The sequence below is a fragment of the Cibotium barometz genome, chromosome 41 (genome assembly GCF_041138505.1).
Source record: "Cibotium barometz isolate CiBa-2024 chromosome 41, ASM4113850v1, whole genome shotgun sequence".
NCBI classification, from domain to species: Eukaryota; Viridiplantae; Streptophyta; class Polypodiopsida; order Cyatheales; family Cibotiaceae; genus Cibotium; species Cibotium barometz.
The window spans coordinates 49,200,158-49,344,336 of record NC_141086.1 but is presented as its reverse complement, the minus strand read 5'-3'; the positions used below and the strand labels follow the sequence as shown (position 1 = coordinate 49,344,336).

The 144,179-nt window shown below is 41.1% G+C and overlaps 3 protein-coding genes, 2 long non-coding RNA genes and 2 pseudogenes across 7 annotated transcripts; 3 read left to right on the top strand and 4 right to left on the bottom strand.

Annotated features, from left to right (window-relative positions):
• The first annotated feature begins 43,154 nt into the window (after nucleotides 1-43,154).
• Nucleotides 43,155-107,946, top strand: LOC147615055 (uncharacterized). Of its 2 annotated transcripts, none has more exons than XR_015263007.1 (3): nucleotides 43,155-46,108; nucleotides 46,630-47,145; nucleotides 53,595-53,678. It is a non-coding gene; the product is annotated as an uncharacterized LOC147615055 (long non-coding RNA). The 2 variants fall into 2 exon arrangements; XR_015263006.1 differs by lacking the exons at nucleotides 43,155-46,108; nucleotides 46,630-47,145; nucleotides 53,595-53,678 and adding exons at nucleotides 53,992-54,120; nucleotides 54,296-54,377; nucleotides 107,665-107,946.
• LOC147615056 (uncharacterized) lies at nucleotides 73,317-74,999 on the top strand. Its single transcript, XM_086780331.1, has one exon. The coding sequence runs from the start codon at nucleotides 74,321-74,323 to the stop codon at nucleotides 74,657-74,659; it is 339 nt and encodes a 112-aa protein (XP_086636457.1). The 5' UTR covers nucleotides 73,317-74,320; the 3' UTR covers nucleotides 74,660-74,999.
• Nucleotides 107,947-111,891: 3,945 nt separating the features above from the next.
• On the bottom strand, nucleotides 111,892-113,029 carry LOC147615054 (uncharacterized). The gene is made up of 2 exons (XM_086780034.1): nucleotides 112,597-113,029; nucleotides 111,892-112,489 (listed from the first exon to the last, which is right to left on the bottom strand). The coding sequence occupies exons 1-2, from the start codon at nucleotides 113,001-113,003 to the stop codon at nucleotides 111,892-111,894; spliced, it is 1,005 nt and encodes a 334-aa protein (XP_086636160.1). The 5' UTR covers nucleotides 113,004-113,029.
• A 99-nt stretch (nucleotides 113,030-113,128) lies between these two features.
• Nucleotides 113,129-116,503, bottom strand: LOC147615053 (uncharacterized; annotated as a pseudogene).
• Nucleotides 116,504-123,482: 6,979 nt separating this feature from the next.
• On the bottom strand, nucleotides 123,483-126,292 carry LOC147615052 (uncharacterized). The gene is made up of 2 exons (XR_015263008.1): nucleotides 125,996-126,292; nucleotides 123,483-124,745 (listed from the first exon to the last, which is right to left on the bottom strand). It is a non-coding gene; the product is annotated as an uncharacterized LOC147615052 (long non-coding RNA).
• Nucleotides 126,293-135,503: 9,211 nt separating this feature from the next.
• Nucleotides 135,504-136,854, top strand: LOC147615051 (uncharacterized). Of its 2 annotated transcripts, none has more exons than XM_086780311.1 (2): nucleotides 135,504-136,423; nucleotides 136,528-136,854. In XM_086780311.1, the coding sequence occupies exons 1-2, from the start codon at nucleotides 135,932-135,934 to the stop codon at nucleotides 136,540-136,542; spliced, it is 507 nt and encodes a 168-aa protein (XP_086636437.1). In that variant the 5' UTR covers nucleotides 135,504-135,931; the 3' UTR covers nucleotides 136,543-136,854. The 2 variants fall into 2 exon arrangements, with proteins under 2 accessions (XP_086636437.1, XP_086636438.1); XM_086780312.1 differs by having other exon boundaries at nucleotides 136,540-136,840.
• Nucleotides 136,855-137,518: 664 nt separating this feature from the next.
• Nucleotides 137,519-140,054, bottom strand: LOC147615050 (uncharacterized; annotated as a pseudogene).
• Nucleotides 140,055-144,179: the final 4,125 nt, after the last annotated feature.

Genomic DNA, 144,179 nt, shown 5'->3' with positions numbered 1-144,179 from the left:
TTGTCAGATTTTGGAAAGAGATGGCATCTTCTCAAGATACTCTATATAACATAAAGAAGCTAGATGGCACAAACTTCCCATTCTGGAAGAAGCAGATATGGCAAGTGTTGGTGCAGAAGAAGCAGATCAAGCCTATTAAGCTCAAAGGAGAAAGAGCAGAAAACATTCCGCAGGAAGAATGGAATGATCTGGATGAGCTAGCATGCTCTACAATCATTCTAACATTGGCGGAAAATGTCTACTTCAACGTAGCAGAGGAGACAAAGGCATATAAAGTTTGGCAGAAGTTGTGTGATCTATACGAGAAGCAAAGTGCTGCCTCTCAGATTTACTGGCTTAAAAAGCTTGTGGATTTGAAGATGAAAGAGGGGACTCCGATGTCCAATCATCTCAATGAGTTCCACACAATCTTTAGTCAGTTGACAGCGCATAACATACAGTTTGATGACTCGGTCAAAGCTATGTTTCTGTTGATCACCTTGCCTGAAAGTTGGGATACATTCAGGATAGCTTTGAGCAACTCTGTGTCTACAGCAGAAGGTCTAAAGAGTGCTAATGTTGAAGGGAGTTTGTTGACAGAAGAAGTCAATAGAAAGTACACTGTTAAAGGGAAGAATGAAGCTTTGATTGTTCGTGGGAGAAAGAGTTCTCGTGGAAGAAAGAAGAATACTCAAGGTCGAAGCAAATCTCGAGAGCACAGTGACAAGAAGTCTTTGGAAGACGTTGAGTGCTACCACTGCGGTAAGACAGGTCACTTGAAGCGAGATTGCCCAGCATTGAAAAAGGAAAAAGGAAAGGCAAAAGTTTCAGAACCAGAGGACAACAAGAAAGGTGTGAAGATACAAGAGGTCAATGTCACAGAAGACACTAGTGATCTCAGTGATTCGGAAAAGATGCGTGACATCTTCTTCACAAGCTTTGATTCTGCATTTCTAACTGCTGAAGACGGGTATGCCATGAGCGATTGGATACTGGATTCAGGGGCAAGTCTTCATGTTTCGCCACACAAGGAATGGTTCACCTCGTATGTTACTACGAAGGATTATGTCAGACTTGGTAATGGTCAAGTATGCGACATTCTTGGAGTGGGAGATGTGCAGTTGAAGTTTCAGAATGGTGCTTCTATTGTTCTCAAAGGTGTTCGACATGTGCCAACCACATAAAGAAGAGCTTGATCAGTACAGGGAAACTTGATGATGCAGGCTATGTTACAGTGTTTGGAAGCGGCTCTTGGAAGATATCTAAGGGAGCTCTGACGGTAACATAGGGAGTAAAATCAGGAAATCTGTACACTTTACATGTTTCTGGAGTGAAACACAATGTAATTAATGTGGTTGAGCAGCCAAGTGTGGCACTGTGGCACAAAAGGCTCGGACATATGTCCAAGACAGGAATGGAAATTTTGTCTCATTCTGGTTACTTGCCTGGTTTTTCTTTTTCAGATCTTGAATTTTGTGATCACTGTATATATGGTAAACAGACACAGACACCGCACAAGTCAAAGGGAAATCGTCGTACAGAACGGTTAGAGCTTGTGCATAGTGACTTATGTGGTCCAATGCCAACTTTGTCACTAGGAGGAGCATTGTACTTTTGTACATTTATTGACGACTACTCACGTAAAGTATGGGTCTATTTTCTGAAGCATAAGGATGATGTCCTAGATGTCTTCAAGAAATTCGTGCAGTTTGTGGAGAACCAGAGCGGTCAGAAGCTCAAGTGCTTGAGGACTGACAATGGCGGCGAGTATGTTTCTAAAGCTTTTCAAGATTTTTGTGATGCAAAAGGGATAAAGCGAGAACTCACTGCACCATATAATCCTCCACAAAATGGGGTTGCCGAAAGGATGAATAGAACTATACAAGAGAAAGTGAGGAGTATGTTGTCAAATGCTGACTTGCCACAAACATTTTGGGCAGAAGCAGTTGCTACGGCAGTTCACCTCATCAATAGATCTCCGAGTAAGGTTTTAAAGAAGGAACAAGTGGCCGAGATGGTATGGTCTGGCAAAGCACCTTCATACAAGCATCTCAAGGTCTTTGGTTGTGAAGCATACAATCATATTCCTAAAGAGTTGAGGAATAAGCTTGAACCAAAGAGTAGAAAGTGCATTTTCCTTGGTTATGGAGAATCAGGCGAGATGGGTTACCGGCTATGGGATCTTGAGTCTAGGAAGGTTCTTCGTAGCAATGATGTGTACTTTAATGAAGCCAAGTTTCATGCTAAACCTGAAAAGGTTGAGGAGATTAGAAGAGTTGTCTTCAGAGAGGATGGACCGAGTCCTAGTGTTAGCACTTCACGTCAGCAAGTCAATGCTCCAGAAACAGTTGAGAATAGAGAGGCAGATTTAGCTATGGTTAGACGATCTGAGCGTGTCTCTAGACCACCTGATAGATACATGCCGTCTCTAGATTATGTCATGCTCACTGATTGCGGAGAACCATCGTGTTATCAGGAAGCTATACAGATGGCTGATTCAGCTAAATGGCAATTAGCTATGCAATCGGAGATGACGGCTCTGCATAAGAATCAAACATGGGATTTGGTTCAATTGCCTAAGGATAAGCAGGCTTTACCTTGTAAATGGGTCTACAGGTATAAGCTAACTCCTCATGATGGTCAAACCAAATATAAGGCTAGGCTAGTGGCTAAAGGTTTTAAGCAAGAACAAGGAATTGACTTTGATGAAGTCTTCTCGCCAGTTGTCAAGATGACTACACTGCAGAGTGTACTTGCTTTAGTTGCAGTTGAAGATATGCACTTGCGTCAGATGGATGTGAAGACGGCATTTCTTCATGGAGATTTGCATGAGGAGGTGTATATGCAGCAGCCAGAGGGATTCGTTGAGAAAGGCAAGGCAGAATTGGTGTGTCATTTGAGAAAAGCTCTCTATGGCTTAAAACGGGCGCCAAGGGAATGGTACCACAAGTTTCACCAATTTATGCTTTCTGAAGCTTACAAGCGTAGTGAAACAGATCACTGCTTATATACTCGACAAGCTAAAGATGGTAGCTTGATCATCCTAGTCTTGTATGTGGATGATATGTTGATTGCTAGTAGACACATTGCAGAAATTTCAGTTCTTAAGTCAAAGATGGCCAGTATTTTTGACATGAAAGACATGGGTGAAGCCAGTCATATACTGGGTATTCGTATCCAACGAGATAGGTCCAAGAAGAGGTTATACTTATCTCAAGAAGAGTATATTGACAAAGTGTTGCAACGTTTCAATATGGACAGGGGAAAGGCATTGATGACACCATTGCCGTCATATGTGAAACTAAGCAAACTTGATTGCCCACAGTCTGATGAGCAGAAGGCTGAAATGGATAAGCTGCCGTATGCGTCTGCATGTGGGAGTTTGATGTATGCGATGATTGCTACACGTCCAGACATTGCATTTGCAGTGGGAGTGGTTAGCAGAGATACATGTCAAATCCGAGCAAGAAACATTGGGAGGCAGTGAAAGGTATTATGAGATATCTGAGGCATACTAAGAATATGCGCATATGCTATGGAGGTCAGGATCTGAGTGTCAGAGGGTACACGGATTCAGATTATGCAAGAGACTTGGATAAGAGAAGGTCCACGTCAGGTTACGTCTTTACATTAGCTGGAGGTGCCGTATCATGGCGATCTCGTTTGCAGAGTTGCATTACACAATCCACTACAGAAGTCGAGTATGTTGCAGCAAACAGAGGCATGCAAAGAGGCTATTTGGCTTGGTAGACTGGTAGTAGACTTGGGGATTAAGTCCGAAATGCCAAAGTTGCATTGTGATAGTCAGAGTGCTATACAATTGGCAAGGAGTGTTTCATGCGAAGACAAAACACATTGATGTGAAGTATCATTTCATTCGTGAAATGATTGAGGACAAGCATATACAGCTCGTCAAAGTTCACACAAAAGAGAATCCTGCAGATCTACTCACTAAAGGACTTCCAGGGGAGAGCTTTGTGCATTGTCGCGAGTTGATGGGTATTGGATAAGATGACAGCCACATGAATCTGTGTACAGTGTATAGTCATAGATTTACAGAAACTTAAAGTGCCACATTGGACTTTAAGTGGGAGGTTGTTAGAGTTAATAAAGCCCAAAGTGCCCATATGGCCGGCCGGACATAGTGTGTATAGCCTCAAAGAGATAAAAAAGAGAAAAATAGCGTGGAAAATCAAACGCTTGTAGATAAGCGATTGAGAAATCGATTCAACGCTTCAACGTTTTGCCTGAAAAACTCTGCGTAAGAATTCCTCCTCTCTCTCTCTACTCAGCGCTTGATCATAGAGTGTGTGTGTGTGTGTGTGTGTGTTTTGTGTGTGCCAAAGAGTGTAGCTACGCTCCCCCTCTCCCACAACTAGGAGCCCTTATTAGGTTGAGAAGCTAATGTTAAGGTTATGATATTATTAAGGATTATGTAAGGTTGATATGCAAGTGTAAGGTCCAAAATTTTTAAAGGTTAGTACTAATACAACGAATCACATAAGGAGGAGGATACCCTTAAATAGATACCCTTATAAACTATGATAATTATAGATGTTTTACTGCAAGGTTATTTTTTAATCTATATGAGGTTATAGATGGTAGTGTAAGGGTGATTTGAGACCCTTACATACCCTTTACAAGTTAAAGATTTACAACATTATAACTTACAACTTACACTGTGCCTTATTAGGCCTCTCATGAGAGTAGGAGCCCTTATTAGGTTTGAGAAGCTAGTGTAAAGGTTAAGGTATTATTAAGGATTATGTAAGGTTGATGTAGCTCTTGTTTTGGTCCTTCAAGTACAAAGAGGCTCACATTGTCTTTAAATGTCTAGCTTGCTACAATGTAAGGTGTAGTAGCTCCTAGTTTAACAACTCAAATACAAATAAACTTGCATTCCGTTCACCACCATGAAGTAATAAACCTTACATTCATGTACCTTTAACAATGATGGGGCAACTAACCTAATGATGCTACCCTTACACACTATGCAAAATTATACAAAGTTTACAATACAAGTGTGGGTAGTTTTGCCAAGGTTATTGCAATAAAACCCTTACAATGTATATGTGGGGGTTTTTTCCAGGGTATAAATCCCTTATAATAACTATGTAACCCTTGCAATATGTCATGCCACTGTTACAATAACTATGTAATCCTTGCAATGTGTCGTGCCACTGTTACAATACTATGTAATCCTTGCAATGTGCCATTCTCTAAAACAAGCAAATATAACCAATAGAGTATCCTGACTAAGGGCAGTTAGGCGACTTGCAACCAGCACCCTCACATCCTTTCTTCTTTGTGGCTTCATCTTTAAGTAGTTTCTGTAAGTGATAGTGTGTGTGAAAGCTTGTGTAAAGATACATTCATGTAAGGGTTGAAACTTCATAATGATTGGAATGCAAGTTTGTTTGTATTTGAGTTGTTATACTAAAAGCTACCACACCTTAAATTGCACCAAACTAGACATTTAAAGAGCATGTGAGCCTCTTTGTACTTGAAGGACAAAACAAGAGCTATATGAGCCTTGCATAATCCTTAACAATATCATAACCTTTACACTAGCTTCTCAACCTAATAAGGGCTTTTACTTTCCCGAGAGGCCTAATTAGGTGCATTGTAAGTTGTATTGTTGTAAAGCTTTAACTTGTAAAGGGTGCATATGAGTCTCAAAGCATATTTCCCGAGAGGCCTAATTAGGCGCATTGTAAATTGTATTGTTGTAAAGCTTTAACTTGTAAAGGGTGCATATGAGTCTCAAAGCATATTTCCTAATTCATAAATTATAGTTAGCCTCAATTTGCAAGGTAATACCTAGCCTCATATTTCCCGAGAGGCCTAATTAGGCGCATTGTAAGTTGTATTGTTGTAAAGCTTTAACTTGTAAAGGGTGCATATGAGTCTCAAAGCATATTTCCTAATTCATAAATTATAGTTAGCCTCAATTTGCAAGGTAATACCTAGCCTCTGTGCACTATACACTATGAAGTATCAAGCATACTTTTTATAATTGATAGCTTATAGATCATATCCTATAGCTCATAATTCTATGAGCTTAGAAAACTATCACTATAGTTTCTAGTTAGCTATCATAATGGTATCCCTAAACTAACAATATAATCCATAACTCATAGCTAGCTCTCATTGTTCATAGTTTATAGTGCATAGCTCTTATAGTTTACAGTCTATAGTATATAGTTCATAGTTTATAGTGCATAGGTCAAAGGGCATAGTTTTTTAATATTTCTTCATCCACTATGAACTATAAAGTATGAACTATGCAAGAACAATGCACTATGGAGTATGAACCGTGAACCTTTTGGGATTAGCATAGTGGATGCATTGCGAGTGGTTGAGCCTTAGTGTGTCAAGAGTTACATCATGATTGAAGTACTTTCCACCAATCAAGTGATGGTAATAGAGATTAAAAAAAAAATTATGACCAAAAAAACCTATCTCTACACCACAAGGCATGCACAAAAGTAGGCCTTGAAATGCCAGTGGTTAAGCCTTAGTGTGTCAAGAGTTACATCATGATTGAAGTACTTTCCAATCAAATGATGGTAATAGAGATAAAATATCTTTTTATGACCAAAAAAACCTATCTCTACACCACAAGCCATGCACAAAAATAGGCCTTGAAATGCCAAAACCTAACTCATTTCTAGCTGGTGATATGGAACAAGCTATACAATTTAGATGATGATGATGTTATATATACTTCTCAATAGTAATATTGGGAAAGGTGGACCATTAGATAGTTTATATGATATGTACAACTCCCTTATGCTTCAATAATGTTGAATTCACTCCCAACACACCACTACTATACCAAGGTCATACATAGCCTCTATGCACTGTGCACTATGCAAGATGAAGTATCAAGAATATTTTTCATAATTGATGGATTATAGATCATGTAGTATATTTCCAAATTTTGAAAGCTTAGAAAACTATCATTATACTTAAATCATATCTAGCTATGATGTTTGTATCCCCAAACCTTCCATGGTGCATTGACAAAAAATTTTGGAAAGTCCATGGCATTTCTATGCTTAGTGTTTTTTCGTGATTATGCGCATTGCATTTTCTAAAGATTGATGGATTTTCTCACTTGATCGAAATGTACTTTAATCATGTTGAAGTCACACTGGCCCTTGCACTAGCCCATGCTGACCTCTCCCATTTGAAAGACCTTTTTGTTAGTTCATAGCTCATAGTTTATTGTGCATAGTGCATAGTACACAATTAATGCAGAGGATATTTCATTAAAGTTATGCTTATGATTGATGATAGTTTTTAAGGTTCAAAGAAACAACATGCAAAAGCTTTTGAGGAGCTTTTCTTGAAGGTGTCACGATGATCTGTTTAGGTGATTCTATAGAACCTCCATTTTACACTAGCTAGTTTATTAATTGGAAGAGACAGTTTAAATTGATTACCTATTTTGCAATAAAGCAATAACTAGCTGAAAAAATCAAGAGAAAATTTAATAATGCAGATGGACATACATCCACAGTCTTGTACACAAATGTGTACATGAACATATATACCTAAATACAATCAATTGTTACTTATTTAGTGTTATTCAAGAACAAACATACCACATACAAAAGACACAATCATAGATGAGGGTACATAAACATACAAGAAAACCTATGTGTACACCACAAGACATACACTAATAGGCCTTCAAATGCCAAAACCTACATCAAGAGCATAAAATCCACACATATGCATACTATATTATGACACCAAAATGCATGTACCTTTGATTCAAATGTCTCTGGCCACTCATGGTTCACATAAGTTCTACCATTTTGACATGTCATGTAGAAAAAACCACTCTAATCAAACATCTTATAAAAGATTTTCCACTAAAATGATGAACAATATTGCAGGCATTAAATGTTCATACAGATTGCAAGTTTTTTCCAATGGAGACTCAGACATCCTTTTCTTGCTTCCCATATGCAACCTACAATTTTCTTGCAGGCTCCTACAAAGGGTTTTTGAGGAGGATAGGTTTTGCTTCAAAATTCTCTCTAACCGGCGCTTCGCAGGGGTTGGAGGTTTCCTCTCCATAGCACATAGAGAGGTTTCCTATAGCCCTGAGGCCCCTCCATCAAAGGCTCGTTCCTGTGAATAGATAGAGTAGGCTGAATAGGAAGAGTAGGCTGAATACACGGAGTGAGGCTCGTTCGTGTGAATAGACAGAGTAGGCTGAATAAAAAGAGTGGGTTGATTTATGAGTGTGAATAGACAGAAGGTTGATTTATGAGTGAATACACAGAGAATTTTGATTTATGAGTGAGTGGGTTTTGACTGCATTGAAGGTGAAAAAAGACATGAGTTTGATGCTACAGCCCTCCTATTCTTCTATGATGAATGTCTTGGCATGCTACACAAGTCCTCTGCTACCTAAGATGCATTATTTGCACCCTCTTGGTGTAGCCTAGCTAGAGAGCTTGAGGAACTATGCAATGAGGATCTCGAAACAACCCAACTTGGAATGCCCATATCGGTTCACTTGTCTCGATGAGTATGTTAGACGAAGAATGTTGTCAGTTTTGATGAACTTGGTCACGATGATTGATGGTTAGGGCACTTTACATATGAAGAACCCTTGATTTAGGATATGGGCACCCTTGATTTTTTTTTCAATCATAACACAGACATATCACGAAGAGACCTCATACGAAGAGACTCTTTACGCACATTACAAAGAGCCCCTCCTTAACTCTCCTGACAGGCATGCACATTACAAAGAGCCCCTCCTTAACTCTCCTGATAGGCACGCACATTACGAAGAGCCCCTTAGGCGGGTCTATTGACTTTGAAAATGGACGTTAAAAACACCCAAAGAGGCAGGCACGCGACGAACACGGCGAATGCAGAGATGCCTGAAACTAGGAGATCGTCCAAATGCCCAAGGCAATCTTCTTCTCAAGATTATGGAGGTAATGTATCCACTTGCTCATGAACCTGTTTGTGGATGTGTTTTGGTGCCTCTGAAAATCACTATTGTGTTTTGGGGGCCAAGTCTTGGTTTTTTTGGCTTTGTTTGTGCAGCGGACCACAATTGTCTCTCAGGAAGCACTGGATCAAGCTGTTGAGAAAGCTTCTGCTAAAGCTACTGCTAGTGCATTGGCATTATGTGCCAGCGTAGAAGCACAGGTAAAAGCTGCCCAAGCAGAGGCATCAGCTGCCCGTGCAGAGGTAGAAGCAAAGGTAGAAGCTGCCATCGCAAATGAGTTGCTACTGAAGTTGCAAAGCAGATTGGAAGGGAAAGCTACATCAGTCAAACACCTATTGAGCTTGGAGGTGATGTCAAGGAGGAGGCAGCTCTACAGATGACTATGTCTGTGTCCCCCAACCTGTAGATGAGGAGATTCACTACTACAACAAAAACGTAGGATATCGGCGTTTTTTTTACGACATTTTGGCAAAATGCCGCTCATCACACGCGGGACTTGAAAAAATTTCAAAAAAAAAGCACGACGCCGGTAGTACCGGCCCTTCTTTCATTGACGCCGGTAACACCAGCGCTTTTTTTAAACGCCGGTAATACCAGCGTAATAATACCGGTATTACCGACGTTTAAAAATGCTGATTTTAACGGCGTTGTAACGCCGGTACTTTCGGCGTCATATAATTTTTTTTTTAAATTATTATTTTTGTCACGACGACACGACGATTGAAATATGCGATGACGCGACGGGCAGACCAGGGCAGATCTGCTAAGTGAATATAAATACCTAGTTCTACATGAAAAAATCTAAACCACTGAAACACCAACGTCTACATAGAGATGGAGGAGGATCCGAACGACATTGTCTTGTGTGGGTGTGTTCGTTGTTGTAAGTTCCAAACACGTCGACGACGTCGAATTGCAGAGGATCATATTCGTGAGAAAGTATGGGACTGAAGATATCGGCCAATATGCAGCATGGTTTGAGTCACAGGTAGTACAAGGAATAAGTACAGGTCAACCACGTTTGGATATGACACCAGATCCACGTGCTGCATCAGTGCACCATAGGGATGCTAGATGACAAGCTATGGCAAGTGTTGCGAGTACATCTGCTGATCCCTTGACTGAAGCAAATATTGGAATAGAGGATATTGAACCAGATCTAGGATTTGAGACAGGAATACAAGATATGCTCAACGATTTTTTTAGTGATATTTTACCCCAAGAGGAAGTGGGAGTGAATGAGGAAGCAAAGAAAAGACAAGAACGTGAGACCGAAATCAAAGATCAATGCAACAAACTTCTGTATGAAGGGGCCAAAGTATCAAAATTACGAGTGTTGCTCGGTCTTCTCAATCTTCAAACTATATATGGTTGGTCCGATGTAAGTGTATAACAGCCTTGTTTCAACTATTGCGAAAAATTCTCCCCGAAGGGAATTGTATGCCAGAGTCACGCAATGAAGCAAAGAAGACATTAGCCACTCTTGGTCTTGACTATGAAGGTATACATGCTTGCCCCAATGATCATGTATTGTTTAGGAAAGATCTTGCAAATGAAGTGCAATGTCCTCGGTGTGGTGCATCACGTTATCGAGAAGATGTTCAAGGAAACAAGGTGCCAAGTAAGGTTCTGAGACATTTTCCACTCATTCCACGTATTAAGCACATGTTCAGGTGCAAGCAAATTGCAAGTCTTATGTCATGGCATGCAGAAAACAGATCTACAGATGGTATTATGCGAACACCATCAGACAGTCCTGCATGGAAACATATAGAGACAAAATGGCCTGTGTTTGAAAGAGAACCACGCCATTTGAGATTAGGACTTGGAACTGATGGTGTGAATCACCTAATTTGACCGTATTCTTATCCCATACCAAGAATATGGGCAAATGTTAAGCGGATTATTTTCCCCCTCTTTAAAATATGATTACCACACAATATGCAAGCCAACCCCATGTATTATCTCAAATACCATGGTGGCAATGTGTATAAATTAACCATGCACACAAAACAATAGTGCAAAAACAATTAGAGTTTCGTGTTTCCAACGGATATCGTAAACTATTTACGATCCAATTGGAGTTACTCGTACGTCAAATAGTTGAATTCAACGCTTGAATTCTATCCTTATGTCTCATACGATATAAGCTATCTTAATGTTTATAAAACATTATCTAATCAAACCTTTCACTAATTTACATAAGCGAAATTTCTATCTTCCCTTATAAAAACATAAAAGCATAGAAAAAGATAGGGCACCAAACACAATACGCTCTTGCCCTTGCTCGTTCATTTGCGTAGACGCCATCGGTGCATTCGTTTGATGAGTATCCGCAATGGAATTGCGACGCGTACGCTTAGGCGCCATCTTCGAATTTTCGTAAAAATAACAAAAAAACAAGGTATTCTAAGCATAATTTAGACCTCCTAGTACCTCGATTTAAATTCTGAAAATTTTTTCTAATTTCTGAATTTTCTGGTTTTTCCCTATTTTTTTTGCTGTTTTTTAATTAAAAAATGCAGAAAATAGCATTTTTAGGCCTAAAAATGCCTAACAAATGCTAAAATTCAGTTTTTAGATGCTAAAAATTCATGAAAAATCAGAAAAACCATTATTTCAACAACGAGATAATTTTCCTAATTTCCCTTTCATAAAAAAATTAATTTCCTTCATAAAAATAGGCAAAAATAGCCAAAAATGCCCCTAATTTGGCCCTCATTCATCACTAAAAATTTTCCTATAAAATTTTAAGTGATAATAATGTTATTCAAGGTATTACTAATGCTCCATAATTATCTAAGAGAAATGCATCATAATTAGCTATTTTTCCTTTAAGAAAATCATTTAAATAATCATTTTAAATACATTTTCTAGTCCTAAATGAGTTCAATTTTCGATATAAAAATTACTATGTGTTAATTACACTTAAATGCATCCTCTTTTAATCATAAAATAATTATATGATTTACTTACATAAATATGGCTTATTGTTGAGAAAATTTTGCCATTATTTTGTTACTATTTCTTATAATATAAAAATGTTTAATTAAATTTGACATTATTTTGTTATAATGTAACATCAAGCACTAATTATCATGATATTACTTAAATGTAATGCATTCACATCACAAATTCCCATGCATAATAAGAATTTCTTATCTTATTTATATGATAATTAAATAATTATGCATAATTAGGAAATTATGCATATGTGAGAGTACTCTCTCATAAGAGAAGTATATAATAAGAACATAACATCATGATGTGAAAATAATAAATTATAAGCTCAAAGTTTACCTCCACTTCGTAATTCGTGTGTATGGAAAATAACTTCTTTATTTTCCTGCGTTAGGAGATGGCCTTCCTTCAAGCTTGAGGTTGGGTTCAAGCTATGAAGAAAAATATGTGAGGGGGGGGCGGCTATTTATAGGAAAATTTGGGCCTCGTGTGACTGGACCGCCAAAACTAGGATTTGATATTAGGCAAGTTGGGTACACTTGGTAGAGTGACTGAGCTAATTAGCACATGTGGCAGGCCAACAGGGCAAGAAAAAAGTCTATAATTAGCAACAAAACTCGAATTTGATAATCCCCTAATTATCTTTAATTAAGTTTGCTAATTATCCTCATTATCCACCTTCTAAAATGGCCAATGTCAGGCTACCTAATGACCTTTCCTTTTTTGCTAATTAACTTCCCCTTCCTAGCACACACTAGCCACTTTTCTGGCCAATCAGCTTCAGGATAAGGGAGACTTTCCCTCACTTGCCCACTTGCATCCCTAACCTCCCTTATTCATCCTTATCCTTCCACAAAAATCATTCATCCTTATCCTTCCACACAATAATTATTTTAGAATTTTACAGGGTTAATTATATTGTCCAACCTTACCTTTAATAACTAATTATATTGTCCAACCTTACCTTTAACTAATTAAACAATTAAATATCCCACATGTGCATAGAATTGCACATGGGTGCACTTTAACAGAATACTTCTACAAAGTGATATCTTTATTCATAAGTGAATATCTATATGACAAAACGCTAGGATGTACATGGCTTAAGATGGGGACATTACATTCACCCCTACTAAAAAATCTCAAGATGTCCTCATCTTGAAAACAGGTAAGGATGAAGTTGTTGAAGCTTCACTACTTCCTCTCAGGTAGCATCCTCTTCTGGATAGTCCTCCCACTAGAAAAGATGTTCTCTGATCACCTTGCTCCTTAAACTCCTCTCCTGTGTATCCAGAATTCTATCCACTTGGGACTCCAGAATTTCCTACTTCATCTTCTTTAATCTTGCCTTTTCAAACCGTAAGAGTACCCAATCACCACGTGAAAATAACAATTCACAACGGTGACGATCAACAGTTCTTTTCATTGCACATGACGCTTACTCGACTGTACTGTGAGTACACAAGAATGAATGTCTAATGCGTTTTAGAGCTCTAGCCAACCCCATTTGTGACTCGGCAGCGCAGACTGTCACACGATGACTCCAGATCACTCATGCAAGAGATCTAGTGGCCGGTACATGTGGCCGGTACATCGCAATAACATCCCCTCCTATCACCAGGCAATTCAAGCCTCGAAACCCTAAAAACGCAGTAGAAATTCAGCCATGAATAACTTACAATCCAGGAGGGCAAACGCGAAGCAAGTTAAATAGGCACCTAATTATAGGTGGGGATAAGATCTATAGCATGATCTTCAGGCCTCTCAGGGGGTAACTCTTCTTTAAGATTTACATTAAGGACATGAGTCTTTCCCCTATGTTCCAAGGTAACTGTCTTGTTAAAAGTATCTAGCACACCATGTACCTTGTACATCCACGGCATACCTAACAAGACATTACATCCTTCAAGTGGCATGATATAAAATTCTTGTGCATCCACATAGGTCTGTATATGTAGACGCAGCTTTCCAAGAATGGGCGTCATAGATTCTGAGTGGCCAAGACATGCCAACCCTGCCTCTACTGTGTATCCCATCTCATCAACTCTAATGCCCAAAGTAGAAGCCAACTCTAGGGAGATAAAGTTTGCCTTGGCTCCAGATCAAAGAAAATTAGCACATGTTGACCCCGTACTTTACCCCAAGCTCTACAAAGCTCACTAGCATCGAAGTGTGGCTTGTCTCCCAGCATAATTGACATCAAGGTTTACTTGAGTCGTGGGATTTGCTTCTTGATAATTATTCTAAGTTTTAATTATTCTTTTGAGACAAGTGTTTACTTTTCCAAAAAAAAAAAAACTCAGTTTCAGATGAGATGTGGACCAAAAAAAAACCATCTTTATTTATGTATATCCAATATATCATATTCCTTTACAAGAAATACTTGTCCAGAGCCTCTCTGTCCAAGACTTTCCGAGACTTCAAGTCTTTAAAACAAGGAGCTCCTTCCATGTTCTCAAGTAGCCAGAACACTTTCGGAGGAGGGGGTAAACCAGGAATAAAGTCTTCCCAGTAACATATTTGTTTCGGTGGTAGGAACTCTAGTAGGTGGTCATAGACCCACCGATTTTGGGAAATCGGTGTGCCATTGACAATAACTCTAGCTTCAGGATCTTTAGTCTTCTCGAAGATGATAAGTCGGACCATCTTCAACTTCTCTGCAATCTTTACCCTCTTTAAATCTAGTTTGAAGTTGGCCAACTGGTCGACTTTGACATAAAAGTAATCCCCTCTATGCCAACACTCTTGCTCTGCGCGTCCGTTTGGAGTATGGTAAAATGGATGAATCAGCTTATCAACAATCCCCATCATGCGTTGGAGAAACTGGAAGTCTGGGGATATGCAAGCGGTAGAGAACATTATCCCAAACAGACTAAACATCATATATGGACTGAACTCTCCGTCCTACATTAACCCATTTACCACAGTCAGTCTGGAAAATAAGTAGACTCCTTTTAAACAAAACAATAGAAAATCAGAACTCCTGGCTCTGATACCACGTTGTAACGTACCCAAGTCGCTAAAGACTCGGACACGCACGATAGACAACGAAGGCTCGACTTGATCTCATGTAAATACTCACCAGACCCCTGTTGGATGCTGGAAAGTGAGTACATGAGAGAACCTTGGTCCTATCTCGCAGGGGGAAGCATAGAAACCTGACAGCCTTATGGTCAGCGAATAGTTGTTTATTCCGTCTGCATGACCCTTGGTTCATGGAACTCACACCTTTTTCCCCACGTTTAAGAGGCACGGCTGTGAATTCTTTCCCCTAAGATCCACCCTTGGTTCATAGAACTCATCGCCTTTTTCCCCACGTTTAAGAGGCACGGCCGAGAGTTCCTTCCCCTAAGGTGAGGTACTTTCTAACTAATAGAAAATTATAGAGGAAAGTTACCCGACTGATCGGGTCCACCCTGCCATAGAACAGCGGCCGTCGACCGTTCTCCCACTTTCCTTAGAACCATTTATCTTAACTAATTACTACCACACTGTTTACATGTAAAAGCAAGTTCCTTTATTAACCCTTAGAACATTGTTCGTTAAGCCACTTCCTTAATGTCAAACAATTAAAAAATATGTACATCTCTGACTGCAAGCTCTAGATGAAATAAGCCTTGCATTATGTACATTGTTCCATTACCAGGCTCTAGAATCCCGGTCTTCCGCCTCTTGCGGGAACCCATGGGCACCCATCCCTTCCAATCCTAGGCGGACAGGATCTTCATACTCCGGACCCCTACCAGAGCGCCCTTCCCCTATGAATAGTTCGTAACCTCATGGTCGGCATACTCGCTTCCACATCCCTTGCCAAGCGGATTGGACAGCTCATCCACCAAGGCGTCCAGATCAACCTTGTGGGTAACCTCAGGAAGCTTGGGGGAAAGCCTTTCCCGAGCCCATTTCAAGTATTGGGCTTTTTTCCACACGGCATCCGGTTGTAAAAGCCCGCAAGACCCGTGTTGAAATCTAAAAACAAGTCCAATTTCGGCCGTTAGGCCAAGACAGTTTCGGGGACCAGGGAATCACCTAATTTGACCGTATTCTTGTCCCATACCAAGAATATGGGCAAATGTTAAGCGGATTATTTTTCCCCCCTTTAAAATATGATTACCACACAATATGCAAGCCAACCCCATGTATTATCTCAAATACCATGGTGGCAATGTGTATAAATTAACCATGCACACAAAATAATAGTGCAAAAACAATTAGAGTTTCGTGTTTCCAACGGATATCGTAAACTATTTACGATCCAATTGGAGTTACTCGTACGTCAAATAGTTGAATTCAACGCTTGAATTCTATCCTTATGTCTCATACGATATAAGCTATCTTAATGTTTATAAAACATTATCTAATCAAACCTTTCACTAATTTACATAAGCGAAATTTCTATCTTCCCTTATAAAAACATAAAAGCATAGAAAAAGATAGGGCACCAACCACAATACGCTCTTGCCCTTGCTCGTTCATTTGTGTAGACGCCATCGGTGCATTCGTTTGATGAGTATCCGCAATGGAATTGCGACGCGTACGCTTAGGCGCCATCTTCGAATTTTCGTAAAAATAACGAAAAAACAAGGTATTCTAAGCATAATATAGACCTCCTAGTACCTCAATTTGAATTCTGAAATTTTTTTCTAATTTCTGAATTTTCTGGTTTTTCCCTATTTTTTGCTGTTTATTAATTAAAAAATGCAGAAAATAGCATTTTTAGGCCTAAAAATGCCTAACAAATGCTAAAATTCAGTTTTTAGATGCTAAAAATTCATGAAAAATCAGAAAAACCATTATTTCAACAACGAGATAATTTTCCTAATTTCCCTTTCATAAAAAAATTAATTTCCTTCATAAAAATAGGCAAAAATAGCCAAAAATGCCCCTAATTTGGCCCTCATTCATCACTAAAAATTTTCCTATAAAATTTTAAGTGATAATAATGTTATTCAAGGTATTACTAATGCTCCATAATTATCTAAGAGAAATGCATCATAATTAGCTATTTTTCCTTTAAGAAAATCATTTAAATAATCATTTTAAATACATTTTCTAGTCCTAAATGAGTTCAATTTTCGATATAAAAATTACTATGTGTTAATTACACTTAAATGCATCCTCTTTTAATCATAAAATCATTATATGATTTACTTACATAAATATAGCTAATTTGTGAGGAAATTTTACCATTATTTTGTTACTATTTCTTATAATATAAAAATGTTTAATTAAATTTGACATTATTTTGTTATAATGTAACATCAAGCACTAATTATCATGATATTACTTAAATGTAATGCATTCACATCACAAATTCCCATGCATAATAAGAATTTCTTATCTTATTTATATGATAATTAAATAATTATGCATAATTAGGAAATTATGCATATGTGAGAGTACTCTCTCATAAGAGAAGTATATAATAAGAACATAACATCATGATGTGAAAATAATAAATTATAAGCTCAAAGTTTACCTCCACTTCGTAATTCGTGTGTATGGAAAATAACTTCTTTATTTTCCTGCGTTAGGAGATGGCCTTCCTTCAAGCTTGAGGTTGGGTTCAAGCTATGAAGAAAAATATGTGAGGGGGGGGCGGCTATTTATAGGAAAATTTGGGCCTGGTGATGACTGGACCGCCAACTAGGATTTGATATTAGGCAAGTTGGGTACACTTGGCAGAGTGACTGAGCTAATTAGCACATGTGGCAGGCCAACAGGGCAAGAAAAAAGTCTATAATTAGCAACAAAACTCGAATTTGATAATCCCCTAATTATCCTTAATTAAGTTTGCTAATTACCCTCATTATCCACCTTCTAAAATGGCCAATGTCAGGCTACCTAATGACCTTTCCTTTTTTGCTAATTAACTTCCCCTTCCTAACACACTAAAATCATCCAAAAAAGCTTTCATGAAGTTTAGTCCAAACATCATAACTATGGCTACTAACACCCCCGTTCTATTACGAAGGCTATTTCATCTTGATCTTTTGGTGCCATGTTTATTCTAGGAATGTATACATCTCTTTCCCAACCACTTCATCTAATAATGAATTTGTAAATGGTAAGGGAAAAGGGTCTAATATTATGGCTATGTCAAGATCGCACATACCATGATTTTCATGTTCTTCTTTGGTAGCACGATCACAATGGGTGATATTTAGGATGCTTTTTCCACTAGGTAGATGAATCCTACTCTGAGAAGTCTATCAATTTCTTCCTTTACTTGTTTTGTGTAGTTGGGATTCATCCAATATCTTTGTTGTCTAATCAACATAGCTCCTTCCTTCAGACTTTTGTTGGTAGAACTTGGGGTCTATGCCTTCCATATCCTCATAAGACCATGCAAAGACATCCCAGTACTCTTTCAATAGCTATTCCAAGTGCTCCCTAAATTCTTCTTCCAACTCTGTGCTTATTTTTATCATCTTTTCTTTCCCTTTATCACCTAGATTTATTTGCACTAGTAGCTGATCTTCCTTCACACTAGAAGAGCTATTCACATACTCTTTTCTTCCTGTTCTTTAAGCCATGCCTCCACCACTTGGTACTCTTGAGTTCCCTATTCTTCCTCCATGTTTCTCATTGAATTTTGCCTACGTTCTTTATTATTGCCTTTATTCAATGGCTTCTCCCTTTTGCATTTCTTGGTTGACTCTTCTCCTTCATCTTGTGGTGGTCCCTTGTCATGTTTGATTTCCATTTTCTTCTCGTATGTTTTCATAATTTCATTTATGTGGATCAAAAAAAGTGGAACAAGATTTGGATTTTCTCTTTACAGTGCTTCTTCTTTTTTGTCCTCTAGTCCATCTACCATGTTGAATGTTTTTACAGCCTTTGGCAATAATTGTGTGGGATTTCTACTTTCCTTGTTGTTGCTGCGAAAGTAAACATATGCTTTCTTCTTACCTCTCTAGAGAGATATTCTATCCCTATCCTAATCATGTTTAACTTTGGCTTCCCTAAGCCATGGTCTTCCCAAAAGAATTTTGGTAGGCCCCCTTTGCAATCTTCATGGTCAAGACCACTGGGAAGATGGGGAACTCCATTCCTGTGACCGAGATTTTGACACTTTTAATTATCCCTTTGGATATTGCCATGGTGTTGTTAGCCATTTGTACATCAAAGATGGTAGGTTCCCATGTGATTCCAAGTCCCATGGTGTTGTCATCCAATTCATAGATTAAAGGTGGTAGGTTCCCATGTGAGTAAGTGCTATTTCTTCCATTATAATATTGACTCTTGAACCTCCATCCAACATTCCTAATTTCACTTTCATGTCCAAAAACATTCTTGCAATCTGTGCATCATTGTATGGTGGCTGCACACGTGCTCCATACTCACCTTCTCATGTCTTTTTGATGACAATTCATTTTTTCTTTCCCTAGATTTTTCCATTGCTCTAGTTCTTCCATTTTTGGTGGACCTTTAGAAGCACACTTCCGGGGTCTTTTTAGCTTTTCCTAGAGATTTTCCTAGGACACATTCTTTTTGTAGGTATTTTTTAGCATTTCTCAAATATTTTCCTTAGGTATTTTCTTGGTATTTTCTGGCCCATTTTCTTTATTCTTTTTCTCAAGCCTATTGCACTTGGTGTTCCCAATGCACATGCCTTGCTTAAGCTTTTCTATGTTCAATTCTCTAGGCATCTAGGGCCTTGCATCATTTTGCTCAAGCCTCTTTGGACTTGACTCTCATCTCTAGCCCTGTATGACTTTGCTCAAGCCTCTTTGGACTTGGCTCTCATCTCTGGCCCTATATGATTTTGCTCAAGCCTCTTTGGACTTGGCTCTCCGAGCATCTCTCGCCTTGTATGATTTTCTTCAAGCCTCTTTGGACTTGGCTCTCTGGGAATCTTTGGCCCTATATAATTTTTCTCAAGCCTCTTTGGATTTGGCTCTCCAAGCATCTCTACCCCTATATGATTTTTCTCAAGCATCTTTGGACTTGGCTCTTTGGGCATTTCTGGCCCTGTTTGATTTTGCTCGATTTTGCTTGAGCATCTTTGGAGATTCAAGCATCTCTAACCATGTATGATTTTGCTCAAGCCTCTTGGGCTTGGCTCTCTGAGGCCCTATATAATTTCACTCAAGCCTCTTTGGGCTTGGCTCTCTAGGCATCTTTATCCCTATAAGTATGATTTCTTCATTCTTCATTGGCTTGCATTTTTCCCCCCAATCTTCTTGCCAACCTCCTGTTTAGCTTGCTCTTCCCATGTTATTGTGTTTCCTTGTTCCTCATCTTTTGAAGAGCTTCCTTGGACCATTTAAGCATTTTGGGCCCTTGTGAGCACCAAATAGCCCTACTTCATTTTAGTCCTTTATTTCATGGATTTCTACCATTTAGCATCTTGTGTAATTCTACCTGCCTTTTTGCTTCATGTCTAATTCTTAACGGGCATCCTTGGCTTATGTGTTTGGGTACATGGCAATAGTAGCAAGCCCATTCATTGGTTCTTTCAACATTTGTTTTCCCCTTACCTCTATACCTTCCCCATCCTCAGCCTTTGTAACTTTGTGTCATTGCTTAGGCCTCTTAGTAACTTTGTGTCATTGCTTAGGCCTCAATTTGTTGTATTCCAGCCACTCCATTTCTCATGTTGTACCAGCAATTGGTTGGGGAGTGATCACACATTAAGAAGATAGCACATGTAGGTAGGGTTGTGTGCTCTTTTATATGTCCTTCTATTTTGCATTGATTCCAAAATGTTCCTTTCTAGCAACTTGCTTGCCCCCTTGCCTCCTGTCCTTTATATTCTACCATTACTACTCGCACGTCTTCCACAATATTCTTTATATTCTGCCACTAATGCTCGCATTTCTTCCACAATATTCTTTTCCACTTTCTCCTTTTTTTACTACAGCATGCCCACAAGGTTCATCCTTACAATGCACTGATCTACAAGCTACTAAAAAGAGGGTCGCAAGGGTTCTTCCACCCTTTATCCCATACTCAATAGCTTGGGTGCATAAGCTTCTACATTCATGTCTCCTTTCATTCTTTCACATAACTCTGAGCTTGATTTCTCCTCCCAGCATCTTTTTAGGAAAGCTGATGCCACTCCCTTAAAGAGAATGGGATTCTATGGGAATACCATTCAATTGCTCTTCTCTTGAAAGTATTAACAAAGGCATCTCTTTTAAGTTGTGTCATTACATCCAGGTATAGCTAGCAGATCCCATTGTTTTGCTACCCTCTAGTATAGTCAAATTGTTGCACATGTAGATCAAGACATTTTAAGTCCTTCCCTAAAAATAATGGAAAGTTAGTGGTGCTATTGTTCTTGATGGTGGATACCCCTTATAGGACTTCCACCTACCAACCCCCACTCTTGGAGCTATAGTCTTTGGACTCAAGTGTGACTACTTCAATTGTGATATCAATGTAGAACTAGCTGATGCACTATAGATTAAGTGCAGTAGAATGCAATGTAGTTTGCAATATCATGTTGTTCTTATTTATTAAAGGACTCTTCAGATGATTTTACTATCACGGCAATAATGAAGATTGATGAGGATGAATGTTGATGATGATATGTATCTAAAATGGATAATGATGAAGGCTACTACAGCTAAAGATCATGTGGATGAAGATGAAGAGTGTCATGAACAAAAAAATGGATGCCATTGACAGCTTCTATAGAGGTACAAGTGAATGTTGATGATGATGACATCTCTTCTATAGATGAACATAGTTGTCTCACAATGATAACTTTTGCAACAAGTACAAGTGAATTTTGATAACGATCATTGCAGTTGAGGATAAATGTCAATGGCAATCTCTATAATTAAAGATGAATGTTTGACTGTGTTTCTTGAAGGTGGCAATGGAGTAGCGATTGAATCTAATGGAGAGAGTTTCTCTAGCAAGTCCCAAGCAGAATTTCCAAAGTGCTTGCTTTGAAAGAAGCACTTTTGGGATAAGCAATGCACAAGTTGAGGCCTATAGGCAGCTCAGCAATGTGTGAATCCCTATGTTTACACTTCCTCTCTCTCTCTACTCACTCACTCTTCATCACACAATGACCAGTTAATATGAGCATCTCCAAGAGTGAGATTCATGTTTAGTTTGTGTTAAGTATACACAAACACAAGATACACAAGTATTCAAGGAAGCTCACTTCTCAATACAAAAACTTCTCTGAGCATTATTGCATCTCTCCTACCTTCCACGATGATGGTGATATGTAAATTCACCTTATCTTCCTTTTGTAGTGTTATTCATGAGTGGTGCCTCTGGGGTCTACTGGTCACACAATTCCCATGTCAACATTAGACTTCTACAAATTTGATCTTCCAATCATTTTGCAATATAGATGATAGCCCATCATTTAAATTTCTAAATTTTTGGGCACTTCCACATTGATTTCTTCTTTTCCTAAATCTCTTGGTGGGAAATGCTTCTTTGAGGGTTTCATAGCCATTGAAGAAGATCCAAGCCATATTGTGTAACCCATCCCATAGCCTTGGGCCTTCCAAATTTGGAGCAAAATTCTCCTCTTCTTAACATCATCTATTTGCAGAGCCATTTGCTTGCCATTTGCTCTCAAATTGTCCAATATAGCTATTAGCACTTTCTTTTTTCTTATCACTTAATTTGCAACATTGACTTTTGGGGTTCCATGGTGGAGAATTCCCCTACATATTTGGGGGGAGGTCTTGGCTTAGTGGTAATGTGTTAAAATTTAGACTTCTTAATAGACCAATGTTAGAATCCTCGCTTCAATAAGAGATGTAAGTACTCCATTCTTGATTTCAATTTGGTTAGCATCATGTGGAGGTTCTTCCTGAATTCTTGAGGTCTCTCCTACTATATCTATCACTACTACAAAGTCTTTCTTTTTGCCTAGTTTTAGACCATGTACAATAGTTATGACACATGAGGAATTACATAATAGGAATCACTCAGACACTTCTTATTTAATCAAAGAAATTAATGATTTCTTGAATGACAATGATTGGAGTTATGAAACATGAGGAATCATAGAAACCACATAGGTGTTGGGTATAAAGCCCAATGTGGCCGCCCGTTAGTTGGCCGCCCAGTGTGTACAGATTCATTATCTACAAAACCTAATAAAGAACTCACATAGCTCAGTAGCGATACTGAGTGAGTTCACCACATCTGTGTGTCATCTTCACGCTCACGCATGCACATTGCACTCCCGCGCACACCCGATCTCCTTCAATTGGTATCAGAGCTAGGTTGCGGAGTGTGTGCGTACCCGAGTGCGAGAGGAGCTTCGGTTCGGGAGAAGCTTGTGTGCAGAGTAGATCGATTTTCTTCTTCTTGTTGTTGTTGTTCTGTGTGCGGTACAGAGCTTGTGAGAAGAAAAGAAAGGTTTTCGATTCTTGGTTTTTTCTGCACTGTGTGTGTGTGTTGCTGCACACAGTGTGTGTGTGTGAGAGCTAGCTCGTTTGCTGAGCTTTGGAGAGAGAGGGGTGCTCGACCCTCTCTCCTCTCGCCTCCAGCCAACACCTCGACGCCCCCTCGCCTCCAGCCAACAGCGGCGCCACTGCTGTGCGCGAGGACGTGCGCAACTCCTCGCGCATAGCAGGCAGGAGAAAGATGCGCACAACAGCACCTGCGCAGCCGTCGCACCTCGACACGCTCTCCACTCTCTCTCTCTCTCTCTCTCTCTCACCTGCGGCGGCGGGTCGCTCCCTCTCACCTGTGCGTCTGTGCGTTCTCTCTCTCACTGCACGCTGTCTCGCCCCTGCTACTCGCCCCCCTTTTTTCTTTTTCCTTTTCTTTTTCTTTTTCTTTTCCTTTCACTCTCGCTGCTCACCTTTCCCGTCACCCACCTGCACAGCTTAGTTCTAGGGTAGGGTTTTAACCCACCCCCAAGCAAGTAAGGGCTTGCACCTCATGGGGGTGGGGTTCGTGAAGAGCAACCTCTCAAACAGTCTAGCAGTTTGACATGGCCAGCAAGAAAACCTTCTCCGAAACTCTTATCTCCCCTCCCACCAAACCTAATGAAAAACCATCACCACGGGAGAGATACCTCCTGGGCATGATTCAACATCTTCAGCAAACAAATTCAGCCTTGCAAAATGAACTACATCAGACGAAACAACATCTTTCAACCTTGGAGAAACAGATTAAGGAACAACAACACGAAAAAGAAAACAGGGAGGAAATCACACAGGTAAATTTACTTGATCCACAGCCTAAAGAAATTCTCATTAAAGAAGTAATATCACAGATTAATGAAGAGAACGAGCAGCAATGGGTTGCAAAAGAAATTAGGGTGGGTGGTTTGTCAGAGGGTTGGGAATAGGTGGAGGTATTAGAGGAAGATTGCGAATGATATTTATGTGCCGGAAAGCGAGTTCTACAAAGAAAGCTGTGCAGAGCTATCCCTTTCATCGACATTGGAGATCCCTCAAAGGAAAACATGTGGTTTTGAGATACACAGATATGAAAGACAAAATTAAAGTCATGAAGCAAACAAGGTCACTTAAGGGTACGAAGGTGTGGATGGCGGATGAACTCACGGCCACACAACTAAAAAACAGGAAACAAGAACTCAATAAAGTATACGAAGCAAGGAAACAAGGAAAATGGACAGTCTACCGTAGAGGTAGAGCTGTTATTGCAGATTTTCGAACAACCAAACATGGTAGTAATGAACAGTAGCTGCTATAGAAATCTTTCATGCCATCTAAGATTCTCCTACGGTCATGTAGGGAATTTGAACTACTTTTAATTTTATCTTTATTTTCATTTTGTTGTCCCCGAAGTGGAATGTAATGACATGGATGTATCTGATTAGTCCTATAGGTCAGATGTGGCCTCTGAAGGACGTTAATATAGTTTTCTTTTTCTTTTTCTTTTTCTTTTCTCTCTCTCTCTCTCTCTCTCTCTCTAAGATGGAGAAGGAGATAGAAGCATTGCACAAAGAAAAGGAAGAATGGGCAAAAGAGAAAAGCAATTGGGAAGCGGAGAGGAAGAGAATGCGGGGGGAATTGGACCTTCTCAAAGGGGAGATAGCCTCTCTTCGAGACCGAGCACCAGAAGAAGGGGAGATTACCATAGAAGCCAAGGAAGCCATTAAGGAGGAGCTCACTAAAGCACTCACCGAGAGCATTGAAGGAAAACTTGAAGCTACAAGATAAGGATGGGTGAGGTAGTGAAGAAAAACCTCAAGAAGGAAGTACAAGAAGATTCAAATATGGTCCAATCCACACTCAATGAGGAGAAGATGCAGAGAGCTTGCCGACTCAACATTCGAGTGACAGGAATACCCGAGAGCGCCAACTCTACACCGGGGAGATGGATGATAAGGCTTTATGTACCAAATTGGGCTATAACAACGAAGTACTTCCCTTTGCTAGATCATGGAGGACAATACCCAAAGACTCCACCACCAAAGGGAAAGCTTTAGTGCTCAGTTTCCAGATGAGGTGAGTAGAATGACTTTCATGAGAAAACGCACTATTTTGAGAAGCTTGCCAGGGGACCCAATCTATTTTGATGATGACCTTACAATAATGCAATTGGAACACAGACACACAAAACGCAGCCGTTGTACCGCTGGAATGAGCCACGAGATGGGGCTAGAACAGGCAGAGATGGGGCTGAGAATGGACAGCAGAAAAAGGCTTTGATGGAGAGCAAAGAATGGCTAGCTTGGGCCAAGGAGATGAGGCACGAGAGAGAGAGAGAGAGAGAGAGAGAGAGAGAGAGAGAGAGAGAGAGAGAGAGAGAGAGAGAGAGAGAGAGAGAGAGAGAGAGAGAGATGAGCTAGGGTATGGCTGCGCAGGGAATGGGCAGCAGAGAGAAAATGCCAGAAAGAGAGAGGGAGAGATGGGCGGGTATATTGTGCAAGGAATGGGCAGCAGAGAGAAAACGCCAGCAAGAGAGAGGGGGAGATGGGCTGCAAAAAACGCCTGGTATAAGGGTGGTGAGGATGGGCGCCAACTGCTACTGTTGCTGCTGGAGAGGATGGGTGCCAAAAATCTGCTGCTCTCCTTCTTCTGACGTGCTAGAAATGAGCCCAAGGCTCTCCTCATATATGATCTCAAAGTAAGCTGCCCAATTCTAGAATTTTGCCGACTTTGACAACCATTTCAATTTTATTAATTATTTGCTTTATTATGTGCACATGATTTGTCTGCTCTGATATACCCTCCTCGGTTACCTGATTGACGCGAGATCTGAAACATGACTTTGCAGAATCTGAGCGTTTGCTGCCTCTTTGGTTGTTGATGTCTTGGAATTTGCTGCATAAACGAAAGAGTTTTTTTGAGTGTTGTAAAAAAACAAGTGGGCACATGATGATATACACACATGGTCTGTACTAATGCTAGTAGAGCAATTGTATAAAATGGAAAAGCCCATACAAATGTAGAAGATGGAATGCATGGGAATATTATGGGTAGAGAGTGAGAAACCCACCAACATGAAGGGCTGGCATAGGTGATGGCCCTCCATTCGGATTTAGAATGTTGTGAAGTACTGCTTCTCTAGTGGCATGATGATCAACTGCCCCGCACATTTTTCTATTTCAAAATTTGCCTCCATTTTAGCTGGAGAGCGCGTACTCCTTACCAGGGGGCATTGAACACCCAATATTGCTTTCAGGAGATTTAGCACTATGGGGAGGAGGAGTTGTGCTATTGCCGATGACTTCAACTCTGAGCTGTAGTGGATTGTTGTTGTTGTTGGGTGATGCACTATTCAAAGCATTGGCGTGGTACATCGCGGTAAAACAAAGTGTGTTGCCACACACTATGTTATTATCCTTGATGAACCGCTTCCACCCCACCTTTATGTGCCATCTGACGCTTGGTTTCTCACTTACACATCTCAAAGTCATAGGCCATTCTACCTTATCTCTGCCTCCCCACGCTCGAATCAGCCCATGTAATGGCCCCTTTTGCAACCCCAACTCGCTCAATCCCCTGCTTGGTTTAGATCCAATGTCCTACACAATGTTATTACAACAAGTAATTTTAGAAAATCAGGTACCATAACTTTCATGTAACCATTCATAGTAGCAACATTATGAGCTTCTTGCCGCAAGGGAGGCCCTATAGTATACCTAGCTAGGTGCAGGTGGAGGCAAAGATTGCACGTTGCAATCAGGTGTTGCAATCAGGTGAGGGGCCGACGACACTAGGACCAACCCCCACACCGATTACTACAATGTCTCTCCACCCCACAAGAAGCTCATGATGTTGAATACTATCTGGCTCAAAAAGCAAAGGAAAGACAAAGGACAGGGAATGAGGAGAGAATAAAAAGTAAACACATGGCATCACAAGTACCAAAAAATCCATGTGGCTCAATTTCTTTGTGAATTTGAAGGGTGTGAGTGGTGCAGAGGGTGCCATATCTGTGGGCGTACCTTTCTTCTCCTAATGCACTTACAGCTCTCACCAAGCCTCAACACATCTACAAGTTTCAATGTACGAGTTTCTTCAATGTTTCCTTAGCTTTGTCCCACAAATCCATACACACCATATGCATATTTATATATGTATAGTTGAGTTAGTGCATATTTATATAATAAGCATAGTTTCTTCAATGTTTCCTTAGCTTTCACTGGAACATTACATATATAAATATGTACTATGCTCCTCTTAATGCAAATAAGAGGAACCTATTAGCAAACTCCTTATCGGCTTAGTCGAAAAGAAGTCATACAGGTGGAAAGGCAATTATTGAAGTTGTGGATTTATTAAACCCAGTTCTTTGCCATGGGCATCACCAATTCTATTGCTGAGAAAGAAGGATGGTTCCATGCTCATGTGCATATTGAGCTCTTAATTTAGTGACAATAAATAAGAAAAAGTATCCTTTACCAAGGGTCTCCTCTTAATGCAAATAAGAGGAACCTATTAGCAAACCTCCTTATCGGCTTAGTCAAAAAGAAGTCATAGAGGTGGAAAGGCAATTAGCTGACTATTTAAGTTGTGGATTTATTAAACCCAATTCTTTGCCATGGGCATCACCAATTCTATTGGTGAGAAAGAAGGATGGTTCCATGCTCATGTGCATATTGAGCTCTTAATTTAGTGACAATAAATAAGAAAAAGTATCCTTTACCAAGGGTAGATGAAATATATACAATGATACATTACATATATAAATATGCAAATAAGTGCATTGATTCAAGTATGTATATTACATATAAAAATATGCAGTTAATATATATAGATTGTATAAATATACAACATGACTCAAATATACATGACATAGATAAATATGCATTTAAATATACATATGCAATAACACGGCATATAAAATATATAATTCAAATATGCCAGATCTACTACTTCATATCAACATTCTTGCATATTGTAGAGTTCTTTGTGGTGGTGCAAATTTTGACATTCAGGTGTGTTTGCAAGTTGTGGATGAAGGTATCGGTTATTGTGAGCTTCTCAGGGCTCAATCATAGGTGTTTCTTGTATTGAAGACATTTTCTACTAGAGATAGGCTTTTGGTGTGCAGGCACTGTTATCTTGTGCATATTCAAAGTGTATGTATAAGATAGTGTGGGTCCGCTTAGTTCAAACAAATTGCAAAAGCAATTTTGACACAGAGACTTTTATTGTGGATGTATATTGAATGTGGTGGATGTATTGGTAGTTGCATAGCCTTTTGTGAGGGTCGTTATTGTGAGGTTAAGTTTGAGCCTCTTATAGCACCAGAAGCTCAAACTTAAGTTTGAGCCTCTGACTCTCTCTCTCTCTCTCTCTCTCGCTCTCGCTCTGCTCTCTCTCTCTCCCCCTCTGCGCTCTCTCTCTCTCTCGTATTTGGGCTATATGGCTGCTATTAAGGTCTACCACTTTGGACTTGCCTCTATGTGTAGCAAATATTACCTTGAGATTTGTAGGGTTGAGAGGTGGTGCTGCCATGGTTGCTACTAGGAACACTTCTCATGTTACCTTCTTAGGTTTAGCTTTCAATGGTAAAGGATGAAATTGTTGAAATTGTATGCTTCTTTTTGCATTTTTTGATGACCATTAGAAAACATTTGGACCCAAGGCCCTCTGGCCAATAGGATGCTTAGGATACCAGATTCATGTAACATGAATCTTTTGTACACTTTCTCTCTCTAGATCTGACAAGATCTTAACAAAATAAGCCTTAAGGATATTTTATTGTGGGAAAAGGGAGAGGGTGAGTTGATGCACCAACAAGTGCCCAATCTACTTACAAATATTTTCTCTCTCAATGTTCCCCATCTCCCTTATCTCTATTAATCCCAAAGACTCTCACCCTTCCTTTTTGCTACTTTTTTTCTGAGTTGGATTAAATTCCACCATATCTCTCTGTTATGTTATTTTTTTTAGATGAAATTTGATATCCCCAATCCTCTCCTCTAGATATTTATCCTACTAAATTCTTAGCCTCAATGGACTTTGCATTGCAAAGATACACCCAAAACATTCTCTATTTTCCTTTAGGCTTTAGGGTTGGATATTTTTGGGAAAGTTCTATACATACACTGCTTAGTATAGAGGTCTTGTAAATGTAAGCATTAAATTTCTTGCTTCATATGGTGCTCTAAGTGTACAAATTCTTTTTCTCTACTTTGTTAAATTTGTTCACCCTGAAGTTAAAGTTTCAAAATGGCTTCACCCTCCTGAAGAATGTGAGACATGTTCCCAAGCTCACCAAGAGCTTGATTAGCACTGGTCAATTGGACGATGTAGGGTATCACTGCATTTTGGTGATAATTCTTTTGGAAGATCACCAAAGGTCCTTTAGTTGTTGCACGTGGTGCAAAGTTAGGAACTTTGTACATGTTGCATGTATCCAGCGTTAAAAACCATGTAATTTGTGTAACCAAGTAGCCAAGTGCTTCATTGTGGCATCGCCGATTAGCTCACATGTCTCAGAAGGGAATGAAAATTCTATCTCATTTTGGTTATGTGCTTGGCTTTGATTTTTCTCAGATTTTTCTATTTGTGAGCATTGTCTGTATGGTAAGCAATCATAGTCTCACCACACAAGCATGGAACCACTCGTAAAAGTGAGTCGTTAGAGTTAGTGATAGTGATGTGTGTGGACCTATGCCTGACGTGTCTATGGGAGGTGCTAAGTACTTTGTTACTTTTATAGATGACTACTCAACAAAAGTATGGGTATATTCTCTCAAGAAGAAAGATGAAGTTCTTTTGAAATTTCAAATTTTTGTGTCATTAGTGGAGAATCAATCTGGCAAGACAAGCAAAAGCTTGAGGTTAGATAATGGTGGAGAGTATGTTAGCAAAGCTTTTCAGCACTTTTGTGAGTCAAAAGGCATCGAGAGGGAGTTGACTACTCTGTATAACCCTCCACAGAATGGTGTGGCTGAGAGAATGTTTGATACTTGGGTCATATTATCTCTAAAGATGGTATCCGTATGGATCCAAAAAAGTTAAAGATAATTGAGGAATGGATCCAACCAAGGAATCTACATGAAGTAAGAAGTTTCATTGGAATGTGCTTCTACTATAGAAGATTTTTTGAGAAATTTTCTATTATAGCAGGACCACTACATGATTTGACTAAAAAGAAAGTCAAATTCCAATGGACATCTAAAGAAAACAAGGCTTTTATGAAGCTTAAAGAGAAGCTAATGTCATCTCCAATGCTAGTGCTTCTAGATCTCACTAAACCTTTTGAGGTCCATTATGATGCATGTGGTGATTGCTTGGGTGCCGTGCTTTTGCAAGAAGGGCATGCCATAGCATATGAAAGTCGCCGCCTACAACCACAAGAGCGGGTGCTAGGAATCTATGAGAAAGAGTTACGTGCGGTAATGCATGCTCTAGATTCATGGAAGCACTATTTACTCGGCAATCCCTTCATCATTTGAATGGATCATCAAAGCCTCAAGAACTTCATGACGCAAACAAAGTTCTCTAACAAGCAAATGAGGTGGGCAAATTTCTTTTCACAATTTCATTAATTGTACCATACAAGAGAAGTTGTGTAGCATGTTGTCTAGGTTTGCCTAATGGGTTTTGGGTAGAAGCTTTTGCCAACAATTGAAATTCATCTTATCAATAGGTCTCCAAACAACGCTTTGGATGAGAAGGTAGTAGAAGATCTATGGTCAGGGAAACTGCCTTAGACAAGTTGTCTCCTAAGTCAAAGAAATGCATATTTCTTGGCTATGGTAGTTCTAGTGAGATGGGATATCGGTTATGGGATCCAAAATCCAGGAAGATTGTTCACAGTGCGATGATGTTTACTTCAATGAAGAGAAGATGCATTAAAATCCTATACCTATAGTGGAGATGCGAAGAGTTATCTTTCTTGAAGATGGACATGTGTATGATAGGGCTCAAGCACCTATTGTTGACCAACCTGGATAGGAACCTCCTATGCCACAAGATTGTTCCTTCATTGGATTATGTCATGTTGACAGATTGCGGAGAGCCCTCCTACAATAAAGAGGCTATGTTGACAAATTGCGGAGAGCCCTCCTACTATAAAGAGGCTATGTTGCAAGATGACAAAGTCAAGTGGGAGAAAGGTATGTTGCAAGATGACAAAGTCAAGTGGGAGAAAGGTATGCAATTGTAGATGGACTCACTACATAAAAATCTTATGTGGGATTTGGTGCGCCTTTACCAAGTGGGAAGAAGCGTTTGCCATGTAAGTGGGTCTATAAGTTGAAGATTACTCCAAATGACCAAAGTACAAGGTAGGATTGGTTGTGCTAAAGGGTTTAAGCAATAGCAAGGTGTGGATTTTGATGAGTTTACATATAGAGATCTTTGTAATGATTCTATATGACTGTCGGATTCTCTCTTTAAATTTTGTCGGTTGTTTCTGCCACGTCACCTGATTATTGTGTTTCAGGGCCTCAAATCTTGCCACCTGGGTTGCGTCCCTCAATTGCTTGGCCCTCTGCTTGGTGAGCACCGTCTTTGGACTCCCTGGCTCTGCCAGTGGCACTTTTTCTTTTTCCCGTTTAGAAGCCTTAGCTGACATTTTCTGAAGATCTTTCTGTGCCTCTTTTTCGCCGGCCTGCTGACTTGAGTCTTCTGACTTGAGTCTTCCTGAGCTGGTTGGGCTTGTTCTGATTCTCCCAGAGTGTTATTGGCCTGCTTTGAGCTTTCCTGGATTGTATCTTGGTGTACGTTTTTGGCCCGATCTGAACTTATTTGAGCTGAGATTCTGGGATAGTATCTTCTTAGCTTACCCCTATTCACTCTTTCAGGAAAGACTAGATCTTTTAAGTCCTTCAGTTGGACCGAACCATCTCATACATTCTGTTAATTTCATAAGGGCCAGTCCATCCTGAAGTCAGATTCTTTCTTTTTCCTTCCATTTTCCCTGGGTACCAAAGCACTAATTCACCCTCTTTAAGTTCTTTTTTCTTAATTGATCGATCATGATATGCCTTCATGCATAACTGTGCTACCTCTTGCTCCCACAGGGCCCTCTGCCTTTGCTCATCCAACTTTTTGAGCTCTAGTAATCTGTCCTGTAAGTTGATTCTGGGGGTGAACTCAGAGTCTCAGGGCTGGGAGCTTGAATTCGAATGGTACAACTACTTCCTAGCCAAATGCTAATTCGAATGGCGTTTGCTTCGTGGAAACCTTGAATGCAGTTCTGTAAGCCCATAAGGCCGATTGTAATTGCATGCCCCAAGCTCCTTTCTGAGTTTCTACCATTTTAGTCAAGATTCGTTTCAATGTTTTGTTTGTACTCTCAGCCTGACCATTACACCGTGGGTAATATGTGGCTGCCTTTCTATGCTTGATCATGAATGTTGTGGTCAGGGCCTCCACTATCTCATTCAGAAAATGAGTTCCTTGATCAATTACTAGCTCTAAAGGGCAGCCAAACCTGGTTATAATGTGCTCGTATAAGAACTTGGCTATTTTCTTGGCTGTGTTATCTGATAGCACTTTAGCTTCTATCCACTTGGTCACATAATCTGTTGTAGCTACTATGTATTTGTGCTTCCCAGTGTTTTTGAATGGCCCCATAAAATCAATTTCCCACTTCATGAAGGGCGCCAAGGGTTGAATAGGCTGGTTGAATAGGCTGCAACGGTCCCATGACACTGGAAGTTGGTCTCCCCGTTCTCTGGCAAATGTCGCAGCCTTTGACCCATTCCTGGGAATCCTTGAACAGTGTATTCCACCAGTAGCCTGCCTGTAGTAGTTTTCTTGCTGTGACCCCTCATGACATATGTCCTCCTGAATCTTGCTCATGTGTCGCTTCAATTAATGGAACCCTTTCTGAAATTGGTACACACCTTCTCAACACATAATCCTTACCCACTCTGTAGAGTGCACCTGCCACCCAAGTATAGTTTCTGGCTTGTATGACTAGAGCCTTCTTTTTCTTGAGAGGCCACTCGGGGGGCGAATTACCCATCCTCAAATAGTTGGCTATGTCCCTGTCCTCAGAATCCAATTCTATTTTGAACAGATTGGCGTTAGGAAACTCATCTTTTATCCCCGATTGTTCATTAGCTAGAACTGCTCTGGACAAGAAATCAGCACCCAGATGGTTCTTTCCAGGTTTGTGTATGATCTTGAATTCAATTCTTGAAGCAACAGCATCCATCTAAACAATCTTCCCTGTATGAAGATTTTGTTGATGAGATAAATCAGTGCTTGATGATCCACATAGAAGGTGAAGAAGTTTTCCAATAGATAGTGGAAAAACTTTTGCACCGCGAACACCATCCCCAAGGCTTCTCTCTCTGTGGTTGTGTATGCTTGTTCTGCCTGAGAGAACCTTCTACTTGCAAAATAGATTGGAAAATCGACCTCTCCTTCTGGTGTGCCAGTATAGCTCCCAAAGCTACTCCCGAGGCGTCCACATGAACGTGGAACAGAAGATTCCAATTAGGTTGTTTCAGAATGGGCTTTTGCGAAACTAACCTCTTTATTGCCTCAAATCCCTCCTGGCACCTTTCATCCCAATAGAACTGAGCTTCTTTCTTTGTTAATGCATACATTGGCGCCGCCTGTTCTGACAATTTTTCAATAAACCTCCTGTAAAAATTTAACATATCCTAGGAAGTTGTCCACCTTATTGGCGTTTGTTGGAGCCCTTGCCTCTAGGATTGCCTTGACCTTATTTTGAGACATCTCAATTCCTCCTCTTGATATCACATGTCCCAGCACTTCTCCCTTGTCCACTCCGAACACACACTTGAAGGGATTTAAGCAGACCCTCTTTTCTCTGCACTTTACAAACATTAGTCTCAAACATTCCAGGTGATTTTCTTGGTTGGAGTAAACTGTGAAATCATCCACAAAGATAGCCATGAACTTTTGCAAATACTCCGAAAAAATGGCCATCATTGCCCTCTGGAATGTCGCTGGGGCGTTGCATAGTCCAAACGGCATCACCAAGTACATGAATGCTCCCCACTCTGTTATGAAGGTGGTTTTCTCCAGATCCTTTGTTCTCCAGTCATGTACCGCTCCTGCAGCCCTCAACCATGGCCTTCCCAAAAGCATATCGTAGGCTTCCCCTACATCCACCAACACTAGGAATGACATTTCAAATTTAACCCCTGATACTTTCATTGGTACTTCTTCCACCATGCCCAGAGGCTTTGAGATCGTTTGATTTGCCATCCTTAGCTGAAATGGTGCTGGCCTACAGATTTAAGAATTTCCTGACATTTTTTGAGATTATGTTCACTCTTGCCCCACCATCCAGGGTAACCTTCTCTAGAGGCTTCCATCTTTTTCGGATCTGGCACTCCACTTGAATTAAGGGAGCCTGATCATCCCAAATTCCTATCTTGTTTATTTCATAAGCTGCCTTTAGCCCCTCGTTCTACAGCAATTCTTCAACAGCCAGCACTACTTCCACTAGTTTGGACATTTCCAAAGATAACTAAGTGATTCGTGCATTTAGGTTTTCCCATTTGTTTTCGATTTTTATTGGGAGAGACCCCAGTGATTCTTGGTCATCTTTCTCTGTTTCCACATTCAGTACTGGGGGCCTTGATTCCTCTTGAGCCTCTGCTATTTTTTTCACCCAGATTTTAGTGTTTATTTGCTCCCTATTTGGAGCGGCGTTTTCAACAGCAGGTTTGATGCATTGTAATTCTTGAGTTAATTGTGCCGCTTCTTGCTTTAACTTCTTCCATATTTGCATTGGTTTTTCTGGGTTTTCCTCTAGCTTCAGTTTTTCCTGGTGCTGAGATCTGGTGATTACAGCTACTTCCGGTAGCACCAGATTCACCCCTGGATTACTTTGTTGAGCGATCCACTCTCGACAATCTCTGGCAAAATGGCCTTCTTTCTGGCAGTGCCAGCATATAATTTTCCTCACTGGCGTCGGTCTGTAATATCTGGGAGCCTGACCTTCAGACTGCTGATTCAGTTGCGCATTTGATTCCTCTGCTGGCTTTGCCACTATTTCTAGCCTTACTGGAGGTGCCACTCTAATAGGGCACTCTTTCCATTCATGACCCCTTCTTATACAATAGTCACATTGCATGCATTCATCACTGGTTGAATGCCCATCCACCCTACAATGTAGACACCATTTTTCTCCTTTTGAGGGCATTTTAGCTCTTACCCCTGACAACTTTTCCTCTTCTTCAGTTTCTTTATCTCCAACTTGTAGCTTTGTGTATTATCCGGTGTTCCCTCCTATGAACTACTGGTAGATTCACAAGACTCTGTTTCGCTATCACTTTCACTGGAGCTTTGCCTCTTGCACTTGTGCGTGGTTTTCTTTCTTTCCATTTTTGCTACTCTTTCTACCAACTCCTCAAAGGTCTTGGTTGGATTAGTGACTTCAGCTTGAGCTATGTCTTTTAATGAAGTTCTGTTCAAGCACTAGGCCCTCATGCTTTTGTTTTTGGGAGGCGATGATAATTGTCTTGCCAGGTCTTTGATTTCCTCCACGAATTGTCTGCTGACATTTGTTTTCCGCTGTTGAATTTTGTCGAGCTGACTCAGCAGTTCCTCGTCTGACTTTTCTTCTTTGAATCTTTTTATCAAGACCTTTGACAAAAGCTTGTATGTGGGCAATTTTTTTGGTGGAAAATTCAAGTACCACTTTTGAGCAATTCCCTTCAGCGTTTGGGAAAAAAGCGCAGTCAAGTCCCCTCTGGGTAGTTCCCGAGAAGTAGCCCACCTCTCAAATGCCTGAACATGCACGTGGGGGTCCCGACCCTTCTTCCCCTTGAACTCCGGCATCTTCAGTTTCAAGTCTCTTAGTGCAGCTCGTCCCCCTGCTCTCTTGATGATCTGATCCTTGCTCTGGATGTTCTGGTCCTTCTTCTTCCTCTGTCATCTCCTGTCTTGGAGGTGAACCCTGTGCTTGTTCCACTTCCTGAACCTCCTCCAAGACCTTCTAGTCGACCTCGCCACCCTTTTCTTGGCCACCAATATGCTTGTACCTGCCACCACTGCATCTGAAGGGCTGTCCATAGTTGGAACTCTACAATTTTAGAGCTTCCCCAGTAGGATCGCCAATGTTAACTTCTTGCTTCTTACTTGGCAAGGACAAGTTAATGCATGAGATTCTGAGTTAGCCAACCTTGGTGATAGCTTATACAAATTATGAACTATGCCCTATGAATTTTAATCAAGTAGAACATCCCCAGTAATTCATGCATGCCAATTTCAGATGTATATGATACGTACGACTTGCTCGAGCTTCACTTGGTGCCTATTCATTACTATCTCATAGTTTCTTGATTCATCACTAGGATATACTATCTGCTTTCCAACATGCCTAGGTTGAGTAGAAGTTCCATCAGTGTTTGGAAGAACTAAAACTTCATTATGAGAAAAGATTATCTGATGGTCCACCTTCCCCAATATGTACATCTTGTACAGCTTGTTCTATATTATCATGTAGAAATGAGTGGGACTGCATTCCTTTCTTGATTGAAGTGATAGATACTTGCACATGTATAGTTTGTTGAGGGTAAACTATCTCTTTTAGAAGTAATAATCATTCTTGGCATGGGATGAGAAGAGATATCTAGTGGCGACGGCGTAGTATGTACTGATTTTTTGTTAGTTCATAGTTCATAGTTCATAATTTATAAAGCATAGTGCATAGTTTATAAACAATAGTGACAGCATAGTTTTTCTTTCATAATGGCGGTGGTAAGTACTCTATTCCATGGCGCTAGAGTACCTATAAAGAGTTCTAGTAGAATATAAATGTTGTTATCCTGTCTCATCGCTCTTTAATGGTGTTTATGCTCATCGCATTTTGTGAAGCTTGTGTTGTACGTATCATATACATATGAATAGGCACCTAGTGAAGCTTGAGCAAGTTGTACATATTGTGAGGTGAAAAAAAGAAGAAAGAACCTGCCTCTATAGCTCTTCCACCTCCCAAACTTGGAAAAACTACCACGAACGGGGCACCACCAGCCACCGGCTGGAACACTCTCTCAACATGCGCCACCCACCCACACCATAAGACAGCTCAGAACCACAACGAACAGATGATCATTCAACAAAAAACATATACAACATGAACCATATACAAACTCAGCAAATACACCAAAGACCAGGACTCTTGGCCAGGATTTACTGCCAAGGGAATACACCCTTGTGTCTGACAACCAAGCCTCTGTTTCCCGGTACCTGTAATCTCCAGAGGGCGCCCACACCAGCAACCCTTCTTCACTTCCTCTGTAGCCCGGCTACTCTCTGTCTGCTGCTACCTGCCAATTGTCGTAGGCGAGCCCCACTGTCTCCAGCCCACACATCAGCACCACTTCTACATCCAACCCACACAAAAACCCAAGGCTCCCTCTCTGGTCAGCATCCATGCACTGCCTGCAATCATCGCCCACACAAGACCAGCTACTCTCACCAGAAGGCGCCCACACCAGCTAACCTTCACTCAGTAGCTCCCACTCTCTGTATGTCGTGACCAGCAGTTTCACCAACCACCAGAGCCTCTGCACAATCCTCAGCACCACGAACCCCTGCTCACCGCAGCATCCTCATATATCTAGCCCAAGCCACATCACTCAATCCCTTCCTCACAGCAGCCCTCTCTCTGCTCCAATCACCAACCCATACTAGACCATCACCCAAGAGACCTGCAGCCTCTTCTGTACAGTCACCAGCCTCCTTCACATCAGCACACAAGCGCCCCCAGCTTTCAATTACCAGGCGGCCATTTCCTTCTCTTCGATCACCTCCAATCCCTCACAATTCCCAACAACAGCCGGCTCTGCCCAAAGCGGCTTTCTTTACACCTTCCGCAGCTGCTTCTCAGACTCACCCGCCACATGTCCAGCCATCGCCTCTCTTCTTGTCGCCCAGGCCAGCAGCTGCATCTTCGTTCCCTACTCGGCTCCCTTTCTAAAGACCTGCGGCTGCTCCAGCCCTTGCACTTTGATGCCGACACTTCACACACGTCTGCCCACCAGCCTACCCTCTGCTTTCGAAACCACTGCGCCAGAGGGAGCCCCAGGCGACTCTCCTACACTGTCAGCCTGTCTGCCACTGTAGCAGCTCACCAACACAACTCTGCGCTGACTACTCTTACTTCCCACGTCGCCAGCCACTGCCTTCAGAGCGGCTGCACCAACACTTCTCCACACGGGAGGTCTTTTCTCACGTCGGCCCTTCAGGAGCGACCTCAAGAAGCCCCCTTCTTGAACAACACACCGACGGCCTTTTCTGCAATCCTACGTGAGCCACCTTCGCCAGCTTCCAAAGCATTCGAGATGTTGCGCTGGTGGCTCCACAAGCTTCCATGTGGCCATTTTACAAAGTGGCCATGTGGATTATATATCTTATTTTCTTTTTTTTAAAAAGCTTCCAACCACATAATGATGGCCACCCACAAATGCTAAAAGAGCCCCTTCTCCTTGCACTTCAGATCATCACGCCACGGCCATAATTTTCCAAAATAAGAGCGAGAGCTGCCCCCCGTCTTCGTCAGCATTATTATCATCTCCAAACACAACCATTGCCCAGTCGGTGCTCTGCATTTAGTATCCATCAGCACACCATACAGTTGCACTAAAACTCCCAGATCACCAGCATTTTCTCCGGAAAACAACACGTCCATAATCCAGCTCACGACCAAACCACTTGGCCTGTACACTTGCCAGGGCATTCAGGGCAAATTTTATTCACACACCACACGCACCATATATACACTGACCAAAAACACCTTTCGGATTTTAGCCTGACATACTTTGCCCAACCCCTAGCCTGCTGAATCATTTATGATCAGCAGAAAGCATATGACCACGTTTCCCTCCGTCTATTCTCTGAGCATCATACAGTGTAACCAACACATCTCTGTTCCAAATGATCCAAGAAACTCTGTCATCTTCCCCAGGTATAATTTTCCATCCCGCATCCCACAACACAACACCAGAGCTTCTGGAAACAAAGCTCCTGACATACACACCATCTTGCCTCATCTCAAACCCAAAATCCCTGATACGATCAGCACCAATATCGGAGAACCAGTGCAGCAACTCCTGCTGAGGGTAAAAATTGATGAAAGCTTCATCAAAAAAAACCTGTTGTACCATAACACTTTCCTGTCCATCAGCATAAGAAGCCTCACCATCAAAACCAGCCACCACAGGCAAAACAAACTCCTCTTCAACAGGCACCATTGCCAAAGCATCCACCTCAGTCCCTGTATCCTCATCTTCATCAAAATCATCAAGAAATTCATCCATTGCAGCATCCCTCTCATCTATAGCAGCAGCATCATTCAAAGTCTTCTGGTGTTTTTCTTCCTTCATAGCCTCAATTCTGGTCATGGCTTTTTTAGCATTCATACACATCTCATCATCCAGCTCCAACTCAGGCTCATCATCCTGTAGACTGTCTATTTCCCACTCATCCCACACAGGTTCATTATCCAAAGGCTCAAAAGCAAACTCTTTCACATCACATGCATACCTTTGCTCATGATTCACTTGTATCTCCTCGCATTCCTCATGTATGACTTCTTCTTGTTCAGCAACCTCGTCACCAAGCACTTCTTCATCAATAACCAGGGCATCCATCTCTGCATCCTCCTCACTGGATGAAGTATCCTCTGTTCCCTCACTAGTAGTGGTACTACTAGTCGTATCATCACTCGAATCAGCTTCACTCTCCTCTTCATCATTGACAGGCTTCTGGTTATCCATATTAAACTGCTTCTTATTCCCTCTCCTGTCATACAGAGTAATGACCCCTTTCCTCCAATCCTGCACAGCCTTCACCGCTCTCAGCCATGGTCTTCCCAAAATAATGGGGAATGCACCCATTCCTGCAGGCATAACATGATAATCCACAAGCACCTTTACATCAAAAGCTTCCAATTCTAACTGCTTGATCATACCTAAGCATTTGACTTTCTGATGATTAGCCAGCCGAATACGAAATCCAGACGCTTCAGTAAAATCAAGACCAAGCCTCTCCACAGCAGCTAATGTGATCACACAAATCTGTGCTCCACCATCTATGTATGCCTCTCCCAGATTCTTCCCTTTATACCACACATTCACCACAGGACATATGTCAGGTAACTCTTGAACAGATAGAACAGTCACTATCCCTTTGGCCGGCTCCTTCTCTCTCGGGTTCACAAGTCTTTTCCACTGACGCTTCAAATTGGGAGCTAACTCTATCAATTGCCCAAAAGTAATGTTAGCCTTCCTTCCAGCCATGTCCTCCTGCAAACTGTAGCTATCCTGCCCACCCCCTAGTGGAAAATCAGTTACCTGAAACTTCCTACGAGACCTCCGCTTCTGCTTGACCTTCACATCCTCTCCTTCTTTCACTTTTCCTTTCTTCTTGCTGGGCCCTGCAGCATCCTTGCTTTCTCTTTCCTGTGGCATCCGTTTTCCCAAGGGCATCACATCAGCTTCTGCCTCCTTCGTCCTCTCAAGGGTGACCACATCTATCACCTTAGTTTTTCCCTTCTCCTCAGCTGTAATTCCACTCAGACCTGCTTGATCCCTGATATCAATACCATAATCATTCGACCTATCCGGTAACTGTGAAGGTAGTGGGTACATGTCACCACCCATACGTTGAGGCTTATCACAATCTGTACTCAGATGACCTAGCTCACCACAATTCCAGCATGTAGGAATGAAATGGCGGCCCCTACCGCGACCACGTCCATATCCTGCTTGTCCATCTCCCCCTTCAGGAAAATTACCTCGGCCTCTACCACGTCCACCACCTGTGCTTCCCATTAAATTTAAGCTCAAATTCTTCATAAGATCAACCATCTGCTTCATATCCTGCCGCAATCCCTCATCAGAACCTGCAGGAAACATAGGTACTCCTTGACTAGCTTGAGGCACCATCTGCATAGCTTGGGCTTCAGTGGGCTTCATCCTCTCAATCACTGCATTCATGGGTGTAGCTTCCACTCTACGAATCTCCGGTTGTGCTACAACTGGAATCATCCCCAGCTGATTCATTCGCTGCAGTTTCCAATCTTTTGACTTAGCAATCTCCACCGCATCCTCAAAAGACCTGGGCTTCTTCAATTCCACTTTCCAGCGAATACTCCTCTTAAGTCCGGCTACAAACTTGTTCTTCTTCATCATATCAGGCGGCACCTGATCTTCTCCCAAAGCCCTGCATAGAGTCTCCCATAGCAAAGAAAATTTCTTCATATAATCATCTATTGATTCAAACTCACCTTGTGTCAGAGCTTGCACCTCATGCCAAACCTTGTCGGGGTCTTCCACCTTCTTGAACCTGTTGCTAAGTGCTGTCTTTAATCCATCCTCAGTCATCTCAATGCGTGGAACAGCAACCCTCAATGACTCCTCATAAGCCCTGTACCAGGTCCTTGCATCTCCTTTCAAACAGATGCTCAACAGCCGCAACACCTGTACCGACTCACTGATATGGTTGCTTATACATGCAACCTCCACATTCGAACCACCATAAAACTCTGGATAAGACATCATCTTGATCCCCAAACTTCACTTTCAAACCCAAGAAAAAACCCAAAAACACCTTCCTTCAATCTCTCACTCTGGGGCATACACCCTCGTAAGAGAAATCCCTGAGCAATCCTCAGTCAAACTATACCAGAAAGAGCCACTCCTCAGTGGGGGCACCAGAAGGATGTGAGGTGAAAAAAAGAAGAAAGAACCTGCCTCTATAGCTCTTCCACCTCCCAAACTTGGAAACACTACCACGAACGGGGCACCACCAGCCACCGGCTAGAACACTCTCTCAACATTCGCCACCCACCCACACGATAAGACAGCTCAGAACCATGAAGAACAGATGATCATTCAACAAAAAACATATACAGCATCAACCATGTACAAACTCAGCAAAATACACCAAAGACCAGGACTCTGGCCAGGATTTACTGCCAAGGGAATCACACCCTTGCGTCTGACGACCAAGCCTCTGTTTCCCAGTCCCTGTAATCTCCAGAGGGCGCCCACACCAGCAACCCTTCTTCACTTCCTCTGTAGCTCGGCTACTCTCTGTCCTCAGCTGCTACCTGCCAATGTCGTAGGCGAGCCCCACTGTCTCCAGCCCACACATCAGCACCTCAACTGCATCCAACACACAAAAACCCAAGGCTCCCTCTCTGGTCAGCATCCACGCACTGCCTGCAATCATCGCCCACACAAGACCAGCTACTCTCTCCAGAAGGCGCCCACACCGGCTAACCTTCACTCAGCAGCTCCCACTCTCTGTATGTCGAGACCAGCAGTTTCACCAACCACCAGAGCCTCTACACAATCCTCAGCACCACGAACCCCTGCTCACCGCAGCATCCTCAGATATCTAGCCCAAGCCACATCACTCAATCCCTTCCTCACAGCAGCCCTCTCTCTGCTCCAATCACCAACCCATACTAGACCATCACCCAAGAGACCTGCAGCCTCTTCTGTACAGTCACCAGCCTTCACATCAGCACACAAGCGCCCCCAGCTTTCAATTACCAGGCGGCCATTTCCTTCTCTTCGATCACCTCCAATCCCTCACAATTCCCAACAACAGCCGGCTCTGCCCAAAGCGGCTTTCTTTACACCTTCCGCAACTGCTTCTCAGACTCACCCGCCACATGTCCAGCCATCGCCTCTCTTCTTGTCGCCCAGGCCAGCAGCTGCATCTTCGTTCCCCACCCGGCTCCCTTTCTAAAGACATGCGGCTGCTCTAGCCCTTGCACTTTGACGCCGACACTTCACACACATCTGCCCACCAGCCTACCCTCTGCTTTCGAAACCACTGCGCCAGAGGGAGCCCCAGGCGACTCTCCTACATTGTCAGCCTGTCTGCCACACTGTAGCAGCTCACCAACACAACTCTGCGCTGACTACTCTTACTTCCCACGTTGCCAGCCACTGCCTTCAGAGCGGCTGCACCAACACTTCTCCACACGGGAGGTCTTTTCTCACGTCGGCCCTTCAGCAGCGACCTCAAGAAGCCCCCTTCTTGAACAACACACCGACGGCCTTTTCTGCAATCCTACGTGAGCCACCTTCGCCAGCTTCCAAAGCATTCGAGATGTTGCGCTGGTGGCTCCACAAGCTTCCATGTGGCCATTTTACAAAGTGGCCATGTGGATTATATATCTTATTTTCTTTTTTTTAAAAAGCTTCCAACCACATAATGATGGCCACCCACAAATGCTAAAAGAGCCCCTTCTCCTTGCACTTCGGATCATCACGCCACGGCCATAATTTTCCAAAATAAGAGCGAGAGCTGCCCCCCGTCTTCGTCAGCATTATTATCATCTCCAAACACAACCATTGCCCAGTCGGTGCTCTGCATTAAGTATCCATCAGCACACCATACAGTTGCACTAAAACTCCCAGATCACCAGCATTTTCTCCGAAAAACAACACGTGCATAATCCAGCTCACGACCAAACCACTTGGCCTGTACACTTGCCAGGGCATTCAGGGCAAATTTTATTCACACACCACACGCACCATATATACACTGACCAAAAACACCTTTCGGATTTTAGCCTGACACATATCATATTCATGTAAAATTGGCATGTCCAAATTGGAGGGAAAGTTCTAGTTCATAATAAATCATATGTCATAGTTCCTAGTTTAAATGATCTATGATCTATGAATTATGACCTATGAATTATTATGAATAAAAAATTTAATTTATGAGGTATGGACAAACCCAAGAGAGTACCATACACTTTGTGGAAATGTGGGCAAGTGTGTGGTAGTCTATAATAAGTGCATCAACGAAAGTATATGAATTGTCTAGAACTGTACAGTTTTTTTTTATGAGAATGTATATGATCTTTATCTAAATATGTCGTATTGTATAGGAAATATATAGAATTTCTATGTGATTTTCTATGTGAAGTCGAAAGTAGTATGTGTAATACTATAGGAAGTGTATGAAATTATTAGAAAGTGTATGAAATATTTAGGAAGTGTATAAATTATGTAGAGAAGTGTATAAAACTTTATTAAGTATAAGGAAGTGTATAAGATATTTATAGGATTTGTATATGAGTACGTAGAAAGTGTGTAGAATTATGTGGAAGTGTGTAGAATTGTAAGGAAGTGTACATAAGAGGATTGGAAGTGTATAATGTTTTATGAGAGTGTGTGAAACTGTGGGTGATTGTATAGGAGATCTATAGAACTCTATGGTAGTGTGAAAATGTCTCGAAGTGTATAAGAAGAGTATAGAAAATGCATACAATTGTATGAAAGTCAATTGGAAGTGTATGAAAATGTATAGAAGTAGTGTGTGTAATTCTATAGTGTAAAGAAGTGTACAAAAACGTATAGAAGTGTATAGAAGTGTTTGGATGACTATAAAAGTATATATTAAAATTTATGTGGTTGTATGAAAATTTATGTGACAAATTTATGTGGTTCTATGAAAATGTATAAGATTCCTATATGGTTGTATCGAATGAAAGTGAAGGCATGAAAGTGTATGGCAGTGTATGTGAGTTTAAAAGAAGTGTATAGAGAAATGTGTGCTAGTTTATTGAAGTTTACATCAATTTTAGAAAGTGTATAGAAGTGTATGCAACTTTATAGAAGTATATCGGCGTTTACAGGAAGTGAATGGAAGTGTAGCAGCTGTATAGAACTGTATTATAGTGTATGGATTTGTATGTGAAATTAAAGTATATGTTTAAAAATGTGTCTAAAGAGAATTCTTACTAGTGAACATCATACTTTATAGCACTGCTTACTTAACAAGAAATTTTTTGCATAATATAAAAAAACAAGAAGGACTAAAAGTTAAAGAAATTTAAGTATAGCGCAAAGATAGACGCCTCAACGAATCGCCACTTTTGAATGTAGATCTCTTGAATGCATGATGGCCGCTTTTGAAAGTAGATCTCTTCAATGAATATGGTCTACCTATCTATGTACCTACCTACCTATCTATCTATTTACCTATCTACCTATCTATATATGTACCTATCTATCTATGTACCTATCTATCTACCTATCTATCTATCTACCTATCTATCTATCTATTTACCTATCTACCTATCTATCTAAGTACCTCCTATTGCTAATTTTTAAAGCAGAGGAGAGTATGACCTAGAGAGAGAGAGAGAGATGGGGAGGGGTGCCTTGTGAGAGCACCCAAACCGTCCGCGAGCACGGATGGTCGGGGTGCTCTCAAAGGGTGTCCTCTAAGATCTGTGTGGGTGTGTGTGTGTGTGTGTGTGTGTGTGAGAGAGAGAGAGAGAGAGAGAGAGAGTTTTCGTGAGACAGAGCCCTCGTCTGCCTCCTACGTTCAGTCTTCTCTACAGCCCGCAAGAAGTTATGGCCGTTGGGAAGAATAAGCATATTTCTAAAGGCAAGAAGAAATTTGTTGATCCCTTCTCAAAGAAGGATTGGTATGATATCAAGGCCCATGCATTTTCAATGTGTCAGGTCCATTGGAAAAACCCTCGTGACCAGGACCCAGGGTACCAAGATTGCTGCTGATGGTTTAAAAGGTCGAGTTTTTGAAGTGTCCCTAACTGATCTTGAGAACGATGAGGATCATGCTCCTCGCAAGATCAATCTTAGAGCTGAAGATGTCCAGGGCAAGAATATTCTGACCAATGTCTAGGGGATGGATTTCACTATTGATAAGCTGAGTTCTCTTGTTCGGAAGGTGTGCAGATAGCTTTACCGACGTCTCCATGCTGGATGAGCCCTTGAAGAGATCACAGAGAGAGAGGCTAGGAGGCAAATGAAGACATTGACACACCGGAAGCCGCGAACATTTGAGGAGGCCCAAGAGCTGGAGTTGTACCACTTATTCATGAGTATGTATCTATCTATCAATGTATCTATTAGTACCTAATTATGTATCTATCAACAACCCTTAATCCATCTTGGCCTTGGAGGGCTTGATCTATATATATATTTATCTACCTATCTATCTATGTAGCTAATTATGTATCTACCTACCTATCTATCTATCTATGTACCTAATTATGTATCTACCTACCTATCTATCTACATACATAATTAGTACCCACTAATTATCTATAATCTATCTACTTATCTATATATCTATAAAGCACAGGAAAGTATGGCCTAGAGAGAGAGAGAGAGAGAGAGAGAGAGAGATGGGGAGGGGTGCCTTGTGAGAGTACCCAAACCGTCCACGAGCACGAATGGTCGGGGTGCTCTCAGAGGGTGTCCTCTAAGATGTGTGTGTGTGTGTGTGTGTGTGTGTGTGTGTGTGTGTGTGTGTGTGAGAGAGAGAGAGAGAGAGAGAGAGAGACTTTTTGTGACAGAGCCCTTGTTTGCCTCCTACGTTTAGTTTGCCTCCTACGTTCAGTCTTCTCTACAGCCTGCAAGAAGCTATGGCCGTTGGGAAGAATAAGCGTATTTCTAAAGGCAAGAAGAAAGTTGTTGATCCCTTCTCAAAGAAGGATTGGTATGATATCAAGGCCCCATCCATTTTCAGTGTCAGGTCCAGTGGCAAAACCCTCCTGACCAGAACCCAGGGTACCAAGATTGCTGGTGATGGTTTAAAAGGTCGAGTATTTGAAGTTTCCCTAACTGATCTCCAGAACGATGAGGATCATGCTTCTCGCAAGATCAATCTTAGAGTTGAAGATGTCCAAGGCAAGAATATTCTTACCAATTTCTTGGGGATGGATTTCACTACTGATAAGCTGAGGTCTCTTGTTTGGAAGGTGTGCAGAGAGCCTTACCGACGTCTCCATACTCGACGAGCCCTTGAAGAGATCAGAGAGAGAGAGGCTAGGAGCCAAATGAAGACATTGACACGCTGGAAGCGGCGAACATTTTGAGGAGACCCATGAGCTCAAGTTGTACCACTTATTCATGAGTATGTATCTATCTATCAATGTCTATCTATGTATCTATTAGTACCTAATTATGTATCTATCTACTTTTTGTACAACAACCCTTAATCCATCTTGGCCTTGGAGGGCTTGATATATATATCTATTTATCTACCTATCTATCTATGTACCTAATTATGTATTTACCTATCTATTTATTTACCTATCTATCTATGTACCTTATTATGTATCTACCTACCTACTTGTTGGTGATGAATCATTGTAGACATTGACGATGTATCCATATGAGAATCTCTCTAGATACATAATTAATACCTACTAATTATCTATAATCTATCTACTTATCTATATATCTATCTATGTATCTATCTATCTACCTATCTATCTATGTATACCTATGCATCTATTTATCCCTATGTATATCTATATATCTATCTATCTATCTACCTATCTATCTATGTACCTATCTATATATCTAACTGTCTACCTATCTATCTATGTATACCTATGCATCTATTTAACTATATATCTATCTGTCTACCTATCTATCTATGTATACCTATGCATCTATTTAACTATATATCTATCTGTCTACCTATCTATCTATGTATACCTATGCATCTATTTAACTATATATCTATCTATCTACCTATCTATCTATCTATCTATCTATCTATCTATCTATCTATTTACCTATCTACCTATCTATCTATGTACCTATCTATCTATCTACCTTTCTTTCTATATCTATCTATCTATGTATCTATCTATCTATGTATCTATATATCTATCTACCTATCAATCTACCTATCTATGTACCTATCTACCTATCAATCTACTTATCTATGTACCTATCTACCTATGTATGTATCTATATATCTACCTATCTATGTATCTATCTACCTATCTACCTATCAATCTACCTATCTATGTACCTACCTATCTATCTCTCTATTTACCTATCTACCTATCTATCTATTTACCTATCTATCTATCTATTTACCTACCTATCTACCTATCTATCTATTTACCTATCTATCTATCTATTTACCTATCTATCTATCTACCTATCAATCTACCTATCTATGTACCTACCTATCTATCTCTTTATTTACCTATCTACCTATCTATCTATTTACCTATCTATCTATCTATTTACCTATCTATCTATCTACCTATGTACCTATCTATCTATCTACCTATCTATCTCTCTTTACCTATCTACCTATCTATCTATGTACCTATCTATCTATATCTATCTATCTATGTATCTATCTATCTATGTATATATATATATATATATCTATCTACCAATCTATCTATGTATCTATCTATCTATGTATATATATATATATATCTATCTACCAATCTACCTGTCTATGTACCTATCTACCTATCAATCTACCTATCTATCTACCAATCTACCTATCTTTGTACCTATCTATCTATCAATCTACCTATCTATCTACCAATCTACCTATCTATGTACCTATCTACCTATCTATCTATCTATTTACCCATCTACGTATATATCTATGTACCTATCTACCTATCTACCTATCTATCTATCTATTTACCTATTTACCTATCTATCTATGTACCTATCTATCTATCTATCTATCTATCTATTTACCTATTTACCTATCTATCTATGTACCTATCTATCTATATCTATCTATCTATGTACCTATCTATCTATACCTATCTATCTATGTACCTATCTATCTATGTATCTATATATCTATCATGCAAACATTTACAAATGATTTCAGCTTGTTGCTTGCATTTGCAAACTTGGCTTTTTTCCAAAAAACATTCAATGATTTTTTTGTACTTGAGGTATTCAAGATAGAGAGTAGAGGTTCTCTTTGCCTTTGATTACATAAGGATGCTTTAGAGATATATTGGACATACATTTACTGCATTACATAGATTTGTAGACTTTGGTTGATGTATGATTTTCTAGCACTAAATGGTGATTGATGGTTCTCTTCCTGGGTTCTTGTTTTGTGGGTGATGGTTTTAAGAACAATAAGAGGAGTACCCTTTACAACCTATAACCTCTGCAAATTTTTGAATTCATCATTTGCATAATTCTCTCTTTTGTGTACTTTGGCTATCACCACATTCACACTAAGTATACGTATATGTGTATACATATTCACACTAATCATACTTATGTGTGTGTGTATATATATATATACATATACATATACATACATACATACATACATACATATATACATACATATATATATATACACATACATACATACATACATACATACATACATACATATATATATATATATAATGGTCTGTAGAGCAATTGTATAAAATGGAAAAGCCCATAGAAATGCAGAAGATGGAATGCATGGGAGAGAGTGAGAAACCCACCAACATGAAGGGCTGTGGCATAGGTGATGGCCCTCCATTCGGATGTAGAATGTTATGAAGTACTACTTCTTCTCTGGTGGCATGATGAGGCTATGATCAGCTGCCCCACACATTTTTGCTATTGCAATTATCTACCTCCATTTCAGCTGGAGAGTGAGTACTCCTCGCAAGGTGAGGTTTTTTACTAGGGAGCACTGAACACCCAATATTGCTTTCAGTAGATTTAGCACTACGGGGAGCAGCAGGCAGAGTTGTGTTGTTGCTGGTGACTTCAACTCTAAGCTGTAGTGGATTGTTGTTGTTGTCGGAAGGTGATGCACTATTCAAAGCATTGGCACGGTGCATCAAGGTAAAACGTAGCGTGTTCCTACATGCTATGTTATTATCCTTGATGAACCGCTTCCACCCCGTATTTATGCGCCATCTGACGCTTGGTTTCTCAGTTACACAGCTCAAGCTGACAAGCCGTTCCACCTCATCTCGACCCCACACTCGAACCCTCTTGGAATTTGCTGCATAAACGAAAGAGTTTTTCTGAGTGTTGCAAAAAAACAAGTGGGCACATGATGATATACACACATGGTCTATAGAGAAATTGTATAAAATGGAAAAGCCCATAGAAATACAGAAGATGGAATGCATGGGAGAGAGTGAGAAACCCACCAACATGAAGGGCTGGCGTAGGTGATGGCCCTAGGTGATGGCCCTCCATTCGGATGTAGAACGTTGTGAAGTATTGCTTCTTCTCTGGTGGCATGATGAGGCTATGATCAGCTGCCCACACATTTTGCTATTGCAATTATCTACCTCCATTTCAGCTAGAGAGTGCATACTCCTCACAAGGTGAGGTTTTTTACCAGGGGGCACTGAACACCCAATATTGCTTTAGAACATTGTGAAGTACTGCTTCTTCTCTGGTGGCACGATGAGGCTATGATCAACTACCCCACACATTTTAATATTGCAATTATCTGCCTCCATTTCAATTGGAGAGCGCGTACTCCTCGCAAGGTGATACACACCAGGTACAAGGATGCAGCACACACCAGGTGTAAGGGTACTACCAGGTCGGCAATCAAACACACACACATCAAGAGGTTTGACATGCAAACACAACTAGTGAAGCAAAAGCCATATCCCATGAATTCAAACATTCCAAAATAGTCAAAGAGAAATTTCAAAATTTGTTGGTGGATTCTGGATTCCTTTTTGAGAGCATGTACATTGGGTGTGATTATGCAAAAAAAGAACGGGGAGATTAATTTGTGCTGATCTCAAAAAGGTGAACATGACCTCTAGAATGAAACAAGCATCCCCTATTGTAGATAAAGCATGTCTCAAAAAAGTGGCTATTTAGGATACAATCAAGCAAAAATTGCTACAAAAACCACACTTGCAATTGTGTGGGGCATTTTTACTTTCACAAAAATGGCCTTTGTTCTTACAAAAATACAATAGTAAAATTTCAAAGGTTAATGGCACAATTCCACCTTGTACAAAAGCATTGGATGATATATATCTGCTCAGCTGGCACTCTGTGGACTACAATCCAACCCTCTGAGTTGTTTGTCATCCTAGAAAAAAAGATTAGTGCCACAAGCTCTACCACAGTCTGCTGTGCAAGATTGAGCATAGAGAGATTATACAGAGAGCTCGAGGAGATTATACAGAGAGCTCGAGGAGATTTGCTGTGCAAAAGCACATACCTGCGAACAGGCACTGTCGACATTTTGTTCCTTGCTGCAGCAATGGCGTTCTCTAACGATGGCATTTTCTCGAAGTGCATTGCGTTATTTTCTCTAACGATGGCCATTTCAGCTAATGAGTGTAAGGAGTTAATGCAAAGAACGCAGGCAAGCTAGAAACGCATCACACCCGCAGGCTAGAAACCCGAAACCCATCACACCCGCAGGCTAGAAACCAGCCTAAGGAGCCAGCCTAAGAGCCAAGAATATTAGGGTGGATTCACAAACGTCCACCGAACTAGCCCGAGAGTTCACGGGCAGCCTAAGAGCCACCTTCGTATAAGAATATTAGGGTGGATTCACAAACGTCCACCGGCGGCGGTGGGCACCTCACTTGGGCACAACTTGGGCAAATGCATTTCACATGCTAAGGTGGTCATCCTTAGTGATTCCCCCCGCAGGCTAGAAACCAGCCTAAGTGCCAAGAATATTAGGGTGGATTCACAAACGTCCACCGAACTCACCCAAGAGTTCACGGGCAGCCTAAGAGCCACCTTCGTATAAGAATATTAGGGTGGATTCACAAACGTCCACCAACGGTGGGCGCCCTACTTGGGCACATGCATTTCACATGCTAAGGTGGTCATCCCTAAATTGCAATGGACTACATTGAGCTCAAAACTTTTGTCTCAAGATGATATACATTTTGGCTCTCAAATTTGTGTTTGCTCATGTTTTTAGATTTCATTCACATGCTTGGTATATTGCTCATGAGCTGATTACAGTGTTTTGGCTTAATTTATGTATATACAGTGTTAATAATTTACATATTTGCATGTTTATATATGTAATGTATATATTTATATATTTGAATCAATGCACTTATTTGCATATTTATATATGTCATGTATATTTGGGTCATATTGTATATTTGAATTGCATATTTATATATATAATATATACATATTTATATATGTATATTTAACTGCATATTTGTATATTTATAAGTAGTATATTTGGTTCTTCTATGTATATTGGCATATTTATATAATGTATACATCATTTGCATATTTGAATTACATATGTATATTTAAATGCATATTTATCTATGTCATGTATATTTGAGTCATGTTGTATATTTATACAATCTATATATATTAACTGCATATTTTTATATGTAATATACATACTTGAATCAATGCACTTATTTGCATATTTATATATGTAATGTATCATTGTATATATTTCATCTACCCTTGGTAAAGGATACTTTTTCTTATTTACTGTCACTAAATTAAGAGCTCAATATGCACATGAGCATGGAACCATCCTTCTTTCTCACCAATAGAATTGGTGATGCCCATGGCAAAGAATTGGGTTTAATAAATCCACAACTTAAATAGTCAGCTAATTGCCTTTCCACCTCTATGACTTCTTTTTGACTAAGCCGATAAGGAGGTTTGCTAATAGGTTCCTCTTATTTGCATTAAGAGGAGACCCTTGGTAAAGGATACTTTTTCTTATTTATTGTCACTAAATTAAGAGCTCAATATGCACATGAGCATGGAACCATCCTTCTTTCTCACCAATAGAATTGGTGATGCCCATGGCAAAGAACTGGGTTTAATAAATCCACAACTTCAATAATTGCCTTTCCACCTGTATGACTTCTTTTCGACTAAGCCGATAAGGAGGTTTGCTAATAGGTTCCTCTTATTTGCATTAAGAGGAGCATAGTACATATTTATATATGTAATGTACCAGTGAAAGCTAAGGAAACATTGAAGAAACTATGCTTATTATATAAATATGCACTAACTCAACTATACATATATAAATATGCATATGGTGTGTATGGATTTGTGGGACAAAGCTAAGGAAACATTGAAGAAACTCGTACATTGAAACTTGTAGATGTGTTGAGGCTTGGTGAGAGCTGTAAGTGCATTAGGAGAAGAAAGGTACGCCCACAGATATGGCACCCTCTGCACCACTCACACCCTTCAAATTCACAAAGAAATTGAGCCACATGGATTTTTTGGTACTTGTGATGCCATGTGTTTACTTTTTATTCTCTCCTCACTCCCTGTCCTTTGTCTTTCCTTTGCTTTTTGAGCCGGATAGTATTCAACATCATGAGCTTCTTGTGGGGTGGAGAGACATTGTAGTAATCGGTGTGTGCTTGGGGGTTGGTCCTAGTGTCGTCGGCCCCTCACCTGATTGCAACACCTGATTGCAACGTGCAATCTTTGCCTCCACCTGCACCTAGCTAGGTATACTATAGGGCCTCCCTTGCGCCAAGAAGCTCATAATGTTGCTACTGTGAATGGTTACATGAAAGTTATGGTACCTAATTTTCTAAAATTACTTGTTGTAATAACATTGTGCAGGACATTGGATCTAAACCAAGCAGGGGATTGAGCGAGTTGGGGTTGCAAAAGGGGCCATTACATGGGCTGATTCGAGCGTGAGATAAGGTAGAATGGCCTATGACTTTGAGATGTGTAAGTGAGAAACCAAGCGTCAGATGGCACATAAGGGTGGGGTGGAAGCGGTTCATCAAGGATAATAACATAGTGTGTGGCAACACACTTTGTTTTACCGTGATGTACCATGCCAATGCTTTGAATAGTGCATCACCCAACAACAACAACAATCCACTACAGCTCAGAGTTGAAGTCATCGGCAATAGCACAACTCCGCCTGCTCCTCCCCATAGTGCTAAATCTCCTGAAAGCAATATTGGGTGTTCAATGCTCCCTAGTAAGGAGTACGCGCTCTCCAGCTAAAATGGAGGCAAATTTTGAAATAGAAAAATGTGCGGGGCAGTTGATCATCATGCCACTAGAGAAGCAGTACTTCACAACATTCTAAATCCGAATGGAGGGCCATCACCTATGCCAGCCCTTCATGTTGGTGGGTTTCTCACTCTCTACCCATAATATTCCCATGCATTCCATCTTCTACATTTGTATGGGCTTTTCCATTTTATACGATTGCTCTACTAGCATTAGTACAGACCATGTGTGTATATCATCACGTGCCCACTTGTTTTTTTACAACACTCAAAAAAACTCTTTCGTTTATGCAGCAAATTCCAAGACATCAACAACCAAAGAGGCAGCAAACGCTCAGATTCTGCAAAGTCATGTTTCAGATCTCGCGTCAATCAGGTAACCGAGGAGGGTATATCAGAGCAGACAAATCATGTGCATTTCAGGTGCACATAACAAAGCAAATAATTAATAAAATTGAAATGGTTGTCAAAGTCGGCAAAATTCTAGAATTGGGCAGCTTACTTTGAGATCATATATGAGGAGAGCCTTGGGCTCATTTCTAGCACGTCAGAAGAAGGAGAGCAGCAGATTTTTGGCACCCATCCTCTCCAGCAGCAACAGTACCACCCTTATACCAGGCGTTTTTTGCAGCCCATCTCCCCCTCTCTCTTGCTGGCGTTTTCTCTCTGCTGCCCATTCCTTGCACAATATACCCGCCCATCTCTCCCTCTCTCTTTCTGGCATTTTCTCTCTGCTGCCCATTCCCTGCGCAGCCATACCCTAGCTCATCTCTCTCTCTCTCTCTCTCTCTCTCTCTCTCTCTCTCTCTCTCGTGCCTCATCTCCTTGGCCCAAGCTAGCCATTCTTTGCTCTCCATCAAAGCCTTTTTCTGCTGTCCATTCTCAGCCCCATCTCTGCCTGTTCTTCTAGCCCCATCTTGTGGCTCATTCCAGCGGTACAACGGCTGCGTTTTGTGCGTCTGTGTTCCAATTGCATTATTGTAAGGTCATCATCAAAATAGATTGGGTCCCCTGGCAAGCTTCTCAAAATAGTGCGTTTTCTCATGAAAGTCATTCTACTCACCTCATCTGGAAACTGAGCACTAAAGCTTTCCCTTTGGTGGAGTCTTTGGGTATTGTCCTCCATGCTCTAGCAAAGGGAAGTACTTCGTTGTTATAGCCCAATTTGGTACATAAAGCCTTATCATCCATCTCCGGTGTAGAGTTGGCGCTCTCGGGTATGCCCGTCACTCGAATGTTGAGTCGGCAAGCTCTCTGCATCTTCTCCTCATTGAGTGTGGATTGGACCATATTTGAATCTTCTTGTACTTCCTTCTTGAGGTTTTTCTTCACTACCTCACCCATCCTTATCTTGTAGCTTCAAGTTTTCCTTCAATGCTCTCGGTGAGTGCTTTAGTGAGCTCCTCCTTAATGGCTTCCTTGGCTTCTATGGTAATCTCCCCTTCTTCTGGTGCTCGGTCTCGAAGAGAGGCTATCTCCCCTTTGAGAAGGTCCAATTCCTCGCGCATTCTCTTCCTCTCCGCTTCCCAATTGCTTTTCTCTTTGGCCCATTCTTCCTTTTCTTTGTGCAATGCTTCTATCTCCTTCTCCATCTTAGAGAGAGAGAGAGAGAGAGAGAGAGAGAGAAAAGAAAAAGAAAAAGAAAAAGAAAACTATATTAACGTCCTTCAGAGGCCACATCTGACCTATAGGACTAATCAGATACATCCATGTCATTACATTCCACTTCGGGGACAACAAAATGAAAATAAAGATAAAATTAAAAGTAGTTCAAATTCCCTACATGACCGTAGGAGAATCTTAGATGGCATGAAAGATTTCTATAGCAGCTACTGTTCATTACTACCATGTTTGGTTGTCCGAAAATCTGCAATAACAGCTCTACCTCTACGGTAGACTGTCCATTTTCCTTGTTTCCTTGCTTCGTATACTTTATTGAGTTCTTGTTTCCTGTTTTTTAGTTGTGTGGCTGTGAGTTCATCCGCCATCCACACCTTCGTACCCTTAAGTGACCTTGTTTGCTTCATGACTTTAATTTTGTCTTTCATATCTGTGTATCTCAAAACCACATGTTTTCCTTTGATTGCCACTGAGGGATCTCCAATGTCGATGAAAGGGATAGCTCTGCACAGCTTTCTTTGTAGAATCTCGCTTTCCGGGACATAAATATCATTCGCAATCTTCCTCTAATACCTCCACCTGTTCCCAACCCTCTGACAAACCACCCACCCTAATTTCTTTTGCAACCCATTGCTACTCGTTCTCTTCATTAATCTGTGATATTACTTCTTTAATGAGAATTTCTTTAGGCTGTGGATCAAGTAAATTTACCTATGTGATTTCCTCCCTGTTTTCTTTTTCGTGTTGTTGTTCCTTAATCTGTTTCTCCAAGGTTGAAAGATGTTGTTTCGTCTGATGTAGTTCATTTTGCAAGGCTGAATTTGTTTGCTGAAGATGTTGAATCATGCTCAGGAGGTATCTCTCCCGTGGTGATGGTTTTTCATTAGGTTTGGTGGGAGGGGAGATAAGAGTTTCGGAGAAGGCTTTCTTGCTGGCCATGTCAAACTGCTAGACTGTTTGAGAGGTTGCTCTTCACGAACCCCACCCCCATGAGGTGCAAGCCCTTACTTGCTTGGGGGTGGGTTAAAACCCTACCCTACAACTAAGCTGTGCAGGTGGGTGACGGGAAAGGTGAGGAAAGGTGAGCAGCGAGAGTGAAAGGAAAAGAAAAAGAAAAAGAAAAGGAAAAAGAAAAAAGGGGGGCGAGTAGCGAGGGCGAGACAGCGTGCAGTGAGAGAGAGAACGCACAAACGCGCAGGTGAGAGGGAGCGACCCGCCGCCGCAGGTGAGAGAGAGAGAGAGAGAGAGAGAGAGAGAGAGAGTGGAGAGCGTGTCGAGGTGCGGCGGCTGCGCAGGTGCTGTTGTGCGCATCTTTCTCCCGCCTGCTATGCGCGAGGAGTTGCGCGCGTCCTCGCGCACAGCAGTGGCGCCGCTGTTGGCTGGAGGCGAGGGGGCATCGAGGTGTTGGCTGGAGGCGAGAGGAGAGAGGGTCGAGCACCCCTCTCTCTCCAAAGCTCAGCAAACGAGCTAGCTCTCTCACACACACACTGTGTACAGCAACACACACACACAATGCAAAAAAAACCAAGAATCGAAAACCTTTCTTTTCTTCTCACAAGCTCTGTACCGCACACAGAACAACAACAACAAGAAGAAGAAAATTGATCTACTCTGCACACAAGCTTCTCCCGAACCGAAGCTCCTCTCGCACTCGGGTACGCACACACTCCGTAACCTAGCTCTGATACCAGTTGAAGGAGATCGGGTGTGCGCGGGAGTGCAATGTGCGTGCGTGAGCGTGAAGATGACACACAAATGTGGTGAACTCACTCAGTATCGCTACTGAGCTATGTGAGTTCTTTATTAGGTTTTGTAGATAATGAATCTGTACACACTGGGCGGCCAACTAACGGGCGGCCACATTGGGCTTTATACCCAACACCTATGTGGTTTCTATGGTTCCTCATGTTTCACAACTCCAATCATTGTCATTCAAGAAATCATTAATTTCTTTGATTAAATAAGAAGTGTCTGAGTGATTCCTATTATGTAATTCCTCATGTGTCATAACTATTGTACATGGTCTAAAACTAGGCAAAAAGAAAGACTTTGTAGTGATAGATATAGTAGGAGAGACCTCAAGAATTCAGGAAGAACCTCCACATGATGCTAACCAACTTGAAATCAAGAATGGAGTACTTACATCTCTTATTGAAGCGAGGATTCTAACATTGGTCTATTAAGAAGTCTAAATTTTAACACATTACCACTAAGCCAAGACCTCCCCCCAAATATGTAGGGGAATTATCCACCATGGAACCCCAAAAGTCAATGTTGCAAATTAAGTGATAAGAAAAAAGAAAGTGCTAATAGCTATATTGGACAATTTGAGAGCAAATGGCAAGCAAATGGCTCTGCAAATAGATGATGTTAAGAAGAGGAGAATTTTGCTCCAAATTTGGAAGGCCCAAGGCTATGGGATGGGTTACACAATATGGCTTGGATCTTCTTCAATGGCTATGAAACCCTCAAAGAAGCATTTCCCACCAAGAGATTTAGGAAAAGAAGAAATCAATGTGGAAGTGCCCAAAAATTTAGAAATTTAAATGATGGGCTATCATCTATATTGCAAAATGATTGGAAGATCAAATTTGTAGAAGTCTAATGTTGACATGGGAATTGTGTGACCAGTAGACCCCAGAGGCACCACTCATGAATAACACTACAAAAGGAAGATAAGGTGAATTTACATATCACCATCATCGTGGAAGGTAGGAGAGATGCAATAATGCTCAGAGAAGTTTTTGTATTGAGAAGTGAGCTTCCTTGAATACTTGTGTATCTTGTGTTTGTGTATACTTAACACAAACTAAACATGAATCTCACTCTTGGAGATGCTCATATTAACTGGTCATTGTGTGATGAAGAGTGAGTGAGTAGAGAGAGAGAGGAAGTGTAAACATAGGGATTCACACATTGCTGAGCTGCCTATAGGCCTCAACTTGTGCATTGCTTATCCCAAAAGTGCTTCTTTCAAAGCAAGCACTTTGGAAATTCTGCTTGGGACTTGCTAGAGAAACTCTCTCCATTAGATTCAATCCCTACTCCATTGCCACCTTCAATCCACAGTCAAACATTCATCTTTAATTATAGAGATTGCCATTGACATTTATCCTCAACTACAATGATCGTTATCAAAATTCACTTGTACTTGTTGCAAAAGTTATCATTGTGAGACAACTATGTTCATCTATAGAAGAGATGTCATCATCATCAACATTCACTTGTACCTCTATAGAAGCTGTCAATGGCATCCATTTTTTTGTTCATGACACTCTTCATCTTCATCCACATGATCTTTAGCTGTAGTAGCCTTCATCATTATCCATTTTAGATACATATCATCATCAACATTCATCCTCATCAATCTTCATTATTGCCGTGATAGTAAAATCATCTGAAGAGTCCTTTAATAAATAAGAACAACATGATATTGCAAACTACATTGCATTCTACTGCACTTAATCTGTAGTGCATCAGCTAGTTCTACATTGATATCACAATTGAAGTAGTCACACTTGAGTCCAAAGACTATAGCTCCAAGAGTGGGGGTTGGTAGGTGGAAGTCCTATAAGGGGTATCCACCATCCAGAACAATAGCACCACTAACTTTCCATTATTTTTAGGGAAGGACTTAAAATGTCTTGATCTACATGTGCAACAATTTGACTATACTAGAGGGTAGCAAAACAATGGGATCTGCTAGCTATACCTGGATGTAATGACACAACTTAAAAGAGATGCCTTTGTTAATACTTTCAAGAGAAGAGCAATTGAATGGTATTCCCATAGAATCCCATTCTCTTTAAGGGAGTGGCATCAGCTTTCCTAAAAAGATGCTGGGAGGAGAAATCAAGCTCAGAGTTATGTGAAAGAATGAAAGGAGACATGAATGTAGAAGCTTATGCACCCAAGCTATTGAGTATGGGATAAAGGGTGGAAGAACCCTTGCGACCCTCTTTTTAGTAGCTTGTAGATCAGTGCATTGTAAGGATGAACCTTGTGAGCATGCTGTAGTAAAAAAAGGAGAAAGTGGAAAAGAATATTGTGGAAGAAATGCGAGCATTAGTGGCAGAATATAAAGAATATTGTGGAAGACGTGCGAGTAGTAATGGTAGAATATAAAGGACAGGAGGCAATGGGGCAAGCAAGTTGCTAGAAAGGAACATTTTGGAATCAATGCAAAATAGAAGGACATATAAAAGAGCACACAACCCTACCTACATGTGCTATCTTCTTAATGTGTGATCACTCCCCAACCAATTGCTGGTACAACATGAGAAATGGAGTGGCCGGAATACAACAAATTGAGGCCTAAGCAATGACACAAAGTTACTAAGAGGCCTAAGCAATGACACAAAGTTACAAAGGCTAAGGATGGGGAAGGTATAGAGGTCAGGGGAAAACAAATGTTGAAAGAACCAATGAATGGGCTTGCTACTATTGCCATGTACCCAAACACATAAGCCAAGGATGCCCGTTAAGAATTAGACATGAAGCAAAAAGGCGGGTAGAATTACACAAGATGCTAAATGGTAGAAATCCATGAAATAAAGGACTAAAATGAAGTAGGGCTATTTGGTGCTCACAAGGGCCCAAAATGCTTAAATGGTCCAAGGAAGCTCTTCAAAAGATGAGGAACAAGGAAACACAATTACATGGGAAGAGCAAGCTAAACAGGAGGTTGGCAAGAAGATTGGGGGGAAAAATGCAAGCCAATGAAGAATGAAGAAATCATACTTATAGGGATAAAGATGCCTAGAGAGCCAAGCCCAAAGAGGCTTGAGTGAAATTATATAGGGCCTCGGAGAGCCAAGCCCAAGAGGCTTGAGCAAAATCATACATGGTTAGAGATGCTTGAATCTCCAAAGATGCTCAAGCAAAATCGAGCAAAATCAGACAGGGCCAGAATTGCCCAAAGAGCCAAGTCCAAAGATGCTTGAGAAAAATCATATAGTGGTAGAGATGCTTGGAGAGCCAAATCCAAAGAGGCTTGAGAAAAATTATATAGGGCCAAAGATTCCCAGAGAGCCAAGTCCAAAGAGGCTTGAAGAAAATCATACAAGGCGAGAGATGCTCGGAGAGCCAAGTCCAAAGAGGCTTGAGCAAAATCATACAGGGCCAGAGATGAGAGCCAAGTCCAAAGAGGCTTGAGCAAAGTCATACAGGGCTAGAGATGAGAGTCAAGTCCAAAGAGGCTTGAGCAAAATGATGCAAGGCCAAAGATGCCTAGAGAATTGAACATAGAAAAGCTTAAGCAAGGCATGTGCATTGGGATCACCCAAGTGCAATAGGCTTGAGAAAAAGAATAAAGAAAATGGGCCAGAAAATACCAAGAAAATACCTAAGGAAAATATTTGAGAAATGCTAAAAAATACCTACAAAAAGAATGTGTCCTAGGAAAATCTCTAGGAAAAGCTAAAAAGACCCCAAAAGTGTGCTTCTAAAGGTCCACCAAAAATGGAAGAACTAGAGCAATGGAAAAATCTAGGGAAAGAAAAAAGGAATTGTCATCAAAAGACATGAGAAGGTGAGTATGGAGCACGTGTGCAGCCACCATACAATGATGTAGAGATTGCAAGAATGTTTTTGGACATGAAAGTGAAATTAGGAATGTTGGATGGAGGTTCAAGAGTCAATATTATAATGGAAGAAATAGCACTTAGACTTGGACTCACATGGGAACCTACCACCTTTAATCTATGAATTGGATGACAACACCATGGGACTTGGAATCACATGGGAACCTACCATCTTTGATGTACAAATGGCTAACAACACCATGGCAATATCCAAAGGGATAATTAAAAGTGTCAAAATCTAGGTCACAGGAATGGAGTTCCCCATCTTCCCAGTGGTCTTGACCATGAAGATTGCAAAGGGGGCCTACCAAATTCTTTTGGGAAGACCATGGCTTAGGGACATGGCTTAGGGAAGCCAAAGTTAAACATGATTAGGATAGGGATAGAATATCTCTCTAGAGAGGTAAGAAGAAAGCATATGTTTACTTTCGCAGCAACAACAAGGAAAGTAGAAATCCCACACAATTATTGCCAAAGGCTGTAAAAACATTCAACATGGTAGATGGACTAGAGGACAAAAAAGAAGAAGCACTGTAAAGAGAAAATCCAAATCTTGTTCCACTTTTTTTGATCCACATAAATGAAATTATGAAAACATACGAGAAGAAAATGGAAATCAAACACGACAAGGGACCACCACAAGATGAAGGAGAAGAGTCAACCAAGAAATGCAAAAGGGAGAAGCCATTGAATAAAGGCAATAATAAAGAACGTAGGCAAAATTCAATGAGAAACATGGAGGAAGAATAGGGAACTCAAGAGTACCAAGTGGTGGAGGCATGGCTTAAAGAACAGGAAGAAAAGAGTATGTGAATAGCTCTTCTAGTGTGAAGGAAGATCACCTACTAGTGCAAATAAATCTAGGTGATAAAGGGAAAGAAAAGATGATAAAAACAAGCACAGAGTTGGAAGAAGAATTTAGGGAGCACTTGGAATAGCTATTGAAAGAGTACTGGGATGTCTTTGCATGGTCTTATGAGGATATGGAAGGCATAGACCCCAAGTTCTACCAACAAAAGTCTGAAGGAAGGAGCTATGTTGATTAGACAACAAAGATATTGGATGAATCCCAACTACACAAAACAAGTAAAGGAAGAAATTGATAGACTTCTCAGAGTAGGATTCATCTACCTGGTGGAAAAAGCATCCTAAATATCACCCATTGTGATCGTGCTACCAAAGAAGAACATGAAAATCATGGTATGTGCGATCTTGACATAGCCATAATATTAGACCCTTTTCCCTTACCATTTACAAATTCATTATTAGATGAAGTGGTTGGGAAAGAGATGTATACATTCCTAGAATAAACATGGCACCAAAAGATCAAGATGAAATAGCCTTCGTAATAGAACGGGGGTGTTAGTAGCCATAGTTATGATGTTTGGACTAAACTTCATGAAAGCTTTTTTGGATGATTTTAGTGTGTTAGGAGAAAAGGCCAAGCATCTATTTCACCTAAGGTTGTGCTTGCAGATATGCAGAGTCACAAGACTAAAGCTCAATCCAATAAAGTGTGCTTTTGTTGTGAGATTAGGAGTCTTATCAGGGCACATTGTCTTGAAAGAAGGGTTGAACATAGACCTTGGTAAAGTGAAAGCAATCATAGAAATGGCCGCACCATCTAACCTTAAGCAATGGGAGAGTTCATAGGAAAAATAAAGTGGCATACAAGATTCCTCAAGTACTTGGCTTATGTAGCAATTCCCCTATATCATCTTCTCAAAAAGGATGTAATGTTTACTTGGATGTAAGAATTCCAACAAGCATTTCAAAGGTTGAAAGTAATGCTTATAATAAGTGCTACCATTATGGCTAGCCTTGATTGGAAGAAGATTTTCCATGTGTATACTAACACATCAAATAGACCATAGGGAGGAGCATTAATATAGGAAAAGGACTTGGAGTTCATGTGCAACGAATTTACTATGCAAGAAAAGCGCTAAGCAGAGCTAAAAAATTACAACACTACTCAAAGAGAAGCTCTGCTAAAAAATTACAACACTACTCAAAGAGAAGCTCTGGCAATGATTTATGTAGTCAACAAGTTTAGACATTACCTTTTGGGAAACATGTTTGGGGAAACATGTTTGTTTTCCACATAGACCACAAGTAGGCCTTGGTGTATAAAATCAATAAAGTTTATTTAGTGGGAAAGATGGCTAGGTGGATGTTGCTATTGTAGGAATTTTATTTTTTTGTAGCACATGCTTGGCAACAAAAATGGAGTAGCTGACTTCTTGTCATGTCCCCATCTTAAGCCATGTACATCCTAGCCTTTTGTCATATAGATATTCACTTATGAATAAAGATATCACTTTGTAGAAGTATTCTGTTAAAGTGCACCCATGTGCAATTCTATGCACATGTGGGATATTTAATTGTTTAATTAGTTAAAGGTAAGGTTGGACAATATAATTAGTTATTAAAGGTAAGGTTGGACAATATAATTAACCCTGTAAAATTCTAAAATAATTATTGTGTGGAAGGATAAGGATGAATGATTGTTGTGGAAGGATAAGGATGAATAAGGGAGGTTAGGGATGCAAGTGGGAAAGTGAGGGAAAGTCTCCCTTATCCTGAAGCTGATTGGCCAGAAAAGTGGCTAGTGTGTGCTAGGAAGGGGAAGTTAATTAGCAAAAAAGGAAAGGTCATTAGGTAGCCTGACATTGGCCATTTTAGAAGGTGGATAATGAGGGTAATTAGCAAACTTAATTAAGGATAATTAGGGGATTATCAAATTCGAGTTTTGTTGCTAATTATAGACTTTTTTCTTGCCCTGTTGGCCTGCCACATGTGCTAATTAGCTCAGTCACTCTGCCAAGTGTACCCAACTTGCCTAATATCAAATCCTAGTTGGCAGTCCAGTCATCACCAGGCCCAAATTTTCCTATAAATAGCCGCCCCCCCCCTCACATATTTTTCTTCATAGCTTGAACCCAACCTCAAGCTTGAAGGAAGGCCATCTCCTAACGCAGGAAAATAAAGAAGTTATTTTCCATACACACGAATTACGAAGTGGAGGTAAACTTTGAGCTTATAATTTATTATTTTCACATCATGATGTTATGTTCTTATTATATACTTCTCTTATGAGAGAGTACTCTCACATATGCATAATTTCCTAATTATGCATAATTATTTAATTATCATATAAATAAGATAAGAAATTCTTATTATGCATGGGAATTTGTGATGTGAATGCATTACATTTAAGTAATATCATGATAATTAGTGCTTGATGTTACATTATAACAAAATAATGTCAAATTTAATTAAACATTTTTATATTATAAGAAATAGTAACAAAATAATGGCAAAATTTTCTCAAAAAGTAGCCATATTTATGTAAGTAAATAATATAATGATTTTATGATTAAAAGAGGATGCATTTAAGTGTAATTACCACATAGTAATTTTTATATCAAAAATTGAACTCATTTAGGACTAGAAAATGTATTTAAAATGATTATTTAAATGATTTTTTAAAAGGAAAAATAGCTAATTATGATGCATTTCTCTTAGATAATTATGGAGCATTAGTAATACTTTGAATAACATTATTATCACTTAAAATTTTATAGGAAAATTTTTAATGATGAAATAGGGCCAAATTAGGGGCATTTTTGGCTATTTTTGCCTATTTTTATGAAGGAAATTAATTTTTTTATGAAAGGGAAATTAGGAAAATTATCTCGTTGTTTAAATAATAGTTTTTCTGATTTTTCATGAATTTTTAGCATCTAAAAACTTAATTTTAGCATTTTTTAGGCATTTTTAGGCCTAAAAATGATATTTTCTACATTTTTTAATTAAAAACAGCAAAAAAAATAGGGAAAAACCAGAAAATTCAGAAATTAGAAAAAAAAATTCAGAATTTAAATTGAGGTACTAGGAGGTCTTTATTATGCTTAGAATACCTTGTTTTTTCGTTATTTTTACGAAAATTCGAAGATGGCGCCTAAGCGTACGCGTCGCAATTCCATTGCGGATACTCATCAAACGAATGCACCGATGGCGTCTACGCAAATGAACGAGCAAGGGCAAGAGCGTATTGTGTTTGGTGCCCTATCTTTTTCTATGCTTTTATGTTTTTATAAGGGAAGATAGAAATTTCGCTTATGTAAATTAGTGAAAGGTTTGATTAGATAATGTTTTATAAACATTAAGATAGCTTATATCGTATGAGACATAAGGATAGAATTCAAGCGTTGAATTCAACTATTTGACGTACGAGTAACTCCAATTGGATCGTAAATAGTTTACGATATCCGTTGGAAACACGAAACTCTAATTGTTTTTGCACTATTATTTTGTGTGCATGGTTAATTTATACACATTGCCACCATGGTATTTGAGATAATACATGGGGTTGGCTTGCATATTGTGTGGTAATCATATTTTAAAGGGGGGAAAAATAATCCGCTTAACATTTGCCCATATTCTTGGTATGGGACAAGAATACGGTCAAATTAGGTGATTCCCTGGTCCCCGAAACTGTCTTGGCCTAACGGCCGAAATTGGACTTGTTTTTAGATTTCAACACGGGTCTTGCGGGCTTTTACAGCCGGATGCCGTGTGGAAAAAAGCCCAATACTTGAAATGGGCTCGGGAAAGGCTTTCCCCCAAGCTTCCCGAGGTTACCCACAAGGTTGATCTGGACGCCTTGGTGGATGAGCTGTCCAATCCGCTTGGCAAGGGATGTGGAAGCGAGTATGCCGACCATGAGGTTACGAACCTTTCATAGGGGAAGGGCGCTCTGGTAGGGGTCCGGAGTATGAAGATCCTCTCCGCCTAGGATTGGAAGGGATGGGTGCCCATGGGTTCCCGCAAGAGGCGGAAGACCGGGATTCTAGAGCCTGGTAATGGAACAATGTACATAATGCAAGGCTTATTTCATCTAGAGCTTGCAGTCAGAGATGTACATATTTTTTAATTGTTTGACATTAAGGAAGTGTCTTAACGAACAATGTTCTAAGGGTTAATAAAGGAACTTGCTTTTACATGTAAACAGTGTGGTAGTAATTAGTTAAGATAAATGGTTCTAAGGAAAGTGGGAGAACGGTCGCCCCGACGGCCGCTGTTCTATGGCAGGGTGGACCCGATCAGTCGGGTAACTTTCCTCTATAATTTTCTATTAGTTAGAAAGTACCTCACCTTAGGGGAAGGAACTCTCGGCCATGCCTCTTAAACGTGGGGAAAAAGGCGATGAGTTCTATGAACCAAGGGTGGATCTTAGGGGAAAGAATTCACAGCCGTGCCTCTTAAACGTGGGGAAAAAGGTGTGAGTTCCATGAACCAAGGGTCATGCAGACGGAATAAACAACTATTCCCTGACCATAAGGCTGTCAGGTTCCCCCTGCGAGATAGGACCAAGGTTCTCTCATGTACTCGCTTTCCAGCATCCAACAGGGGTCTGGTGAGTATTTACATGAGATCAAGTCGAGCCTTGGTTGTCTATCGTGCGGGTCCGAGTCTTTAGCGACTTGGGTACGTTACAACGTGGTATCAGAGCCAGGAGTTCTGATTTTCTATTGTTTTGTTTAAAAGGAATCTACTTATTTTCCAGACTGACTGTGGTAAATGGGTTAATGTAGGACGGAGAGTTCAGTCCATATATGATGTTTAGTCTGTTTGGGATAATGTTCTCTACCGCTTGCATATCCCCAGACTTCCAGTTTCTCCAACGCATGATGGGGATTGTTGATAAGCTGATTCATCCATTTTACCATACTCCAAACGGACGCGCAAAGCAAGAGTGTTGGCATAGAGGGGATTACTTTTATGTCAAAGTCGACCAGTTGGCCAACTTCAAACTAGATTTAAAGAGGGTAAAGATTGCAGAGAAGTTGAAGATGGTCCGACTTATCATCTTCGAGAAGACTAAAGATCCTGAAGCTAGAGTTATTGTCAATGTCACACCGATTTCCCAAAATCGGTGGGTCTATGATCACCTGCTAGAGTTCCTACCACCGAAACGCATATGTTACTGGGAAGACTTTATTCCTGGTTTACCCCCTCCTCCGGAAGTGTTCTGGCTACTTGAGAACATGGAAGGAGCTCCTTGTTTTAAAGACTTGAAGTCTCGGAAAGTCTTGGACAGAGAGGCTCTGGACAAGTATTTCTTGTAAAGGAATATGATGTATTGGATATACATAAATAAAGATGGTTTTTTTTTGGTCCACATCTCATCTGAAACTGAGTTTTTTTTTTTGGGAAAAGTAAACACTTGTCTCAAAAGAATAATTAAAACTTAGAATAATTATCAAGAAGCAAATCCCACGACTCAGGTAAACCTTGATGTCAATTATGCTGGGAGACAAGCCACACTTCGATGCTAGTGAGCTTTGTAGAGCTTGGGGTAAAGTACCGGGTCAACATGTGCTAATTTTCTTTGATCTGGAGCCAAGGCAAACTTTATCTCCCTAGAGTTGGCTTCTACTTTGGGCATTAGAGTTGATGAGATGGGATACACAGTAGAGGCAGGGTTGGCATGTCTTGGCCACTCAGAATCTATGACGCCCATTCTTGGAAAGCTGCGTCTACATATACAGACCTATGTGGATGCACAAGAATTTTATATCATGCCACTTGAAGGATGTAATGTCTTGTTAGGTATGCCGTGGATGTACAAGGTACATGGTGTGCTAGATACTTTTAACAAGACAGTTACCTTGGAACATAGGGGAAAGACTCATGTCCTTAATGTAAATCTTAAAGAAGAGTTACCCCCTGAGAGGCCTAAAGATCATGCTATAGATCTTATCCCCACCTATAATTAGGTGCCTATTTAACTTGCTTCGCGTTTGCCCTCCTGGATTGTAAGTTATTCATGGCTGAATTTCTACTGCGTTTTTAGGGTTTCGAGGCTTGAATTGCCTGGTGATAGGAGGGGATGTTATTGCGATGTACCGGCCACATGTACCGGCCACTAGATCTCTTGCATGAGTGATGTGGAGTCATCGTGTGACAGTCTGCGCTGCCGAGTCACAAATGGGGTTGGCTAGAGCTCTAAAACACATTAGACATTCATTCTTGTGTACTCACAGTACAGTCGAGTAAGCGTCATGTGCAATGAAAAGAACTGTTGATCGTCACCGTTGTGAATTGTTATTTTCACGTGGTGATTGGGTACTCTTACGGTTTGAAAAGGCAAGATTAAAGAAGATGAAGTGGGAAATTCTGGAGTCCCAAGTGGATAGAATTCTGGATACACAGGAGAGGAGTTTAAGGAGCAAGGTGATCAGAGAACATCTTTTCTAGTGGGAGGACTATCCAGAAGAGGATGCTACCTGAGAGGAAGTAGTGAAGCTTCAACAACTTCATCCTTACCTGTTTTCAAGATGAGGACATCTTGAGATTTTTTAGTAGGGGTGAATGTAATGTCCCCATCTTAAGCCATGTACATCCTAGCCTTTTGTCATATAGATATTCACTTATGAATAAAGATATCACTTTGTAGAAGTATTCTGTTAAAGTGCACCCATGTGCAATTCTATGCACATGTGGGATATTTAATTGTTTAATTAGTTAAAGGTAAGGTTGGACAATATAATTAGTTATTAAAGGTAAGGTTGGACAATATAATTAACCCTGTAAAATTCTAAAATAATTATTGTGTGGAAGGATAAGGATGAATGATTGTTGTGGAAGGATAACGATGAATAAGGGAGGTTAGGGATGCAAGTGGGCAAGTGAGGGAAAGTCTCCCTTATCCTGAAGCTGATTGGCCAGAAAAGTGGCTAGTGTGTGCTAGGAAGGGGAAGTTAATTAGCAAAAAAGGAAAGGTCATTAGGTAGCCTGACATTGGCCATTTTAGAAGGTGGATAATGAGGGTAATTAGCAAACTTAATTAAGGATAATTAAGGGATTATCAAATTCGAGTTTTGTTGCTAATTATAGACTTTTTTCTTGCCCTGTTGGCCTGCCACATGTGCTAATTAGCTCAGTCACTCTGCCAAGTGTACCCAACTTGCCTAATATCAAATCCTAGTTTTGGCGGTCCAGTCACACCAGGCCCAAATTTTCCTATAAATAGCCGCCCCCCCTCACATATTTTTCTTCATAGCTTGAACCCAACCTCAAGCTTGAAGGAAGGCCATCTCCTAACGCAGGAAAATAAAGAAGTTATTTTCCATACACACGAATTACGAAGTGGAGGTAAACTTTGAGCTTATAATTTATTATTTTCACATCATGATGTTATGTTCTTATTATATACTTCTCTTATGAGAGAGTACTCTCACATATGCATAATTTCCTAATTATGCATAATTATTTAATTATCATATAAATAAGATAAGAAATTCTTATTATGCATGGGAATTTGTGATGTGAATGCATTACATTTAAGTAATATCATGATAATTAGTGCTTGATGTTACATTATAACAAAATAATGTCAAATTTAATTAAACATTTTTATATTATAAGAAATAGTAACAAAATAATAGCAAAAGTTTCTCAAAAATTAGCCATATTTATGTAAGTAAATCATATAATGATTTTATATTTAAAAGAGGATGCATTTAAGTGTAATTAACACATAGTAATTTTTATATCGAAAATTGAACTCATTTAGGACTAGAAAATGTATTTAAAATGATTATTTAAATGATTTTCTTAAAGGAAAAATAGCTAATTATGATGCATTTCTCTTAGATAATTATGGAGCATTAGTAATACCTTGAATAACATTATTATCACTTAAAATTTTATAGGAAAATTTTTAGTGATGAATTAGGGCCAAATTAGGGGCATTTTTGGCTATTTTTGCCTATTTTTATGAAGGAAATTAATTTTTTTATGAAAGGGAAATTAGGAAAATTATCTCGTTGTTGAAATAATAGTTTTTCTGATTTTTCATGAATTTTTAGCATCTAAAAACTTAATTTTAGCATTTTTTAGGCATTTTTAGGCCTAAAAATGCTATTTTCTGCATTTTTTAATTAAAAAACAGCAAAAAAATAGGGAAAAACCAGAAAATTCAGAAATTAGAAAAAAAATTCAGAATTTAAATTGAGGTACTAGGAGGTCTATATTATGCTTAGAATACCTTGTTTTTTCGTTATTTTTACGAAAATTCGAAGATGGCGCCTAAGCGTACGCGTCGGAATTCCATTGCGGATACTCATCAAACGAATGCACCGATGGCGTCTACGCAAATGAACGAGAAAGGGCAAGAGCGTGTTGTGGTTGGTGCCCTATCTTTTTCTATGCTTTTATGTTTTTATAAGGGAAGATAGAAATTTCGCTTATGTAAATTAGTGAAAGGTTTGATTAGATAATGTTTTATAAACATTAAGATAGCTTATGTCGTATGAGACATAAGGATAGATTTCAAGCGTTGAATTCAACTATTTGGCGTACGAATAACTCCAATTGGATCGTAAATAGTTTACGATATCCGTTGGAAACACGATACTCTAATTGTTTTTGCACTATTGTTTTGTGTGCATGGTTAATTTATACACATTGCCACCATGGTATTTGAGATAATACATGGGGTTGGCTTGCATATTGTGTGGTAATCATATTTTAAAGAGGGGGAAAATAATCCGCTTAACATTTGCCCATATTCTTGGTATGGGATAAGAATACGGTCAAATTAGGTGATTCCCTGGTCCCCGAAACTGTCTTGGCCTAACGGCCGAAATTGGACTTGTTTTTAGATTTCAACACAAGTCTTGCAGGCTTTTACAGCCGGATGCCGTGTGGAAAAAATCCCAATACTTGAAATGGGCTCGGGAAAGGCTTTCCCCCAAGCTTCCCGAGGTTACCCACAAGGTTGATCTGGACGCCTTGGTGGATGAGCTGTCCAATCCGCTTGGCAAGGGACGTGGAAGCGAGTATGCCGACCATGAGGTTACGAACCTTTCATAGGGGAAGGGCGCTCTGGTAGGGGTCCGGAGTATGAAGATCCTGTCCGCCTAGGATTGGAAGGGATGGGTGCCCATGGGTTCCCGCAAGAGGCGGAAGACCGGGATTCTAGAGCCTGGTAATGGAACAATGTACATAATGCAAGGCTTATTTCATCTAGAGCTTGCAGTCAGAGATGTACATACTTTTTAATTGTTTGACATTAAGGAAGTGTCTTAACGAACAATGTTCTAAGGGTTAATAAAGGAACTTGCTTTTACATGTAAACAGTGTGGTAGTAATTAGTTAAGATAAATGGTTCTAAGGAAAGTGGGAGAACGGTCGCCCCGACGGTCGCTGTTTTATGGCAGGGTGGACCCGATCAGTCGGGTAACTTTCCTCTATAATTTTCTATTAGTTAGAAAGTACCTCACCTTAGGGGAAGGAACTCTCGGCCGTGCCTCTTAAACGTGGGGAAAAAGGCGATGAGTTCTATGAACCAAGGGTGGATCTTAGGGGAAAGAATTCACAGCCGTGCCTCTTAAACGTGGGGAAAAAGGTGTGAGTTCCATGAACCAAGGGTCATGCAGACGGAATAAACAACTATTCCCTGACCATAAGGCTGTCAGGTTTCTACGCTTCCCCCTGCGAGATAGGACCAAGGTTCTCTCATGTACTCGCTTTCCAGCATCCAACAGGGGTCTGGTGAGTATTTACATGGGATCAAGTCGAGCCTTGGTTGTCTATCGTGCATGTCCGAGTCTTTAGCGACTTGGATACGTTACAGAAAATGCACAGTTATTAGAAGAGGCTGTGATTGATGAGCTTCTGAATACTAGTCTATTCTCTCCATTACCAATGGAACAAGGAAGATTGGTATGAAAATATTAAGAATTTCCTTTATAGATTATCAATTTTTAGAATAATGGGCCAAGGATAAAAGAAGACATTTGGCAATCAAAAATCGATATTTCACTATTCTAGTAGCAGGAGCATTATACAAGAAAGGAAGAGATCAAATACTCCAGTGGTGTGTTTTGAAACATGAAAAAGGCAAATACTAATTGAAGCTCACCAAGGTCTATTCAAAGGTCATCAAGGAAAAGAAGCTACCCTTAGGAAAATATTGCAAGCAGGGTTGTGGTGGCCCACAATGAACAAAGATGTGCACCTCTTCATAAAAAAATGTGACATATGTCAAAAATGGGACAACCCAATGACAAAGACAGGATGCCCATAAACCCAATACTACCTTTGCAACCATTCATGAGGTGGGAATTCAATTTTGTTGGACCAATCAACCCCAGAGCAAAAGGAACACAATGCCATTACATAATCACAAAACGATGGACTATTGCACCAAAAAATGGCTAGAAGCTATGACACTCTGAGGCAACACAGCAAGTGACATTGCTAAGGTCTTGTACAAAAAAATTATGACAAGGTTTGGGTGCCTAGTAGAAATAGTGAGTGGCCAAGGGAAACATTTTATTATGAAGTCATGCATGAACTCACCACTATGCACCTGATCATTCATAAAAGGTCCAACTGACCATCCGCTATGTAATGGGCAGTCGAAATTTGCAAATAAAATATTAGTCAAAATGCTGAAGAAAATGGTGCAAGCCAACCAAAAAGATTGGGATCGGAAGTTCGATAGTACTTTCTGGGCCTTTAGGACAACATACAAGGTTACCCAATAAGGATGACACTTTTCAAGATGGCTTATGGATTAAAGGCTATTATTTCCATGGAATATGAGGTCCCTAGCCTAAGGAGGGTAGTTCAAGAAAAACTACCCATGTATGAATCTCGAAAGTGCAAGATACATTGACTAAATTAGAAGAAACAAGATGGGAGAGTGTATATTTTTTGAAACCAATGTAGTTAAGGAAAAAGGCCTAGACAGACTGATATGTAAAGGTAAGATTTTCAAAAGGGGGGACAAAGTGCTCATATTCAACTCTAAGCTAGATATGCACCACAGTAAGTTGAAAATATGGGTAGGACCTTGTATTATTCAAGAAGAGGTAGATTCAAGCACCTACTCATTTAAGAACCTAGATGGCATAGTGTGCACTGTATGCGGATATGCCGCAGACCGCAAGCCGCAAACACCGCATTGCCGCATTAATGTAATAACCGCAAATAGGGAAATATGAAGCGTCATGAGTCGTAGGAATTTACAGTCGTGTCTTTTTTGTATCTGGGCTATATCTTGATGTAATTTCCTGAATCAATAAAATGAACGAGAAGGGGATTTCTGTGTTCAAGCAATACATTGAGTCTTATGATGTTCTTGCACTATCTTTTCTCTGTGTTTTCACGTAATAACAGTGCGGTGTTTAACTGTGAAGTGAATCTGTCTGCAATATGAATACGCACTGTAATCTGTATGCTGTGATGAAGTATTCTATAAGAGGGTAACTAGCCCCCCCGTATCCCGTTGCTCTGCATCTAAACGGGATACACATGGCGACCACGATGCTTGGTGGTTCTAAATTCTGCTGATTGCATGCGCACTCGTTCTCAAGGACCTCCGGGTTCGGTGGTACCATCTACACGGCATTCACACCGCAGTAGGGTTGTAGGGGCGGATACTTCTTTGGAAGAGGAAGTATTCTCTGAAGATGATGAGCCGAGGAATGTTGCTCGTTCCTCGAGCCCTGAGGGAAGGGGGCGGGCTAGTTCTTGTCCATCGGAGAGGCGTTTCAAAGAGCCACGGCAGCCTTTAAGCCCACCGCAGTCCCCAGTTCTTACCGCAAGGCGCTTGTTTGATCAGCAGACGCAGGCGCAACCGGTTCAGGCACAACCCCCTGCGGTGATGGCGACCGCACCAAAATACCCCCAATTTCGAGGCAAGTCCGGTGAGGATCCAGATGCGCATACAAGGAAGTTTGATAAAGTCTATGCACTCAATAATGCACCCCCTGTGGTGTAGCTTCATAAGGAGTCTATTTTTGAATCCACGTTGAGTGGCAAGGCCTCCAGGTGGTTGGCTGAATACCCAGTGGATCATTTTCAGAGTTATGATGCTGTGCGGGAGGCCTTTTTGCGGCGTTTTCAGGAAGAGAAAACAGTGGCGCAGAATCTGGAGAAACTCTGACTTCTCAAACAGGGCAGGAGGACTACCGAAGAGTATGCAGCAAGATTTCGGGTGTTGCTGTAGAGGGTGCCCCAACCGCAACAACCCGCAAGAGAAGTCTTGAATGATTATTTTCTTAAAGGCTTATCAAAGGATTTACGGACAACGTTGGCCATGGTGGATAAAGTCAATACACCCTTGCCAGAGGTGATTGCAAGTGCAATACTGGCAGGAGAGTCGTTGGAAGATGACGATACCACCACCAAGAAAAAGTCCAAGAAAAATAGGAAATCCAGTTCAGCTGAAGATTCGGACACGGACAGCACTAAGGATTCTTCTGTGGAGGACAGCAATAGCAGTTCAGAGGATGAACCTGTGAAAGACACCAGGAAGTCTCACAAAAGTGGGAAGGGTGTGTTTCAAGGAAACAGCAAAGATAACAGAAGATGGGAGCAAGTACAAGAAGGATGGAAGCGGTTATGGGAAAGTAGGTCCACACAGATTTTATTTTAATATTTCCCGCACCCATTTTGTAAAAAGCCAATATTTTTATATATTTCTCGCACCCATTTTGTAAGAAGCCCAAATAACTCATAGCCGGGTATTTTAAAACTCCTTTGTGGTTAATTTCGGGGCCATTAGGCTTCCAATTTGTAAAAGGCTCTAGCTTTGGCCGCCCGCCCAAATGTGAAAGGCTTAAGTGAAAGAGGGTTTTAATAAAAGACCCAATCTCTTTGTAAATGGACAGCACGTTGACAGCACGTTTAGAGAAGAGTTATCAAAGAGAAGAGAAGCTTCTTGTGGAGCTCCCTACGTGCGCAATGTACATGCTTTCTTCATTCTAATGCAATACCAGGTGTTTCTCCTATTCATTGTCTACATTTCCATTGTCTATTCATTGCTTTTGCTTGAGAAATGAGTAGTTAATGTGTGTGTGTTAAAGAGAGTGTGTATGGGTCATTAATCTTTGATTAGTGTTGTTTATGTGTGTTTAATTGCTTCAATGTGCTTGCCTATGAGTACTCTAGGCATTGGTTACTTCAATTTCTATGTATGCAAGAGAGAGAGTGTCTCCCTCTTAGTGTATGTGTGTGTGCTTCATTGATGCAATGTGCCATTAGGTAAACCCACATCCCATTACACTTCCTCTTTTGTCCATTTGGCTGAATGTGTTAATAATTAGGTATTGTCCACTTTGCTTGAGTGTGTGTGTATGACATTGTGTGAGTAGACGGTCCTCTTCTCAAATGTATGATTACCATGAGATTGACAACCTCATGAAGCCTCCAAGCACTAGTCGGGTCTCTCCCAAGCATTGACAAGTGTGTTAGTGCAAGCTATGCTATAGACGTCCGTCGCGGCGAGCCGCTAACAATGGCGCCGTTGCCGGGGACGAGTTCCTAGACTAGGGTAATCACATAGTTTTGGTAGCTCTTACCTAGGCTTGCCGGGTGGGTTTACCCACCACTTTCTTTTTTTCATCCATATAGATTAGGAGAGGTTGGGAACGGGGTTTCCAAGGCTCTCGTAAGTGGCCGGGGATCGGGGATCACCTAGGGCTTACACTTAGATTAGGAGTGAGGGTTGGGAGTAGAATGGATGTGGGACATTCGTTGCCAAACCAATCGGTCATTCAAAATGCATATCACGTTAGATTAGACTTTTTGTGAGCTCTATGGAGCATTTTTTTCCGTTTGTTTGTCTTTGTTTTTTGAGTTTTGTTCATCTTTTTATGTTCTTTTAAGTTCAACTACCATATCCCCATTGGCATCCATGCCTTTGCATGAGATTTGCCCAAAAAGACCATAAACATCACTTTGACCATAACTTCCAAGCGGATGTTTGGAAGGGCAAACGAACTCCGATTTCAGTGATCAAGGGGTCTATGGGAAGGTAAAAACAAGGCCTAGAACCTGCAAAAGTCAAATTTGGAAAAATCTTCATTTTCAGCCTCTGACCTTGGACACGCGTGTCCAAGGCACATGCTCAGAACTGGACCAAAATTCTGTCAAAGATTCCCCAGGGCCTGTACATCACCTGTCCAAGCTCAGATTTTGAATTGAAACTCATTTTGCATGTATTTGGACACAAAAACTGAAAACAAAGACAAAAACGCAGAAGAACTCCAAAATCACTAAATCAGTTATTTGATAGGACAAATCTTGTCCAAACTTGAATATAAAGACATATTTGGAAACTAGAAACCACCATCTACAACCTGCATAGGTCAAAGTCACAAAAATTTGACTTTGCCTTGGACACGCGTGTCCAAGGCACATGCATCAGAATTGACATTTTTGTGCATGGCTGTGTAGTAGGTGTCTTGTACATCATGGATATGTCTTAGATTCTGGATTTGGACTTGTAGAGCTTAAAATACAAGAGATTTAGTGATTTCAGAGTCTTACAGGGCATAAACTGACTTCCAAGCTTCATCTAAAACCACATCTAGTGCAAAAAGTGCATACTTGAGACCTACAGACCTTCGCAAACAACCTGCAAGGGTTAAAACTTCAAAAAACCAAAAGTGCCTTGGACACGCGTGTCCAAGGCCACCTGCACAAAATTGTGAACTTTTTGCATGGTTGCATAGCCCCTCATGTAAGCTTTCCAAATATGGTTTCAAATCTGAAAATGGATTCCTAAATCTCCAGATCCATCAAATCTAGTGATTTCAGACACCTGGGAACGTTTTCAGTTGCATGATGACTCAAAACATATCCAAATTTGAAAATTTTTGCATATTTGGAACCTACTAACTATCCCCAACAAGCTGCATAGGTCAAAACTTCAAAAATCCACAGATACCTTGGACACGCGTGTCCAAGGCATCTTGCCCAGAAACTGACTTTTTGTGCATGGATGGATTGCCCATGATGTGTACATTGCCCACACCAAATTTGAGCCAAATTGGACTAGGGAATCTTATAGCTACAGTTCATTTTCATAGCCAAAAATCATTGGATATGTGGGTTTGGGGCACATAGCTAGGAACCTCAGAATTCACCAAACTCACTTTCAAAATTCTTAGAGCAGGCCTACTAAACCTTCCCATCAAGTCAAAATTGCAAAATCACCTCATTTGTGCAAATTGAGAAAAAGTTCCCTACTGTGCCTTGGACACGCGTGTCCAAGGTCATCTGCTCAAATTTTCATTTTGACTTTATAGCCATATTCCCCTATGCATAAACACTGCACACTCAAATTTTGAGCTCATTTGGACAAAAATTAGGCACTTTTATGGGACATGCAAAAGGTCTCAGAATTGAGCTAATTTTTTGGGTTTCACTAAAATTGGCATAACTTTTGCTCTAGAACTCCGATTGAGGAGATTTTTTTTTTATCGTTTTCGAGGGCACGAGTTGATCTACAACTTTCTTGGAGGACAACTTCCTTCCTGCCTTCGGCTATGAAGGAAGTTGGTTTTCAAAAAAAAGATCGTTTAGACCTCCGTCCAACGAGGTTTTGTCAGGGGTGTCCAGAAAAACTCACTACCCATCAACTCAAAAAGTGGCCAATTATCACCAAGAGCGAGGAGAAAGTTAAAGGTGAGCCTGAAATAGTGTTGTTAAGCCATAATTCAAGATTTGTAGCTGAGGTAAACAAGGAAAAGGAGTCAGAAGAGAGAAAACACTTGCTAAAATCAGAAACAAGCACTAGGTCAAGAGAACAAAGGTACATTTGACTAACAATAGGTATGGCCCCCACATCTTCTAACCATTCAGGGACCCATAGAGCTAATTTGGCCTTCAATGTCAAACTCACATTCATTCGGGAAAACGCCTATGGTGCAAAGATATACAAGGATAGTATAAATCGCTATGCGGTCAAGATTGAGGATAACTATTCTCAATTTAATCTGACACTATGGGTAAACTACCAAGGATATCGCTACATAGGTAGAGACGGAGTGTCATATCTACTCATAGATAACCCTGAGGAAGTGAACAAGCTGGGACAGGAAGTAACAAGGGAAAAGCATCGTACATGCACGGTAGATTCAGAGCCAGTCCAACCAAGCGACGAGGTGATCAATTCAATAATGACAAAGAGAATCCTCATTGATGATGACCATAGAGCTCTATACACAAGGACTGCCTCAGGGAGAGAGTTCTTCTATCACATGAAGAACCCCTTGAAACATAGCCTGACCAATGAGAAAGTGCTCTATGTTATCTTCAATAGGGCTAAGAGATTTCCAAAGTCTGTCACCTTTGTAGACACATTTGGCCAGGAATGGAATCTCTTATCTGATGACAAAGCTGAGAACTTCAATCACCTAAGAAGACCTTTCAACCAAGGATGTAGGGCTAGCACCTCACAAGAAACCGTTTGCTTACAACAATCAAAGCACAAGAAAAGGATAGAAATGGAACCTTCAAAGGACATAGAACCATTGGGGATAGAAAACACGCATGACATGAGTGGTCATCCAGCCATTAGAGGGCCAACGGAACCACTACATTCATCTTCGCGCTTCACGGATCAATAGAGGCATCAAGAAGAGAACTAGATGTGTCTATCCAAGACACCAATGCTCAGAACATAGCCAAGGAGCCAAATGTAGAAGAACACGGAGATGCTCCTAAGGGAAACAAAAAGGGCAAAAAAGAGAGCTGGAGGGAACGGAGAGCTAGAAGGAAAGCTGCCAGCAAAAAGCGACAAAACAAAAAAGAGTGTTTACTTGTAGAAGGGCAAAATCCCGCCAATGAGCCAGTACCATTGAACAAAGAAGGGGATTATCAAGAGGGAGAGACTAGAAACACAATGCTACCCCTAGAATACGCTGGACATAGCATCATGGCTAGCGGAGCTGGTATTGCTGTTGTCACAAAAAAGGTTTGGGAAGTATGGGGCAAGACATCCATAAAGCAAACATGTATTAAGCTACGACTGGCTGATGGAAGCATAAAAGAGCCTATTGGACTATTAGAAAGGGTCATAGTTACTTCATGCAGAGTCCAATATGAGCATATGTTTGCAGTGGTAGACTTCAACAAGAGCCCAAATTATGACATCATTCTTGGACGACCGTTCATGCGGCAGCTCAAAATGGTTCAGGATTGGGGTTCTGAGTACATCTACCTAAGGCAACCAAAGGCTGTCACACGCATCAGCCTGTTAGATTATTCTTATAGAGATGTGGCAAGGACGCCAGTAGAAGAATTTGAAGCCATCTCCATAGAAGACGACTCCGACATTCCTTCTTGGGTCAACTCTAGATCTCACAAGAATAAGAGTGCAAAGTCCGATAGAAAGGGATCGAATTGGGATAACAATCTAGACAAGATGTCCTTACACGATGATGAAGATTGCAATATAGTACCATTACTTACTATTAATGCGATCTCGAGTTCAAAAGAGTCTAGTACCCAAAGTCAACAGAGCGTAATGTCAAATTCTTTGGAATCCAATTCAACATGGATGCATATGGAAATAGATTCGACTATTCTCCAACCTGTAAATTCCTCTGGAAGCAGCGAGAGATTGTATAGGACAATCCATGGGATCACATTTGAGTTGTACCACCCAAATCCTCCAAACCATAATGCTGACAAACCGGACTTAAGAATGTATGAGGACCAAGAAACCAAGAACATCTTCTATCAGGATCGGAATCATAACCACTACAGGGTTGTGCCACCAGCACATCTAACAGAAGAAGAAATAATGGGTTGGTTTCCATACTTATCCTGTATGGATCCCACCACCTATAAAGTTCGGTTCACTTATAGACCACCAGCTAGGGTAAATACACCCGAGACATTGCCAACTCCAAGTGTGACAACCAGTGCCAATGAGCAAGGAGCAACAAGGCCAACACATAGTCATCCACCTGGCTTTGAGCCCAAGATGCCACCACAAGCTAGCAACCAAGGCTTTCAAGCAGGATATGCTCCAGCAATGCCAACATCCCAAAGGTCAACCACCCATCAAACGACCCAACAAAATGGTGAAACTTCGATGCCTGTAAGTGCTTCTAACTTTACATCTAGCATGCACTACACTCAGCAAGGCTATACAGCTCCTTTACCCACTGTTATATCACATAAAGAAGCACAAATAGTCTCATCAGTCACACCACAAGCATATGTTTCACATGGCACCATAGAGAGAGCACTATCATCGCCAAATCATGCCTCTCAATCTCTCCATGTACATAGTTACCAACAAAGTGCTCACACACCAATGCAATCACATGAAATGGAGCACATCAAGTCATTGAATGCATCTCTGCCAAATCACCTACTCCAAGGCTCACAAGCATTTCTTCATAAGGCCCACTTAGGCACTCCCATGCTTCATAACCTTGCATCACAATCTCCAATAGCCATTGCACATCATGATCAAATATACACAGTAGATGAGCCCATAGGCTACATGGCTGAGTCATCTTCACGTAGTGATCAGCCTAGGGAGGGGGGAGCCCCCACTTTTGTCTTCAAAGACACAAAATCTCAAGAGGGATCTCCAACAAGGCAAGAACAAAAGAAACCTCATCTAAAAACAAAGAAAGAGGTTGCAAAAGCTCCAACAGAGCATACAATTCAAGTGGCAGCTGATTCAACAAATCTGTCAACACAAAACGGCCATATGAAGCCTCTTTCAGAATACATGATCAAAGGAAGCTTCCAACTAAAAGCAGTAACCTCCAACACAAGCGATCAAGGCTTGTATGAAGACAGTCAAGGGGGACAATTCCAATTGCTACCTCCATTTCAAAGGCAAAAGCCAGACAAGCCAAGAGTCTTTAAGTATCTACATATGAAGACACTCTCATATGCATACAAAGATACAGAAGGCAACGAGTATCAACAACTCCAAAAGTTGGATGAAGCTCTCGAAAATGAATTCCAAAAGAGCCGCTTGTGTGAAGATTGTGGGATCACCCACCTCCTAAAGGATTGTCCAATGCGCATACTAAGGGAAGAAAAGATGCCACCACCAGTAAGTATCAAAAAGGATCCCACAACTGAAGGGGATCATTTGAAGAAGTTGCCTACGACGCCAACGCAGTCATCTGTCAAATCATCTTTAGTATCACCACCAAGATCACCTCAGAAGAGACAAATCCTACCACAAAGCACAACAAATCTCTTGAAGTCTCAAGTATTGGAGCACCAAGCCGGCAATACAAAAATAGATCAAGATAAAGGCACATTGATGCAGCCAACACCTACAAAAGAGCAAATTTCACCAGCTAGCTCCGAGACAAGACATCAAGAGGATAAAAAGGATAGCGTGGAGGAAACAAGCAAAAGGGATCAAGGAGTGGAAGATGCCAAAGAAATGGACACAACAGCATCAAGACCACCACAACAGATCAAGGAAGCAGGTCGCATACCAAGTAAGCCCACTACTCCAACATGGATCAAGTTTGAAATCATAGGAAAATCTGGTATCAGACTACCATGTATGGCTATAATAGACCTTAAGGAAGAGATGAGTTTCATGACCTATGGAACTTGGGTAATCTTCGGGCAGCCAACCTTAGATAAAGATCACAAAAGCATTCAAGCTTGTGGCAAATCAACAGAAGGATGCTTTGGGAGGGTTAAATCAATCATTCATGTAAATTCACAGCCTTTAGAAGGAGAATTCTATGTCATGGGTCCAAGATACCTGCAGCAAGAAGTAGTTTTGGTTAGCACAAACAGCTCTATGTCTACAAAAATCTCAAGCGGTGCAAGAGGAGTGCCAACAAGAAGCTAAAACACGGGATGCTACCACAACTCAAGAGCCAAAAATAACAAGTACAAGCCCACTCAAGGATGACCTGACCAAACAGGCTTCCAACAAGGAGTTGCTCAAGGAGGAACAAGCAGTTCTTGTAGATAACAAATCACCAGAAGAAAGAATGCCGAAAGCTACAACCAAGATACAAGAACCTGCCAAAGACACAGTGACTGAGGCAACAAAAGCAGACAACAAGAAAAGTCAAAAACGAGTGCAACAATGGACAAAGAAAGAAGTCTGCCTAAAGGGGGAGGCTGGTGCTAGCTCTTCATGCACAAAGCCAAATGTACCACAAGAACGATCCAAGCCTCCAACCCAAGCCACAAAGGACAATGAGGACATGTATGTACCACCAGCCAGGATTGTCATGAACATTCGGCATCAAAACGGAACTCCACTCCAAAGGCTAGCTCTCATTAACATAAGTGCTGACAAGAATCTATTGTCTCACAAAACTTGGTGTATGCTAGGAAAGCCAAAACTTGAAACAACAACCAAGTTTGTGCAAAAATCAGCAAACGTTTTTGGTGACTGCTTAGGAGCCATTGAAATGCTCTTGGAGATCAGTAACCACTCCGAGAAAGCAAAGTTCTTTGTCATGGCTCCAGGAAATCTACATGAAGAGGTGGTTCTCAGCCGAACATGGATGGCAAAGAGGAACTGCAGTATAGGATGGGCCCATCGATACATGTCCTTCCTCAATGCAAATCAAGAAGTGACCATAGTAATGCTAGCCCAAGGCGTAAAAGAAACATCACCAGAAATTTTAAAGAATCGCAAATCTCTCCAAAAGAAGCTGATCACCACGGCTAGCTCATATGTGGACAAAGGCAAGGCCAAGATGGATTCGGACCCGCCAACAATGTGCCATGATTCCACCAATCAGCATAAAGAACAGCAGGCAACGTCATCATCATCAACAAAAAAGGATGAGACACAACAAAGAAGCCACCAAAGAAGAAAGGTGTATCAACCAAAATATCCTTCAAAGAACACTCAAAGAAGGAAGCAGCAAGCATTTGTGCCAAAGAAGTTGGTACATACATGTCGGCTGAGTGAAGGGGATACACATAGATGGGTAGAACGGCAAGTAACTACAGACCAAAGGTCTAGCGGGTGGCTGTCAACATATAAGTCATTGGAGGCACAGGGCTATCTCCTCGGCAATCGATCTTTATGGTTACCAAAGCCAGAAACTATTGCCTACAAGGTCCCTGCAATTGTGCAAAGCAGAAGACAGTCCACCTCAAGGTCAAAAAAGAAAAGCTGGCAACCAAAGCAAAGAAGCCAAAAGAGAAAGACAATGGTGAGCAGCAACAACAAAGACATTTGGATTCCAAAGGATATACTGACTCAAATGTCTTTAAATGGAAGCATAAAAGTAGTCCGAATCCAAGCAAAAAGAGCGGGTTCACACATCTACAAAGAATGGATTGTGCCAAACAATCTCATTAACGCTCAAGGCTATTATGAAGGACAAGATCAAGTTTGGGTGCCAAAGTCTATAATCAACATCCAAGAAGGTAGCCCATTACAACAAACAAAGAGTCGGCCTCAACACTCAAATCAAGTCATTCAACCAAGGCTGGTCAAAGCAAAAGAAGGCCTTCCAAACTATGAAGCAATCCCATCGCCAATTCAATCAAAGACACAGAGATGGATGCCAAAGAAGACACAAGGACCTCAAGAAAAACAAGCTACCATAATTAAGCAAAAACAAGAGTGGATGCCAAAGCAAGCCAACAGACAAGAAGGGAGGCCACAACAAGACCGTCAAAGCAAAGCTGAAGAGATAAAACAGACAATTGACGGCTTCAATTCTAAGAGAATCAAAGCATGGGAGAACAACCCAACTCTCACCATCAAAGAGAGAGCAAAACGACTCCAAGCATTACTACATGGTAAAAACTCTCTTCAATAAAGTCAAGTCGCCAAGGTGCAAATACATTTGGCATAGTCAAGAGTCAAGCAGCCGAGCCACTAAATGAGCAAGGCGTCAGTCTCAGAGCTTCATGTCCATATTAACTTTGTGTATAAGTCTAGCTACTAGGCTATTGCTCGAGCTGGAGAGTTGAGCATAATATAAGTCATGTCGCTCATGCTGGATGAGATGAGCATAAGAGTCAAAGTCTAAGTCTACTTACTAAATCCAGCAGAGATGGAGAGTCCAATACTCACGCACTTATGCACAGAGAGGTATGAGGGCACCAACCTCGACCACGAATGCCACTTAATTGATTGTGGGAAGCTATTTGGACTTTTAAAGTTAAGATTGCTACCACATATCACTTAAGTACCTATAGAGCTCCTCGCACAGCATATTACTATTTTCCAAATGCATTGACTATGTAGCATAATCAGGGTGTCAAAATCTTGGACACATGCATTAGGCACTCTTGTCTAGCATACCCATGCACTTTCACAAGATGATATAAGAGACTCCCAGGACACCTCCAGTAGCTGTACATAATCAATAAGAACAACAAGCCAGGGCACTTTTTCCCACTGGGTTTTTCCCCTGGTGTCCATTAGCACCTTTGATATTTCATCTTTCTAGCAAAATAAACATTATGAATGGAAAGCATCAAGCGGAGTCACCCAAGAAACCGCCCTCTCCTACAACAAATAGAGATGACTTAGAACAAGTAGGGGGGAGGTCTGATTGTCAAGCACAATACCATGAACTGAAAAGATGAAAAGAAAGGACAACCAAAAGAAAAACAGCTCCAACAAAAAAATCAAGAAAGGGATCTGGCGAAAGATGTAAGCCTTACAACAATACAGAGATGCAATTAAGGAATCACATCCGCATCCAAAAGCTCCATGCAAGGAATGCAAAGACTTATCAAGCTTCCTCAAGATCCAAAAACAGCAAAACAAAAGGCTAGCAAAAACTCATCTTCAAAAGAACAGTAGGGTTAAGCAAATCAAGCAGCTGAAAACAAAGCTAGAGGAGTCCAAAGCAAACTAGGGTCTTGAAAAGAAGGACCTCTGCAAAAAGCCACAACAACAAGGAGCAAAGAGTGCAACCGTAAAGAAGAAGGCACATGAAAGCCATGGACTACATTCACAAGCAACAAAAGGACCGAAGACTGCCTACTTCAGCACAAAGCTGGGCATTCTTGCCAGTGTCCGAGGACAGACACTGAAATAGGTAGGGGGGAGTGTTTCAAGGAAACAGCAAAGACAACAAAAGATGGGAGCAAGTACAAGAAGGATGGAAGCGGTTATGGGAAAGTAGGTCCACACAGATTTTATTTTAATATTTCCCGCACCCATTTTGTAAAAAGCCAATATTTTTATATATTTCTCGCACCCATTTTGTAAGAAGCCCAAATAACTCATAGCCGAGTATTTTAAAACTCCTTTGTGGTTAATTTCGGGGCCATTAGGCTTCCAATTTAGGCTTCCAATTTGTAAAAGGCTCTAGCTTTGGCCGCCCGCCCAAATGTGAAAGGCTTAAGTGAAAGAGGGTTTTAATAAAAGACCCAATCTCTTTGTAAATGGACAGCACGTTGACAGCACGTTTAGAGAAGAGTTATCAAAGAGAAGAGAAGCTTCTTGTGGAGCTCCCTACGTGCGCAATGTACATGCTTTCTTCATTCTAATGCAATACCAGGTGTTTCTCCTATTCATTGTCTACATTTCCATTGTCTATTCATTGCTTTTGCTTGAGAAATGAGTAGTTAATGTGTGTGTGTTAAAGAGAGTGTGTATGGGTCATTAATCTTTGATTAGTGTTGTTTATGTGTGTTTAATTGCTTCAATGTGCTTGCCTATGAGTACTCTAGGCATTGGTTACTTCAATTTCTATGTATGCAAGAGAGAGAGTGTCTCCCTCTTAGTGTATGTGTGTGTGGAAGCTTTCCATTAAAGCTTCATTGATGCAATGTGCCATTAGGTAAACCCACATCCCATTACACTTCCTCTTTTGTCCATTTGGCATGCATTGAATGTGTTAATGATTAGGTATTGTCCACTTTGCTTGAGTGTGTGTATGACATTGTGTGAGTAGACGGTCCTCTTCTCAAATGTATGATTACCATGAGATTGACAACCTCATGAAGCCTCCAAGCACTAGTCGGGTCTCTCCAAAGCATTGACAAGTGTGTTAGTGCGAGCTATGCTATAGACGTCCGTCTCACGGCGAGCCGCTAACGTGTCAATGGTACAAATTGAATCAGTGGAACCGGAAGTGGACATAGTTACTCGTGTGCCGGAACAAAGATGCAGCCGCAATCCAAATCTGGCAGGAATTCTACTCTGGATTGGACCGCTCAGGAAGAAGTGCGACAGCAAGTTAAAACATGGATCAAGGAGAAATCCTCTCAGGATTTTGTGGCGCATAAAGTGAAGGAAGTGTCTTTTCGGGATGATGTTCTGCAGAGTACGATGGAATGCAGTGCTAGTTCACCGCAAGTGCCAAAAGAATCTACACTGCTTGATAAACAACCGCAACTACAGGAAGATGACATAAGGGCAACGGCCCATAGAAGGGCCACCTTGTGCCCATAGATAGGGCGCAAGGTGCAAGGCGGCCCATAGATAGGCCGCCTTGCACCCTATCTATGGGCGCAAGGCGACGGCCCATGAAGGGCCGCCTATGGGTGCAAGGCTTGCACCCTTGTCGCGCTGACAGAGAGGGAGGGAGTGAGCACACTGCAGAGAGAGAGGGAGGGAGTGAGCACACTGCAAAGAGGGAGGGAGGGAGTGAGCACACTGCAGAGAGAGATGGAGGGAGGGAGGAAGCTCACAATGGCTACTCCCGAAAATTTGAATTCAAATTGCATTTCCCCCCTTCCATAAGAGGGCGTTCTCACCACGTGGCATAAAGCATATATCCGACCACGTGGCATAAAGTATATATAAAGCATATGTTCGACCAAAGTGCCCTATCTTTTTCTCTCTTGCCCTCGCCTCCTGTCGCATGTTACTATCATCATCGCTTGCTCTATTCGTGAGTGCCCTCGCCTCCTGTCGTGCGCTGTTCGTGAGTTCCTTGCCCTCGCCTCCCTATTTCTTCCATCGTTTGTGTCGCCTATCAAATCGCAAGGTTGTCTGTGTGCTGCGCAATTTTGGTCTGTGTGCTGCACATTTTCAGGAAACACTTGTAGAAATTATCAGGTAGGCTCAAACTGCTTTTCGTGTGTGTGCAATACAAACCCTAAACTATGTAATTATTACTTAATCTAATCCTTTTAATTACATAATTAACACTTTAAATTTCAAAATTAAACATTTTTTTGAATTTTAAAAATCTATTAAATCTTTATGTTTAATATTGCACATATTTACATGTTGCAAAAGATGTAAAACATATATTTCTTCAAATTATTTTTTTTAAATATATATATATATATATAATCATATATATGTATAATCTAGTTGGAATAAAATTATATATATGTTGCAAAAGAGGGTTTGAGCCTCTTGGAATCTAGTTGTGGAGAATTTGAGTCTCCACTCTTGGAGGCTCAAACCTAAGTTTGAGCCTCCACTCTTTTGAGCCTCCAGATGTGGAGGCTCAAACCCAAGTTTGAGCCTCTTGATGTGGAGGCTACTTGAGCTCTACTCCAAGAGGCTCAAATCCAAGTGCACATGCAAGTGTGTGAGGCTCAAATTTAAGTTTGCAAACTTAAGTTTGAGCCCTGCTAAGCGGCTAGTCTTCTAGGCTAGCATGAACTTAATGTGAGGATTGGGAGGTGAGGCTTGATTAGTTTGAGCCTTGCTTGCATGTAAAGAAATATGCACACTAATCCTAAGAGACTTGTCTCCTAGCTTAGTGTAAGACTAGGACTAGATGTAAGGCTCGATCCTTGCTTTCATGTGCATAAGGATCCACACTTAGCTCAAGAGGCTTGTCTTCTAGGCTCGCACACAATGTGAGGATTGGGAGGTAAGACTTGATGAGGCTATTCAAACTTAAGTTTGAGCCTCACTTGTATTTGCACAAGTATCCACATTGAGTCCAAAAGTCATGCAAGCAAGGCTTGATCGAGCCTCACTTGCATTAGCACAAGTATTCACATGAGTCTAAGCGGCTAGTCTTCTAGGCTAGCATGATAGTAGGATTGGTATGTGAGATTCAGTCTTAAATTTGAGCCTCACTAGTATCCATACTAAGCCCAAGAGATTTGTGCTATGGGCTAGTGCGATGCTAGGAGTGGAAGGTGAGACTCAAAAAGTTGCCTTGAGTGGATGTGCGCACAAAGATTCATATTTAGCCCAAAAGGCTTGTCTCCTAGGTTGATGCAAATCTATGATTGGGAGATGAGGCTCAAACTTAAGTTCGCAAACTTAAGTTCGAGCCTTACTTGCATGTATAGAAGTATCCACATGGGGTAACCATACAACTAAAGACGGCTACAATAGAGTTCGTTATTTGAGAGCTCAAGCGATGGGAAATGCAGCCGTAGGTATGGATGGCGATCGACCAGTACCTGTACTGGATAGACAACCACCATTGCCTAAGACTACACCAGTGCGAATTGTAGAGCACGAGGAAGATATTAACTATGAAAGAGCGATTGTTCCTGTTATGTCATATGCTGAGGAACGAAAGATGACGGAAGTAGAAGAAAGTTTGGATTGGTGGAGGATGCCTAGTACGTCCGCATCTACATCAACGTCAACTCCAAATCCGAATTCTACTTTGAGTCATCAAGAAGGAAAATTTAGTATGGATTTGAATACTCTAATGTTTATTGCAGGTCAAGGTAGACCTCCGTTGCCAATGGCTTCTAAAAGGGCTCCTGATGCACCATTAGGACCATGTTATCATTGCAAGGAAGACCATTTGGTAAAGGATTGTCCTTACCTAAGGCAAGCAAGGCTTACTAATGTCACTTCTGTAGTTCTTGCTCTTGCATGTTATTATCTTGATTGTGGAATCAAGCACTTAGTTTCTGACTGTCCATTGAATCCGGACAAAAAAGGGAAGGCTACGCTGAATGTAGTTGAAATTTTGCCTTCAAGCAGTGGAAACGACAGTGAGATTGCACCAGTGAATGTAGTCACAAGAGCTCAAGCTCACAAAAATGATGAGGTACAAACTAACGAAGAAAGCAAGTCTGAAAGGACTTCAAGCAATACATGGAAAGCATGTAGACAAAGGAGGGCTGCAGCAAAGAAACATCATGAGGAAAAAGCCAAATTAGATAGTGAGGTCAAAGAACAAGAAAATACCTCGAAAACTAAAGAACAATTCGAGGGAGGGTCGGTACTTGTTGCTGAGAAAGTGCTAGAGCTGTTAAAAGCTATGCTAGATGCCTATGAGGCAAGACTGAGACCTAACCAGACCATCGAGGAAAGAATGAGAGCTTACCTGGACCCTGAATTAGAAACGAAACGATTAGAAATCTTTCAGAAGATGATTGAGGGTACACAAGCCCTTTTGGGCAAACAACTGGAAAAACAGGGGTCATTAGAGGGCCAAACACAAACGAAACCGGAAATTCGACAAGTGCCTAGTGATTCAGGGAATCGTGTCTCTGGTAAAGAAAGCAAAACGAGAGAATCACAAAGAACCAAAAGAAGAAGAAGACGGGCAAACAAAAAGTCCGCTGAGACAAAAGCTAACATGCTCGAAGGTGCTGAGACACTGAATAGAAATGTGACATTCGTGCCAAACAGTTTTCCTAAAGAGACTGAAGAGGATTGGATGAAAACTCTTTGGAACGAATTACGCGAAAAGAACGTTTAAGGAACAATTGAACTTCGATTTAGAATCTAGGTACGGTGTTGTAGGACCTGCTTCATCCAAGTCCAGTAAAGCTTCGACCATGAAAGAATTACCTTCTTTCCTGGGAGATGATGATAGCGCATTGGATGTGAAGCGAGTTCCTTCGCAATACCACCCGACTCCGAACGTGGTAGACACTGCCAATCTTCAAGCTTTGTTTTCCACACCGATTAAAGTGACGCTACCATTGGCGGATGTTCTTAAAGTAAAATCGGAGTTATGGCAAGAGGTCATTAAATGTTTGACCAAGATGGGAATTCAAAGTTCTCATCTAATGAATGTCAGTGAGACACTGAAGGAAGATCAGACCAAAAGAGTAAAGTATGAACCAGTTCCCATCAACAAGGTAGGTAACTACTGCGAGGGTGAGGATGGTAATACTACTTTGCCAATGGAATTCAATGATGTCAAGAGTTTGGCAATCTTGGATAGTGGGACAGGCGTGGGGATAGCCACCAAGCAGATATGGGAGTCTTGGGGTAAACCAGCCCTAAGAAAGACAAGGATGCAGCTTCAGTTGGCTGATGGATTCATTGAGTCTCCAATCGGCTTATTAGAGCAAGTAGTTGTGTCTTCATGCAGAATAGAGTATGACCACACCTTCGCGGTTGTGGACTTCGGAAGGAAGCCCAACTACGAGATTATCCTAGGTCGCCCATTCATGCACCAATCGAAGATGATTCAGGATTGGGGCTATAATTACATCTATCTACGACAGCCAAGTGCCACCACTCAAATTGACCTAAGAGATCATTCCTATAAGGATGTCGTATACGCCGGTCAAAGACATGGTACGATTCGATTCCGTCACATGGCTAGTTCAAGGCAAGCCATTATGGCTATGTGGAATCAATGAGAATAGTGATGGAGCTGAAACTTCAAGCTCTTCAGACTATATCGCTGAACCCTTCCCAGAACATGAGTTGGAACCATTTGGGTGGCGAGATATTCTTGCTACCTTGGATATGTGTGCTAATGTACATGCTGTCAAGCATTGTCACGAAGATGGTTATGACATCATGTCTGTGAGGATGGTTCAAGTCATTGAACTTGCTGATGAGTCTGATATCACTAGCGGCAGCTACGATGAGGAGATCATTTTAGAAGGACCTGGAGCGCAGATACTTCAAGGATCTGGTACACAAGTACTAGTGGTGAGAATTTGAGTGCTTCGGTCATGCCCATCAAGATGGAGATCTCTTCAATAGAGGACGTTCAGGAGAAGAAAGAAATGGCTAAAGGGTCAACAGAAAACAAGGAGCCTGATGCTGAGAATGACGACATGGAATTCTATGATGCATCAGATGAAACTCTCTCTGAGTCCATGTTAATTGTAAAGCAAGTGCAGGGCATTTGGTCATGTAAAAGTGATAAGCTTGCTTCAAGGCTTAGGGAAGTGAAGAGCCTACTTAGAAGGATTACACATGTGCAAATCCATTATGTAGGCAGAGCAAAGAATCAAGATGCAGATGCGCTAGCAAGCGAGTGTTTAAAAGAAGCTACAATTGGTGCTGTCAAGTTACAAGAGCCTAAGCTTCAAGGTAAAGAGTCTTTGCAAGATGTGATTAGTTTCTTGGAAACAGGTGAGCCACCTCCACATCTCACAAAAGGAGAAAGAAGATGGTTGGCAAGAAAGGCGGTCAGGTATCGTCTCATCAAGGATGACCTTTTTTGTCTAGGGAAGGATCAGGTACTTAGGAAGGTCCCTCCCAGTGGAGATATTCATCGTATACTCTACTCATGTCATGATGATGTTTGCGGCGGGCACTTTGCACAGGAAATTACTTCTAGAAAGGTTTTGCAGGCAGGATTTGTATGGCCATCTCTTCAGCGAGATGCGAAATTTTGGTGCAAAACATGTGATGCATGTCAGCGAACAGGACCTAGGAGACTCATCTATGGTCCTCAACAGCCTATTACTTCTTTCGGCCCATTTGAGAAATGGGGCATCGATGCAATTGGGCCCTTACCAAGAACAGCTGTAGGAAAGGAGTACATCATAGTGGGCGTCGACTACATGACTAGATGGGCGGAAGCTGCACCAACAAGTAGGATCACAGCCAAAGATATGGCTAAATTTGTGTTTGAAAATATCTGCTGCAGGTTTGGTACACCACTGGAGATCATTTCTGATAGAGGCCCTGGGTTTAGAGGGGACTTAGTAAAAGAGCTGATGGTTAGATTGGGAATTAAGCACAGGCACTCCACCCCTTACTATCCGCAATGTAATGGATTGGTAGAGAAAGTGAATGGGATGATTTGTAAGATCATATCAAAGCACATTGGGGATAAATCACAAACCTAGGATAAGCACCTTGATGCAGCACTTTGGGCATACCGTACTTCATTCAAGGCATCTTTAGGTTTTACTCCTTTTCATCTAGTGTTTTCATCTAGTGTATGGCCAAGAAGCGCTATTGCCCATTGAGGTTGAGCTGTCTAGCTTGAGGGTTCTAATGCGAGGAGATGAGAATGTCAAGGAGAAGCTGAAGGAACGAATTTTATATTTGGAAAAGCTATCCTTGAGTAGAGAGGATGCAATGGAATATTATGCCAAGAAGGCTGACAAGAGAAGAATTAAATTCAACGAGAAGCTGGCAGTGAAGGACATTAAGGAGGGATCTCTGGTGCTGCGCTATGATAACCGCTTTGATTACAATAAGGGAGATAAGTTTGCACCTCATTGGCAAGGGCCATACAAGGTAATGGAGAAGTTTGGCAATGGAAGCTACCAACTAGTGGATATCTCTGGACAATTGCATAAGACAAGGGTAAATGAGTGGCGACTTAAGCCATATTTCTCACAAATCTTTGATGAACAGGTGGACCTGGCAACAACGAGCCTCGACAGCGACGAGCCCTTGGGATTGATTGCCCAAGACCCAATTCTTGCTCAGCATGTTCCCTGCATTTTAAGCATGAGTATAGGGCCAATTACACGGCCATGCATAGACACTTTTCTTTGTAACCCAGGCACACCGATGGACCATCTTCCCATTGGTAGAGAGGATGAGTGCACAAGCAGGTTACAGGGAAAATTCATCGACAAAGAAGATTTGGAGCGAGGCATGAATACCTCTAGCGTTCTTTGGTTGGGCACATGATGTGGGAAAATCACACTCCCATAAATGAGCCTTCCCTTAGAGAAACTTCTTGTATATATGTAAATATGTGTTCAATAATGCATAGGTTTGGCAGCATGGGAACACCCCCTCACACAGAGCTAGCCAAGGCATGGTGGAAACATGGCTTAGTTAGGGGATCTTGGAGCTTGTCACATTGAAAAATTCTATTTGGGAAAGTGTGGGAAAGTACCCTTGCGTAGGTGGCATGTTATGTCATGAAAGGCATGTATGGGCATACATAACTCACATGAAGTGGAAGGTGCCTATTGGAGGCTACCATGTGAACCAATAGGAGTGCAAGGGCTGAATTTCAAGGCATATGAAGGACCTCTTAGCCATGGGAAAAAGGCAAGTCAAAGTGACCTTATGGTAAGATAAGCTGTGAAGTGAAGTGGCCAAGTGAATGTGATGTGGAAAGTGAGTCAAAACAAGCATTAAAGGCATGATGACATCAGCAAAACCACTCTCCTCCACAAAAATAGGTGCCTACTTCATTCTCTCTCCTCTCTCTAGTTTTTGGCATTCTCTCTCTTCTCTCACCTCCCACAAGTGGCCAACCTTGGGCCAAAGTGAATGGGTTAATTTTTTTGGAAGTTTGCAAAATTACCTAAACTTTTGTGAAGAGCCTCCCCCACATGCTAAATGCTCATTGGTTGAATTTTATGAACCTAGGAAAAATGAAAAGACAAGCTCTTACAATTGTAAGAGGAAATGCCAAAGCTCTTACATAAAGCTTACACCTCTTACACCTTGTAAGAGGTCACGGTAGTTTCACTCTACATATTATTTGGCATACAATTTCAATAAATGGAATCTTTGAAGGAATCACTCTATGAATGCACGACTCAATTTCCTTTTCTACACAAATAAATCAAAACCAAAAAATACACACACACACAAGAATATGCTTTATTCCTCTCCTTCTCCAAAACTCAACAGAGAGTTAGTTTCCCATTTCTTTTCCTCATTTCTCTATTATTAACATTCTATCCCCCCCTTTTATTTTTCAATAAATCAAATATATAATTAAAAAGAAGCCTATTGGTGGGAGCCAAATTGGCCAATGGAAGATGGGTAAGGGCCAAATGGCTCAATTTGATTTGCTGTTGCTGGAGGACCCCTTCACTCCCTAGATAGGATTTGCTCAAATTGAGCTTAGCAATGTAATTAGCTCTCTCACTCCCCTCTTGTTGTAATTAAAAGTAAAGAGAGCTTAGACCTTAAGATGAATTAAAGCCTTCTAATCACTCTCTCCACCTATAAATAGAGCCTCATTCTAGCACTATGGGGCATTGTAAGACACTCTTGCCACTCTTGGGAGCCTTGTAGAGCACTAGAGAACTCAAGGAGTCTCTCTACAATCCTTGAGAACACTCTAGAGCTAGGGAAGGGAGTCTCCATTCTAGAGAGCGCTTTGGGCAATTACTTGCACTATAGGCTACACAAGAGGGAAGTAGTTTGATTGAGTATTAGGAAGGGATTAGCATAATCCACTATCATTGGGGATCAATTGGGTAATAATAATTCTTATTATAGAAGGCTTCTCTCTTAAGCCTTGTAATTGTGAATTCTACATCAATTTGGTGGTGGTGATAACAACCTTGCTTCTTGCTTTGCATAATTGGTGTAATCGACTTCAAGCTATGGTATGTTTCTTAATTTTGGATGAATTGTTGTAGGAAAGGCACATTCTTTCTTTCCTTGTGAGGTTATGTGATGATGTTATGAATTTGGTGTGAAGATCGTGGTGTTTGGGATAGTAATATGCATGCTATCGTGATTGTGAATAAGGCATTGTGCCTTGTGTTGAGTGAGGTGTGAGTGAAGCATCAATCGCATGTGCTCGTAGCCCTCCAAGCTTTACGCTTGTTGAGAGAGGCGATGATCTTGAGCTTTCGCGGGTGATCTTTCATTCTTGTGTGATGTGATAGTTATGTGCTTGTGAGATTGTGCTTTGTGTGATTGTTGTTTAGTAGTGGATGTCATTGAGAATAGAGAAAGTTTTTGTGCCTTTGCTTGAGCTAGTGATTGTGATTTGCTTGAAGAATGTTGTTGTTGTTATTAAGATTACAAAAGAAGCATTTGGTTTGACATAGTACCCACCACCGTGCAAGACTTAGTGAAGACTTGAGAGAGCTTGTTGTTATATAACGCATGCGCATTGTGAGGATTCCTCCATATGTGTGAGATTCCATGCAAAAGTGGTTTCCTTGTTTCCCATAAGACAAGGTGGTGCCCCCTTAGTTTAGTTTGAAGTGAGTGACCCCTTGGGTGAGCGTGCACGAGTCTTGAGGCAACCCGACTGTGCGCTCATTCCGTCCCTCACTGGTAATCAAGCAAAAACTCTAAAAGTCAGAAATTTTACCAGATTTGGCCTAACAGCCAAATTAAAGTTTCAGTTTGGGCATAGGTGGCTCTTACCCAATGCTAGTAGTGAGAGGATTCCATCGGAATTCTCAGAGCTGAATTCGGAGGGCTGAAACTACTCCAAAGGTCAAAAAGATGATTTTCAGAGTTAAGAAAAAAACGTTTTGGTCTCAGAAATCACAAAAAGAGTGGATTTTCAACACAAATCACACCTCGCCAAGAGCCTAACAAAGTCTAGATACAACAAGATGAAGTTGTAGCTAAGAGAGAAAGCTTTGCTACAAGGTGGACCAATTGGTGTCAAAAAATGCTAAAAGATGGTCAAGTTAGGACTTTAGGGACACCAAGACACTCACACATGCACAAAGCCCTCAAAAAGAAGCTTCAATCACATTTTTGTGTGTTGTGAGGTGCACATACTAACAACTAACCTACTAATCACTAACACCTCAAAAAGCAGCAAGATCTCATGGTGGGCTAGGAGTCTAGGCCCTAAAATAACTTATGAACACCATGATTGATCTGGAACAGGTAGCATCAGGACAGACGAACCATTCGAAAGAAGGCGCAAGGTACCAAGAAGACCTCAAGCAATTGAAGACATGGAGCCATATGTGCTCAAGGATGTACAGGTCATGGACACCTCGTACATTGAACAAGAGGACTTGGAGAATGCGAATGCCTGCATTTTCAAAGGGATTTTCTACGACAAAGTGTCAAGGAAAGTGGGAGTAGTGCTACCTCCGGACAACTTCTTCAGACTACATGAGTAGGAGGAGTGTAAAAAGATTTTCAAAAAAGTAGGCCTAGATGGCTACTTCATCCTGCCTCCATGGGGGATCGATGTGCAAAGGAGCTATGAACTCATGACAACCATTGATGAAGATGGCACTACACAAATCACCTCCAAAGAAGGAGAAGTTCTGGTGGTCAAAATCACAGAAGAGATTGTGGCAGAAGCATTGAACTTACCAGATCCGCAAACTACTGAAAAAATGCCTCATCATCTCTCTGAAAAAGACAAGAAAAAGACCTTCAGAACTGAACCAGGGAAGCACAAAACCTTCAAGGATCTAAAGATAAAGGAGGTCGGACTCTCTCTGAGACTTTACAGTCAGCACTTTGCCATGGGAAAGCCCCAGAGGTACACGCAGCCAAACAAAAGAGTTGTGACATTTTTTACAAAGGCTGTGAGGGAGGATAAGGGAACAAAAGGTAATTTTAGTAGGAGTATCCTCCAGGACATTATAAGCTACAAATAAAGCAAGGGCATTATGCAGCACCCTTACCTTGCCACAGGATTGATGCTAACTGGAATTGCTTACCATGTGTTGGGAATGGTTGAGGAGCTTCCAAAACCATTGTCTCAAGATAAGATATCAACGGAATTGGGGCCAATCAAAGCCAAACTAGTCAGCATGGTAGTTTCGTCGCGTGAGCAATCAAGGAGAAAGCGCCCATTACCTCAGGAACAACAATCTAAGTCCGAGCAGTAAGCCAAGCTATATGAAGCCATTCGCCAGACTCAAAAAGGAAAAGAAAAGCTGGTGTCGTCGAACGAAGCGCCGTCACAACCCACTTAGGCAGCAGGAAGAGGAGGCGGAAACAATAATAAGGGAAGCGCCTTCGGAAAAGAGCTCGGCCAGGTTTGTTGGTGAGCTAGAAGCACTCAATAATTATCTAAAACAAGAAGAAGAAAGGAAGCTAAAGCACAGACGAACTGAAGAAGCCCCTTCATGCCAAGAAGACACTATGGGTCAAATGAGCCCATTACGAAGCAGCCAGATTGAAAAGTGGCTAAATAGTCCATCTCATCAAACGAGTGAGGGCATGACCTCAACTGCTGCCATGAACATTGAAAAGCCAAATGAAGCAGCTCCTGAACACGACAACGAAGTTTTTGAAGCAGTGGGTGAACCACAACAGGAAGCGGTGCAAGACACAGAAATTTCTCCGCCACAGCAAATTCCTTTAAACACAACAGAAGAGCTACAAAAAGAATTAGAAAAGAAAGAAGCGGACAAGCAATAAGAGGATAAGCAAATTGAAGATGAAGCTGTCCAGCAACCAGAAGAAGGGGGGCAAGAGATCAAAGCACAGGACTCAATGCTGATACCACCCGATCAAGCACAACAAATAGCTGAAGAGGTACAGCCAACTGATGAGCAAATTCAGCCTGAGCAAAGATACCTGGTGGTGGAAGGATTGGATGGCCAAGAGGTCACCATCAGCCTAACAAGAGATTCTCCGATCAGAAATGAAGAACTGGAGATGCCACCACCACTAGTGGTCACTTTGCGGAGGAAAACAAGATCAGAATATGTGCCTACAATCAATCTTGAAGAAGAACCAATTATCCTCCTTCCAAAAAGTGGCTTAGCACAAGCACTTAAAGAAAAATCAGTGGATGAGCCATGTTCTGAGCAAAAGAAACAAATCGGCGGATTAAAGGACTACAAGAGAAGCCTGAGAGTAGCAACGCTCCTCAGCTTAGAGCCGACGAGCAAGAAGCAGACACATCAGAGAAAGATGAAGATGAAGGGGATAAAAATACTGCTTTCCATCTAAATAAAATATGGAAACATCTGTGCAGTATTAACAAGATCTCAAAGACAAATGAAACAATAAACGAAGATCTTGTTAATACAATAAAGGAGATGGAGCAGATAATGGAGAAGCAAAGACTAGAAAATGAAGATCTCCACAAAAAGGTGGCCATCAAAGAAAGCCTCTTCGAAGCTGAATGCTTGCACAGCAAAGAGTTTAGTGAGAGGTTAGAAGAAACATAGAAGCGAGCCATAGCGGCGAAAGCGGCAAGAGAAAAGGCTGAAGCACAAAGTAATATAATGAAGACGGCCTTGCAGAGACTGCTAATGAAAAGAAGAATAGCGGCTGAGGAGACATTAAACAGTTTGCTCATGGATCCCGTCTTGGCGGTTCCAGCAGCAACAACATCCGATGAAGCCCAAAAACACGAAATCCTTACTATGAAAGGACAGCTAAAAGCCAAAGAAATTCAAGTGGATATGCTGATGGCTTTGTTCGTGAGTAAGGAGGATGAGCTCAAAAAGCAAAACGAAGATTTGAAGAAGCAGCTGGAGGAAGTGAATAAAAGAGTCCTTGACAAGGACTATAGATAGAAAGAAAGTACACAGAAGGTCCCCAGAGAACATGAGGATTTTCTAAATATCGAAGAAACTACTATAGAAGAAGCAGGACCGTCCTCCACAGAGCCAATAACACACGATGATCTTGATGAGCTCACACAAGCAGAAACAGAGTTATACAATTTGCTTGAGCAAAATCTTGATCTAATAATAAAGGAGTGCATTGATTGGGAAAAGCGCATACTTCATACCGCTAATCTCAGTTTTTTCAAGCAAGGTGATGCTACTAAAGCATACCACAGGCCGCAACTCCCATATTCGCTGTTGAAATTTGAAGTCCTCAAGACAAAAGAAAGATTAACTCCAGAATGTCCAGTAGAAGAAGTTGGGGGTTTCCAACCAGTATCATTAGAACAATGGCAATCTGAATAGAATATGAAACATCAGCCGACTTGGCGGCTCAACTGGATTCGGAAGTATCCAAACAGCCGAACAACTTATGCGAGGGCACCAAGGGAATTACGAATTGATCCAACTTTTTGCCCAGTGCGCGTCGTCGAAGTTGGGAGGAATTGGATAGGAGGACAGCCCAAAGACCTACATGGCTAAATTACCCATTGCTTCCAGGACCGGAGTCAGGCCACGAACCTACAGAGAAATATATGCTCAACACATTTGAGCAGGCCATACAACAGTTTTCTGGGGTGCCTGACCTTGCATGTATATTGCTGGTCAAAATTGCTAAAATGCTTATGATATGCATTGAGGATTTTCACACAACAATTGAAATTCAGGCACCCTGGACCCGGTTCCTGGAAGGCAAGAAGGGGCTTTCCTGGGACCTACAGCTCGCACCTCCACCACGAATAATCATGGGATTATTCGTGAGGCTGCAATTTTTGGCATCTCATCACATGCAAACGTTCAAAGACGCATTTTACACAGGTATTTTTGAATACCAAAGTCACATTTTTGGTCCCTTAGTGTCAGATTTAGCAGCAAGGCTAGTAGCTTACCAGGCCATGGAATTGAAAAATCTGCTGCGAGATACACTCGAGGACGCTAGAAGGGAGCGAGACTATCAGTGCTACTTAAGAGGATTACAGCGGATAAATATAGTAGAAACGCTTGATGAGCATCACTAATATACAGGTAATGCCTCCGATTCCAAAAAAAAAGGTACGGTAAGGTAATCGGTACAAGTACCAAGGACTTCCCACAAAAGAAAGAGATTGACAAATCGAACAATGAAGGCTAACCAGGGATGTCCACATGTACATAAGCAATAAGAGCTTCAAGCCAGGGTGCTTTTTTCCCTTAGGGTTTTTTCCCCTCGGTTCAATCAGGTATTAAGCACCAGTTTTTGTCTTCTTTTCTTCTCAAAAATTAACAGGCACCAACCTTTCAATCAGAAGATGTGCAAGGAAACAGCAACGCCAAGATCCCTTGACTAATGTCCAGGGACGAACATTGAAATAGGTGGAGGGGAGTGTTGTGGGGCAACGGCTATGGCTACAACTAAAGGCGCGGTTACGGCTACTTACAAAGCTAAGGATGAAGATGTGCAAGGAAACAGCAACGCCAAGATCCCTTGACTAATGTCCAGGGACGGACATTGAAATAGGTGGAGGGGAGTGTTGTGGGGCAACGGCTATGGCTACAACTAAAGGCGCGGTTACGGCTACTTACAAAGCTAAGGATGAAGATGGGACGAGTTAAATAAAGACATGAAAGATGTGGAAGACGAAGGGATTGGAATGCGGGAATGCGGGAAAGCGGCATTCAAATTCGGTGACATATATTTTTTAAATTTTCCCAAAGCCCACAATGTAATATTTTAATTCCCGGAACCCACATTGAGCCCACATTGTAAAATCCCGTAATGTATGATTAAAAAAGCCTTGTAAATTAAAAGCCTTGATGGAAATGATAAAGCCAACCCTAGAGTAAAATGCGGGATTTTGGGCCCAATATGAACTGAGTGGGGGCGCCCAAATGATTAATAGAATGTGAATAGGGCATTTTGACTCTAATCTTGATTATCTTCAAGCGTGTGTTTTCCAAGAGCTCTATTCAAGAGAGTAGAAAGAGCTTCCTACGTGCGATTCGTGATTGTATTTCTCAATCTATTGCAACAAAAGGTTATTGCCTCCTTCCTTGTTCACCTTTCCATTGTCTTTTCATTGATTTTGGTCAAGTTTTGAATTATTAATGTGTGTGTAAGCTTAGGTAAAAGAGTGGGTATAATCACGAATTAATCTTTGTTTATGCTAGTTTCCAAGGGTTTAATCACTTCAATGGTGTTGCCTCTAAGGGCTCTTGGCAATGGTAGCTCAATTTTCACTCATATTAAGGAAAAGAGTGTCTTTTTCCTTGTAAGTGTGTATTGAAGCTTTCCATTAAAGCTTCCATTGAAGTAATTAGTCCATTGGTTGATTGAGCATTTCACTTACTCTTTAATCTTTAAGTGCGCATTGTGTGAAATAAGGAAGAGGATATGTCCTTTTGAAAGAGTGTGTGTGCATTCACGAATGTGCTAGTATAGCTACATTCTCGAGCTTGTGAGTGAATACCGAGAGTCGTGACAAGCTCTCGTAGCCTCCACGCACTAATCGGGTCACTACCCCTGTGTTGACAATACATGTTTGCACATGGAAGCTATGCTATGGTCGTCCACGCGGCGCTCCGCAAACAATGGGCAAAGGCTGTAATAGACCTGCTTGTTTCCCTCTATCATACTTTGTCTTTTGGCATACAATGTATTTTGACACATGCTCATTTATGTCCATTTTCATTGTAGGCTAATAAAAGTACTTTTCCATGGCTTTCATGGTAGCTTGAATCCCTCTATGCCCAGCATAACGTGGAGCATGAGATTCATACATTGTCTTTTCTCTAAGAGCCTTGGTTATACATAGCCTATTGCCATAGAGAAGATATCCATCTTGAAGCATATATGGTTCTTCTTTCTTCCCTAGAGCAATGGCAGACATGACATCTCTAAAATCAGAATCAGTAGCATACTCCTCTATCATTGAAGATAGATCGTTGTGAGTGGCTATTGATACTGCATTAACTTGGGGTCTCCTAGAGAGAGCATCGGCCACTAAATTGTGTTTCCTAGGAATATGAGCAATATGAAAGTTGAATTGTGATAAGAAATTTACCCACCTCATTTGTTTGTCTGCTGAAAGTTTAGTTTGGGTCATAAAATACTTAAGACTTTGATGGTCAGTCCTAAGAATAAAGCGTGTACCCAAAAGATAATGTTTCCAGGACTCTAAAGCATGTAAAATAGTTAAGAGTTCTTTTTCATATATGCCTAAGGTCTTTTCCTCATTGTGCAACCTTCTACATTCATATGCTATGGCATGCCCTTCTTGGAGCAATACAACCCCAAGGCAATCACCACAAGCATCACAATGCACTTCAAAAGGTTTTGAGAGATCAGCCAAAATCAAAACAGGTTGTGTAGGGAGCTTTTGTTTCAAAGTTTCAAAGGCTTCCCTTTCTTTTGAGGTTCATATATACTTAGTATGTTTCTTTGTTAAGTCATGTAATGGACCAGCTATAAAGGAAAATTTCTCTATGAAACGCCTATAATATGCACACATTCCAATGAAACTTCATAGTTCATGGAGATTCTTTGGTTCAGGCCATGCATTTATTACTTCCAACTTTTTAGGGTCCATTTGGATCCCATCTTTGGAAATAATGTGACCTAAATATCTAATCTCCTTTAAAAAGAACTCACTTTTCTTTTGATTAATATAAAGTTTATTCTCTCTCAAAACCTCAAAACTTGAAATATTACCTAAAGATGCTCCTTGTGTTCTTCCAAGGATTTAGAATAGATGATAATGTCGTCGAAGAACACACCAGTAAATCTCCTATGAGGCCTGAAAATCCTTTCCATCATGCGGTTGAAGGTAGCAGGAGCATTGGTTAGACCGAAAGGCATTACTAGATATTCATATAGATAGAAGTAGTCCTAAAGGCCGTCTTTGGAATATCTTCATGCACAATTCTGATTTGATGATAGCCACTTTTAAGGTCTATTCTACTGAAGTAGGTAGAACCTTGTAGCATCAAGACCAAACACTAAATTGAACGGTGTAGTTCCAATGGCCGTTTTGAATGCTACGCAGTATGCCCAGAGTGCCGCGTTTAGCTTCATCTCCCAATCTGTTCGGGAATTATTGACTATCTTTGTGAGCACGGTGCATAAGATCTTTTTGTGCTCTCCGCTTGTCCGTTTGCTTGAGGGTGATAGGGTGCTGATTTTCTGTGAATCACTAAGAACTCGTCGAGAGTAAGTAGTGAATCACTTCATTCAGGAAGTGCGTTCCTCTATCACTCACAATCTCGATCGGTAATCCATAGCGTGTAAAAATCTGCTCATAAAGAAAACATGCAGTGGTTCGTGCATCACTTTTTCTCGTGGCTTTAGCTTCCACCCACTTGGTTAGATAATCAGTGGCCACAATAATGTATTGCGCCTGAGTCCTATAAGCCGGGGGGGTTAATAGGACCGACAAAGTCTATTCCCCATTTTGCGAAAGCCCGAGCACCCATCATTGGTCTTAATGGCATGTTATCTTTCCTCTTAGGCAGTTTTACCCGCCGCTGACACTCGTCGCATCTCTTGACAAACTCAGCAGCGTCTTGGAAAAGAGTAGGCCACCATAATCCTGCAGTCATGATAGCTTTCGCAGTTGTTTCTGCAGAAAAGTGTCCTCCGGATAATCCTGTGTGAGCTTGCTCGAGAACCCTTACATATTCACCTTCTGTGACGCACAACCGTAGTTGATTGTCCTTTCCTCGTTTGTAAAGCTGATTTCCAATCAATTCGTAGTCCTTTGATTCTAGTTCAATTGCCTTGAGCCGTGCTTGACTAACCTTTTCTGGCAACACTCGGTGCTCGAGATAGTCAACAATGTACTTGCTCCATTTGGGTGCAATTGAAACTTGGAACAGTGTTGCATAAGAACGAGGAGGTGTTTTCTTGCATTTCAAGCATTTCTGTACATATTCATGTACGTCTGCTTTCATTGTTGGCCACCACACTCTAGCCCATAGTACTCTTCTAATCAAACAAATCATCAATTCTTGGTATTGGAAACCTATTCTTAACCATAATCCTATTAAGTGCACGATAGTCCACACACATGCAGTATGTACCATCCTTCTTTTGCACTAATAAGATTGGTGAGCAAAAAGGAGATGAGCTAGGTCTTGCCATGCCTTTCTCAACCAGCTCATTTACCTACCTTAGGATCTCCTCTTGTTGAGCTTGAGAAACTCTATAAGGAGGACCATTAGGTGGAGAACTCCCTGGAAAGAGTTCTATGACATGATCATCATCCCCTCTTTTTGGAGGTAACTCACTGGGAATGTCATCTATGAAAATGTCTTCATTTTCTTTGAGGAATTGAGATAACTCTAATCCCTCCTTAGAGCCTTGCCTTTCGACATAGTAAACACAATCACTATTTACAAGATCTTTGACAAAAATCATGTATCTATCTAAAGCTTGACTATTTACAAGAGGTATAGTATGCCCTTCTTCACAAGCTTGTATATACATATCTTCTTCCCAACATTTGAAAGTGATTTTCCTTTCGAAAAACTTCATGGAGACAACCATGTGATCAAACCATGGTGCTCCAAGTAACACATCTTCTCTCTCGAGAGGGGAAATATAGAAATCTTCTTTATCTACATATCCTTGGATGTGGAGCCTTAGCTTTCCAAGGAGAGGAGTCACTGGAGCTTCTTGCCCTTTGAAAGGCCCATCTGCATCCACCATTTTCCCCATCTCATGAGGGTGGATTCCTAGCTTTGTAGCCAACTTAGTGGATATGAAATTGTGAGTTGAGCCGATCAAAGAGAATGAGAGCATCATGCTCTCTTACTTTTCCCCAAGCATATGAAAGTGGGGATCCTTTGCAATGTCCATCCTCTTCTTGAGCTTCAACCATTGTAGCTCTAGGTAGGTCACTGCGAGTGTTTCTCTTGGGGCAAGTTCTATAGACATGACCCTGCTCCCCACATTTGAAACACTTATTTTCTCTCCTAAACTTCTCAAGTTCTTCGGGAGAGAGATGATTCTTACCTTGGTAAATGCCCTTGTTCTTCACTTGACTCGAATTTTTGAAGAAGCTTGGCACATTGGAATTTCTTCCCTTTCCACCATCATTACATTCTTTCCCTTCATTGGGCCGATAGTTCCCCTTATCACGTTGTTGGAAGTTGATTTTTGAGGCAACTATTGCATGGTGAATAACCTCTGAAATGGTTTTGGGCAATTGAGCATTGATGTACTCACTCACTCATTTCCTCTGGCAATCCTGCACAAAATTGTTGCTTTTGCTCAGTGAAGTCTATTCTTTTATAGACAATGGCTTTGAGATGTAAATCCCAAAACATGTCTACATACTTTTGAATAGATGACATTGGTAGCTAAGAATTCTTCATGATGGCAATTCTCATAGCTTTTCAAGTCATAGGGGCTTCTCCATTTGAGCGTAAGCTCGCCCACCATTGATGTGCCGACTTTTGGAAATGCAAGGAGACATGACGTAGCTTAGAGGACTCAGTGAAGCCCTCATCTCCAAAGGCAGCGTTAAATTGTTGTGTATGAAAGAACTTTTTCAGTAGCTCCAAAAGTACCATCATAAGTTAAGAAGGTAATATTCTTACCTCCTTGTTTGAACTTCTTGAGCTTTTAGGAGCACTTCCAAGCATCATGGCTCCTTCTATGTCCTCTCTTTCGTAGCTCATCAAAAGAGCTAGAGGAATGGCCGCTGCTATCATCCGAAGATGATGGGGATGAAGTGGAAAGAAAAGATGGTGACTTCTTCTTTCTCTTCCTTTGTCTCCTAGCCTTTTCTTCTTGATGAGAAGAAGGAGACCTTCTTCTTGTGCCAAATTAAAGCCACTATCATTCATTTGCCTCTCTTGATTACTATGAGACATTATGTACACAGTTTTCTAGGATGTGTGCAGCTTAGCTTAACTAAGACTCTTAAAGCACTTCCTTCTCTAAAACTCTCATAGGATCTCTCTTCTTAAACAAGAAGAGAATAGCCTCAAGCTCTGATACCAATGTCAAAGGCTAGCATTAATTCCTTTTATTCGCGGCACATTTTATGTGATAAAAGAGAGGAGAGAACTCCCTAATCACAAAAGCTAGAGAAGGAGAGAATGAAATTGAAGAGAAAAGAACATAGTTGCAAAATTATCGTAGTGTGGGTAGCATACAAAACTCCTAATCACATAATTTGCAACACTATAAACATACACACACACAAAAGAACACCATTGAGGATCCGATTTACTTGGAGCTGGGGTCCCCCCTCCAAAGGAAGCTTTGGATTATTACTTCTTCCATAAGGAAGAGATCATTACAATGAACTTTTTGTACTTACACCAAAATCTTTTAGCAACATGGATATGGAAAATCACATGTGCTAGCTCAGCATGGGTGATTCCTCAATCCCAAGCTCTCAAACACCACAAATGTTGAATAGAACTGTGGGGATGGAGGTAGATTAAGAGGAAAAAGGAGTAGCTTACAAGAAAGAACTATTTCTCCTCACTTAGTACCTCCTTCTTGAGCTTAGCTTAGCTTAATATTTAGTTTATGCAAGAAGAAGAGTAAGCATAGCTTGCATATGAGCTAATTCTAGGCTATGCATAGGAAGAACTACGGGGCTTGAGCTTGAAGAGCTTGAAGAGCTCTTCAAGCTTGCAAGAAGAAGAGTAAGCATAGCTTGCATATGAGCTAATTCTAGGCTATGCATAGCAAGCACTACGGGGCTTGAGCTTGAAGAGCTTGTTAAGCACTTCACTTTTACTTTTTTTCCCCACCCTAATTGCACTTCAAATGATCAAGATAATCCACTTTTAAGGACTCGCCTACTTTATGAAGAAGCTTGGATGCTCAAAATAGTATCCACATGGCTATTGAGAGGTGGATAGGCAGTAAGTGGGGGAGGTTGGGGAGCCCATTTTGAGCCTTCCCGTTGGTGGAATCAAGTCCAACTTGGACTAAAAGGTGCCCCCTTTCGACTTTCAACATTTATTGCCCATGAGCCCGCTTTGGATGTCACCCAAAAGCCATATTTCAGCCATTTTAGGTCCTTCGAGGCCCCATTTTTACTCCGTAAAATTCGGATAGGATCTTAGGAAAATCTTTCATGCACTTTTAAAGTGGGATTCACATTTTGGCACTCCTCTTGCCTTGAATCCACTTTCATACATGTCACTTTGTCCTTCTGTGCATATATGAGCTTTTCCCTCATCTCAAGTAGTCATTTCTAGAGAGAGAAAAACTTAACAAACCTTCTTTGGTGTAACCTTTGTACAATCCTTTGGAGGCATAATGAAGCATGCTATCAAGCCTTTGTGCTTCATTGGAATCCTTACAGAGATTCCCCTTTTCATAGATTATACCTTCATTGTGTCCTTTTCATTTTGACTAAGGTATAATCATTAACATATAATCCCCAATTCTTTTTCCAGGCATCTTCCCTTCTTAAATGGCCAGTTTAAGAAGAGGAAACTCATTTAGGAAAGTCAGAAAATTATGATTATGACACGTGGAACCATGTCCACAGGACCATTGTCCTGACACCTTCTTGTAAAGCTATCCAAGCATCACACCAAAAGTAACAATGGGCTGCTCCTAAGTGCCAATGCATTGACAAGCATAAGCAAAATGCTTGAGGTAGATTCACATCTATAAGAATGACCACGTAATCCAATCAGCAAAGTTTAAGAAGATAACATTCATACATGATAATCACTTACTATGCAATGGTAAGGTACTCCATAGGTATGTAGTTACATGATGTCAAGTTGCATTTGAGTGAGAGAATTATCTTTCATGCCCATCACAATATTTTAATGCATATGGGATGCCAGATGATGAAACAGGTGGAGGGCTATTCCTTAAGTATGCAGGTATGAATAAGAGCCAAGATATGACAAATGTGTTATGCTTTTTGAGCTGACAAAGAGTGAATGCTATGTATGCAAAAAGTTGCTATATGGCACATACGAGAGGATGTGCAGGTTTAGATGGGCTGGATGTCGTGCCGTGGCTCGTCTATGATGAGAAACTATATTAATAAATCCACTTAACATGGATCCAGATGTATGGGATTGAATGCCACAATGTATATATTGTTTATATGCCTTTATGCGGGAGTTGACGCATGTACACACCTTACCAGGGAGTTGGAGCCTTTGGTGTAACATCTGCACCAACTCTCACCTCTCCTGAGTGGCCAATCCCTGACACTTCCTCAATGGCCCTTACTAGTAGTCGGATTGAAAGCGATGTGCAGAATGCCATGAAGTGCACGTATGGCTCTCACAGAGCAACCATAACATGCTATATGCCTATACATATCTTTGTGCACTTTTTTCGTGCAGGTGACACCCATCGCACCCCGACTATGTGGATTGCAAAGGGGGAGGGGGCACTCAGTCATTTTTTATCACCTGCATGGGATTCAAAGATTGTCCAGCATAATGGTGACACCATCAAATGCAGTGTTATGGTCGAGAAGGTTGTTGTGCGGTATCACATAGCAAAGCAGCAGTTGTCCATTGTGTTCCCTTACAGGTGATGGAAACTTACAAGGGGCGAATGGGAAGCACTAGACTTGGACACAACGTCCGTAGATCAGGTTGAGCTTCATGTTTCCATGCAAGACAGGGAGGTGCAAGACATTGTCGTCAATGATGACTGGTCACTTGCCAACCTGCGTGAATATTTGGCTCTCCGATTTGCATTGACTGGCGATTTCACTTTTGTAATCAATAGCTCTATTGTACACAAAAGAAAGGAACAATCCTTTCTTTGCAGAGAAATTAGTTTCCCTAGATGTGTAGATGTCAAACAAGCACCATGTACGTGAACTTGGATGGAATCAATACAATTTTGAGTTGTACTCGTTTAAAAAATTGTGTTTGTTTAAAAAAGAGGTTTTTTTTTAACTCACTTAAAAAAGTCATCTATAAATTACTTGAGTTCATTTTTCACATTCATCTTCAAGTTTTTGTGCTCAAGCTATCTTGCTCCTATTTTGCTCATCTCAATTCCACACAAGCACTCTTTCACATGGCATCCCTACGCGATGCCCTCCTCGCAAAGTTAGAGAAAATCAATATGCTCCACAGGGTCGCTGAGTTCCTCCCTATTTTTGAGGGCTCAATTGATGTGGAGGCCACTGTGCACGCATATGCAATTGATTTCCATGAAGTCACTGAATACATGGAGAACTACATCAGCCAGTATGCCATCAAATTTGAGGAGGCAGAGGGCTTATGGGTGCCCCTTGATCTTGTCAAGCACATTTTCAGGGCAAATAAAAATTTTCGGTTTCGGCTAGCACGCTTCGTGAAAGGCTTGACGGAAAGGGACTATAGGGTTGAGGACGATGATGTTCTCATGGATTTAGAGATTGGGAACATCGGGAACACCTTTCTCAAGTGGGATATGGTTTTGGTGCTGCTGGTTCAAGAGGGGGTTGGGAAAGAAAGCGACAAAGGCAAGGCAAAGGCCAAATCCCTGCCGATGCGAGAGGCCCAAGCTCCGATTGAGCCAATGTCAGAGGTAATGGAAGCCTCCATGGCACTCGTCCTCATGCAAGATGTGCAACCCAAGGAGGTGCCAGACATAATGATAGAAGGGGAGGAAGTGATGGATGAGGCCTCAGACCTCTCCATATTATCCTTGCATCCAATTATCATGGATGGGCAAGAGTTCCTTTTCTTAGATGACATAGCAAAGACACTTGGGCTACGGGAGGACGAATCACTCTCAGTGATTGCTATGTACGTTGGAATGCAAGGTGGGTCTAAAGAGGGAGAGAAATTTCAGATTGACTTACCTCTAATACAGTTAGAGTCATTCACACAGAGTATTCCGACACCGCCCATGCTGAGCTCTTAAAATGTAAAGCACTAAGTGCTATTTTGTCAGACGATGCGTTATCTTCTAACGCAAACAAATGTACTCTAGTCAATAGAGAAGCTGCCCTCTATAGCTTTACTGGCAAGCACCCTGGCTCGATCTTGGGCCATTGTGCCCTAAGTATAGCCCAAGGTATTGATAACCCCTCTGAAATTGTAAAAAGCCTAGGAGAAAGACCGGCCTCTAAGACAATCCCCCATGATGTATTCCAGGATCTTATCCGCAAAATGTAATTGTCACTTGATTTTGTAATAGAATTTTTGGTCGTCTTTGCTTGAAGTTTGTGTGAACTCATTTCTAAATGTTTATGATATTTTTGTATCAATTCTCATTTGAATAAATCATGTGTATTTGCCAAAAGTCAAGGTGATTTTATTGTTAGTGGTTTAAGGTAGGAGGGAGACATGAAGATGAAATAATTAGCTAAACATGGCACAAGCTAGCGAGGTGAGAATCCGGCCTAATTGCGGGTATGTTGGCATGACGGGACCGGAGCTAGAGCGAACGCGAGCGTGTGCAGGGCGGGAGACATTCAAGACCGGCAAAATGATCCAAAAGTCGACATGCGTGTGCACGGGAGTGCCACGAACGCTACTGGGACGACCGTGGGCGCGCGGGACCGCAAAAAATGGCCATGTGTGCTATGGCGCGCAGAAAGGCATTTTGACCTGGTCAAAATGCCTTTCTGCGCGCCATAGCACACATGGCCATTTTTTGCGGTCCCGCGCGCCCACGGTCGTCCCAGTAGCGTTCGTGGCACTCCCGTGCACACAGAGGTCGACTTTTGGATCATTTTGCCGGTCTTGAATGTTGCCCGCCCTGCACACGCTCGCGTTCGCTCCAGGTCCGGTCCCAGCATGCTAGTGTACTCGCAATTTGGTACATCTTTGCTACATCTTACCTTGCAGACATTCTTGGATTTCATTAAGGCAGATTTACTAGTTGAGACATGTTTTTGCACTCACAACTCAGTAGCGACCTTTAGAGCGAAGTAACAAATATATATACATTGATTGCAAGTACAAATCAACAAAATGTGTAAACAAATAACAAAAATTAGACAAATACAAGATTTTCTCATTGATATCCAGAAATACATTGTGGATCATTACAAAGGGATGATTGAAAATATACATTTACAACGTCCATTACAAAGGGATGCTTGGAAGGGGATCAGTACAAAAAGATGATCTATCCTACTAGGGGTGGAGGGAGGGGTCTTGCCGAAGTCTCTCCCTAGCATGCGATTGATTGTATCCCTGAGTTCTTCGTACACTAACTACTTTCACTATTTGACGTCTCAGAGATAATTTAGATTTGGACCTTCGCCTTCCCTTCCCAATAAGAACTCGATAGAACCAGTTGAACATTTCATGAAGAGCGTTACTCTTGGTTTTCCCGCCACCATGACGAGTGCTCTTGAAGTACGCTGCCTTTGCCTGGTAGTGTGATTTTTCCATGCCTTGGTTGCTCCAAATTCCAAGAGAGCCATAATGGTCAAGAAAGTATGGTGCATGCACGTATAATATATGCTGCAAAAAAATGTTACAACTTAAGAAGCATTAAGAGGGCTATTATATGAGCTAAAATGATATATTACATACCATATAATGAGTAATGTGTGTCTCTCCCCATGCCTCAACCATTTGCTCTATGAACTTACAAATAGTTTCTTTGAATGCCTCAATCTCTTGGTCACCCAAATGAGGCCTTTCCAAGAGGGCGGCCATTTTATCACAAGCCTCCCATACACGTGCACGTTTTAGCCCAAGCCTCCCATACACGTGCACGTTTTAGCCCAAGCCTGTTGTCATTTCCTCTGTATGTTGTCACCTCACACACCTCCTTCCAAATTTCAAATTTGGTGTGGCTAGCAGAGTTGGAGTAGTTTGATAGCAAGTGCCTTGACCCACCCATGCAAATTTTATTGGGGTTGTCTTGCGTAGCATTAGATTTCTTGTCCTTTGTCAAGACGACTGCTCCAGAATGGAGTCCAATAGAGGAAAGAACACCCTCCAATGCGTGTATTGACTCATTACGTCGCTCTGTTGGCTCCATGTTCCATGCATAGTTAATATGGAGAATCAGTAGCTTGTCTAAAATCCTGAGTCTTGCATGTAATGTGCATACATACACTTGACATAGTGGAATGTCCAAAATTGGGTTCCAGCTATGGTCCTCTTGGTCACGACTAGGTGGCTTGCTTTGGTCACAACTTAATATACCATTGTGCCATTCCTTTGAGCTTTTCCCCTTTTGAGCATCACCTTGTGATGAATTCTTTGCACCTTTTTGACTTTGCCCTTTGCCTTTCATGGGTTTCTTCCCGTTTACTGCTGCCCTCACTGGTTTTTTGGAATGGCAACAATATATGCAAGGGAATAAAGTATTTGCCCCTGTCTTACATCCCAACATACACGTGATGGTCTTTAGATCACCACCCAAGTGCCACTCAATTTCAAAGCAGCCTATCCCAGGGACATCAAGTTTTTCACCATTGACTTGCCGAGAGATGATCTGATCAATTCCTGTGCGTGTGAAATACCACCTCAAAGTATCATGGCTCTCATGTGGGAGAACCCATGCTGCTTGCCACCGACTGTACCCCATAGTAATTTTGCCGTTCCTTACGTCCAGCAATTTGCCCTGCATCAAGCTCTTCACACTCCAAAGGCTTTCCCTCAACAAGTGCTCTGCTCATAACTCACGCGCTCCAATCTTTGACCCTTTACAACTTGACATTCGTCCAACTTTAAGACAAATATGTCTTTTCCACCTGTCTCTTCAATGGTAAGATCATAGTATCGAACCATTGCTTTTTGCAACTCTTCCATGTCGATGTAGACATTGTTAAATGTATTATATATAAAAGGCTTTTCTGAGCATGGCATGATATCCTCTACCCACTTGAATCCATTGAACATGGTTGCAACACCACCATTAGCAGACTTCCTTACCATCTCCAAGCTGTAAGGAGTTGGAAGCAAGGATCGCATGAATCCATTCGCCCGCAACCCTAAAGTGATTGACCTATACATTGCCCTGTAACCTTTTTGGCTGATACCTGCTGAGTCCATTACATCCAACATCTCTCTTGGAGTAATAGTATTATGTAGATCACGAACCAAGTGATGAAAAATGGCTTGTCTTAACTTTGCATTTGAGGGATTAGATATAAAGCTGATGATGTCCTTGCCAAGAACAAGGTGTTGAAGTAGAGAGGCCTGTATTTGATTGTTGTCAGTGCCGTTGCATCCGAGAAATGCTCCTGCACACTCCCTACAAGAAGGCAATGAAGAGTCCATGAATTACATGTACACATCAAATACTGAACACATTATCCCTTTATCAAAATTAGTTTCAAAAAGTACAAATCCAAAGTTTACCTGGTTGCTTGAACTCGTCGTTTATGTGCATCGCCATTCTTAGAAAGTAGTTCCAAAACTTTTCGCTTCCTTTTTCTCACATGATAGCCGATGGGAAGGTGTGTGAGATGGTCAATGCGACGCCTGAGGTTACGTGCTGAGTATTGGAGATGAACATAATTGTCGGCAACCTGTTGGAATGAGCGAGTGCCCTCTTTTGCTTTCTTCTTATGAACATCTACCTGCTCTAAAAGCTCATTAACCTTGTCAGTTAGCCTTCTTATCTCAACTCTTGATGATTCTTGAAGCTGCTCCAATGCACTTTCTATTGCTTTCCTTCTTCCAGCCTCATCCAAGAAAAGGGTGTGCAGATTCCTGCAATATCCAAGCAACCCACTGTAGCCATTGCCAACAAAACGCAGTAGCATTGCAATATTCCGGAATGGGGGTGGAGTGCCAGATACTGGGTCTATTGGGTAAAGAGTTCCATCAGTCCACAAATCAATAGCCTTTACACACTGTTGTCATTGTTGATCATGTGAAATGTTTGTTGTCAGTACACGAGTGCTTCGCAGGGTTGCATATTCTGCTTCCAAATCCACTTGTAAGCGAAACTTTGGGGGTCCTTTTCTCCCCATGCGTCTTTTATAGATTTAATCAAAACTGTGATTGAATTTTTGAAGTCAGCTGCATATGTAGAAGTGCTTTTTTGTTTTCTAAGTAGCAGGAGAAAATCATCAAGTCTTTTCCACACCAACATTCTTTTATTCATGATATCTGGTCAGCTTGATACATTAGTTGTTATCCTGCAAAGCTCTTTCCAACAGTCCCACATTGCATTAACCTACTTTTAGTCATGGTTACTAAGAAATCTTCTTGCCTTTGCTCCTCCCATTGAAACATCCTATAAGACATCACCTGTTCCCCCTGAAAGATTTGGGTCTTTCTTCAGATGGACTTGGCCACCATGAAAACCCATTTTTGAGAGCAAGATCTCGCATTTTTCTATGCAACCATCTACAAGTCGTGTAGGCTTGATTGAATAAGCATAGTCTAAGTGTAAGTGAAGCAATTTGTCTAGTATTCTAATTTCAGCATGTAATGTACAAATGTGTATATTCTTAAGCTCAAACGGGAGGATCGGATCCCAAATCATCCTATTGTTTTGATAGTCTGATAAATTTGCCAAATGTCTGGAAGGTGGCTTCCCTATATCCACATCTGCTATCCAATCCTTATCCCCGATGCCACTAGACATACTGTAAATACAAGGATATTTTGTGTTTGCCCCTCCACTAATACCAAACATTGACTTAAGCGTCTTTAAGTCAGCACTCAAATGCCACTCAACTGTAAAGCTACCAATACCGTCAACCTCGAGAAGTTCATCTGCAACCTGGTTTTGCATAATACTTGGAATAGTTGTATGAGAGAATAGCCATTTGAGAGTCTCATGGCTTTCCACCATAGGTACTTGGGCAGAGCCAATTTACCAAAGCTCCATTTCTGATTGTACTTTATAACCTGGGGTATCTCTCTTGCATAGGCTAAAATCCAGGGCTCTATTCATAATATAGATACTTATTCTCTCCATTTTTTGGCATTTAAGAATTTGAGCTTCATCCAACTTCAACACAAATATGAGTTTCCCGTCACACTCACTAACATTGATTCCATAGAGTCGGACCATTGCAATCTGAACTTTTCTGAGATCCATCCATATATTATTAAATGCATTATATTCAAAGATGGATTTTTTCTTTTGTTTCTCATAAGGCATTGAACCCACAATATGATAACATTCCCCAAAGTAGTTTGGTATTTCCTGATTTAATTGATGTCTAAGTTTTACTACATTGTGTGGCCTTGGCAAACCAAATGGCTTAAACGGTTTTGATGTTTCAAATTTTTGAACCAAAGTCCGGAGAGTGCACGATATCCCCTTCTGCTTACCCCAACTCTATCACATGCGTCTACAATCTGTGAAGGTTTTACTAGTGAGTTCATATCCTTTAACAACTCTCGAAGGGCAAGTCCTCTCAATTTCTTATTCTCAGGAAGTTTCAAAAGCTTTATAATGTCTAATCCATTCATTGTTTCATTAAGAAGTTGAATTCTGTCTTCAAATTTATTCATATCTAGCCCTGAAACTTGAGAAATGTACTCCCTAGCTAGTTTCATTCTTCTCTTTCTTCCCCCACATGTCCCTAACAGATCATTTATATGTTTTAGTTGCCTTATTCTTTCTCTAAAACCAATAGGATTTTTCTTAAGGGAATTCAATTTTTCATTGGATTCTTTCAATTTTTTATTGGATTCTTTCAATTTTTTATTGGATTCTTCAAGTGCTTTAATTTTCTCTAAAAGCTACCTAACTTGGTTCTGAGAATTCATTAATAGTGTGTTTAAATAACGAAGATGATTTACTTGTTCATTACCACAGCCGGAAAGTCTTGAACAGTATCCTAATAGACAATTAACACCATCCCCAACAAACCTAACAAGGTCGTGAACAGAAGCAAAGGCAGGGTACCTTCCAGTTAGTGGATCTCTTGGATAAATACTCCCATCAACCCATAGGTCAATGTGCTTCTTCCCTTCCATGCATAGTCTGTTTGCTTCTTCGGCATCTGTCAATGCTCTCAGATTTAGACTACGTGTTGTGGCATATTCAGGATTAAGTTTAATGTTAATATGGAATTTAGATGAGGGACGTGTATCTGAGAGGTAGACATAGCTTGAGGTTATAGCTAGAGTTTGTACTGTGAGAAAGATAAAAATGAGAAGAAGGGAGCAAGTTCTTGGTGAGACAAAGAAGAAAGAGGGAGAAGCGTCAAGCTATATGGAGGGAGAATCAAAATTTTAAAAAAACAAGGGAGATTCTCAAAATACAAGAGAGATGGCGGTGAATACTATGCTTTAAGATATACTCAAAGATACGCTTTAAATGGAGAAAATACTCACGAATCTAGTAACAACAGCTATATTTGGAGACGTTTGACATCGAAAACCTCTACTAAATTAACAAGTTAATCACTTCCTTACAGGGCCCAAATGTTTTCACCTTTGGCCCTAATGGCGTGCATAGAGTGAATTGCACATCAATTTGTGGCTTTTTTATGCTCTGCAATTTCTAGTCTTTTGCATCAAAAAGCAAAATTGGACTTGTTTTGCATCTAAATCTTCGTAAAATACAGGTTTTAAGCAAAATTGGGGCAATTGATGCATAGTTTTTGGGGCTATCTTGCATTTTACGTTGTTATGATGGCAAATTTCACTCAAAGGCAATAAAGTGTAGAAGTTCTAAGTGTATTTAGTGTTTTTATATACACTTGTGTGCTTTGGAAATTCAGTCTTTCAGTATTTGCATGACAGTTTGGTACATGTAAATATTTGGGTGCTTTCTCCATACCCTTTTGTTTCATCAAGTTATATATATTTAAAACAAAAAAACATAAACTTTGTTCATTTAAAAAAAAAGGGAAAACATGGAAGGGGAATCCTCACAACAACATGTACCCGATATGACCATGCATGATGAGGATGAAACAGTTGATGTGACTACTATGGTTGCTCGCATTGATTCTATAGAAAATACCATGCAATGAGTTCTTAGTCAAATGAAAGAGTTGACTGAAATGCAGGGAAAAGAATTAGAAAAGTCCATATCCATCACTCTTGATGAGGAAATTAATCAAGGCGATCTTGGGCAGCCAGGGACCTCAGCTAGAGTACCTACTTGGGGCGAGCCAGGTGGCAGCTTAAAGATCTCAAACCGCCTAAATATAATGGCAATGCAGTAGCCCGCACAGCGGATGCAGTGGAACAATGGCTCTCCAAGTGGGAGCAATGTTTTAGGCTGTGCAATATAACTGATGATGTGGCTAAGATTCAGCAAGCCACGTATAACCTCCTTGATGTGGCTCATCGATGGTGGAGGAAGATAGAGTAGGACAAAGTGGAGCCTGTTACGTGGAATGCCTTTAAAGTCATATTTTATAATAATTTTGTGCCACTTGAGCGCACTCGAGCGCTTGATTCTTGGTTCTTCATGTCACAGAAGAACTACTCTGTTCAGGAATATGCAGATAGGTATCGGGAAGTCTTGCTAAAAGCACCAGAGCATATTCTCGATTTTCTACAAGTTCATAAATTTGTGTTGGGTCTTAAAGAGACTCTTCGGCCTCTAGTGCACAAAGAGAAATGCTCTACTTTGAATGAAGCCATTGACTTAGCAATTGTGCTTGAGGATGGCAAGAAATTTCCTTCGGGAGGTGGAGGCCAGAAATCCTCTTGGACTCGCACCCCTAGATTTTTGGCCCCAGCTTCCTCTACTTTGCCATCCACCAATGAGGGTAGGGGTAAAGTGTCTAGAGAGATTCATATGATTAAAACTGCAAAGGGACCAAAAGAAAGGTTTCTACTATGGCGAAAAGGGCTTTTAATAGATCTATGCTTACTCTGCAGCAAAGGGATAAAGCCATGAAAGAAGGGCTATGTTATGGATGTATGGGCCAGCATAAATTTAAAGATTGCCCAAAGAAGTCCAAGATAACGGCTAATATGGTTGTTAATCCAATGCAAGTGTCAGAGGACAGTGAGGATGACTTGATGGATGACACTCCACAAGATTATCCTAAAAGAATTTTAGCTATCTCGGTAACCAAGAAGGTGCCTACAGCTCCAGATGCAGTCTTATCTCCTGGGGCACAGCAGGGTTACCAGTTTCAGCAAACACAGAGCTTATAGTAATGAAGGGAACTGTGCAAGGAATGCCAGTCAAGATTCTCTTTGATACTGGCTCTACTCATAATGTAATAAGCTCAAGGCTTGTCAAGAATCTAAAGCTCCAAACGCAGCCTTCAGAATACAGCTAACAGTGGAGCTAGCTGATGGTGAGGGCACAGAGGTATGGGATCGTCCAGTCAGAGAACTCCCATTCAAGATCCAGACCTACGAGGATAGATTGGACTTCGAAATTACACGGCTTGCGAGATTCGATCTAGTTCTCGGCAAGCAATGGCATGCGTGGAAGAAACCAACGATAGACTTTTCTTCCCATGTCATCCAGTTCAAGCATAGCAGCAGACGCCTTTTGATTCACGGGGAATCCGATTTCCCAGAACTGGAAGTGCTAAAGGCTACCAAAATGCTCAAGCTAGATTGTAAGTATATTTACTTTTGTTACATTGTAAATATTTCTAAATCAAATCCAAGGATGGATTCGTGGTGGCAGTTTTACCACCCCAGCTTTAGATCTTTCTAATAAGATAAAAGCGGAATACGAGCATGTGTTTAAAACTGAGTTACCTATTGGTTTACCTCCTCACAAGAATGTGGAGCATAGGATTGAGCTCGTTCTAGGAGCTAATCCAGTTGCTAGACCACCGTATTGCATGAGTCTCAAAGAGGAGAACGAGGTCAAGAAGGTGGTGGACGAATACCTTAGTAAAGGCTTGATTCGTTCGAGTTTTTCACCTTTTGCCTCGCCTATTTTACTTGTAAAGAAAAAAGAAGGTTCTTTTAGGATGTGCATAGACTACAGAGCACTCAATAAAATTACTGTCAAAGCATCGATATCCTATGCCTAGGATCGATGATCTCTTAGACGCTCTTGCTGGAGCCACTGTCTAAAAAGATAGATTTAAAGAGTGGTTATCACCAAATAAGAGTAAGAGAACAGGATGTATATAAAACAACTTTTAGAACTAGATTTGGTCAATACAAATATTTAGTTATGCCTTTTGGATTAACTAATGCTCTTGCTATATTTATGATGTTAATGAATGATATTTTAAGACCCTTTATGGGTAAATTTGTGGTAGATTTCATTGATGACGTGCTAGTTTATAGCAAGAACTTCATAGAATATAAATCACATTTAATTTCTATTTTTCAAGCGTTGCATGAAACAAGTTTGTTTGCCAACAAGGAAAAGACTTTTTTGTGTATGACTGAGATTGAATATCTAGGTCATTTGGTTTCTGCAGATGGGATTAGAATGGATCCCAAGAAAGTTTTCGTGATATTGGCATGGCCAGTCCCATAAAATATCACTGCACTTAGATCCTTCTTAGGGTTAAGTGGTTTTTATCGTAGATTTATAGAGCTCTATTCTCTAATAGCAGCTCCTATGATAGATTTGTTGCAAGAATAGGTGCCCTATGTGTGGACATCTACACAACAAGAAAGTTTTGATACAATGAAACAAGCGATTTCAACAGCTCCAGTTTTGAAAGTGGTCGACTTAGAAAAGCCTTTTGTCTTAGAAACTGATGCCAGTGGTGTGGCTGTTGGTGCAGTGTTAAGCCAAGATGGTAGGCCAGTGGCCTTTGAAAGCAGAAGCTTTCGCCAACTCAACAGAATTGGCCAAATCCATGAGCAAGAATTGTATGCTATTATACATGCTCTCAAGATTTGGCGGCACTATCTTTATGGTGTTGAGTTTAAAGTGTATACAGATCATCATACACTTAAGTATTTTTGCAGTCAACCTGATCTACAAGGAAGACAAGGTAGATGGGCTGAGTTGATGCAAAGAATTTCATATGGAAATTCTGTATCGTAAAGGTCGAGATAATATAGTCGCTGACGCATTGAGTTTTACAGTTTTAGAAAACTCATTGCTTCAAGAAATCAAGGAAGCACAGTTGGAGGACCTTTATGCATAGACAGTAAGGTCCAAACTCGAGTCTAGTATGGATACTAGTGAGGAGTTAGCTTTGTCTACTTCTTCACTAAGGCCTTCATCAAGTCCGTATGCCAATTTCTCAATTGAGAACGGATGGCTAAAGCGGGAAGGAAAGATATACGTTCCTTGTGCACGGGAACTAAGAGCAAAAGTTTTGCAAGAGAACCATGATAGTCCCTGTGGTAGGCATCTTGGTCAAGATAAAATAGTTCATCTTGTTAGACGGGCATTTTGGTGGCCACATCTATTTCGAGATGTCCACAAGTATGTCCAACAATGTTTTCAATACCAAGCTATAAAGGCAGAAAGAACAAAGAGCCCAGGGTTACCCATCCCTTATAGATTCCGAAATCTAATTGGCAAAGCATATCCATGGATTTTATCACTGGATTGCCATGAACTCAAAGACAAACAGATACCATTTTGGTGGTAGTTGACCACCTGAGCAAGATGGCTCACTTTATAGCAACTAAAGAGACTATGGAAGCTCCACAAGTCGTAGAGTTGTTTATACAAAATATATTTAGATTACATGGGTTACTGACATCCATAGTGTCAGATAGGGATGTGCAATTTACAGGCCATTATTTTTGGAGGCATGTGTTCAGTAGACTGAACGTGTCACTAAATATGAGTAGTGGTGATGGTCAGACGGAAAGGATCAACCAAGTACTCGAGGACATGTTACGTGCTTATGTATCTGATAGGTAGATAGATTGGGATTCATACTTACCCTTGTCAGAGTTTGCATATAATAATAGACCTCATAAGGTGACCGGTATGTCTCCTTTTGAGATGAATTATGGTATGTCTCCCTTAACCCCTGGTACTATAGGCACACCACAGAAATGTCCTAGTGCGGTAGAATTTTTGGCAAGAATGCAAGATACTCTAACATTGGCTAAAACTAAGCTTCATCAAGCGGCTGAAAGAGCTAAGTTTTACACTGATAAGAAAAGATCTCCTCGATCGTTTGAAAAGCGAGAAAAAGTTTTTCTTCAAGTACCATTGAATTCTACATCTTTATTTACTGGAAAGTGTCCTAAGCTTTTGCCTAGGTTTTGTGGACCTTGGACCATTATGGAGAAGCTTAGTGATGTAGCTTACCGGTTGGAACTTCCACCAAGCTGTCATGTCCATCCAGTGTTTCATGTTAGTAAACGTAAGAGATATATATCTAAAGATGATAATTTAATTGATGGTCTTATTTCTTTACAGGAAGAAGAATCTACAGACCATAGTCCAGACAAGATACTAGACCGAAGAGAGAAGCGGTTGTGTAACTGTACTCTTCGAGAGTTTCTAGTTGCCTGGAAGGGTCTCCCATTGACAGATGCAACTTGGGAATCAGAAGCTCTGATTGAATTCTGAACCCATCAAATAATGTTTCCACAATTTTAAAGCATGCACAACAGCTGTCATATGTGCTGTAATTAAGCTCATTCGATTTTAGCTTTCTACTTTCATATGCAATTGGATGATTATCTTGCATTAATACAGCACCAATACCATGACCACTAGCATCAGTTGTAACCAAAAAGAAAGGTCGGTTAAAATTAGGCAATTGTAAAATGGGTGCATGTGTAAGTGCATATTTCAAAGTGTCAAAAGATTTTTGATGTTGTTCAGTCCAATTAAATGAGGTGCTCTTTTTGAGAAGATTGGTGAGTGGGACAGCTATATACGAGAAATTTCGAATGAGTTTTCTGTAATAGCTACATAACCCAAGAAAAGAACGAATTTCATGGATAGATTGAGGTCTAGGCCATTAATTAATGCATTTAATCTTTTTAGGATCAACACGAATACCATCACCAGAAACAATATGAGCTAAATATTCAATCTCAGTTTTGAAAAATGAACTTTTCTCTGGATTCAAATAAAGTCGATTTTCATGCAAGAGTTTGAAAACTAAATCCAAATGTGCATAATGTTCTTCTTCACTCTTACTGAAAATCAAAATATCATCAAAAAATACAATCACACAATCTTGATGCTGCAAAAAGATGCGATTCATCATGCGAGAAAAAGTAGTTGGTGCATTAATTAAACCGAAAGGCATAACTAGAAATTCATAGTGACCAAATTGTGTGCAAAATGCAGTTTTATGAACATCACTTTGCAACATCCACACTTGATGATAACCAAACTTTAAATCAATTTTATTAAAAACAAAAGCACCACTTAATTTATCTAATAAATCGTCAGCTTAATTAAACCACATTTTAATAATTCCTCAAGTTGCTGTTGAATTTCCTTTTGTTCAATTTGGTTTTGGCGATATGGTGCTCGACAAGGTGGTGCACTACCTGGGATTAAGTCTATAGTATGGTCCTCTACTCTAGAATGAGGTAATCCTAAGGTAGGTCTTTAGCAAATATTTCTTTGTACTTTCACAAAAAAGTTTCTTGAGAAAGAGACAATTTATCTACATGTGCTTCAATTTCATTAACACGAATCAAAAATTGTTTGTTATCCTTTCGTACTAACCTCTTAGCCTGGCTATGACTAAGTAGAGGTTCTAATTCAAATTTTTGATTTGCTTGCAATATGTGAGTTTTGCCTTCATGAGTGATTGTGAGTGTATGCTTGTTATAATCAATACATGGATTAAAATGAGTGATTGTGAGTGTATACTCATTATAATCAATACATGGATTAAAACGATGTCTCCAAGGCATGCCCAAAATTAAATCAGTATTTTGCAATGGTGCAACTAGGAAATCCCGTGACTCAATGAAATCTCCTAATTGGTATTGCAAACCTTTTACTAGATGCACATAATTAAATTTGGTTCCTTGGAATGCTGCTTTTATTTTGTAATTTGTGGGAGTCATATTTAATTTCAACTTATATGCAACACGTGTAGAAATGAAATCATGTGTGCTCCCATCATCGTGTAATAAAGCAAGAATATCATCACCAATTTTAGATTGCATATGTAAAAGACTATGGGGTAAAGGAATAGAAGCACCTAGGTTATCTTGATCATCCAAGCTACCTTGATGATCTTGATCAAGGTCTACAAAATGGTGATCTTCGGTGGTCTCCATGTTATGAACGCCATTGTCATCTTCATGGGCTTCTATGAAGTGTGAAGAAGGTGCTGACTTGTTGAGAGGGCATGACCTCCACCCGGCATTAACATGCTCGCTAGAGACATCTCTCTCACACACAAACAGCTTCTGCTTGTTCACTTCTGCTTGTTCAAAAGAGCAAAAATTTCTCCCTTCCTCTCAGCGTCACACACATTAGACTATGATTCATGATTCAAGCAGCCTTGCTATGCCTTTTACCCAGAACTTTCCTTTTCTCAAGTCCTCGCTGCCCACCAGTCACAATGCTCTATGGTTGAACTTCTTCGAATATGTTATGCTGTGCAAATGCTTCAAAGAAGTGTTCTGCCCCTCTCCTTCAGGCTCTTTGAATTATGCCTCCCTTCAAGCAGCTCGCGCAGAATCTAAGAATAATCGTGAAAATCCCCCCCCCTCTGCTCAGCTTAATCGCCCTACAAGCTCTCTCTATATTTCTCTTTGATCTCTCTCAGTTGCTATATAAGAAGAGCGAAGCTTCCCCTCTCTGCTAAATTGTGTCACCCCCCTAGAAATGGCGATTTGCTTTTTATATATCTTTACACACATAAGACACGCTTATTGTATCTCATCCACGCCTCTCGCGGATAGGTTTGTGAGTTGGCCTCCTTGTATAAGAATTCCACGCTATTTTTTCTCAGCCGGCCATCGTTCTTGGACACGCGCATGATGTGGTAGGTCCTGTGTGTACTCCACGTGCTACCAGCCATGCTGGCACTCATTTCTCTGTGTGCTTCTGGGGCTCTCGTCTGCCATGTTGGCATTCCCACACACACAAAAATAAACTTTAATTATGCCCTTGTTCCCACTCCCCCATCATGGCGCTTAAGCTTTCACATACCAAGGTGTTCGGTCGGCCATCCCTTGGTGTCCACTCTCCACTAGCCTTCTTTCATATGGACCTCTGCCTCTCCAAAGTTGCTCCAAGGTTTCGATTCTCACGCCATCCTAAGCATTGAAAAGTATCCTTAGTGGCGGCAGGTTACCAACGACATTATTACTTAATGGATTTTATGTATTATTTGCAAGCCTAGCCACTATAGTGCTTGGTATTCCGAGTGCGGCAATAGCAAACCCGTTGTACAGAGCCAAAGAATAACCTGACATGCATCAAGCTAATGCCATCACATGAAATAGTCAACTTCTAGCAACCAATTCTACATAAAGCATCCCAAGTACTTAGAATCTCCTACTCGGCTAAAGAGGTCAACCATGGAAGTCTACATGTGGGGAAATGCTAGATCTGATGCCGGGAAGCTCTTTGAATATATTTTGTGCTTTTTCAAGTACTTTATATTTGGGCATACATGTCCACCACTGTAGTACTAAGCACATTATTATACTTCCTCTTCACCCATTTTGGCTGTTAAACACAGCATGTGTATACATCCCATGAGCTTGGGCATCATAACATTGCATAATCCTAGGAAGGAAAAAACTGACATCATCACTGCCCAATCTCTACCTTGAGCATTCATGCTCAATTACTGCTATATACAAGAGTTCAAAACCATGCATAAAAGCAAATCTCAAACCACACTGAGTATGTACATGTGTCGGCTATAAACAATATGTACATTGTGGCATTCACTCCCATGCATCTGGATCCATGTTAAATGGATTCATTAATATAGTTTCTCATCATAGACGTGCCACGGCATGACAATGTACACTTCCTGCCTTCGTTCCTATACTTCTGATAGAACCAAGTCATCTTCAAGCACTTGCAATTGGTCACGCATGCCCAAAGCTTCATAAGCTATCGGCGTGAGAATGGTACCATTGCCCATGTAGTGCTTGCTAGCATAGCTTCTTGTTAATGCAGCTCGCTTTAAATCCTTCAGCACTTTGTCACCCCAATTCCCTCTTATCATTCTGTTTCTCTTGTAAGCGGTGGTGAACACAAATGCCATATGTGCATCAGGTTGGGTATACCTATTTGGTTTTAGCACATGAAAATATTGTTGATGAATCTGAAGCGCAAGCTTCACTTCTGGAACTGTAAGCTCGGCATAAACACTGTCGTATTTGTCAGAAGTGAAGGTTGATGCTCACTCTTTGGTGGTAAGCTTCATGGAGGTCATGTCATAGCTGCCTTCATTAAGCTTTAGGGATCTAACCACCATATCACCTTCTCACCATCTTTATTTGTAAGAGTACAAGTGCCATCTTCTTGAAGAGAATTGAGAAGCTCTCAGGGCGTCCACTTGGCATGGCCTCCTAGTAAAGAAATCTTCGAAGCCTGTCAGCCTGTAGATGTGCATGCATTCTTGTGTGTTTTGCAGACGATGCATACTTGGTGAAGCCTATATCACTGTCTTCTCTTGCCCTTGATCATCTTCAAAGTTAGCTTTAACTGCATAAGCTTGATTTGCAGCTAACACATCCTGATCAATGTAACACTTTAGTAGCATCTTCTTTTTGTATGGAGGTTCCATCCATGTCAAAACAAGTGCGTTATCTTTAAAGTTAGTACTTGTGAATCAACATCCTTATTTTGGAAGTCAGTTTCACGCATGTGTAGGTTAGCAAATTAGTGACACCAAAATTTATTTTCATTCATTTCTTGTGGCGGTATTAGCTACCCTGTATCTAGCTGTCACTAGCTTGACTTGCATGGAGTATAACATGCTTTTGACTCCTGTTTATAGCACTATTCTCTCGACCTCCCAAGCTGAATGCAATAGCATCTGACGTTGCAAATTTGACAAATCTATCCAAAATCTTGCACCAAAGCTTCAAAACCTGATAGACATGAGTCCCCCTAGGTGTATGCATGCTAGAGATGCTGGAAAAATGCAAAAAACATGCTGGTGACCCAGGCGCGACTGGGTCACACCTGCTCCAAATTGCAATTTTTTCACATATCCTCAATGCATATGTTTTGTAGATGCTCTGACTCTATCCTTGTCAAATTTGAACACTTGAATCTCAGTCAAACCTCAGCTTTTGTCTGTGAGAATCTTTTCTGAATTTTTTAGATCCAGGCCAGATCTGTGGTGGAAACTTAGAAATTTTCACATGGTTAATTCCATCTATGTTAGATCTACCCTTCCATGTGGTTAGATGTTGGTTTGCATCCCTGGATCTCTCTAGATCTAGGCCAGATCTGTGGTGGAAACTTAGAAATTTTCACATGGTTAATTCCACCTATGTTAGATCTACCCTTCCATGTGGTTAGATGTTGGTTTGCATCCCTGGATCTCTTTAGATCTACATTTGTGCACTACGGAGGGTGCAAGACACAAAAATGCCATTTGTGTGACCACCAGAGACATGGAAACCCTTTGGAAATCACTTGGGGTATTCCCCTTGATGTGTAGAACAAGTGTATGAAGTCAAATTTCACAAAAAGTGTCCAGATCCAGCTATGTGAATCAGGCGCGCCTGATTCATGACCTCATGTTTTTGCATTTTTTCCACATTTTCTTGTTCCCTATGCTCTCCTAAGTTCCCCCATGTGCTTGATATGCCCAAATTCATCCTAAATGCTTGATTTGAGCCACTTTTAGCTATGGTGAGACTTTTTAGTCCCACAGGAACTTTTTGCTAAGTGCATTGTGTCTAGGTCTTTTTTTTGTACATTTGTGCATATGCATATGTTTATTATACCAAATGGGAATGAGTGTGCATGTACCTGATGATCGGTGTGCATCTTGGAGCTCCCAAATAGCTCGTGGCCTCTGTGCATTCTCTGTGCTCCGATCTGCTCACCTAGTAGCAGATCTGAGGCGATCACTCACTCACACACTACTAAATAGTATAATGAACAGGTGTCTACGCTCGTGCTAAGATCAGTAGAGCGATATGAGAGAAATCAAGCACAGAAGATACGTGCTAAACTCTCACAAAGCCCTCTCAATCTTAGAATAATGCAAATGAGCTAGCTAAATGGCTTTTATGTGCTCTCATGCCTTAGACACTTTCCCAACATGCTTATTCTGACCTTACCAATGACTTTATTGGCTAGCAAAACCCCAAATTTGACTGTATGTAACAGTATGCATGGTTTTGCTGATTCTTTAGCTTTCTCTTTTGTTGTCTGCCACTGACAGCATCCCATCGCACTGTCTCCGTTTGCGTTCAAACTTCTCCAGCAATTCCTGTATGTCTTCTGGATTTGACGTTTGAAGACGGTTCCTTTTTCTGAGCTTAGTGGTATTTTTTATTAATTTTTTAAGAAAAAAGGTTAAAAATAGTAAAAAATAACCAAAAACTCCAAAAATATACCTACTCTTATCAAAATTAGTATAAGTATATACATAACAAGCACTATGTTGTAGACACTAAATTGCCTCCTAATGTAGCTCATATCATCATTAGTGCATCTGGGCTTGTTTTTCCACTAAATAAAAGAAAAACAAAAGAAAAATAATAAAACAAATCAAAATAACTTCTTCAACAAAATGCCCAGTGTGTGTGCATACCATTTAGTATCTCTCTCTAATAACACACACCACTCTTCTCATGGTTGACCTGTCTCGCACTCGTGTTCCCCCCCACCTAATCAAAGCACTACGTGCAACGATCGGTCATGGTCGTAGGAGTGTGCAAGGGTTTCAAAAAATCATGCCTAATGCAAGGTCATGTAATGAGACCCTATTATGCATTGAAAAACATGCTGTGCAAGAAACAATGTCATGGTATGATCTGTCCCATGGGCAGTTGTTGCTGACGAGGTTACGTCCTAACTAACCTAATCTACTATATACAACTTTTGTCTTGTGGTGCTCTTCACCTGATTGACCTTGAAGATTCAACTTCCTTTGGGCGTTGATGTGCTGGCTTTGCGAATGATGCTAATTTGGAGTAGCCCTGCGAACAAATTCTAGCCATGTACGACTTGGCAATAGCACAAATGTAAATCTAAATAGCTTTAACTGTAGATCTAATGCTCGGAAGTTTATTGGTTTCATCAACGTCCTTGGAGCCTTATTGCTCACGCTTTGTGGTTGAACCTTCTTCTTCTTCCAAACCTTCACTTCTTTGGTGATGTCTTTCTTGACCTTCACTTTTTGATGAACTTCACTTGGCACAGTAGTTTTTTTCTTCCATACCTGTTGACGTTTGTTACTTGGCCAAGTGCTTCGTGGTTGTTGTGATCATTGACCTTGTTGTTGAGACTTTGCTTTGGGTCTCCAAACTTGCTTTTGACAATTGTCGTTTGCTGCACTTTGTGGTTGTCAACGCTTTTATCGACTAGATTTGTCTTAGTTTGCTTTTTAGAACCTATGACCAAGTTCTTTGGAACCTAAGCCATCCCTTCCATTGTATAATGAAGATTAGCTTTCAGAACCCAAATCTGCTTGAATGATTGCGTGAAGTTCTTTGTACTTGTTGGCTTGGTTTGAAGCTTCGTCTTCTTTGTTTTCTTTGTCTTGTGAGATGACTGTGACAATGGCTTTTGTATTTTTGGAACCCAAATGTGTTCTGAATTCTTTTGAGCATGTAGCAATGCCTTGGGAATCCACCTTTTTCGTCCCATTGTCGACAACTTTTTCGTTGTCTTTTTTGCTGCTTTGTTGGATGTTGTGGTCTTCAGTGCCTTTACATCATTAGTCTTTATTCCTGACACTTACTTCTTCACCCAAATCCACTTGAGTTGAGCTTGTGCCTTGTTGGCGTTAACCTATTTTTGTACCTATGGCTACTTTGATTGCTTGTCGTTTATCTTTTTCTCTTGAATCTTGGCCGTGTGTGATGGTATAGCTGCAAGGATCCCAACAATTCTCAGACCGTCGTGGCATACACTTCATCTGGTTGCCTCAGAGGCACCCACAATTTGTTGTCAGCACTCTAACAATGAATGAGCTTTCTTTCCCAGTCGACGAAGCAATTGTGCCTTCGTTGCCACGTTCTCCCTAAAATCAATGGAGTATCCTACATTTTCACTTGGGTGATAAGGAACTTGTCCCCGTAGCTTAGTTCACTAACAAACAACTTCAATTCACAAATGCCATGAGCTTTAACTTTATCACCTGTGAATGCTTCAAACATGGCATTGGTTTCTTTAAGTGCAATGTTATTTAATTGAGAAAACAATTCATACGAGATAGTATTCCCATCTGCACCCGAGTCAATAAATGCGTAAGTTGGTAAACGTTCTTCCCCAACTTGAACAGCAATGAAGAGACGAGGCGTTTCTTCCTCGGACTCTTCATCGTCAAGGTCCTTTGTGATACTAAACTTATAGCACTTAGATAACCCTTCTGTTAACGAAATCACTCCCCGCATTTTACGTTTGTTTGCTCTTTCTTTGGCTTCCTCTTGAGCCATCTCAGCCACTAGCTTTCATTTTTCTTGATGCCATTTTGCTTTGTATAGTCTATCAAGCTCTATTTGCATAAGAGGAATGTTGTACCTTTTAATCCGGCAACCCAGTTGGGCATTTCCTCACCCCATCAAGCATCGAAAGCTTAACTGTGCCACTGGATGATAGACTCGAAATCACATAAGGACCTCGTCCTTACTTGGTAAATTTAGACTGGAACTCCTTGAGAGTAAAGAGCAGGACTAAATCTCCCAACTGCAATTCTTTAGTCATGATTCGGCTATCATGAAATTGCTTTTGCCTTCTTTTCAAAGCATATATCCCTGCTACAATAGCTAGTCTCATTTCGTCCAATCGTTCCAATTCTTCTAGTCTTTCTAATAGTTCATGACCTGTCCATTGAAGCTCTTTAGCCACTCATAAGGTTGGGATCAAAAATTCCATGGGCAATATGGCATCTAGACCAAACACCATGTTGAACAATGTCATTCCAATAGTTGTTTTATAAGCTACTCTGTATGCCCAAATTGCAGAATGTAATCTCATCTCCCAATCCATTCTCAAATCGCTCACCATTTTCGTTAATATAGATCCGAGTATCTTGTTCGTGCTCTCGGCTTGACCATTGGATTGCGGATGATAGGGAGATGACTTCTTATGAATGACCATAAAGACGTCCAAAAGATTTTCAATTACTTCATTTAAGAAGTGCTTACTCTGATCACTCACAATCTCAATAGGTAGATCATACCTTGTAAACACATTCTCGAACAAGAACTTTGCAGTTGTACGAGCGTCATTCTTAATTGTGGCTTTTGCCTCGACCCACTTTGTCACGTAATCTGTGGCAACAATTATGTATTGCACATGTGTTCGAGAAGCTGGTGGATCAATTGGTCCAATAAAATCAATCCCCCACTTAGCAAATGCTCATGCTCCCATCATTGGTCTTAGTGGCATCTTGTCAGGACGAATCGGAGCCTTGTACCTTTGACACTCATCGCATCTTTTGACATACTCCAATGCATCCTTGAACAAAGTCGGCCACCATAACCCTGCTCTCATTATAGCTTTCGCTGTCACATCAGTAGAGAAATGACCTCCAAGAATACTAGAGTGAGCATGCGCTAACATTGCTACGTATTCTTTCTCCATCACATAGATTCTCATTTGACCATCCTTACCACGATAGTATAGTTGAATGGCAATGATACAAAAGTCTTGAGCTTGTTTTTGCAAGTACCTTTGCCTCAACTTGTTCATCTTTTCAGGAAATATGTTTGTAGACAAATAATCAACAAGAGTCTCTACCCACTTCGGTGTTATTGGTGACACATGATAGAGGGTTATACCATTAAGAGCATTGGGATTTGAACCCATCTCACAAGAACAACCTCTAACATAGTCATAGATATCTTTTCTCATGGAAGGCCAATAGACTCCCATGTGTTCCACTCTTCGTAAGGTTTGTTCTAGAGCCATATGATGATTCCCTATCACCACATGTGCTTGCTCCAAGTAAGGTTTCTCTTCGATGCATCAATGCACAACCGCAGGACTTTAGCTCGACCTTTCTTGTACAATCTATTCGCTATCATCGAATAGTTGCGTGATTGCTCAATCAATGCGAGATTCTCATCCCAGGAGTCAGATGAGCGTAATTTACCAACTGTTAGTAATGAAACCACAGTTTCACTCCACTTAGGAATCATCTCCACATTGAAAAGATATGCATCTGGCAGATCATCAGGAACTCCTGTAGGTCCCTCTCTGTTTGTCAACCTTGAAAGGTAATCAACTCTTTGGTGCACAATTCCTTGTTTCACTACCACTGTGAAGTCAAACTCCAATAGAATAATGAACCAACGAACTATTCGTCATGTATTGCAAGGTTTTTTGACTAAATACAACAATGCTTGGTGATTTGTATAGAACATAAACTTATTTGCTAGGAGGTAATGTCGGAATTTCTTCACGGCATACACCATTCCTAACCCTTCATGCTCAATTGTCGTATAGTTCTTTTCCACGCTATTTAACTGTCGATTTGCATACGACACAGAAAAATCCATGTTATGTTCACCTAGTTGAGCTAATACACATCCAATCGTGAAATTAGATGCGTCAATATGTACATGGAAAATCTTGTTCCAGTTCGGTGCTCTCAGAATTGGTGCATTGGTGAGTGCTTCCTTAAGCTTTTCAAATGCTGCATCGCACTCATCCATCCACTCAAAAGCTACAATCAAGGCATAAAGAGGTTGAGCTATGTTTGCAAAGCGAAAAATAAATCGACGATAGTAACCGCAATGGCCCATAAACCCTTGTACCTCTTTAGCATTGGTAGGTTTTGGCATTTTAGCTATTGCTTGAATTTTGTCTTCATCGGTCGAAATGCCATTCTTGGACACTATATGTCCTAAGATCTTGCCTTGTCGTACCATGAACATGCACGTTTCTGGATTTAAGTATAGCCTATAAAGTCAGCACTTGTCAAATATCGCTCGAAGTTGAGATCTGGAGTGAACACATAGATCATCAACATAAACTTCTAGAAATTTTCTCAGAAAATCTCTAAATATGTGACACATGAGTCTCTAAAAGGTGACTGGTGCATTCGTCAACCCAAACGGCATGACTCGATAGGCAAATATGCCTCATTTTGTGGCAAATGCCGTCTTGTGTGGGTCAATGGATAACTGATTGTATCCCGAAAACCCATCTAAGAAGCTATATGCTTCTGCACCTGCTACCCTCTCAATCACATGGTCCGTTTATCGGCAGAGGATAATTGTCATGTATCGTAGCAGCATTCACTTTCTTGAGATTTACGCATGCTCGTAACTTTCTGTTCTTCTTGGGAACTACCACAAGTGGTGATACCCATTCCATATGCTCAATCTCGTAAATGAATCCCGCTTCCTTAAGCTTATTGATTTCCTCATCTATTTTCTGAGCAAAATTGTCATTATATGAATACGAACACTGTTTGCAAGGCTTGGCATCATCTCTCATGAAAATGGGATGCTGGCATACTTCTAGATCTACTCCTTTTAAGTCCTTGTAAGACCACACAAAAACATCTCTGTATTCATGCAACAACCTATTTATTGCATATTCTTCTTTTTCATCAAGATCTGTTGCTATGTATACTGGTCTTGGATCCTCCCCTAGAAGAGCAAGATCCACCCATTTGGCATCCTCAGGTCCAACCAACATAAGACACACCCGAAGTGATGTTCATTCTATCAAGCTTCTGAACCAGTATCTTCCTTTCCTCGATTGTATACTTCTTGTAGTGTGAAGGAACACCTAAAGACTTGTCGTTCTCGATTTCTGTGTCATTATCCGTTTCCCACTTCGACAGACAATCTTTGTCCTTTCCCTTGCCCTCGTTGGTCACTTTCATTTTTCGTTTCTTCTTCAAGTGGCATTGAACTTTTCTCTTTCGTTTCGGTTTACAGGCATCAAGTTCAAAGATTTGCATTAAATAGCAACTCGACACCTTGTCTTTGATCTTGTCTTTGATGCAATCACTAGCACCAACCCATTTCAAGTATTGAGACTTCCCTTGACTACTAGTCATGTGGTTGTCACCCCTATCCTCTTCGTGCACAGTCTCAATGTTGTTCAACCTAATGACATCTTTTACATTAAGCGCATTTGATTTGCCATCCAGTTGTCTCGAACTTAGGTTAAGCTCAATTTGAACGTTTTTCCCATTCCTAAGTTTCAACATCGTTTTCTTTGATCTCTCGGCAAATCTTCTCTCTTGTTTGTTTGGTTTGCTTTTCTTTGTTTCATCTTCAGAGAGAGTTTCATCTGATGCATCATAGAATTCCAATTCGTTGTTCTCAGTATCAGACTCCTTGTTTTTTGTCTTTTCAACCAGTTCCTTCTCCTAAACGTCTTCGAAAGAAGAGATCTCCATCTTTATAGGCATGACCGAAGCTTCCACATTCTCACTGTTAGTACTTCCGTACCATATTCTTGAAGAATCTACTCCAGGTCGTCCTTCTAATATGATCTCCTCATCATAACTACCACTAGTGATGTCAGACTCATCTGCAAGTTCAATGACTTGAACCATCCTCATAGACATGATGTCAAAACCATCTTCGTCACAATGCTTGACAGCATGCATGTTTGCACACACATCTAAGGTAGCAAGAATATCTCGCCAACCAAATGGTTCTAACTCATGTTCCAGAAAAGGTTATGCTATATAGTCTGAAGAGCTTGACATGTCAGCTCCATCACTATTCTCATTGATTCCACACAACCACAATGGCTTGCGTTGGACTCTAGCCATGACGGTATTGATTCATCCTGAGCTATGGTGGAAATCATGTCTTTGACCGGCGTGTTTATGACATTCTTGAAGGAATGATCTCGTGGCACTTGGCTATCGTAGGTAGATGTAGTTATAGCCCCAATCTTGAATCGTTTTCAATTGACGCATGAATGGGTGACCTAGGATGATCTCATAGTTGGGCTTCCTTCCGAAATCCACAATCGCAAAGGTGTGTTCATACTCTATTCTGAATGAAGTCACAACTACTTACTCTAGTAAGCCGATGGGAGATTCAATGAATCCATCCGCTAAACTGAAGCCTCATCCTTATCTTTCTCAAGGCTGGTTTACTCCAAGATTCCCATATCTGCTTGGTTGCTATCGCTACTCCTGCTCCACTATCCAATATTGCCATACTCTTGACTTCATTGAATTCAACTGGTAAAGTAGTATTGTCATCCTCACCTTCACAGTAGTTGCCTACTTTGTTGATGGGAACTGGCTCATACTTCACTCTTTTTGTCTGATTCTCCCTCACATCTCATTGACATTCATAAGATGAGAAGTTTGAATTCCCATCTTGGTCAAACACTTTATGACCTCCTGCCATAACTTTGGCTTCACTTTAAGCACATCTGCCAATGGTAGCGTTACTTTAACCGGTGTGGAAAGCAATGCTTGTAGATTGGCAATATCCAACATGTTTGGAGTTGGGTGGTATTGTGAAGAAACTCTCTTAACATCCTTAGCACTATCATCATCGCCCAAGAAAGAAGGTAATTCTTTCATGGTCGAAGCTTTACTCGACTTGGATGAAGATGGTCCTACAACACCATACCTAGATTCTATGTCAATATTCGCTTGTTCCTTATCTAGGTCAATCTCTTTGATAGGTGCTTTTCCTTTGTTCTGTTTAGCATTCTTCTCTCGAATTTCGTTCCAAAGAGTTCTCATCTTCTGTCTCATCAGGAAAACTATTTGGCACACGAATGTTACGTTCCTTTGTAGTGTCTCAGCACCTTCGGGCACGTTTTCTTTTGTCTCAATGGACTTTCTATTTGCCCATCTTTTTCTTCTTTTGTTTCATTGTGATTCTTTCATTTTGTTCTCTTGACCAAAGACAAGATTCCCTGAACCACTAGGCACTTGTCCCATGTTCGGTCTCATTTGTGTTTGGCCCTCTAATGACCCTTGTTTATCCAATTGTTTCCCCAGTAGAGCTTGTGTACCCTCAATCATCTTTTGAAAAATTTATAGCCATTTTGTCTCTTGTTCTGGGTCCGGGAAAGCTCTAACTTCATTCCTCGATTAACTGGTTAGTAGGCCTCAGTCTTGCTTCATAAGTATCTAGCATCGCTTTTAAAGACTAGTACTTTCTCAACAAGAATTGACCCTCCCTCAGGTTGTTCTTTCATTTTTGAGGCTTTCTATTCTTCTCTGACCTCATTGTCTAATCTAGGGTTTTCCTCATGTCATTTCTTTGCAGTAGCCCTCCTTTGTCTGCGTGCTTTCCAAGAATTTCGTGAAGTCCTTTCAGACTTACTCTCCTTATTTGTTTGTACCTCAGCATTTCTCTGAGCTTGAGCTCTTGTGACTACGTTCACTGGTGCGATTTCGCTTTCGTTTCTGCTACTAGATGGCAAGACTTCCACTATGTTTAGTGTAGTCTTTCCTTTTTTGTCCGGATTCAATGGACAGTCAGAAACAAAGTGCTTAATTCCACAATCGAGACAATACTGCGTAAGAGCTAGAATTGTAGAAGTGACATTAGAAGATCTTTGTTGTCTTAGGTAAGGACAATCCTTTATCAAATGGTTCTCCGAACAGTGAAAACAAGGTCCCAATGGTGCATTAGGAGCTCGTTTTGGAGCCATTGGCATCGGAGGTCTACCTTGACCTACAATGAACATTAACGTATTAAGGTCCATACTAAATTGTCCATCTTGATGACTCATCATTGGAATCAGATTTGAATTTGACGTTGAGTAGATGACGACATACTTGGCATCCTCCACCAATCCAAACTTTCATCCACTTGGGTCATCCTTTGTTCCTCAGCATATGGCATTACTGGAACAATAGCTCTTTCTTGGTTATCCTTTTCCTCGTGCTCTACTATCCCCACAGGCATAGTTTTAGGCAATGGTGGTTGTCTATCCAGTACAGGTACTAGTGATTGCCATCCATACCTACATTAGCTAGGTTCCCCATTGCTTGGGCTCTCAAATAATGAATTCTATTATAGCAGTCTTCCATCGTATGGTTACCTCAACATTTGTCAAAGTCACACCATAAAGCAGGTCGAGCATCTGGTTTAAGCATCAAAGGATTATTATCCACTCATCTTTGTTCTACTGCCTTAGGCGGTCCATATAACTTCTGCATTTTTTCCATAATACCTTTCATTATTTGATCAACTTGTGTTTCCATAGATGAGGAGCTCCTTCCAGCCTTTGAGCTCATAGCTTCTTTCGATTCATCACGATCACAATTATCGTTATAATCTATTGTATCATAGATGCATTAATTTAGATCCTTGTGATGATGCATCATGTATAACACTACGTGTAAATCCTTATCTAACAAGCCCTTCAAGAAGATCGACACTAACCTCTCTTGACTAGGCACTTCCTCTTCAAGACACCTCGACAAATATTGTCTCAATCGGTTAGAGCAATCTCCCGTATCCACGCAGCCCCCTATCGCTTAGTATTGACCCATTTTTTATCGTTCTCATGTTTGTACACCGGTCAATACCAAGCAAAAATCGGCTCCACATCAATATTGTGAGCTCGTTCTTGCTTGTTATTGACCCGTTTCTAAAGTTTTATCCGGTTGTTTTTTCAGGGATGGCGGTGACTGAGTTTAACCTATGAATAGAATCGGACGAGGAGGCAGAACAGTCCTGTGCAGAAAAGCTATTCATGTTCTTATACAATGCAAAAGCCCACCACCGTACTGCTGAATTGTCTTAAATATTCAATGTAGAATTTCCATTCTAGAAAGTCATGGACACATCTAGGGATGTTCTTAGGGATCGTGAGCAAGAGTTTGAGGATTTGGTTTCAAACAATGCTGTTATTGTGGATGGCGAACGCTATGTTCATATATCTGATTTTGTAGCAGGCACAGTTGTGAAAAGAAAAGTAAATAGGTGCCTTGAGAAGATGACCAGTACTATGAGCAGAGTAGAGGAGAAATGTCCTTTACACTTAAAGAGATGTCGTCTCATCCGATTCTACTATGGGTTTTTATGTTTTCTTCATTTGCTTACAGAAGACAGTGAGCCCGAGACCGCACAATTACCAAGCATGGCTGCTCCTTTAGAAGAGGAGGGAGTGGATGAAGAGATTGCTATTGACCCAGCAGAGGAGAGGGCCCTTGTTTTATCATCTGTTTTGCCTTTCGAGGCAACAACTTTGAGTATTACACCAATAGAAGATGATCAAAACGATGAACAGGGGGACCTGCCACTCTCTTGTTTTCCAAGATTTTCTATGGTAGATAACCATGATTTTGTTATGTTAACAAATATTATGCATTTGTTCAATATTCGCGAAGACTACTGCTTGGGTCCTTGAAGACTTAGACCAACATCTTCTAGTGGATTCTGCAGTGAAGGACAGTGAGTACAAGTCCGACAAGGAAATATTAAAGGGAATTTTTGACGAATGGAGTACATGTGAAGCCCAATTGCATTCAGAGGAAGAGCATGCAGCTGCCACAAATAGATTGGGTTTGGCAGATATGGGCAAATGTCACGAACCGACCATACATGAAGACAATAAGTCCATGGTAGCCTTATGGGCAAGATCTTTTCTCGAGGACAATGAAAATCAAAAGGTATTATCTTGTTGACTTAGCTAGTTATACAGTATTCATTTCTTGTTTTTCTTGTCCATAACCTTATTGAATTGTATGTAGGTTTTTGTATATGATGATGACTTTCTGAGGAGAGTAGGAGGCTCAAGATCATCCGCTCCAAGCTCTGCAACATCTTACCGTTACCGAAAGGATGCCGCACTAGCATATTATATGAAAAAATTCAATCATCGAAAGGTACATTCATTCATACATAGTGTGATACTTATAATTGACAATTAGAAGATTTCAATCATGACAAACACATTTGTGATGGGCAGATAATAATATTTCACAAGGAATAATCAGAAGATAATGCAAAATTTCCTTTGTTTGCATTAAAAGTACTATCCAGGTTCTGTGGGGGAAATGAAATTGCCATTAATACAAAAAAAGTGGTTCTAGTAGAGAAACAGTTTGCGATGTGGATATTTGGTCAAGGACCTAGATGCCAAGCACTCAGATGCCCCTACTACTTGGCATACTCAATTGGAGCAATTGCAGTAGGAGTCAAAGATCCAGATACATTGACCATATATGGGAAAAGAGATCTCTTAAGAAGTAAAAAGAGCTGAAGTATTCAAGAGGCATCAGGGCCAAGAATAGAGCTTCCAATGGAAGAAGAAGATGAAGGAGAAGAAGGAAGACCACTAAAGGAGATCAAGCCCGCATCACCTTTTGACCCATCTTCTTCCAAACTTCAGTCTTGAGAAAATTACTCTTTATGCATTTGTTTATGAATAGTGTACATTTGTTGGTACTATATCCATGTAGTCTTGATCAATATTGCCTTCGATTGTTGGTTGTGTATCAATAAATTCTTCCACAAGGTAGTCTTCATTTGTTGGTTCTTCATTTTCATGTTGTTTTGATAAAAATCTTTGAAGTTGTCTTCTGTAAAACCAGTTGAAGAGTTCTTTCAGTGCATTGCTTCTGATTTGTCCACTTCCATGCCTTGTACTCCTGAAAAATGATGTACGTGCTTAGTAATGTGATTTTTCCATTCCTTGAGTACTCCATGTAGCAAGTGGACCTTGTACTACAAAATATGGGCCATGAATGTAGAGAATGTGCTACAAAATACCAAAAAAAGTGCATAAAGTGAGTCTTTTTAGTCTATATAAACGATTAGAAAGTAATTGAGGTACTTTTGACAGTCTTACCAGATAGAATGTAATGTCCTTTTCTCCCCATGCATCTTTTATAGATTTAATCAAAAGTGTGATTGCTTTTTTGAAGTCAGTTGCATATGTAGAAGTGCTTTTTTGTTTTCTAAGTAGCAGGAGAAAATCATCAAGCCTTTTCCACACCAACATTCTTTTATTCACGATCTCTGGTCAGCTTGATACATTTGTTGTTATACTGCAAAGCTCTTTCCAATAGTTCCACATTGCATTTACTTGCTTTTGGTCATGGTTACTAAGAAATCTTCTTGTCTTTGATCCTCCCATTGAAACATCCTGTAAGACATCACCTGTTCCCCCTGAAAGATTTGGGTCTTTCTTCAGATGGACTTGGCCACCATGAAAACCCATTTTTGAGAGCAAGATCTCGCATTTTTCTACGCAATCATCTGCAAGTCGTGTAGGCTTGATTGAATATGCATAGTCTAAGTGTAAGCGAAGCAATTTGTCTAGTATTCTAATTTCAACATGTAATGTACAAATGTGTACATTTTTAAGCTCGAACGGGAGGATTGGATCCCAAATCATCCCATTGTTTTGATAGTCTGATAAATTTACCAAATGTCTGGAAGGTGGCTTCCCTATATCCACATCTACTGTCCAATCCTTATCCTCGATGCCACTAGACATATAGTAAATACAAGGATATTTTGTGTTTGCTCCTCCACTAATACCAAACATTGACTTAAGCATCATTAAGTCAGCACTCAAATGCTACTCAACTATAAAGCTATCAATACCGTCAACCTCGAGAAGTTCACCTACAACCTGGTTTTACATAATACTTGGAATAATTGTATGAGAGAATAGCCATTTGAGAGTCTCATGGCTTTTTACATGTACTTGGGCAGAGCCAATCCACCAAAGCTCCATTTCTGATTGTACTTTATAACCTGGGGTATCTCTCTTGCATAGGCTAAAATCCAAGGCTCTATTCATAATACAGATACTTATCCCCTCCATTTTTTAGCATTTAAGAATTTGAGCTTCATCCAACTTCAACACAAATATGAGTTTCCCGTCACACTCACTAACATTGATTCCATAGAGTTGGACCATTGCAATCTGAACTTTTCTGAGATCCATCCATATATTATTAAATGCATTATATTCAAAGATGGTTTTTTTCTTTTGTTTCTCATAAGGCATTAAACCCACAATATGAAAATATTCCCCAAAGTAGTTTGGTATTTCCTGATTTAATTGATGTCGAAGTTTTACTACATTGTGTGGCCTTGGCAAACCAAATGGCTTAATGTTTTGATGTTTTAAATTTTTGAACCAAAGTTCGGAGAGTGCACGATATCCCCTTCTGCTTACTCCAACTCTATCACATGCTTGTACAATTAATTTGTGAAGGTTTTACTAGTGAGTTCATATCCTTTAACAACTCTCGAAGGGCAAGTCTTCTCAATTTCTTATTCTTTAGAAGTTTCAAAAGCTTTATAATGTCTAATCTATTCAGTGTTTCATTAAGAAGTTGAATTTTGTCTTCATATTTATTCATATCTAGCCCAGAATCTTGAGAAATGTACTCCCTAGCTAGTTTCATTCTTCTCTTTCTTCCCCCTCATGTCCCTGACAAATCATTTATATGTTTGTTTTAGTTGCCTTATTCTTTCTCTGAAACCAATAGGAGTTTTCTTAAGGGAATTCAATTTTTCATTGGATTCTTTCAATTTTGCATTGGATTCTTCAAGTGCTTTAATTTTCCCTAGAAGCTGCCTAACTTGGGTCCGAGAATTCATTAATAGTGTGTTTAAATAAAGAAGATGATTTACTTGTTCATTACCACAGCTAGAAAGTCTTGAACAATATCCTAATAGGCTATTAACACCATCCCCAACAAACCTAACAAGGTCGTGAACAGAAGCAAGGTAGGGTACCTTCCAGTTAGTGGATCTCTTGGATAAATACTCCCATCAATCCATAGGTCAATGTGCTTCTTCCCTTCCATGCGTAGTCTGTTTGCTTCTTTGGCATCTGTTAATAATCTCTGATTTACACTACGTGTTGTGGCATATTCAGGATCAAGTTTAATGTTAATATGGAATTTAGATGAGGGACGTGTATCTGAGGTAGACATAGCTTGAGGTTATAGCTAGAGTTTGTACTATGAGAAAGATAAAAATGAGAAGAAGGGAGCAAGTTCTCAGTAAGACAAAGAAGAAAGAGGGAGAAGTGCCAAGCTAGATGGAGGGAGAATCAAAATTTTAAAAAAACAAGGGAGATTTTCAAAATACAAGGGAGATGGCGGTGAATACTATGCTTTAAGATATACTCAAAGATATGCTTTAAATGGAGAAAATACTCACAAATCTAGTAACAACAGCTATATTTGGAGATGTTTGACATCAAAAACCTCTACTAAATTAACAAATTAATCACTTCCTTACAGGTCCCAAATGTTTTCACTTTTGGCCCTAATGGTTCCATCAAAACAATTGTGCAGTTTCTATCAACTTCTTGCACATCTCTAGCCTAGATTTTTCTAGTTTTGCATCGGGATAGGTCTTCCACTTATTCTCGTGAGTCTAATGCCTTTGTTCTAGCCTCACTTCATAAGCCTTTAGTATAGCATCTAAGGGCTCAAAATTCTTCTCAGCTAACACAAAACCTCCAAAAGTAAATTCCTTTGGCTCTCCCCTCTCAGGCATATCTCTTTGTGTATCCCATCTTGTCTCTCTTTCGACACTCCTTGTGGTGTCTGCTGCCACTTCACTCTACTCAATCAACTTCTCAATCCCCATGTACATCCACCTTGACTAAGTGAGCTTGGCAATGTAATGGCTAGCAATGAAGCTTGCCCTCACCACCATGCTCAACACATTTCTCCCTCACAACCCACAACGATTCAATATCTATTCTCTATTCATGCATCCACTCAAGCATAAGGCTACCATTCAAGCTTGAGCAAGCAATGAAAGTAAACATTCACAACCCACAAGCCCAATGAGAGAGTCAAGCCTAAAGCCAATGGAGATGGCAATGGCTATGTTCAAGGAGCACTCAACACCCAGCTTACAAGCATTGCATTGCATAAACTAAGAAAGAGAAGGTTTCAACTACAAGTAGCTTACTTCATAGACTTAGAGAGTAGAGAGGTTTCAACTATAAGTATCTTACTTCATAGATTTAGAGTAGAGAGGAGAAATGAAAGTTCTTCTTTAATCATAGGAGCTTGAAGCTTATGTAGTACATAGAGGAGAAAGCTTGAGAGCTATGGTGAGCTTAAGAGCATAAGAGCTTCTCTATAGCTTCACAAGAGAAAATGGAAAAAAGCCCCCGCAATCTCTACTCCATTCACTTATATAGAGATTTGGCAAAATGAGTCTACTTGACCATCAGGACATGCTATCCAATGTAGTATTGCCTACGGGATTTTACTGTTCACCTCATATCATTGACCAACGATATTCGAAAGTTTATCGACCACTTTTTTCGAGTAGTCAATGACCACTTTCTTATGACTTTTTTAAATTAATCAACCACTATTTAAAGTTTATGATAGTCTATTGACCACTTGGTAACCACATTTGATAGTTCATTGATAATCTTTTAATAGAAATGACCACTTTGTGATCATTTTTTAAGTTTAGTGACCACTTACTTACCAATTTTGGATAATCAATGACTACTTACTACTTATAAGTTTCATTCACCACTTTGCAATGAGAAATGACTAATTTAAGTAGTAAGTGACCACTTACTTTTTTTTTTCCGAAAAAAAGATCCTTCTATTAGTTAATGAGAGAACGCCATAAGGCTACAAAGCTCACCTCGCAAGGAGGGATAAAACACAGTGAACTCCTGAGCTCCACCCCCGTGGCTGGCCGCTCTCTGGGGGGGGCTACCTAGTAGTACATGTGGGAGGTGAGAAAAGCCAAACTGGAGGCCTGTAGTGCCAAGTGACATCCTCGCCCCTCGCGGTGAGGAAAGGGCCAGGCTGCCAAGTGCGGAGGAAAGCCTTGCGGCGCCCTCTCATGCGATCCGAGTCGCCCTGGAGTTTCCCCCCACCTCCTCTCAAGGTGTGAATGATGTCCACCCAGAGGGCCTGTATGACCTCCGTCGGTGGAGTCGCCTGTCGGTCAATGGCCTCCCTGCATCGGGCTCTCCAAATGTGCCAAGCCGTCATGCTGCTGATCAACTCCCATCTGTGCCCGACCCCCTCTTGAGGGGCTGCCGAAGAGAAGTCTGGCGTCGGAACCACCGCCATCACCCTGTCAGAGACCTGGATGGTCGCATTGCCAGGGACGTCCTCATATCCAAGGGCCGGGCCGCTGTCCGTGGCCCAAGCCACCGCACCCCACGTCACCAACATCTCACCTGGTGCGCCTGCAAAAACCATCCTGAGAGCGCACTGCCAGACCTGCTGTGCCTGTGGGCAATCCCATAAGCAGTGCCGCTGCGACTCCTGTGCATGGCTGCACCGAGGGCAGGACGCTGGGTGATTGCCGAAAGCTAGCCAAGCCCCCACAGCCAGTCCTCTATGCGCTGTGAGCCAGAGAAACAGTGTCACCTTCCGGGGCCGGAAGCTGGCCCAAAGGCGCTGCCAGAAGTCCCGAAGAAAGGCAGGGGAGAGCCCCTGTCGCCGCCAATGCTCGGTCGCCGCCGGGGAGCTTGCTATCCTGTGTCTCTGAATCCGCCGCCCCAGCCTCGCTGTGTACTGAAAAAAGGGGATGCCTGGGCTGGTATGGGCCAAGTAGGGATCTCGCCAAAACCACTCACCTGGATCCCACTGTGAAGGCGAATAAGAGGCCTGCTGTCCCAAGCCCATAATCTCCAAGAACAGTCCTCCCCTATCGAGGCCGGTGAGGGGTCTACATGCCACTGTCTCTGATGAAAGCCGACCACCCGCACCCTCTGACGTGTCCTCTGAAGCTGGCCACCCTCTCCCATCTCGAAAGTGAGTGGGGCGACTCTCTCCGCAGTGCCGCAGACCGCTAGAAGGATCTCATGCCGAGTAAAGACACCCATCCACTGTGGAGGAGGAGGGTCCTGTACTGGGGTCCGCCACTCCCTGGGGATGGCCGCCTCAATGTCCTGTCTCATCAACTCTCTGCCCCTCATCCCACTGAGTCTCCTCTCCTGAGCCTCTAAAGGCAGCTGCTGAAAACCTATCCAGTCGTCTAGGGACTGTTGAGCTCAGCGGGCCCCACGACACGTGAGACCGCGATCCAACCATATGGCCACTGGGGAGACGAATCAAGGGGTTACAGATCAAAGGCTGCCTCAGGCGCTCCTCATCGGTGCCCGGGGGAGTCTGGAAGAGTGACGGCCTCAGATGCGACCAGGCCCTCAGAAGGCTAGCTGCAAAACGCTCCTCGAAGCCAAGGCCCACTCCTCTGGATCGCTGCTCTGTAAAGATCCACCTGATGCTGGGGGTCCAGGGGCCGCTAAGAGAAGGGGTGCGGCTGAGCATCCTGGAAACAAGAAACTCCTTCCACGGCTCAGCGCCTGGCAGGAGGCCACGAACTACCAACTTGCCAAGCAATGCTCGGCTTTGACAAATAGAATCAACAATGCCCAGGCCGCCTCTCTCCCTCGGCTGTGTGATCACCGCCCATGCCACCTTGGCCCTGGCGGGCCGCCCGTCGCCACCACCGGACCAAAGAAAGTTCCTGATGAGCCTCTGCACCTGGCCAATGCATGCCTGAGAGAAGGCCCAGCAAGAAGTGATGTACCACATAGTAGCAAGCAGAACCTGGTTGGCCACAACTACTCGGCCAGCCAGAGATAAACGAGCAGTACTCCAATACAGAAGCTTCTTCCGAATGCTCAGAAGAAGGGGGGCTATCTGCTGCTCCGGAGATATGTCAATGCCCACATAGCACCCCAAATAACGCACTGTAGTGCCGGGGGGCAGTCACTGAAAACCGTCAACTGGCCTCCAAGTCGGGGGGGGCATAGAGCTGACCCCCCACAGCCCACACGACTTGTGCCAGTTGATCAAAGCGCCCGAAGCTCTGCAAAACCTGTCCATGGCTAAGGCGAAGCGGCTGAGGTTCTCCTCACCTCCCTGAAGATAGACAGCAGTGTCATCTGCAAACTCCGAGTCTAGGAGCTCCTCCGAGGTGCGGATGGGAAGCTGGAGGCCCCGCAAACCTGTATCCTGTGCCGTCAAAAAAGTACTCATGGCCTCCGCCACAAAAAGAAAAAGGAAGGGCGCCAAGGGGCACCCCTGCCGCACCGAGCGCGAGAGCTGGAACCT

What these genes read in the sequence shown, in the direction of transcription:
- LOC147615056 (XM_086780331.1), top strand. Translation starts at nt 74,321, where the DNA reads ATGGTGGATAAAGTCAATACACCCTTGCCAGAGGTGATTGCAAGTGCA.
- LOC147615054 (XM_086780034.1), bottom strand. Translation starts at nt 113,003, where the DNA reads ATGCTACTGCGTTTTGTTGGCAATGGCTACAGTGGGTTGCTTGGATAT. An exon ending in CGACGAGTTCAAGCAACCAG is followed by an intron (nt 112,490 to 112,596) that starts GTAAACTTTGGA and finishes GCCTTCTTGTAG; the next exon opens with GGAGTGTGCAGGAGCATTTC.
- LOC147615051 (XM_086780311.1), top strand. Translation starts at nt 135,932, where the DNA reads ATGGACACATCTAGGGATGTTCTTAGGGATCGTGAGCAAGAGTTTGAG.